The 135,235-nt window shown below is 45.1% G+C and overlaps 1 protein-coding gene and 1 long non-coding RNA gene across 3 annotated transcripts; both read left to right on the top strand.

Moving 5' to 3' along the window:
* Positions 1-5,467: 5,467 nt before the first annotated feature.
* Positions 5,468-18,587, top strand: LOC121232897. The gene is made up of 4 exons (XR_005931753.1): positions 5,468-5,570; positions 10,480-10,482; positions 16,174-16,183; positions 18,577-18,587. It is a non-coding gene; the product is annotated as an uncharacterized LOC121232897 (long non-coding RNA).
* A 33,856-nt stretch (positions 18,588-52,443) lies between these two features.
* LOC121232879 (ubiquitin-conjugating enzyme E2 R2-like) lies at positions 52,444-130,768 on the top strand. 2 transcript variants are annotated; one of them, XM_041121385.1, is made up of 6 exons: positions 52,444-52,709; positions 98,563-98,616; positions 109,242-109,328; positions 113,752-113,849; positions 128,186-128,320; positions 129,820-130,768. In XM_041121385.1, exons 1-6 carry the CDS (start codon positions 52,533-52,535, stop codon positions 130,037-130,039), a joined length of 771 nt encoding a protein of 256 aa, XP_040977319.1. In that variant the 5' UTR covers positions 52,444-52,532; the 3' UTR covers positions 130,040-130,768. The 2 variants fall into 2 exon arrangements, with proteins under 2 accessions (XP_040977319.1, XP_040977320.1); XM_041121386.1 differs by lacking the exon at positions 98,563-98,616 and having other exon boundaries at positions 52,446-52,709.
* The last annotated feature ends 4,467 nt before the right edge of the window (positions 130,769-135,235 follow it).

Raw genomic sequence — 135,235 nt, 5'->3', positions numbered from 1 at the left:
CAACTAGCTTTTGCATAACTGTAGACAGTTTAATTCATTTCTCCGTGCCATGCCATGTGAAGCAGGGATGTTGTGATTCCAGTGGGACTGACCTTCTTCATAAGGACTCTGCTCTGGGATAGCATCCCAGCCTGGAGCGTGTCATCTCCATGTCAGATCCAAATTCTTCTCCCTGAACCCCGGCCACCCTCAGTTCAGTTTTTTCCTGCGCTGTGGGAACACTATAAGCAGGATCTCTTCAAGAGCAAATGTGTAGGCATGTTAAGACAGAGGGTAGAAGATTACGTATCCATCCTGAAAATAAATGTAGGTGTTCAGAGAACTCCCCAGTGAATTGGGCTGAGCTCTATCCCCAACACAGGACCCCTAAGCCAAATCAGCCCACTCTGCTCATGGGCTGTGCTCATGGAAAACACAAGCAGGTTGGGGAAGAATAAGCAGGTTGGGTGTTGGAGGGAAAAAAGACCAAGCTGGGTGTTCAAAAGATGTTTGCAACCAATTTTCTGTCTGCCCTGCAGGTCTTTGCTGCATCTGGCTTGCGACAGAGCGGGGCAGGCTCTCACCCTTGCCTCTGCTAGGGAAAGCAGAGCAACACTGTGTCTGCCAGCGCCCACGGCTGCCCAGCTTTCACCCTGCAGAGCTCATTTCCACACGCTGCTGCTGTGCAGCATCTCTGCCTGGGAAATCCCGGTGCTGAGCTCCTGCTTGGGGACAGGCATCGTTTCTGTTCCCAAAAAAAGCTGGCATCACCCTGTGTGTTGCCTGACCTGCTGCCTAGCTGGGCACGGTCCCCAGCATCATTGCCAAGACCCCCCACAAGCCTCACATCCCCAATATTTAACAACTTCCATGAAAGAAAACCTGCTGAAAGCTGGGTCTGAGCAGGGGACCAGGACTCCTGCAGGGGGGCATTTGGTTCCAGCTTTCCAAGGAAAGTCTCCTGAGAGCTGAGCTGACCCATTGTTGTATTTGGGGACCACCTCCTGCACACAAATGCTTGTGGCGGGGATGCAGGTGATGGCTGTAGGTATGAGATGAGGCTTCTGGTCCCCATTACTGCTCATTGCAGCTCCTGCCTGGCTGCTGCATCACAGCCTCTCTCACTCCCAGCCACCAGCAGCAACATCCCCAACCCTCTCCAGAGCATCCCAGGAGAGGATTTTTGCCCATTGTAACCTCCAAATCATAGAATCATAGAATCATTTAGGTTGGAAAAGACCTTCAAGATCATCGAGTCCAACCATCAACCATGCCCACTAAACCATGTCCTGAAGTGCCTTGTCTACGCGCTTTTTTAATACCTCCAGGGATGGTGACTCAACCACTTCCCTGGGCAGCTTGTTCCAATGCCTGACAACCCTTTCAGTAAAGAAACTTTTTCTAATATCCAATCTAAACCTCCCCTGGCACAACTTGAGGCCATTTCCTCTCATCCTACCACTAGTTACTTGATAGAAGAGACCAGTACCCACCTCACTACAACCTCCTTTCAGATAGTTGTAGAGAGTGATAAGGTCTCCCCTCAGCCTCCTTTTCTCCAGCCTAAACAACCCCAGTTCCCTCAGCTGCTCCTCATAAGACTTGTGCTCCAGGCCCCTCACCAACTTTGTTGCCCTTCTCTGGACACGCCCCAGCACCTCAATGTCTTTCCTGTAGTGAGGGGCCCCAAAACTGAACACAGCACTCGAGGTGCGGCCTCACCAGTGCCGAGTACAGGGGAACAATCACCTCCCTGCTCCTGCTGGCCACACTATTTCTGATACAGGCCAGGATGCTGTTGGCCTTCTTGGCCACCTGGGCACACTGCTGGCTCATATTCAGCTGTCTGTCAACCAGCACCCCCAGGTCTTTCTCTGCCAGGCAGCTTTCCAGCCACTCTTCCCCTGTAGCGCTGCATGGGGTTGTTGTGACTGAAGTGCAGGACCCGGCACTTGGCCTTGTTGAACCTCATACACTTGGCCTCAGCCCATTGATCCAGCCTGTCCAGATCCCTCTGTAGAGCCTTCCTACCCTCAAGCAGGTCAACCCTCCCTCCCAACTTGGTGTCATCCCCAAACTTACTGAGGGTGCACTTGATGCCCTCATCCAGATCATTAATAAAGATATTAAAGAGAACTGGCCCCAATACTGAGCCCTGGGGAACACCACTTGTGACCCGTCGCCAACTGGATTTAACTCCATTCACCACAACCCTTTGGGCTCGTCCAGCCAGCCAGTTTTTTACCCAGCAAAGAGTACACTTGTCTAAGCCATGAGCCGCCAGCTTCTTCCTCCATCTCAGTGGCCTGGGTCGGGTCCCGCAGGTTTACCCCTGCCCCTTGAGCTGGGGAGACGAACCCCCTTCATCCATCTGCGCCTATGCACACGCTCCCCCGTGCTCCCTTGCACCCCGAGGTCACCTCCAAAATTGACTTCCAGTTAGCGTAGATGTTTAACTTCTGTCCGGTTTTGCAAGTAATTCTTGTGCACAGCCCCAGTGACTCTGCTGAGTATGAATTACAGCACCAGCTCCTAACTCGGGAGGAATTTATCCTCTGTGTTCCCAAAAGAAACAGCTCCTTGGCCGGAGGAGCTCCCGTTCCTCCCCCTTCTCTCCCGCCCCTGATGGGACCAGGACCCCCGTGCTCCAGATCCGCTCCTTTCCCCCATTCCCGGTTCATTGTGCCCCATCCCCACTGTGCTGCCCTGCTCCCCAAGATGTGATTCACTGCCCGACACCTCTGGGTGCTGTGGGCATACCTGCAGTGTCAGGCTCCCCCCTGATTTAAGGCGAGGGTAATTACAGCCCTGTGCAGGATTTTTAGGAAGGCTGGGAAAACCAGTTTGGTCATCCCTGGCCCCAAGGTCACGTCCCTGCACTGCTTGAGAGCAACAGGGGAGGAAGGACTCGGTCACTCGGGGAATAAACGACAGGTCCAGGGTGGGTCACTGGGGTGCCCATTGTGCAAACCCCTTGGCATCCCCCCTTAGCCTCTGTCGTCCCCAGGACGGGGTGTAATGCCCAGCTGTGGTGGCAGAAGGGGCTCAGGGTCTGGCCCCGGGGGGGGGCTGGATAACGGGGCAGCGCCTGGAGCCTCCCTGGCCTCCTGCAACCCCCCAGCACCCTGTGTCCCCCCGCTTCCAGGCAAAAGCCCTCACCCCGTAGCCTCCAGGATGGGGCATGTGCACACGCATACACACACAGAGATACATACACATATGCACCATACACATGTGCAAACACTTAACATATATACAAATACAACTGCACAAACCCATGCACACACACACATTTATATACACACACCCCCTACTCACACATATACCTTGACACACATGCACACACATGCATGTGCACACATAAACACACACATACACACATATACATACACATATATAAACACATGCATGAGGAGATTGAAGTAGATGGACACCTGTAAAGTTGAAAGCAGACCCTGTATTGCTAAAACACACACATATTTAGTCACATATTCTGCAAAGTCACTGTACACGTGCACAAGTATAAAATATGATTGGTTATATCAACTCTGTACATGCGCATAAACATAAGATATAATTGGTTATACCAACTCTGTACACACGCATAAGCATAAGATATAATTGGTTATATCAACTTAAACATGCAAAGCTTGTCTCAGTCTAATTGGTCGAGATAAACTGCCGAATTGAGGTTTTTTGTGCCAAGTTCCCTTTATCATGGAATGCACACCTGTGTTCTTCTAATTGACTTTATTATCATCTTTCTTTTTTTGTCTTCTTGTTTATTCTGTTCAAGGTCTTCTAAAGGCATCTGCAATGCTCTTGCGACCGACGTTAGCTAAATATGTGTCCACAATTCCCCCTTTTTGTTTTTCGACAATTAACACCTGTTGTATTGTCCTTTGTAAAGACCTATGAACACAATTAAACACGGTAAAAGCAACATTATACCTAATAAAATACATAAGAATAAAAGCCTGATTTTTAACAAAGATACAAACCAACTCCCAAGTCCCCATCCCGTAGTTAAATGCTCTAAGTTAAAAAACCAATCATCTTCTTGCAACTTCTTTGTCTGATCCATTAACTTTTGAATACTTTTATGTATCAATTCTGAATGATCTGACAAATTCATACAACACATTCCATCGAAATCCTGACATCCATGCCCGTGAGCTAATAGCAAAAAATCAATAGCAGTCCGATTCTGTAAAGTGGCGTGTCTGATCAATTGAATGTCAGATGTCAAATCACTCAGTTTTCTCGTAGTTTGATCTGTCTGTTTGCCTAACCAACATGTCAGCTTTCTTAATTGTGTTAAAGCTCCTGCAGTTGCTACACCGAGGGTTAATAGGCTAGCTGTAATGATCTCTCCCCTATTCCATAAATCCACGTTATCATCACACTTGCTGCTTAAAATATGTCGCTTATATCTATGTAAATGAGTATGATTTAAAATCATGCTAACATTTGGAGTAAGCAAAGTTAATCGTCTCAATGTACAAGGCCCTCCCCTCCCGCTGGAAGGGAGTCCAGGCTAAGCTCTATCTCCACATATCAAAAACACTCTGTCGTGGTTTCTGCCCAGCCGGTAACAAAGGACCACGCAGCCGCTCGCTCACTCCTCCCGCCCCCCTCCGGTGGGATGGGGAGGAGACGGAGGAGAGAAAAGGAAAAAAAACCGGAACCTCGAGGGTTGAGATAAGGGCAGTTTACTGGGACAACACACAAAAAAAGAGAAGTTACAACAACAACAACGGTACTAATGAAAGAGTATACAGAAAAGAGTGATGCACAGTGCAACTGCTCAGCACCCGGAACCCGACGCTCCGCCACTTCCCCCACCGAAAGTCGAGAGAGGTCTCCCCCTAGCCCGCTCCCCATTTATATACTGGGCATGATGTCACATGGTATGGAATAGCTCCTTGGCTAGTTCAGGTCAGCTGCCCCGGCTATGCCCCCCCCCCCCCCCCAGCTCCCAGGTTCCTGTAAAAATTAACTCTATCCCAGCTGAACCCAGGACACACTCCCGGAGGCAGTTTTCGAGGTTCTGCAATTCCTAGGGATTTATTAGTGACTGTTTTGTTACACCAAAGAGATGCATTTTTAAACAAAGGTTTTTTGGGAGTTACGTCTTGTCCTTCTGTTTCATAAGGAGGCTTAAAGTAAATACACATTGGGGTTCCCAGACTTCCTAAAATGTTCAATTCCTGGGGTTCATTGGGCTGCCTTAGGCAGCAAGTCCTTCCATGTGTCCCAATTTTCTATGCATTGTTCTGTAGTGCTACAGAGGTGCCCACATGACTCTGTAGTATTACAGGCCCGATTGCAGGTGGCCAATCTGGACCTATTGACACCCTGGAGCACCACTGCACTGTTCTTTAATGGTACTCCTACCAAACATGTATGAAAAGGCTGTTCAGGTAATGCCAATGACACACAAAAAGAGGTTTGATTAATAGCTTTAGCCACTGTCACCCAAACATTCTTACTGTCCCACGGCGTTAAACGATGTGGATCAAACACCGGTGTCACTGTCATGCTGCTTACTACAGTCAGTGTGTTCCATATCAATCTCAGCATAAGGTTTCGTCCATTTAGTTGGAATCCACTTTGGCCCATTTTCTGTAATGACACAAGCATAACCTCGGCCCCACGTTATTACTTTAAAAGGTCCTTCCCATTGCTGGCGCTCAATATTTTTAACCCAGACTTTCCACCCATTATCAATATTTTGAATCCCACTATTCATTGTTTGAAAATGCCGAACTACAGGGGGAACAACTGACTCTCCACGCAGGGTCAAAAAATTCATCACATATACTGCTTTCATGAGTCTATTTGAAGGAGGTTCCCCTAATTCCCCTGTTTTTTGTTTTTCCAAAAAATCTTTTAATACTTTATGAGTACGTTCAATTATAGCTTGACCTGTGGGAGAATGAGGAATGCCGGTAATATGAGTAACTCCCCATTGCTGAAAAAATTCCTGAGTCCGTTGTGCTATAAAACATGGTCCATTATCTGTTTTTATCTGGGCCGGGACACCCATTACTGCAAATGCTTGTCGTAAGTGTGTTTGTAGATGTCGACTTGTTTCACCCGCAAGTGCTGTGGCCCATATCATCAAGGAATATGTATCAACAGAGACATGAACAAAACGCAATTTTCCAAAAGCTGGTACATGAGTCACATCAGTCTGCCATAATTGCAAGGATTGCAGACCCCTAGGATTTACAGCGCCATCTCCGTGCCCGGATAATTTCTGGCACTCAGCACAGGACTGAATGATGGCTTTAGCATCTGCTATAGAAATTTGAAACTGTTTGGCTAATACTTTTGCTGGTTGGTGGAAAAAACTATGAGCTCCACGTGCCTGTAAAAGTTTATTGGGGGGTGGCCCAGTCCATACAGGATTAGCTAGTAAATCAGCTCGTTTATTCCCTTCTGTGATCCATCCAGGCAAACTGGTGTGACTTTGCACATGCATTATATAATAACACTTTGTCCGTTGGTTTAACAGAAATAGCAACATCTTAAATTTTTCAAACAATGTGACATTATCAATTTCTTTCAAATAAGCCCGTCTCAAGCGTTTCACTACACCTACCACATATAAAGAATCAGCAATAATATTGACCTCAACATCCTGCCACTTTTTAAATACTTCTATTACAGCTTGAAGTTCCACCACTTGGGGGGATCCTTCACATGTGACAATGTGATTTTTCCATACCTGACCTTCTTTCCAAACTACTACTGCCTTTCCTGTTTTTCCACTGTCATCCGTAAATATTGTAGGACCATCAGTAGGTAACTCTGCACACAATTCTTTTTCTTCTAGTTGTATATTTTGTAGCAAGGTAAACATTTTGTGTGCAGGAAGATGAATATCTATCTTTCCTTTGAAATCTGCAAAAGCAATTTGTAAAGTTAGACTATTCTGTAGACACCATTGTAAATATCCTTGAGTCAAAGGAACAACAATCGTGTGTGGTTCTTGTCCACAAATCTCAATAATCCGATGTCTCCCCTTTATAATTAATTCTGAAATCATTTCAATTCGAGAAAATATGGTTTTTCGGGCCTGATGAGCTAAAAAGATCCATTCTATTATTAACAAGTCTTTGTGACTCCCCTCCCATTGATATATGATCCCGAGGGGTTGTTTTTCTCGGTTTAAAATGCTAAGATTAATGTCAAGATTTTCTTTAATCCTAAAAGCCTGACTCTGGGATATTATATCTGCTATCTGTTGTAATGCTTGTTTACCTTGAGGGGTCAATTGTCAAGGTGCCGTTAAGGTAGTGTCGCCCCGTAACATTTCAAATAAAGGGGTCAGAAGCTCATTATCTATTCCCAACAGTGTTCGAACCCAATTGATTGTCCCCAGTAATTTTTGCACATCATTCAATGTTTCAATCTTGTCTGTAATTTCCAGTTTTTGTGGAACTATCGTTTTTTCTAAAATCTTCCAGCCTAAATATTTCCATGGTTGCATTTTTTGTACCTTTTCTGGTGCTATTTTTAAACCAAAATCAGACAATTGTGTAGTCAATTCTTTGAGCTTTTCAGATAACTCTCTTTTCCCTGCAATCAAGATATCATCCATATAGTGATAAATAATCAAGTCTGGATTTTGTTGTCTAAACCCTTTTAGAGCTTGGGATACATAGGATTGGCATATGGTTGGAGAATTTTTCATTCCTTGTGGCAGAACTACCCAATGATAACGTTCCATGGGTTCCTGTTTGTTTATGGTGGGGATAGAAAAGGCAAATTTTTCTGCATCTTTTGGGTCTAGATATATTGTAAAAAAACAGTCCTTTAAATCAATAATCAAAATGTTCCATCCTTGTGGAATCATAGTAGGCGTGGGTAACCCTAATTGAAGGGCTCCCATATTTTCCATTACTTCATTTATTTTTCTTAAATCATGCAACAGTCTCCATTTCCCAGATTTTTTTGGAATGACAAAAACTGGTGTATTCCAAGGGCTCATGGTATTCACCAAGTGCCCCTGTTCCAATTGCTCCTGTACTAACTGTTTCAGGATGGCGACCTTAGATTCAGTCAGCGGCCACTGATCTACCCAAATCGGTTCCTCTGTTTTCCATTTCAGTTTTAGGCATGGTCGCCTGTCAATGGCCGCGCCACAAAATTGTCTCCTGTACTAAGCACACATCCCATTTGACTTAATGCATCCCTACCTATCAGGTTCATAGGTATATTGGTTACATAAGGTTTGATATAAGAAACTGAATTTTGACAAATCAATTGAATCATATATTTGCTTTGTCAAGTTTTTGATAATCCTCCCACACCGAACAGTTTCAAATCCATCTCAGAAAGCTCCCAAGTGACAGGCCAGTCCTCCCATGACAGAACTGTTACATCTGCTCCAGTATCCACTAATGCTTGTAATTTTATTTTTTCTGGCCTGTTTTTTGCATTTTGTAACTCTACTGATATACTAGGTTTTGTTTTATTGATCTCCATTGACTACATAATTTGAGCTTCTAATCCCGTAGATCCAAACCCTGCATTGCCATGCTGCTTATTAACCTTACATGGTACATTTGATTTAAAAGGGACTAGCTGTGCAATTCTACTTCCTTCCTGTATCGATACTGGTGGAGACGGCATCCAAATCATAGCATAAATGCGACCTGTGTAGTCCGCATCAATCACCCCAGGAAGCACAAAAATTCCTTGTAATGTTATACTCGACCGTCCCAACAACAGAGCACTAAGCCCATTACCTAATGGTCCTTGTGCGTTTACTGGCACACGGTGTACCTGAGAGTTCCATAGGGAGATGGTTTCTATTGTTGAGACATCCACTCCGGCGCTTCCAGCTGTTCGGGCTGGCAATTCTGCCAGACATCCTTCTTGGCGCTATTCTAGGATCCTTTCGGAGCTGTTGGGGTCATCGCACCGCTCCTCGCGCTCTTCTTGTAGTTTCCCGGCAATTGAGTACCTCGGGGTGGCAGAGCTACACCTTCGCTTGTAAAACGAGATCTACATTTGTTAGTATAATGTCTCCCTTTATGACAACGAGGGCATATATTAGGCTCAACTTCCAGTTTGTTTCGCCCCTCTTTACACTGAAATTGCAAATGTCCCGGTTGTCCACATTTATAGCATTTCTTAACATTTTTTGTATCCATTCGCATGGCTACAGCAAAAGCATTGGCCATTAATGTAGTTTTATGCTCCAAAGACCCAACTTTGTTACAGGCCTCTATCATATCTACTAGCGTCACTCTTCCTGGCATTTATTGTAGTATTTTTTTACAGTCTGGATTTGCATTTTCCACGGCCAATTTTATTATCAATGCTTCTTTGGCATCAACATTATCTATTTGCTTTTCAATAGCATCTCGCAGACGATCAATAAAGGACATATAAGGTTCCGTATTACCCTGCCTTACACTTGTAAATGATTGTTGTGGCTTTCCGGCTTCAGGCAAGGTTACCATTGCCTTCAGAGCTAAGGAAGCTGATTCTTGTAATACTTCCACCGGTAGCCTTGCTTGCCTATTAACATCTGCAAAGTCACCAGTCCCCATCATTTGTGCAGTAGTGATCTCCTTCTGGGCGGTCCAAATTTTTTAGTGCTGCTAAATCACATAATTCTGCCCATTTCACCTTCCATAATAGACGCTGAGTCGGGGTTAAAATCATTGTAGCCAATTGTGTACAGTCAAAGCCCGTTAAAATTTGACCAGAAAATATATTCTCCAATAATGCCTGACTAAACAGAGCAGACAGTCCATTAGCCATTACTGTTTTCCGTACTTCTTTTATTAAATCCCAATTGAAAGGTTGCCACACGTTTGGGGCATTCTGCCTGACTGTAACTGGAAAAGCCACAGGATTTAGACCTTCGGTTAACATTTTATCATTTATGTCCTTCCATCGCTTTTTTATAGCCTCTCCTGGGGATGTATCTGCCTCATAGGGAGGTGCAGTGGGGATAGGTCTCTGCTCGAGAGACAGGTTACTTAAAAGTTGATTGTTGCCTTCATTAATGACATCTCCCTCGGTGTTTAATTGCTCATCACTGTCCGAATTATTTACCACCTCGCCACACACACTTTTCTCTTTTTCCGGGGTATTTTCAATTGAAATTTTTACAGCAGCAGCCACCTCCTTTTCTGCCTTAAGGGCTTTCAACGTTTCCAGCACCAGTCTCCACGTAGCGGAGATTTTCTGAGCCTTCACGTCCCCACGCGATACAAAGTCCCAAATTACTTTTCCCATTTCTTCCCAATTTTTAATTTCAAAGACTTCTACATTCGAAGTGGGGGCACCATGGTCCTTAAGCCATTTCAGCATCATACGTAAAGTATTTGAATCATATTTAACTCCTCTCATGGAGAGGATATGCGAAAGCATTTGTACAATTGCCCCTTCTTCCACAGACATCTGGGCACCCATTTTAATCTTTCTAGCCGCTCACCTTACTTCCAAACGAGCAGGTGATTGATCTCCCCGGAGAAAGTTGTCCGCTCAGTCCAGCTGGCTAGACGACCGTTCGGCTAGAGTCTCCTCCGGACGCACTTCCAGCAATTCCAGCGTTTTCTCGACCCGCTATCACGTCGGGGTCACCATTTGAGGAGACTGAAGTAGACGGACGTCTGTAGTCTTGAGAGCAGACAACAGACGACACTTTATTGCTAAAACACACTCATACTTATAGTCACATATTCTGCAAAGTCACTGCACACGCGCACAAGCATAAAATATGATTGGTTATATCAACACTGTACATGCGCATAAACATAAGATATAATTGGTTATACTAACTCTGTACACGCGCATAAACATAGGACATAATTGGTTATACCAATTAAAACACGCGAAACTTCTCAGTCTAATTGGTCAAGATAAACTGCCGAATTGAGGTTCTTTGTGCCAAGTTCCCTTTATCGTGGAATGTGCACCTGTGTTCTTCTAATTGGCATCTTTCTTTTTTAGTCTTCTTGTTTATTCTGTTCAAGGTCTTCTAAAGGCCTCTGGAATGCTCTTGCGGCCGATGTTAGCTAAATATGTGTCCACAGAATCCCTTGAAAATTTGGTACAACTTTTGCAGAAAACAACCTCCAACCTGGAAGAGCAGTTAGCAGAGAAAGAAAGAGTAATTTGCTTGTACAAACAGCAAGCAGAGGAAAAGGAGGAAGAAAATCGCTGTCTAAAAGATGCCTTGAAAGAAGGACTTTCAAAGTCTGTTGAATCATTGAATGAGATAGAAATGAAAATGGAAAAGATAGGTATTCGGCAAATAAGTCAGGTATACCCCCAAAAGGAACTAGAGGAAGCAAGGAAACACTTCAGGGAAAACCCCCAAGTGAGGCCTTTGATTAAAGCAGAATATACTTATATAAATGATGAGGATAATGACCCACATATTACAACTAAAGAGATACCATACACTCCCACTGAATTGGCCAAAATGAAAAGAGAATATGGGCGCCTTCCCAAAGAATCCGAAACAGAGTATGTGTGGCGTGTATCTTTAACTGGAGGGGACCAAATTCAGTTAAGTGAAAGGGAAGCTAGTGGTTACTGGGGCCACGGTGTCTTTTTAACAACAGGGGATAGACGTGCCCCATGGTCCCTAACCCAGCGGGCTGCCTATTGGGCCGGAGGGCTGAACCCCTTAGACAGGGGGGATCCCCTAGCAATCACAGGCACAGTTGATCAATTGCTAGAAAGTGTGCACAAAGCAGCCTGCCTGCAAATGATACATGAAAAGAAGTTAGTTCCCGGATGTGAATCCCCAATGATGTTGCCGGTGAATCCTGAAATCATGACTCCTTTGATAAGGGGACTCCCAGAATCACTCAAATCTACCGGGATTGTTCTCCAAAGGACCATAGCGTCTTTAGACCCTGTAGAAAAGTTGGAGAGCTTTATTAAAGGCAAAAGAGATGAAATTTATGTTGGCACAGATTCACCTTTTAATCATAGCTCGACTTCTTCCCACTCAAAACATAAAAGGATGTAGACATGGGGAGATGTAGCACAGGAATTGATAGATTATAGCAGAAAATACGGTCCTGTGAGAACTTTGGAGGAGAAACCTAAAGGAATCCGTCAAGTAGGAGCTAAAGATTTACCCCTATCTGTTAGTAAAACTGTAACCGCTCTCACTGACCCCGCCATTGCTGCTGACTACTCCTACTCTAAAACTGGGGGAGGAGGAAGACAGCCCCTGACTCGACAGCAATGGTGGGCTTTGGGAATTAAAAAGGGAGTTCCCAGAGATGTGATGGACAGTTTACCCCTTAATAAACTGAGTAAACTGATATCAAAGTGGTATGGTCCAAAACAACACCCACAGCACTTAAGGTCAAATAGAGAAATCTCTCCTGTCATGCCCACAGCCCCCCCCCGCGGAGAGCACGGGCGATGGGGAAAGTCAGCAGGGAAACTAGAACCTCCGTTCCTTAGCAGTGGGCGGGGGAACGGAGGATGGATTTACATCCGACAGCTCACTAAAACTAACAGAGGAGATTTATTGATTACAGCTATTGTAGGTCCTAAGCGTGCACCCGTAACCTTTTTAATTGACACCGGTGCACAGATCTCTGCCCTGACTGAGGACGATGCACAGAGGTGTGGGGTGATTCCCTCTAAGCGAAACGTTTGTGTCTTGAATGCTTTAGGGTCAACAGAAGTTATGAACGTTGTTCCGGTAAAGCTGATGCTGCCGGGAGAGGAAGGCACAATCACTATTAACATGGTGGTTGGGAACATTCCGACTAACCTGTTAGGAATAGATGCCCTTAAAGGAAGGGGGTGGGAGGATTCAGAAGGATTGTTGTGGACTTTCGGGACACCGCAGCTGAACATCAGGCTACTTCAAACTGCACCCCCTCTGCCATTTAGCAAAGTAACTAGTGTTAAACAATATCCCCTCCCCCTGGGAGCAAAGGAAGGTATCAAACCAGTCATGCAGGAGATGCGGGAACAAGGAGTGGTGATAAATACCCATTCTCCTTTCAACTCGCCAGTATGGCCGGTGAAAAAACCTAATGGGAAGTGGAGGCTCACAGTAGATTTTCAAAGGCTGAATGCTAACACAGGGCCTCTGACTGCCGCAGTCCCTAATATGGCTGAACTGGTAATAACAATTCAGGAGAAAGCTCATCCGATCATGGCAACCATAGATGTTAAAGATATGTTTTTCATGATACCTTTGCAACCAGAAGACAGAGATCGTTTTGCTTTTACTTGGGAGGGACAACAATTTACCTTTACCCGGCTGCCTCAGGGATACAAACATTCCCCTACACTAGCTCACCACGCTTTGGCCCAAGAACTGGAGAAAATACCAAAAGCCGACGGCATAGCTGTCTATCAGTATATTGATGATATTCTTGTGGGTGGAGATAAAGAAAAGGAGGTGGGGGCAACCCAACAGAACATAATTTCTCATTTGGAGAACTTGGGTTTGCAAATTCCCCCAGAAAAGATCCAAAAACCCTCACAAGAAGTAAAGTTTTTGGGAATTTGGTGGAAAGGGGGAATGACATGTATCCCACCAGACACCCTCACTTCTCTAGATCAGATTAAAATGCCTGAATCAAAAAAGGATTTGCAGCATGCTTTAGGGTTATTGGTATTCTGGAGAAAACATATCCCAGACTTTTCTATCATTGCCAGACCTCTTTATGATTTGCTGAGAAAAGGGGCCAAATGGGAATGGACTGCTTCTCAGGAAGAAGCAATGCAATTGTTAATTTTTGAAGCAACAGCTCATCAGGCTCTTGGCCCTATCCACCCTACAGACCCCTTTCAGGTAGAATGGGGGTTTGCCACAACAGGATTGTCAGTATACATTTGGCAACGTGGTCCTGAGGGTCCAACCTGCCCTGTAGGATTTTACTCCCGCGGCTTTAAGGATGCTGAGAAGAGATATACTGCATGGGAGAAAGGTTTGTTTGTGGTTAGCATGGCTCTCATAGAAGTGGAGAAAATTACGCGCCAGCAACCAATCGTGCTAAGAGGCCCATTCAAAGTTATAAAAGCAGTCACTAACGGGACCCCCCCTCCTGACGGGGTGGCCCAGAGAGCCTCGGTACGAAAGTGGTATGCCCAGATTGAACACTATTGTAACCTTTTTTCAGTGACTGAAGGAGCTTTAAAAAACTTAGCTATCCAAGAAACAGAAAGCCTGGACGGCAGCCAAGACAAACCTATCTCAGTTATTCGGGTAGCCCCTCCTTTCTCCCACGATCAGTCAGTGAATGCTTGGTTTACCGACGCTTCGGCAAAGCGAGAAGGAAAAGTGTGGAAATACCGGGCAGTAGCCCTCCACACTACTACTAAAGAACAGATAATAACAGAGGGAGAAGGGAGTGCCCAGGTAGGAGAATTAATTGCAGTATGGAGCGTTTTCAAACATGAAGCACAAACCACTTCCCCTGTCCATATATATACTGATTCCTATGCAGTGTTTAAAGGATGTACTGAATGGCTCCCTTTCTGGGAGCAAAATGAATGGGAGGTTAACAGAATTTCAGTGTGGCAAAAGGACAAGTGGCAAGAAATCCTGAGCATTGCAAGACAAGGGAACTTTGCTGTGGGATGGGTAGCTTCTTATCAAGTAGATGGGGGGCTCGGCAGGAGAATGGAACAACAAAGCTGATGAATTAGCAAGACTAGCTCCTGTACAAAAGGACCAGATCACAGAAGATTGGGATCGTTTGCTAGAATGGTTACATATAAAACGTAAACATACGGGAGCTAAAGATCTGTATCGTGAAGCCCTTGCCCGAGGTTGGCCTGTCACTAGGGAAATGTGTAAAACCTGCATATCAGCCTGTGAACAGTGCCGTACACGGCTCGAAAGACACCCCTTAGAGGATGACCCTCTGCATTTAAGAGAGGGTAAAGGCTTGTGGGATGCTTGGCAGGTAGATTATATAGGCCCCTTTAAGAAATCAGGAGGAAAACGCTTTGTGCTGGTAGGAGTGGAGATAACATCAGGGCTAGTCCAAGCTGAAGCTTTTAACAAAGCTACAGGAGAAAAAACCGTGAAAGCACTGCGTGAATGGTTTGGAATTTTTCCAAAACCACAAGAAATACAATCTGACAATGGCTCCCACTTCACCGCCAAAATCGTACAGGATTGGGCATGAAGTGAAGGGATTAAATGGGTCTTCCACACTCCATACTATCCACAGGCCAACGGGATTGTAGAAAGAACAAACGGTCTCTTAAAACGACTTTTGAAACCACAAGAGGGAAATTGGGATGCCCGCCTATGGGAAGCTGTCAAAGGTGTAAATGACAGATGGGGGGTAAATGGATGCCCCAAAATTACTGCCTTTTGCCCGAAGGCTCCCTCTCTAGTTCCCTCATTAAAGGGACCAGATGATTCTAAGAATCCAGCACATTTCCCTGGACAACCTGTCCTAGTAGAACTTCCCACTGTAGGAAGTGTGCCACTGGTATTAAAAACCCCACTGAATGTATACTCATGGGTAGCATCCGATGCCCTAGGGAAGGAGCATCGGATAAATACTCGCTGGATAATTCCATCATTTTAATTTTCTGTATAGTATTAATCTCTTTTGCCTCAGAGAGGCAAGTTTTGGTTTTTTTTTTGTTTTACAGAAGAACTCCGAGGGACGCCAAGAACAGCATGAATTATTAATCACTTAATTAGATTGGTAGTACTTTTTTGTATCTCACCACTAATCTGTAGCCAAAAGAATACAGAATGGCCATGGTCCCAAGCTATTGTCCAGTATACTTGGAGTATGGGACAGTATCCCAAAGACCGTCTCCCAAACTTAGCCACTGTAGTAATGTATGATTCTGAAGTATACCACCCACTTGAGTGGGGGGAATGGGACAAAAAAGACTGGGTCCGTGTCCTGACTGGAACAATTGGAGAAAAAATCCAAGTGGGATGCAGAAAGGTGGAAGGATCTCTTTATGAGAAAGCCTCTTCAATTACCATCTCTGGAAATCTATTGGACCCTAGTTCCAACATCACTGCAAAATTCTGTCCTACAATAGAATGGGGATGTAACAAACAGGATTCTCTCATTACGTGTTGCCGTCAAAAGAATGTCGGTAACTACCCCCTAGACCCAAGTACCAATAATGTTGAAATCACCAAATCCTGTCTTAAGGAACAAGGAGATTGTTGGTATAATTTCACTTTGACCAAGCCAGTTTATGTGGTGTGCGATTGGCTATCTAATCCACCGACCAGAGAGCTATCAGGCCTAACATTTAAATTCAAAATGAATGTTGTAACTAGGATGCTTGTTGCAGTAGTCACGCACGATGGCATAGATACCCTCTTTACGCTGACTGACAAAGATGAAGTTATACCCTCTTTTACAGTGGTACAAGGAAATAACATCACAATAAGATGCAGACTGATCACTGAATCTCACATTGAATCCACAAACAGTTATGGAATTGGACCTCATGGCCCCATTTTGTTGTGTAAAAATCAAAACCTAGACTGTTGGTTAAACTTGACTGCTGTACAATACTCTTATAAAGTTATGTGTGGTAAAAATAACACTAAATATTGGGGAGGATTTAAAATAGATGTTGTAATACCTAGTACCCAACCAATTGTTGTGTTCAGTCCAAAAATCTTTGAAATTGGACCGTATGTGATCAGAAATACGGGCCTACAACAAATGTTGTTTAACCCGGCGTGGTCTCAAACGAGTTGAATTGTCAATGCAGAACAATGTTTCAGACATTCAGCCAGCTTGCTCACCTTTCCTAAAGACTTCTTACGAGGGATGGACAACCTGGCTGCAAAAACAAACTCTTCCCATGAGAAGAACACAGAGAGACCTAACCGGTGTTTTGGGAACAGGATTGGGAGTTTTAAATAGCATCAATTCGGAAGTAATAATGAACAAGTTGGCTACCTCAATTAGTGATTTGGCTAAATTACAACAGCCTTTGCGATCTTCTTTATTGGCTTTGGGGACTAACCAGTGGCTGTTGTCAAATATAGTACCAAAATGGGAAAGGTAAATGTAAGGGACCACGAATTGATTACTGATGCACTTGGGGTGATCCAAAATAACGTCTCTTTGGCTCTCAGTTGTATCCAGGCTCAAATATGGATGCAGTCGGTAGCCGCCTCAATTATAAGAGAAGGTGAAGAAGGCACTCTCCCCACTGAAATTCGGAAAATAATTTGGGACAGTGCCACTGATTTTGAGAAGGAACTCCAATCTTGGTGGAACCTGGTAAACTTTACTTATGATCCCGTTACAAACATAGCTATAACTTTTGTGCTTACTATATATAATGCTACCATATACCCAATTTATCCCGTTATTGCATTAGGGTTGAACCACAACGGAACTATACTCTATCCTTTTGAGCATAGAGTATGGGCCCGAGAGGTGAATGAAAAATGGCAAACTGTTAATTTGGAATCTTGCACTGTACGAGAACAACAAGGATTTGTTTGTGAAGGCAATGCAATTGAGGCACAAGATATTTGTTTAGATACTGAACAAAATATTTGCCATTTTGAGATTCATCCTAATGAAACCCTGAAACCGTACTCATATATATCGGCAAAGGCTTGTGTATGTTTGAGGACTGTTTGTGATTTTCTATCTGTAGATAAGGTAGTTGTGGAGACTAAAAATCATTCAAATTTTTGTGTTTGTAATTTTACTAAGATTGTCGGATGTGACTTTTCTTATTCGGCCCCGGTCACATCTCACCAACTTTTGCAATCTAACTATGTGTTGATTCATGAATTGTTGCCTATACCCATTGGAATGAATCTCACTTTGGTAAAACAGTTATTACAACACAAGGATTTGGTTGAGATTTTGGAAAAAATTAGGGAAAATGGACAGAAAACCTTAATAACTGTTCATCACAATGTGAAAGAAATACACCGAGTTTTAGAAAGAGTGCAAAGGATGCAGAACATAGATGGTGGGACACACTTTTCGGCTGGTCGCCTACTGCTACAGGCATCCTGAACAAGTTGTGTCCACCCATCGTGGTTCTCTTGATATTGGTTTTGATCAGTTTGGTTTTGTCAGCAGTATTGTATGTCATAGCCTGGAGAATGATGAATCGGTTAACGCGTTTGATGTCTGTATTGAAAACATATAATATGCTTGATGTTCCATCCAATGTGGATATTCCCAAATCAATTGATGTTTTGAAACCTCATTGATTTTTTTTTATATAAACAATTTTGATTGTAATTGATATAATTGTAGTTGCCTTTTTATCTTCTCTCCTTTTCTCCCTCTCTCTCTCTTTTCTTTTCCTTTTCTTCTTCCTCTTTTTTATCATGCTACCACCAAGTGGTCCTGATGTCCTGACGACCATGTTGAGCCACAGGGTGGTGTAAGAGTCGGTCAGAAAATCAGCATTGTCTCAACATTGTCATCAGGAACATGAACAGTACGTTACCTGACAACGGCCTGTTTGGAGCACAGCGGCCAATCCCAAGGACAGAATGTGTGGTACAAGGCTCCTGGAAGGTACCTGGCTAGAGCCGTTAGAGATAAACCGCATAGCTACTGTCAAAAAGGATGGATTGCAACCGTTGCCATAACATCGATGAAGAAATCATGAACTCTAGACGAACTTTGCTCCATTATAATACCAAACACACCCTCCTGGTCGAAGGCTACCCGCCTCCAAGACTTACCACGCATCGGACAACTGACCCTGCGCCTGCGTGATAGCCTTGCTCGAGAAGGGCGGAGATATGAATAATTGTATTCTGAGAAGGGCGGAGACTCCTGAGGCAGAGGTGGAGCAAGGTGTGTTACTAAACATAAAAGATGACTTCTGAACAATGGGAATTTGAAGCTTCCCCACCAAGGACCACGACGATCGACGACGCAGCATTAGCTGGACCCGGGACCGTTAGGACGTCTTGAGATCAGCGGTGGTAGCTATAACCTCTCTTTCTCCTCTCTCTAAACTTAACTTTACTTTTCTCTTTTCTTTCACCCATCTCTAACTATCGCATGCCTCTTCACAGGCAATACAATAAAGTTATACTGTGTGATTACTGCTATCCCCTTTGGTGTTGGTCACCTTAATTTTGCACTTTCGAGATCGTAGCAAACGAACCATCACGAGTCCACCGAGTGGACCGTGACAGGCCCTGAGCAACAGCAAGCCTTTGCACAAATTAAACGGGAGATTGTTCACGCAGCAGCCCTTGGACCAGTCCGGGCTGGACAAGATGTTAAAAATGTGCTTTATACTGCAGCCGGGGAGAATGGCCCTACCTGGAGCCTCTGGCAGAAAGCACCCAGGGAGACCCGAGGTCGACCCCTGGGGTTTTGGAGTCGAGGATATCGAGGATCCGAGGCTCGCTATACTCCAACTGAAAAAGAGATATTGGCAGCATATGAAGGAGTTCGAGCTGCCTCAGAAGTGGTTGGTACTGAAACACAGCTCCTCTTAGCACCCCGACTGCCAGTGCTGGGCTGGATGTTCAAAGGGAGAGTCTCCTCTACACATCATGCAACTGATGCCACATGGAGTAAGTGGATTGCACTGATCACACAAGAGGCTCGCATTGGAAACCCCAGTCCCCCAGGAATTGTGGAAGTGATCAAGGACTGGCCAGAAGGCAAAGATTTTGGAATGTCGCCAGAGGAGGAGGTGACATGGGCTGAAGAGGCCCCGCTGTATAATAAACTGTCAGAAAATGAGAGGCAATATGCCCTGTTCACTGACGGATCCTGTAGCATTGTGGGAAAGCATCGGAGGTGGAAGGCTGCTGTATGGAGTCCTACACGACAAGTCGCAGAAACTGCTGAGGGAGAAGGTGTATCAAGTCAGTTTGCAGAGGTGAAAGCCGTCCAGCTGGCTTTAGACATTGCTGAAAGAGAAAAGTGGCCAGTGCTCTATCTCTATACTGACTCACGGATGGTGGCAAATGGCCTGTGGGGGTGGTTACAGCAATGGAAGCAGAGCAACTGGCAGTGCAGAGGTAAACCCATCTGGGCTGCCGCACTGTGGCAAGATATTGTGTCCCAGGTAGAGAATCTGGTTGTAAAAGTACGTCTACATAGATTCTCACATACCCAAGAGTTGGGCCACTGAAGAACATCAAAACAACCAGCAGGTGGATCAGGCTGCCAAGATTGAAGTGGCTCAGGTGGACCTGGACTGGCAACGTAGGGGTGAGCTATTGATGGCTCTGTGGGCCCATGATACCTCAGGCCATCAGGGAAGAGATGCAACATATAGATGGGCTCGTGCTTGAGGGGTGGACTTGACCATGGACACTATTGCACAGGTTATCCATGAATGTGAAACATGTGCTGCAATTAAGCAAGCCAAACGGTTAAAGCCCCTGTGGTATGGAGGGCGCGATGGCTGAAATATAAATATGGGGAAGCCTGGCAGATTGACTATATCACACTCCCACAAACTCGCCAAGGCAAGCGCTATGTGCTTACAGTGGTGGAAGCAACCACCGGATGGCTGGAAACATATTCTGTACCCCATGCCACTGCCCGGAACACTCTCCTGGGCCTTGAAAAGCAGGTCTTGTGGCGACATGGCACCCCAGAAAGAATTGAGGCGGTCAACGGAACTCACTTCCGAAACAACCTCATAGACACCTGGGCCAAAGAGCATGGCATTGAGTGGGTGTATTATATCCCCTATCATGCACCAGCCTCTGGGAAAATCGAACGATACAATGGACTGTTAAAGACTACATTGAGAGCAATGGGGGGTGGGACCTTCAATCATTGGGATACACATTTGGCAAAAGCCACCTGGTTAGTCAACACCAGAGGATCTGCCAATCGGGGTGGCCCTGCTTTAAGAGACTGTAAGAGACTGTGTTGGACTATATTTGTCTCGGCTTTGCTGACCATTTGCTAGCCTCAGCATCCTGTTGCTGTGGGGAGTACGTGCTGAAGGCCCTAAGGAAATCACCATATACGCCTGAAGCTAGCAGTCTCTGTGGCAATGGCTGAACTCTTCGGAAAAAATGTGTACTCCTCCCTCGAAAAAGGAACTGCAAGGGATTGATAATCAGCACTTGAAACTGGGACTTGTCATCATCGTCTGTCTGCTGGAACCTGGAACTTGGACCTCCATCACCTGCACCGAGACCGAGCCAACGGGACGTTGCTGGCTTCGTGGTGGTGGTAACTTGTCTTGCTGCATCTCTTCCGTTCTCTTGCTTAGGCCTGCCTCTTTTTCCTTTCTTCTTCCCTCTGTCCTGTCGCTATTATCAGTTGTTATAGGAAATAAAACTTGTAAGGTTGTACGGCATCTGACCTAGTTTGTGTCTTAATCTCGCTCTTGGGATCGTTTAAGAACCCTCCCCGATATTGGATCGGGACATTTTTTAAATTGGCGTCACAGACAGGATCCCCAGAGATGAGAGTGCTGTACTACTTTGTTGTGGAACTTTTGTGTTAATGTGCAGTCTGGCTCCTGGGAGTGAATAGGGGGAATTTGGATACTCATGTGTGGCCCTCTCAGGACCTAACTCCCTCCTTTGAGTTAGTGTGTAACTTTAAAGTGTGCCCTTCTGAGAGCGAATAGGGGGAATTTGTTTTTAAGTTGTGACCCTCTCAGGACGCAGACCCCCCCGCTTTGTGTTAGAGAAAATGGATGCTCAGAAAACTGTTGATGTTTGTGATTTTGTGCCCTCACGGGTTGAAGGAATAGATAAACTATATGGTCTTTTAGAGGTACCGATCTCGCCCCTCACTCCAGGGACAAGATTGGGCAAAAAACCACTGGTTTCAACCACAGAGTGTGGTAGATAGGATAAGAATCTTGCAGAAGGAAGCTAAGATTAAGAAGGGGAAAGGAAAAGCTATAATTTGTGTGGTGTTGGGAGCAAGTCTGGTAGCTGCGGTGGAAGAGAGAAAGCAGAAGTCTTGTCAAACTGATAATGTAATAGACTCCCTGCAGATGGTAAACAAAAATTTGCAGGAACAATTGAAATAAAGTAAGCAATTATTGGAGGAGGAAAGGAACCAAAATGTGATATTAAAAGAGGAATGATGATGTATGATCAGGAGCTCAAGCCCCACCAGGGCTCCCCGATGATGATGCCTGTGGACCCAGAGAGGATGACTCCTCTGATACGGGGACTTCTCAACTCTCTGAAACCCATTGGGATTCAATTGCAAGGGAGGATTCAAAACACCCCCAATGGAGAAAGAATTATGGCCACTCTGGAGGGGAAAGTGTCCCCTGATCATCGGCAGTCAGGGAGAAAAGTATGGACATGGGGAGAGATAGCTCAGGAATTGATTAATTTTGGGAGAAAATATGGCCCCGTTGGGGGATTGTCTCAAAGAACTGAAAACAAGATCGTATGACGACTTAGTGGGCAGCAATTACCCCCTGGAAAAAAGAGGCCCCTAACTCGACAGGGACTGTGGCAGCTAGGGCTTCAGAAAGGCATTCCCCGGGACTTGATGGACGGACTCCCGACCCAAAAATTGGAGCAACTTGTGCAGAATTGGTCAGGGCAAAGGGCTGTTTCCAAACCAACCCCTAGTGCCCCACCCTTGATAGACCTTGAGGAGGAGCCGGCTAGGGAGAAGAAGGTGGCGGGAAACTAGACCCTCTGCCCCCCCGAAGGTGAGGGGGGAGGTGGAGGATGGATGTTTGTTAGACAACTCACCTGCAATACTAAAGGGGATTTACTGATTACTGTTGCTGTAGGACCAAGGAAAAGACCGGTGACCTTTTTAATTGATACTGGGGCACAAATTACTGCGCTAAGGTGGACTGAAGCAGGACAATGTGGAATTTCGATTCCATCTAGAAATCTGATTGTCTTAAATGCCTTGGGAAAAACCCAATCAGTGCCTATGACTCTGGTGACACTATGGTTGCCAGGGGAGGAAAACCCTGTCAATACCATGGTGGCCGTATGATCCTTCCAGATGAATCTTCTAGGTATAGATGTTTTGAAGGGTAGACAGTGGCGTGACACCCAGGGAAACTCATGGTCTTTTGGTGTCCCTCAGATTAGGCAATTGGCCGAAACATCTGGCACAGAGGTGCGTCTATTGCAAGCAGCACCTACCCTCCCCCCTTCCAAACTGACAAATGTTAAACCCTACCCAGTGCCTCTAGGAGCAAGAGAAGGAATTGCGCCAGTTCTGGAGGATTTAAAGAAACAAGGGGTTGTGGTTCCCACTCACTCCCCCTTTAACTCTCCAGCATGGCCAGTCCGAAAACCAAACGGCAAATGGAGATTGACAATAGATTACAGGAGGCTCAATGCCAACACAGGTCCATTAACAGCTGCTGTACCAAACATTGCTGAATTGATAGCTGCCATTCAGGAACAATCCCACCCTGTCATGGCAACGATTGATGTTAAGGACATGTTTTTTATGGTCCCTTTACAACCTGAGGACCAGGATCGCTTTGCCTTCACCTGGGAAGGACAACAGTACACCTTTACACAACTGCCTCAAGGATACAAGCACTCCCCCAAGCTGGCTCACCATGCTCTAGCGCAAGAGCTGGAAACAATTCCCATAAAAGCAGAGGTAAAGATCTATCAATATATAGATGATGTGCTCATAGGAGGGAGTCAGGTAGAAGAAGTTAGAGAAACCCAGAACAACATCATCACCCATTTAGAAAGTATAGGGTTGACAATTCCACCTGAGAAGATACAAACCCCTTCAAGTGAGGTAAAATTTTTAGGAATCTGGTGGAAAGGAGGCATGACATGTATCCCACCGGATACCCTTTCCTCTCTTGATCAGATCAAGATGCCAGAGTCAAAGAAAGACTTACAACATGCACTAGGGTTGCTTGTGTTTTGGAGGAAACATATTCCTGATTTCTCAATTATTGCTAGACCCCTGTATGACTTGTTGCGAAAGAGAGCTCAGTGGGAATGGACTCAGGTCCATGATGAGGCTTTACAGTTGTTGGTATTTGAAGCAAATGCCTATCAGGCCCTTGGTCCCATTCACCCAACAGACCCGGTTCAAATTGAGTGGGGGTTTGCCAAAACTGGACTGTCAATCCATTTGTGGCAAAAGGGTCCAGAGGGGCCTGTTCAGCCCATTGGTTTTTATTCTCGTAGCTTTAAAGATGATGAAAAAAGGTATACAACTTGGGAAAAAGGTCTATTTGTAGTTAGTTTAGCTCTGAGAGAAGCCGAACGGACCATCCGGCAACAACCTATAGTGCTCAGAGGTCCATTTAAAGTGATCAAAGCAGTTTTGGCAGGAACTCCCCCCCCGACGGGGTGGCCCAGAGAGCCTCTGTGAGGAAATGGTATGCACAAATAGAACACTATTGTGAAATTTTTTCTGTATCTGAAGGAGCCACGAAAGTGTTAAATATACAAGATGAGGTAAACCCAGATAGGGAAACACCCGAGCTTTTGTCTGTAATACAAGTAGCTCCTCCGTTTTCTGGACAATTTCAAAATGTCTGGTTTACAGATGCCTCGTCAAAGCGAGAAGGAAAAATTTGGAAATATCGAGCTGTGGCACTTCGAGTAGATACCAAGGAACAGATCATTACCGAAGGGGAAGGTAGTGCACAAGTAGGAGAACTAAATGCTGTGTGGAGCGTTTTCCAACATGAGGCTCAATCTGCTTCTTCTGTCTATATCTATACTGATTCTCATGCTGTGTTTAAAGGTTGCACTGAGTGGCTTCCATTCTGGGAACAAAATGGATGGGAGGTCAATAGAATACCTGTATCGCAAAAGGAAAAATGGCAAGATATTCTTACCATTGCCAGACAAGGGAAATTTGCAGTAGCATGGGTAGCATCTCATCAACAAGATAACGCCCTGGTGAGCCGATGGAATGCCAAAGTGGATGAGCTAACCCGGCTAACTCCCCTACAAAGCACCCAGATAGTAGAAAATTGGGAACGTCTGTTAGAATGGCTACATGTAAAACGGAAACATTCAGGAGTCAAGGACCTCTATTGTGAGGCACAAGCCCAAGGGTGGCCAGTTACCAGGGAAGAATGTAAAACTTGTGTGTCTTCCTGCGAACAATGCCGCGTCTGTTTGGACAGACACCCACTGGAGGGTGACCCCCTGCATCTAAGAGAGGGAAAAGGCCTATGGGAGGCCTGGCAGATTGATTACATCGGTCCCTTTCGAGGGTCAGAGGGAAAGTACTACATACTGGTAGGTGTGGAGATAGTATCTGGACTAGTGCAAGCTAAAGCATGTGCTAAGGCGACAGGAGAAAACACAATAAAGGCTCTGAAAGAATGGTTTGGAATTTTCCCCAAACCACAGTCAATCCAATCAGATAACGGCTCACATTTCACAGCCAAAGTGGTCCAGGAATGGGCAGCCCAGGAGGGAATTTCGTGGGTGTTTCATACTCCGTATTACCCACAAGCAAATGGAATTGTGGAAAGAACCAATGGTCTGTTAAAACGCTTCCTCAAACCGCATAAGCCAGGATGGGCTGAGAGAGTGTGGGATGCAGTGACCAGTGTTAATAGTCGCTGGGGAGTAAATGGATGTCCAAAGATCACAGCATTCTGTCCAAAAGCTCCAACAATCATGCCAGCCCCACATGGCCCTGATCACCCCAGCAACCCATCTCATTTCCCAGGACAACCTGTCTTGTCGAACTTCCCACAGTGGGCACAGTGCCACTGGTATTGGACACACCCTTAACAAATATACCTGGAAGGCAAAAGATGCCTGTGGAAAAGTTCATAAGATTCATACTAGATGGATTGTTCCCTCTTTCTAACCCGAGAAGCAAGTTTGTTTTTTGTTTCATTTTCAGGAAGAAGCAAGTGACCCAGACGTACCCACGGAAGAAGAGGAGCAGACGATGTTATTTTTAATTATGTTATGTTGGGGGTTTACCTATGAGGGTGAAGGGAAGCCAATTCCCCCACCTCCCCTTATCCCATATGATCCCTTTAAGGATAATGAGTTTGTTTTGTTAGCAAAAGCTGTAAGCCAAACCTTTAATCTGAGTCACTGTTGGGTTTGTAGAGGACCTCTAGGGTTGTCAAGCTGGCCGTGGACCTCCACACCCCTCACTCCAGCACAAATCGTAAGCAATTATAGTGAAACTGATAGCACTACCTGGGATGATAGTGAAACATGGCCAATTCAATTTCCTACTGTGGGTAGATATTGTTTAAATCACACCCAGAAGGGAGGGGTCAATGTCGGAGAAAGCAGGTGTCAATGGACACTCACACATAAATTGGTTAATGAAGATAGGGGTGTTTACATATGGATGTGGCTTGATGAAGCTAGACGTAACAAAGGGTTCAAAGGGTTTTGGTCGAACAAAAATGAAACCTTCTTTCTCCGATGGCCTGGAAACCATATTTATCATCAAATTTGTGAGTGGAAAAACCACACTGGCGCCTGGTATTGTACCAGCCAGACAAACAACAACAAGCCAAGCACCTTTTTTAGCCCCTTTGGGAAATGAGAACACAAATTATTTCCAATTCCCAAAGGCTGCAGCTGGACCATTTGCTAATGGTGCCAAAGCCAAAAAAGGCCATTATTGGATTTGTGGACATACTGCCTACAAACAACTACCAGCAAATTGGTCAGGGATTTGTTATATAGGGATTATCCAACCTCTGTTTTCCCTTCTTCCAGGGGCAGGAGGTCCTCGATTGGGAGTGTCGTGGTTTAACCCCAGCCAGCAACTAAGCACCACGCAGCCGCTCACTCACTCCCCCCCACCCAGTGGGATGGGGGAGAAAATCGGGAAAAAGAAGCAAAACCCACGGGTTGAGATAAGAACAGTTTAATAGAACAGAAAAGAAGAAACAAATAATGATAATGATAACACTAATAAAATGACAACAGCAATAATGAAAGGATTGGAATGTACAAATGATGCGCAGTGCAATTGCTCACCACCCACTGACCAGCACCCAGCTAGTCCCCCGAGCGGCGATTCCCCGCCCCCCCTTCCCAGTTCCTATACTGGATGGGACGTCACATGGTATGGAATACCCTGTTGGCCAGTTTGGGTCAGGTGCCCTGGCTGTGTCCTGTGCCAACTTCTTGTGCCCCTCCAGCTTTCTAGCTGGCTGGGCATGAGAAGCTGAAAAATCCTTGACTTTAGTCTAAACACTACTAGCAACAACTGAAAACATCAGTGTTATCAACATTCTTCACATACTGAACTCAAAACATAGCACCGTACCAGCTACTAGGAAGACAGTTAACTCTATCCCAGCTGAAACTAGGACAGTATCCACCCCTTATTCTATACCATTGACGTCATGCTCAGTTCCCATACCTTTAGTTACATCCTGGTCAATCATCATCAGCTTTTCCATCCCTTTGAGACATATGAACAATGATAGATATATATATATAGATATATATGTATACATACACAGAGATATCATTCCTTTAGTTTATGGGTTATGTTCATTAAATGTTCATTGAGTTCATTTAGTTCCTGACTGTGGGCTCCATCTGTCATACCAGTCTTTCTGGGCAGGAGGGATGGTGCAAAGTCCTCTCAGTCGGTAGAGCAGAATTGGGCTTCAGTGCAGTGTGACGAGCAGTTGACATTTGACGCAGCAGGAGGATGGTGTGCACCGTTGGACTGTTGCATGCTGGAGTCAGTTCTGGTTCCATCACTACTGCACTTTGCTCAGTTTTATCACAGTTCTTTCTTGCTTGATCTAAGTGATTCTTACTGTAGTACCATGGATATAGCATGTAACAATTATAGTAATGATAACATACAGTAGCAGGGTTATATAGCAACTAATATCATACAGGTTAATTCTGGCTATTCTCACCTAAAATTAAATCCCCTTGAGGCACACATCGGACTTCCCCATCTTTTCGCATCACCCACCAAGTGCACCCAGGCCCTTGAGCAAAAGCAATCCCACGAATGGGTTTACCTTTGCCTGAGGCAGGAGTAACCCAGACTGTCTTCCCTAACATATTCTTTGTGTGCACTACAGGGACTTTATCCCCTTCTACAGTACGTAAAAATTCTGACTGGGCAGGGCCACCCCGATTGGCAGATCCTCTGGTGTTGACTAACCAGGTGGCTTTTGCTAAATGTGTATCCCAATGATTGAAAGTTCCACCCCCCATTGCTCTCAATGTAGTCTTTAACAGTCCATTGTATCGTTCGATTTTCCCAGAGGCTGGTGCATGATAAGGGATATGATACACCCACTCAATGCCATGCTCTTTGGCCCAGGTGTCTATGAGGTTGTTTCGGAAGTGAGTTCCGTTGACCGCCTCAATTCTTTCTGGGGTGCCATGTCGCCACAAGACCTGCTTTTCAAGGCCCAGGAGAGTGTTCCGGGCAGTGGCATGGGGTACAGAATATGTTTCCAGCCATCCGGTGGTTGCTTCCACCATTGTGAGCACATAGTGCTTGCCTTGGCGGGTTTGTGGGAGTGTGATATAGTCAATCTGCCAGGCCTCCCCCTGTTTATATTTCAGCCATCGCCCTCCATACGACAGGGGCTTTAACCGTTTGGCTTGCTTAATTGCAGCACATGTTTCACATTCATGGATAACCTGTGCAATAGTGTCCATGGTCAAGTCCACCCCTCAAGCACGAGCCCATCTATATGTTGCATCTCTTCCCTGATGGCCTGAGGTATCATGGGCCCACAGAGCCATAAATAGCTCACCCTTATGTTGCCAGTCCAGGTCCACCTGAGCCACTTCAATCTTGGCAGCCTGATCCACCTGTTGGTTATTTTGATGTTCTTCAGTAGCCCAACTCTTGGGTACGTGAGCATCTACATGACGTACTTTTACAACCAAATTCTCTAGCCGGGACGCAATATCTTGCCACAGTGCGGCAGCCCAGATGGGTTTACCTCTGCACTGCCAGTTGCTCTGCTTCCATTGCTGTAACCACCCCCACAGGGCATTTGCCACCATCCGTGAGTCAGTATAGAGATAGAGCACTGGCCACTTTTCTCTTTCAGCAATGTCTAATGCTATCTGGACGGCTTTCACCTCTGCAAACTGACTCGATTCACCTTCTCCTTCAGCAGTTTCTGCAACTTGTCGTGTAGGACTCCATACAGCAGCCTTCCACCTCCGATGCTTTCCCACAATGCGACAGGACCCATCAGTGAACAGGGCATATTGCCTCTCATTTTCTGGCAGTTAATTATACAGCAGGGCTTCTTCAGCACTCGTCACCTCCTCCTCTGGCAACATTCCAAAATCTTTGCCTTCTGGCCAGTCCTTGATCACTTCCACAATTCCTGGGGGACTGGGGTTTCCTATGCGAGCCCGTTGTGTGATCAGTGCAATCCACTTACTCCACGTGGCATCAGTTGCATGATGTGTAGAGGAGACCCTCCCTTTGAACATCCAGCCCAGCACTGGCAGTCGGGGTGCTAAGAGGAGCTGTGTTTCAGTACCAACCACTTCTGAGGCAGCTCGAACTCCTTCATATGCTGCCAATATCTCTTTTCAGTTGGAGTATAGCGAGCCTCGGATCCTCGATATCCTCGACTCCAAAACCCCAGGGGTCGACCTCGGGTCTCCCTGGGTGCTTTCTGCCAGAGGCTCCAGGTAGGGCCATTCTCCCCGGCTGCAGTATAAAGCACATTTTTAACATCTTGTCCAGCCCGGACTGGTCCAAGGGCTACTGCATGAACAATCTCCCGTTTAATTTGTGCAAAGGCTTGCTGTTGCTCAGGGCCCCATTTAAAATCATTCTTCTTCCGGGTCACTTGATAGAGAGGGCTTACAATCAGACTGTAATTTGGAATATGCATTCTCCAAAAACCCACAACACCTAAGAAAGCCTGTGTTTCCTTTTTATTAGTCGGTGGGGACATAGCTGCTATTTTGTTGATCACATCCATTGGGATCTGACGACATCCATCTTGCCATTTTATTCCTAAAAACTGGATCTCCTGTGCAGGTCCCTTGACCTTACTTTCTTTTATGGCAAAACCGGCTTTCAGAAGGATTTGGATTATTTTCTTCCCTTTCTCAAAGACTTCTTCTGCCATGTTGCCCCATACGATGATGTCATCAATGTATTGCAGGTGTTCCGGAGCTTCACCTTTTTCCAGTGCAGCCTGGATCAGTCCATGGCAAATGGTGGGGCTGTGTTTCCACCCCTGGGGCAATCGATTCCAAGTGTACTGGACACCCCTCCAAGTAAAAGCAAACTGTGACTGGCGCTCTGCTGCCAGAGGGATTGAGAAAAACGCATTAGCAATGTCAATCGTGGCATACCACTTGGCTGCCTTTGACCCTAGCTCGTATTGAAGTTCTAGCATATCTGGAACGGCAGCACTCAGCGGTGGTGTAACTTCATTCAGGCCACGATAGTCAACTGTTAGTCTCCACTCCCCATTAGGCTTTCGCACTGGCCATATGGGACTATTAAAGGGTGAGCGAGTTTTGCTGATCACTCCTTGGCTCTCCAGTTGGCGAATCAACTTGTGGATGGGAATCAGAGAGTCTCGGTTGGTGCGATATTGCTGCTGGTGCACCATTGTGGTAGCAATTGGCACTTGTTGTTCTTCAACCCTCAGCAACCCCACAATCGAAGGGTCTGGAGAGAGACAAGGCAGGGTAGACAGCTGTTCAGTGCCCTCCATCTCCAAGGCAGCTATACCAAAAGCCCATCGATACCCCTTTGGGTCCTTAAAATACCCTCTCCTGAGATAGTCTATGCCAAGGATGCACGGGGCCTCTGGGCCAGTCACAATGGGGTGTTTCTGCCATTCATTCCCAGTTAGGCTTTCTTCAGCCTCCAATACAGTTAACTCTTGGGATCCCCCTGTCACACCAGAAATACAGATGGGTTCTGCCCCTTTATAACTTGATGGCATTAGAGTGCACTGTGCACCGGTGTCTACTAGAGCCTTATACTCCTGTGGGTCTAACGTGCCAGGCCATCGAATACACACAGTCCAATAGACCCGGTTATCCCTTTCCTCCACCTGGCTGGAGGCAGGGCCCCTCTAATTCTGGCCAGAGTATCCAGTATTCACTTCTCGTAAAATTGGCTCAGAAGTCCCTTCAAGAGGATGAGAAGTAAGATCAACCCTTCTACTCTGTTTGGAAACTGGAGTGGCATTTTTCCTGGTAGAATCCCCTTTTGTGGTGGTTTTTCCTCACAGCTCACGTACCCGTGCATTTAGGACCGAGGTAGGTTTTCCATCCCATTTCCTCATGTCCTCTCCATGATCACGTAGGTAAAACCATAGGGCACCTCGCGGTGTGTACCTTCTATATTCTCTCTCTTGGGCAGAGGAGCGCTCACTCCTAATAGCTGAGACATTGGTCCTTACAGGTGGGCAATAGGACATATCCTCTTTGAATTGCTGGAAATCCTCGGACAGCTTCTCCACAGCCAAAATGCAGGCTTGTAGGGAGGAGGAGAGATTTTCTTCGTATTGCCAGAGTTGGCGAGCCACTTCATCCCCTGTCGGTGCCTCTTCGTCTTTCCAGGTCATTATTGCCAGTGAGTTGGCCTAGGACGATGGTGCGCTCCGTACAAACTTCCGCCACATGGGTCGTGTGCATTGGACTTCATCTGGATCTTTGGGTAATTGTGGGTTGTCTGGGTCATGATGAATCGTCTCTAGCACAGCTAATTCCCTCAGATATTGGATACGTCTTTCCATGGTTGTCCACTTGCTTGATTGACATAGAACATCTTCCTTAAAGGGGTACCTTTCCTTCACACTTGACAGGAGTCACCTCCAGAGGCTGAGGGCTTGTGTCCCTTTTCCAATTGCCTTGTCAATGCCACCTTCCCTGGCAAGCGATCCCAGCTGCTTGGCTTCCCTACCTTCTAATTCCAAGCTATTATTAGCCCCATTGTCCCAGCATCGGAGGAGCCAGGTGATAATATGCTCACCTATATGGCGGCCAAAATCTTTTCACATATCCCGCAGCTCACTCAAGGACAGGGACCAGGTTATTACCTGTGGTTCTGCCTCTTCCTCCTGTTCCCGTGATGACCCTGGTTCACCTTCATCCTTTGCTAAGCGAGCTGATTTTTTTGTATATTTCTTTTTCTGTACAGGGGCAACTGATAATGGTGCAGGTTGATCCTCTGGTTCAGTTGCACTATTGCTCGCCGGGTTTTGGCTAACCGCAGCGTCTGTTGCCAAGGTTTGGGTAGCAGCAGTGCTCGTTGCTGCGGCTGGAGGGACCTCAGTGCCCGTTGCCAAGGTTTGGGTAGCTGCTGTGCTCATTGCTGCGGCTGGAGGGGCTGCAGTGCCTGTTGCTGAGGTTTGGGTAGCCACAGTTCTCATTGCCAGGGCTGGAGGGGTCGCGGTGCCTGTCACCAAGGTCTGGGTGGCCGCAATGCTCGTCGCTGGGGCTGGAGGAGCCGCAGCACCCATTGCCGGGGTTTGGGTGACCGCAGTGCTCATCGTTTTGTTGTTAGGTCCAGAGACCTTCTCTTCCCCTTGAGGGTGCTGAGTTGTGTTGAACAGGGCTCGATAGGCATGGGCCAGGCCCCAGCACGTTGCAGTGATTTGTATCTCTCTGGAGCTGCCGGGGTGACAGCATACCTTTTCCAAATATTTTATTAGTTCTTCTGGATTCTGCACTTGTCAGGGAGTGAATTTCCAAAACATTGGAGGGTCCCCACTTTTCTAGGTACTTGCCCATACTACCCACACCACACCCCTGCCATCATAATTATCCAGCCTCGGGGCAGACCTCTGGGTGATCTTCTTAAATAGTTGTTTAACCTAAACAAGAGCTGAACCACATTCAGGACACATGCTAATTCCCACCAGTAGGGCTCGGGACCGTGCTGGTCTCAACATCCAAGAGTATTCAAATTTTCAAAATTCCCAACACCATTGTAACTGGACTGACGGAGAAAGGAGAGGGGAAGAAAGGTACCCCACCCATAGACTGGTTTCCAAGGAGGAAAGGTAAATGTTATATTATTAATAGTTTCCCACAGATGGCTCCCGCAGTATAAAGGTGAAAATGCTGAGTGCAAATACCGGATTAATCCCACAACCGATGACTTTATCATACCATAAACCAGTGTTATACAATACATCAAAGCGAAAAAACCTTAATCCACCTCCCACGGATGATAAGCAGCAGAAGAGGGACTACATACAGCAAGCGAGGTGATACATAACAGAACTTTAAAAACCAGAGCAACAACTCTAAGAACACATAAATCAACATAATGACCAGCGACTATTAGACCAATATAATGAATGCTTATAACAAATTTGTTTTAACAAGCTCTGGTCAGGTTTGTCGTTATCTCAACCCTTCGGGCCCCACGTTGGGCACCAAATGGACCTGTCGTGGTTTAACCCCAGCCAGCAACTAAGCACCACGCAGCCGCTCACTCACTCCCCCCCACCCAGTGGGATGGGGGAGAAAATCGGGAAAAGAAGTGAAACTCGTGGGTTGAGATATGAACGGTTTAATAGAACAGAAAAGAAGAAACAAATAATGATAATGATAACACTAATAAAATGACAACAGCAATAATGAAAGGATGGAATGTACAATGATGCGCAGTGCAATTGCTCACCACCCACTGACCAGCACCCAGCTAGTCCCCCGAGCGGCGATTCCCCGCCCCCACTTCCCAGTTCCTATACTGGATGGGACGTCACATGGTATGGAATACCCTGTTGGCCAGTTTGGGTCAGGTGCCCTGGCTGTGTCCTGTGCCAACTTCTTGTGCCCCTCCAGCTTTCTCGCTGGCTGGGCATGAGAAGCTGAAAAATCCTTGACATTAGTCTAAACACTACTAGCAACAACTGAAAACATCAGTGTTATCGACATTCTTCACATACTGAACTCAAAACATAGCACCGTACCAGCTACTAGGAAGACAGTTAACTCTACCCCAGCTGAAACTAGGACAGGAGTAAGACTATATGATAATTTAGGGGACAAAAGGATTGCACGTAGCAAGCGATCTGTTGACGTTAAAATAGGTGGAACACAAAAGTGGGGGGAAAATGAGTGGCCTCCCAAAAGAATAATTGAACATTATGGGCCTGCCACTTGGAATCCCAGTGAACCAATAGCAGGGGCACAAGAACCAATTTACAATTTGAACTGCATAATTCGATTGCAAGCAGTCTTAGAAATTATTACCAATAAAACTGCTAATGCTATAGACCTTTTAACTCAACAATCTCAACAGATGCACACTGCAATCCTTCAACACTGCATGGTTTTGGATTACTTACTAGCTGAAGAGGGAGGAGTATGTGGGAAATTAAAAGTCTCTAATTGTTGTTTGGAAATATATGATGTAGGTGAAGTAGTTCTTCAACTGACCACAGATATTAGGAAACTAGCCCATGTCCCCGTTCAAACATGGGACAGCTGGAACGGTGATTTATGGTCTTGGTTACCCGGAGCACCATGGGTAAAACAGCTTCTGTTTTATCTGTTATGTGCATTTGTCGCTTTGATGTTTTTGCCATGTATTATTCCTTGTTTTATTCAATTAATCCAACGTGTTGTATCTAACATGCAATTTGTATCTACTGCCTCGCCTGATGGTGTAAAACATATTCGTGTCGTTTATCAATCAAAGCGCGCAACTGTATCAATTATTTAGACACGTGTTTACTCAGGTTAGTAATTTTGTGGCAATTGCTTTGTTAGCTCTCGCTATATTTTCTCTTGTGGTATGTATGTGTTTGGCTTGTATGTGTTTATATATTGGTTAAATAGGTTAAAGTATTGTTAATCATCGTTATATAGTGTTGTTGTTCATTCACCTTCGTTTGGATCTGGGATAGAAGTTTCTAGGTCCAGATGATGCATGCACCCTAGGATAAGGGGGCGTGGAAAGTGGTTTTCCTGCCGCACATGTGGATCGCAACACCGGCAGACCAGGGCAGCCGACCGCGTGGACTGTTAGGGCTGTGACCCCTTTGTGGTACATTGCAAAAAATGACAGAGTACGAGTATGTGTTCACGTTGATTCCAATTTACTATATAGCCTTTGCTTTGATAACGGTTATCTTAATAGTTATTCTAATACTTCTTTTTTGTCCTTGTAAATGTTCACCATGTAAACTGCCATTGTGTTTTTCTACTGATTCTTCGCAACCTTAAAATCAATTTATAGTATGTTTTGACATTGTAGAGTTAGTTAAATTTATAATGGTTAGTTGATGTTAAGTAGATGTTGTTAGATATTAGATGTTGTTGTTTAACTTACTTAGAAATGTTATAATTAGGATAATTGGTATGATATTGTTGTTTGTTCATGTTGTTGTTTAATGTAGAAATATTGTATTAACATAAAATAAGCCTTGGAAAGCCAAATCATCTTATTTTACCCTTTGGTTTTTCTTTTGCCACATTATGTTAAGTCATTTTGATAGAAAGTTAACTTGATTATATCGTTGTAGTATGCGCTTTTTTTCCCCTCTTTCTCTTTCTATACCCTTATCTTTCACGCCACCATGAGGACAGCAATGTCGAGCCACGGGGTGGTGTAAGAGACTGTAAGAGACTGTGTTGGACTATATTTGTCTCGACTTTGCTGACCATTTGCTAGCCTCAGCATCCTGTTGCTGTGGGGAGTACGTGCTGAAGGCCCTGAAGAAATCACCATATCCGCCTGAAGCTAGCAGTCTCTGTGGTGACGTGCGGAAACGGACTCCACAATCAGTGAGATTGTAAAGTAGGTATGTTTATTCAGCGCTGGGCAGCACGGGGGGTAGTCCCACCAAAGTCGTGCGCGCCCGACTCGGCAGTTAGTTTCAAGGTTTATACAGTCAAGTGTTACATATTCACAATACGCCTATACATATGCATGACCTGTCCCCGCTTCATATTAAAATTAGCTCCGAGAGGTCATTTCCATAGTCTCCTCTCAACTGCGCTTGCGCAGTGCCTCTTTATGGTGGTCGTCTGGTGGTCGCAGAGATGAAGATAGATGACTCCTCTTCGTCACCGCTAGTAACCTTTCTTCTTGCGCAGGCTCAGTGATTTCTTGGTATTCACCCAAGCCGCAAGACCAGTCTTAGCTGGCTCTTGGGGCCTGCTCCTGCTTCTTATCAGGAACTGTCTTTACCTTATTGGCTGGTTCTTAGGACCAGCTCTTCTTATCAAGGACTGTCTCTATGTCAGCTAATTTCAACAATGTAAGCGCTAAAACATCATCTTTCATCCCCCTTTATTATGTCTACTGAGATTCTTTTGACTCCCCTTGTCTCAGTCCCCCCTTTTCTAGAAAATAGTAAAATTCTTTTACTATATCTAATCCTAGTACTTCTAATATATTATCTCCCTATCTAGCATCTTCTCAAAGTATTTGTTGGTCTCGAGTTTTCGTCGTAACTGATTCTTTTTCCATTCATTGTAAGAGTCTCCTGTACTCCTACAGCACAAAAAGCCACATCGAACCACTATGCCAAGAACCACAGACAAGAGAATAATGATTATTATAGTGACAAACAATTGCTTCAACCATGTCAAATCTGGCAACCAGGAGGTTAATTTTTCTAATATGTCTGTCAAGTCCCAAGAAGTGTCATCTTGGGAAGCTTCATGTAGTATTCTAGTCTTTTCCCATACCTCTCCAAGATCTGTTTCAATTCGTTGGTTTTGATTGATATAGGTACAGCAGGTTTGGTTTAAAACTACACATAAGCCCCCTTCTTTTGCTAAAAGCATGTCCAATCCCATTCTATTTTGGAGTACTACTTTACTTAGGGATTGTATTTCCAGTTGCAGCCCTTGAATTGCATCAATTGTAGCTTTTTCTATAACCTCTAATGTAGCAGATATATTCACGATAGCTTTCTCCAACTCGCTTACCCCTAAAGAGGGGATTAGCCATTGGACAAAACTATGGTACCTAGTACCCTCGAATAATTAGTGGGTTTTCAGTCCATTTACACAGAGCCAAGGTGTTCTCAAAAACCCTCGGGGAGGCGAAGCTCCCTCGAATATACTGATCTGAGGTGCAAGGTACCCCCGAACACAGTGTCCCCTTCCAGTTCTGGGGTAAACTCTTTCTGGCCCTGCCATCCCCACAGAGCCACCAGTATCCGGGCCCTGTGTTGCATCTTGGACCGAGATGTGTCTCCCTTCTATCTTGTTCTTGCCCCTTCTTTTCTGGCCCCCTCTTTGGTTTCCGGATATAATAGAAACTGATAGTTAAGTTCAGTCCAAGACGTTCTAATTTTCCTTTATCAAAAGTTCCCAGATCTTCTGCAAGGCTACAAGTATCCATGTCTCCCCAAATATTATCAGTAATATTTAAGCAACGGCCAGTAATTAAGACCTCTTTAGGGTCAGGTACCTCCAGATCAAAGCTGGGTCCCCGCTGGGTATTTCCCTTTCCATAAAGGCATAATCCATTCCTGTCTGGCCCATCTTTAATAAGAGATGTCCAATTTGTGGTTGGGACTCCTAGAAAGGGGAGTTCCATGTTCCCCTGAGGAAGGGGATTACATACCCAACAATCTGATAAATTTAGTACTTTTGAGATACTCTCTGTCATATTTAAATAAGTATTTCGATCCCAAGCCTGCCCCTTGGGCAAGGTCCAACTGAGGAGCGTGACAATTAATGTCTTACAAATTTGAGCTTCAAAGGTCCCTTTTCTTGTGAAGTCCATTGTCCTTTGGGTGCCTTCTTCACCCTAGTGTGATGGATCCAGGCGCTCTGTTCCTTGATCCTAATCGCGGTGAAGGAGGTAAGTAATACTTGAAATGGTCCTTCCCACTGCGGCTCCAGAGTTTTTTCTGTAAGAGACTTTATATACACATAATCTCCTGGTTGCATATTATGTACAGGCCCATCCAAACCTCTCCCTCGAGTCCCTACCACATGCTTCCTGATTTTATTAAGTTGCTTACCTAATGCTACCATGTAAGAAGTCATAATTTCATCCCCCGCTTGTACAGACACCCCTCTCTGTATCCCATAGGGTTGTCCATACAGAATTTCAAAGGGGCTCAGTCCTTCTTTCGCCCTTGGTCTTGTTCGTATACGCAGAAGGGCTAAAGGGAGAGACTGAGGCCATGTCAAATTTGCTTCTTGTCCTAATTTCACAATTTGCTGTTTGATTAAGTGGTTCATTTTTTCCACTTGACCACTCGACTGGGGGTGATATGGAGTATGAAGCTGCCAATCTATACCTAAATGGCGGCTAATTTGTTGTACTATTTTGAGACAAAATGTGGTCCTCTGTCAGAGGATATGGTTGCTGGAACCCCAAAATGTGGTATTATCTCTTGTACTAGTATTTTAGTTACCTCCCGAGCTTTAGCCGTTCTTGTTGGGAATGCTTCTGGCCAACCTGAAAAGGTATCAGTTAATACCAATAAATATCGATACCCCCCTTTTCTTGGAAGTTCTGTAAAATCAATTTGCCATTGTTGTCCAGGCCCATTGCCTTTTCCAATCTGGCCCATTTCTGGCTTGGGGGTATTCTTAGGATTAGTCTGTAGGCAAAGATCACACTGTTGAGTCACCTGTCTCACCGTGGTGTATAAATTTCTAGCCACAATTTCTCTTATCAAATGATTATACAGAGCCTCTGTTCCCCAATGTCTTTTCTTATGTTCCTCCCGTATCAAATGCCATAATAAGCAAGAGGGAACGATTAGCTTTCCTTGTGGGGTATGAGCCCACCCTTCCTCATTATATGACCCTTCTAAATCTGTAATGAGCTTCTGATCTTCCTTGGTGTATTCTGGCTTACCTTCTAGGGAGATCTGCCTATCCGGAATTAAAGCCCCTTCTGTTTTTACCTTTGTTTTGGCCACTTGTTTTGCCTCTCTGTCCGCCAGCTTGTTCCCTTTTTCCAAATCTCAGCTCACTTTCTGGTGTGCCTTAATATGCATAATCGCTACTTTCTTAGGGAGTTGGACAGCTTCCAGTAACTTCAGAATTTCTTCTGCGTGTTTGATATTTTTCCCCTGGGAGTGCAATAGTCCTCTCTCCTTCCAAATTGCTCCATGTGCATGTACAACTCCAAAGGCATATTTTGAGTCTGTATAAATGTTCACAACTTTGCCCTGGGCCAACTCCAGGGCGCGGGTTAGAGCAATTATTTCTGCCTTCTGTGCGGAAGTGTTCATGGGCAAAGCCCCTGATTCTATTACCTCTTGGCTGGTGGTGATGGCATATCCCGCATGTCGATTACCATTTAGGACGTAACTGCTTCCGTCTGTGAACTACGTTTCCCCGTTTTCCATGGGGCTGTCTTTCAGGTCTGGGCAGCTTGTGTATGTTGCTTCAATGGTTTCCAAACAGTCATGATGTACTGGTTCTCCTGTGTTCCCGCTGAGAAAAGAAGCTGGGTTGACAATGTTAGTGACTACAATCTCCACATCATCCTGCTCTACCAATATAGCTTGATATCTCAGGAATTTTTGTGGAGAGAGCCAATGTCCACCTTTTGCTTCCAGTACTGCTGATACTGTGTGAGACACCAGAACAGTCATTTTCTGGCCCAGAGTAAACTTTTGGGCTTCCTGTATGTTCAGTATCACAGCTGCAACTGCCCACAGGCATCCAGGCCAACCTTTTGCAGTCGTGTCTAACTGCTTAGAGAGGTAGGCAACTGCCCGTCGATATGGACCCAGGTTTTGTGCTAATATTCCCAGGGCAATGCCCTGCTTCTCATGGGAGTAAAGAAGGAATGGCTTACTCACATCTGGGAGTCCTAAGGCTGGGGCCGACATCAAAGCCTTTTTCAATAGCTCAAAGGCTCGTTCGGTCTCCTTGTTCCACTCAAGGTGTTTCTGCTCAGTGGCTGTCAACGCATACAGTGGTTTAACAAGCAATCCATAATTATAGATCCACAATCGGCACCACCCCGTCATTCCCAGAAAAGTCCGCAACTCTTTCACTGTCTGAGGTCTCTGAGTTTGGCATATTGCCTCTTTACGGGCCTGTCCCAAAGTTCTTTGTCCCGCACTAATTTCATAGCCCAAGTAATTCACTTTGCGTTGCATTACCTGTGCCTTTTTCTTGGATACCCGGTACCCCTGGAGTCCCAGAAAATTTAACAGACTCACCGTCCATGTCATACAATCTTTCTCTGTTTTGGTGGCGATCAGGATATCATCCACGTACTGCAACAGCTTCCCCTCCTCAGATGGGGCTTCCCAGGATTCTAAGTCTTTCGCAAGCTGATTGCCAAAAATGGTAGGACTATTCTTAAATCCTTGTGGCAACACCGTCCAAGTGAGCTGGGTCTTTCGACCACTTTTGGGGTTTTCCCATTCAAATGCAAATAATTTTTGGCTGGCTTCATGGAGAGGGAGGCAAAAGAAGGCATCCTTCAAAACTAAAACAGTAAACCAAGTCAATTCAGGTGTTAATACAGTCAACAGTGGGAATGGCTGAACTCCTCGGAAAAACTGCGTACTCCTCCCTCGAAAAAGGAACTGCAAGGGACTGGAAAAAGGAACTGAAAGGAACTGCAAGGGATTGATAATCAGCGCTTGAAACTGGGACTTATCATCATCGTCTGTCTGCTGGAACCTGGAACTTGGACCTCCATCACCTGCACCGAGACCGAGCCAACGGGACGTTGCTGGCTTCGTGGTGGTGGTAACTTGTCTTGCTGCATCTCTTCCGTTCTCTTGCTTAGGCCTGCCTCTTTTTCCTTTCTTCTTCCCTCTGTCCTGTCGCTATTATCAGTTGTTATAGGAAATAAAACTTGTAAGGTTGTACGGCATCTGACCTCGTTTGTGTCTTAATCTCGCTCTTGGGATCGTTTAAGAACCCTCCCCGATATTGGATCAGGACATTTTTTAAATTCTGCCCAGTCAGAACTTTTACGTACTGTAGAAGGGGATAAAGTCCCTGTAGTGCACTTAAAAAATATGTTCGTTGCTGGCTGGGGTTAAACCACAACACTAGTGTAAATAAAAGAAGCAACCTCAGATTCCTCTGTCACCAGTTCCTCCAGGGCTGAGAAACCAGCCTGCAAAGCCCGAAGTGGTGTTTCCTCTCAGCCCATGGGCAGCGTGTACTGCTGCGATGGGAACGATGTGCTGCCAACACCAGTATGGCCTTTGCTGGAGATTTGCATCCAGTCCGGGCAACGGCACTCCAGGAAGGAGATGGAGGATATAATCCTGGCCCCTCACTCTATCTTACATATCCCCATAGTGATCTGGACAAGAAGAAATGGGATGAGATTCAGTAGGAGGGGACCTAACAGCTCTCTAACAGGTAGGTGAGCTGAGCCCAGAGACATGTTGACCTAGGAGCAAGCAAATCTCCACTTTGGGCAGTTTGAAGGACAGATATTAAAGAACTGGTTGGGCAAATATGTCTCGGGCTGCTTAGGACAAGCTGATACTGCCTTGGGGCAGGAGGGTGGTGAGGTGGACCTCCAGATGTCCTGCTCTGCTTCAGTACAGCCCAAGGAATAGCTCTCAGTGGTTTGAGTTACAAGGGGCTCTGAGGGGGTGCTGTAAGCAGGTCATAGGGGAAATGAGAAGAGCTCCTACCCCCTGCTTGATCTTTTCCATCACAGGAGCATCCATCTGACGTGATGGGGGTGAGATGGTGTTAAAGTCTAGCCCAGAGTCACCAGGATCCCTGCTGATGCCTCAACAGAACAGAGGAGCAGTGAGGAGGCAACAGGAGAGGAGATGGTGTCATCTTTTAACCAAGGCAAGTCCGGTTTCCTAGAGGAAGGAGAAGATGTCTCATCCTTTGAGGATCCTTTCAGGAAAGAAATTGGATAAAGCGCCAAAGAATATCACATGAGATGATCCTGCCCCAAGAATGAAGTTGTGTAGGTGGGACCTGCCCCATCTTCCCACCTCTTGTCCCTTCTCTCTGCCAGCTCATGGGGCAGTAACCCTCTAATGTGACACTGAGATGGCGTTTGCATTTTCAAATCTTCTGCTGTTGCTAAGCAGAGGAGTTAACTCTCAGTTTGTCATCCTTCATGAACACAGCTCGCAGGAAGGAGGAAAGAGAAGAGGAAGAGAGATATTAAAAATAGATGATGAGAACAAAGCAGAAAGTAGTTTTCGTCTCAGATTTACATAAGGTGCTGGTGGCATCTTGAGGTCCAGTTTACAGTGACAAGTTCTGCTGCCAGAGGCTGGATTAATGGCACGTGTAGCCTCCTCCTCTCCTGGTCAGACTTCCCCTTCCTGGAGCCATGTGTTCCTACACCAGACCCTATTTCTTGTTCTCTGAGTCCAAAGAACAAACCGATCCCTTCAGGTGAAAAAAAAAAAAAAGATGAAGAGAGAACAACTCTACAGTTTATGGCAGAGCACACCCCATGGAAAGCCCTGCTTGCAGGTGGGCAGTGACCATCTGTGGGAGAGCAGCTAAAGGAGGAGGAGGAGGAGAAGGCTTCATCCTTTAATTGAGATATATTGGAGCTGATTAGGAGGGGTAAATGCCATATGATAAGTCAAAAAGTTGTGTCAGCTGCAGGGCAGCCTGGTCTAGGGGAAGGGGACACCAGGCAGAGCAGCTGAGCCTCCCCGGGAGCGCAGGCAGAAATGCAGGCAGGAGTCTCGGAGGGGGCTGCCCAGGCTTCAAAGTGCTCCGTTGCTTCAACAGTTTCTATTTAGTGTGAACAGTGGATGTTTTTGTAGGAGAGGGGGAAAAAAGTTGGGGGAAAAAGACCAATATTCTTTCTAAAAGCAGGCCTGATGGAAAATTTTCAGCCTGCCCTATTGAATACACCAGGGCTTGCTTTACTTTCTGCCTTGCATGATTACCTCTTTTGTTAACATTCAAGACAGGCAGCAGGCAGAGATAAGTCCTGAATAGCTCCAAACTTTGCTTCTCCCATCTCTCCCAGCGTTAGGCTGGTTCAGACAAAGCCTTCGCTGGAGGCTGGCTGCAAGGAAAGGTGTTTCAATTACCACAGAAATAGGAGCAGTGCAATCCCAAAAGGGCTCAGCTCCCACCCATTGAATCAACCCAACATTTTCCTCTGAGCCTGAGCAAAGACATGTTTGACTGGTGAGCTGGGATGCTGCGTTAATGGAGCAGGTCCTTGCTGGCTGGTGTCAATTGGGGAAGGTCACAGAGTGGCCCTCCAGGTTGGATGCATTATTAGACTTGTTAGCAATGGAAACGGGGCATGTGGAGGGGCAGCTGTAAGTGGGTGCTGGGGTTGGGGCATTTGGGAATGATGGCGGCTGTGACGTTAAACTTGGGAATTTGGGAGGTGGGGATGGAGGTGTGAATGGGGCTGATAGGGTGTATTGGGTTTGTGTGGCAAGGTTTTGGTAGCAGAGGGGGTTACAGGGGTGGCTTCTGTGAGAAGCTGCTGGAAGCTTCCCCTGTGTCTGACAGAGCCAATACCAGCCGGCTCTAAGACGGACCTGCCACTGGCCAAGGCCGAGCCAATCAGTGACAGTGGTAGCGCCTCTGTGATAACATATTTAAGAAGGAAAAAAAGTTGCAGGGCACACAGAAACGGCAGCCAGAGAGAGGAGTGAGAACATGTAACAGAAACAACCCTGCAGACACCCAGGTCAGTGAAGAAGGAGGGGGAGGAGGTGCTCCAGGCGCCGGAGCAGAGATTCCCCTGCAGCCCGTGGTGAAGACCATGGTGAGGCAGGCTGTCCCCCTGCAGTCCATGGAGGTCCACGGTGGAGCAGATATCCACCTGCAGCCCATGGAGGACCCCACGCCGGAGCAGGTGGGTGCCCGAAGGAGGCTATGACCCCGTGGGAAGCCTGTGCTGGAGCAGGCTCATGGCAGGACCTGTGACTCTGTGGAGAGAGGAGCCCACACTGGAGCAGGTTTTCTGGCAGGACTTGTGTCCCCGTGGGAGACCCACACTGGAGCAGTGTGATCCTGAAGGACTGCACACCATGGAAGGGACCCATGCTGGAGCAGTTTATGAAGAACTGCAGCCCGTGGGAAGGACCCACTTTGGAGAAGTTCGTGGAGGACTGTCTCCCGTGGGAGGGACCCCACGCTGGAGCAGGGGAAGAGTGTGAGGAGTGCTGCCCCTGAAGAGGATGAAGCAGCAGAGACAACGTGTGATGAACTGACTGTAACCCCATGTCGTGGTTTCAGCCCAGCCGGTAACAAAGGACCACGCAGCCGCTCGCTCACTCCTCCCGCCCCCCTCCGGTGGGATAGGGGGAAGACGGAGGAGAGAAAAGAAAAAAAACCTGGAACCTCGAGGGTTGAGATAAGGGCAGTTTACTGGGACAACGCAAAAAAAGTTACAACGACGGTACTAATGAAAGAGTATACAAAAACGAGTGATGCACAGTGCAACTGCTCACCACCCGGGACCCGACGCTCCACCACTTCCCCCACCGAAAGTCGAGAGAGAGCAGGAGAGCCCTCCCCCCGGCCCACTCCCCATTTATATACTGAGCATGATGTCACATGGTATGGAATAGCTCCTTGGCTAGTTCAGGTCAGCTGCCCCGGCTATGCCCCCCCACCTCCCAGGTTCCTGTAAAAATTAACTCTATCCCAGCTGAACCCAGGACATTATCCACCCCTTATTCTATACCATCTACATCATGCCCAGATCTTACATTTTCCAATCAACCACTACCACTTTCCTTGTCTTATATATATATATATATATGTATATGGACCCCCCCCCCCCACACACACACACAAATAGTATTCCCTTAGTCGATGGGCTATCCCTCCAATGCGTCCATCAATTTTATTTAGGCCATGACTTTGGGGCTCCATCTGTTGTAACACTTCTTCAGGATAAGAGAGATGGTGTGAGGTGTTGGGTTGTTGTATGCTGCCTCTGGAACTTGCAGCTGGTACATTTGGTGCAACCCACGCCCTTGGTCTGCAGGTCGAAGATGTTGATCTTGAGGAAATCGCTGGGCGCCAGTTCCAGTTCTATCACTGTTGTACTTGGCTCAGTTTCAAAGTCCATCCTTCAGTCATTTGGGTAATTCTTACAGTAATACCCTTGATATGGCATATAGACACTATAGATACAATGACATACATTGGCAGGTTATTTAGCAGTTAAATATCATACAGCCTAGTTCACTGGCTATTCTCTCCCAAAATCAAATCTCCCTGAGGTACACATCGAACTTCCCCATCCTTCTGCATCACCCACCAGGTGTACCCAGGTCCCTGAGCAAAAACAACCCCTTGGATGGGTTTGTCTCTGCTTGAGGGAGGACTAACCCAGACTGTCTTTCCTAACATACTCCTCATGTGCACTACAGGAACTTTATCCCCTTCTACAGTATGTGGAAGTCTTGGTTGGGCAGGGCCCGCCCGATTGGTGGATCCTCTAGTATTAACTAACCAGGTGGCTTTTGTTAAATGTGTATCCCAATGTTTGAAAGTTCCACCCCCCATTGCTTTCAATGTAGTTTTCAGCAGTCCATTGTATCATTCGTTTTTTCCGGAGGCTGGTGCATGATAGGGGATGTGATACACCCACTCAATGCCATGTTCTTTGGCCCAGGTGTCTATGAGGTTGTTTCGGAAGTGAGTCCCGTTGTCCGACTCGATTCTTTCTGGGGTGCCGTGTTGCCATAACACTTTCTCTTCAAGGCCCAGGATAGTGTTCTGGGCAGTGGCATGGGACACAGGATATGTTTCCAGCCATCCAGTGGTTGCTTCCACCATTGTAAGCACATGGCACTTGTCTTGGCGGGTTCGTGGGAGTGTGATATAGTCAATCTGCCAGGCCTCCCCCTGTTTATATTTCAGCCATCGCCCTCCATACCACAGGGGTTTCAGTCGCTTGGCTTGCTTAATTGCAGCACATGTTTCACATTCATGGATAACCTGTGCGATAGTGTCCATGATCAAGTCCACCCCTCGGTCATGAGCCCATCTATATGTTGCATCTCTTCCCTGATGGCCTGAGGTATCATGGGCCCACTGAGCCATAAATAGCTCACCCCTACGTTGCCAGTCCAGATCCACCTGAGACACTTCAATCTTGGCGGCCTGATCTGCCTGCTGGTTGTTTTGATGTTCTTCAGTGGCCCAACTCTTGAGTACATGAGCATCTACATGACGTAATTTTAACCACTAGCTTCTCTATCCGAACAGCAATATCTTGCCACAGTGCGGCAGCCCAGATGAGTTTACCTCTGCGCTGCCAATTGCTCTGCTTCCATTGCTGTAGCCACCCCCACAGGGCATTTGCCACCATCCATGAGTCGGTATAGAGATAGAGCACTGGCCACTTCTCTCTTTCAGCAGTGTCTAATGCTAACTGGACGGCTTTCACCTCTGCAAACTGACTTGATTCACCTTCTCCTTCAGCAGTTTCTGTGACTAGTCGTGTAGGACTCCATACAGCAGCCTTCCACCTCCGATGCTTTCCCACAATGCGACAGGATCCGTCAGTGAACAGGGCATATTGCCTCTCATTTTCTGGCAGTTTATTATACAGCGGGGCCTCTTCAGCACGTGCCACCTCCTCCTCAGGCGACATTCCAAAATCTTTGCCTTCTGGCCAGTCCATGATCTCTTCCAGAATTCCTGGGCGACTGGGGTTTCCTATGCGAGCCCGTTGTGTGATCAGTGCGGCCCACTTACTCCACGTGGCATCAGTTGCATGATGTGTAGAGGAGACCCTCCCTTTGAACATCCAGCCCAGCACTGGCAGTCGGGGTGCTAAGAGGAGCTGTGTTTCAGTACCAACCACTTCTGAGGCAGCTCGAACTCCTTCATATGCTGCCAATATCTCTTTTTCAGTTGGAGTATAGCGAGCCTCGGATCCTCTGTATCCCCGAATCCAAAACCCCAGGGGTCGGCCTCGGGTCTCCCCAGGTGCTTTCTGCCAGAGGCTCCAGGTAGGGCCATTCTCCCCAGCTGCAGTGTAGAGCACATTTTTAACATCTTGTCCTGCCCAGACTGGCCCAAGAGCTACTGCATGAACAATCTCCCGTTTAATTTGTTCAAAAGCTTGTCGTTGCTCAGGCCCCCATTTAAAATCATTCTTCTTCCAGGTAACTTGGTAGAGAGGACTTACAATTTGACTGTAATTTGGAATATGCATTCTCCAAAAGCCCACAACACCTAAGAAAGCTTGTGTTTCCTTTTTATTAGTCGGTGGAGATATAGCTGCTATTTTGTTGATCACATCCATAGGGATCTGACGACGCCCGTCTTGCCATTTTACTCCTAAGAACTGGATCTCCTGTGCAGGTCCCTTGACCTTACTTTCTTTTATGGCAAAACCAGCCTTCAAAAGGATTTGGATTATTTTCTTCCCTTTCTCAAAGACTTCTTCTGCCGTGTTGCCCCATACGATGTTGTCATCAATGTATTGCAGGTGTTCTGGAGCTTCACCTTTTTCCAGTGCAGCCTGGATCAGTCCATGGCAAATGGTGGGGCTGTGTTTCCACCCCTGGGGCAGTCGATTCCAGGTGTACTGGACACCCCTCCAAGTGAAGGCAAACTGTGGCCTGCACTCCGCTGCCAAAGGAATGGAAAAAAATGCATTAGCAATGTCAATTGTGGCATACCACTTAGCTGCCTTTGATTCCAGTTCATATTGAAGCTCTAACATATCTGGCACAGCAGCGCTCAGCGGTGGCGTGACTTCATTCAGCCCATGATAATCTACTGTTAGTCTCCATTCCCCATTAGATTTCCGCACGGGCCATATGGGACTATTAAAGGGTGAGTGAGTCTTGCTGATCACTCCTTGACTCTCCAACTGGCAAATCAGCTTATGGATGGGGATCAGGGAATCTCGGTTGTTGCGATATTGCCGCCGGTGCACCGTCGTGGTAGCAATTGGCACCTGTTGTTCTTCAACCTTCAGCAACCCCACAATCGAAGGGTCTTGAGAGAGACCAGGCAGGGTAGACAGCTGTTCAATCTCCTCCGTCTCCAATGCAGATATACCAAAAGCCCAACGGTACCCTTTTGGGTCCTTGAAATACGCCCTCCTGAGATTATCTATACCAAGGATGCACGGGGCCTCTGGGCCAGTTGCAATGGGGTGTTTATGCCACTCATTCCCGGTTAGACTCATTTCAGCTTCCAATATGGTTAGCTCTTGGGATCCCCCTGTCACACCAGAGATACAGATGGGTTCTGCCCCTTTATAACTTGATGGCATTAGGGTGCATTGTGCACCAGTGTCTACTACAGCCTTATATTCCTGTGGGTCTGATGTGCCAGGCCATCGAATCCACACTGTCCAGTAGACTCGGTTGTCCCTCTCCTCCACCTGGCTGGAGGCAGGGCCCCTCTAATCCTGGTTAGAATATTCGTTACTCACTTTTCGCACACATGAATCAGAAGTCCCTTCAAGAGGATCAGAAATGTGATCAGCCCATCTACTGCATCTGGGGGACTCCTCACAGGAAACTGGAGCAGCAGTTTTCCAAGAGGAATCCTCTTTTCTGGTTGCTTTTTCTCGCAACTCCCGTACCCGTGCATCCAGGACTGAGGTAGGTTTTCCATCCCACTTCCTCATGTCCTCTCCATGGTCACGCAGGTAAAACCACAGGTTAGCCCGTCGTGTGTACTTTCTCTCTCCTCTCTCTTGGGCAGAGGAATGCTTACTCCCAATAGCTGCAATGCGGGCCTGTACAGGTGGGGAGGAAGACATATCCACTTTGAATTGCTGGAACTCTCGGGACAATTCCTCTACAGCCGAGACACAGGCCCGTAGGGAGGAAGAGAGACTTCCTTCGTATTGCCGGAGTTGGACAGCCAATTCATCCACCGTTTGTCCATGGCCTTCTTTCCAGGACATTACTGCCAATGAGTTGGCATAGGTTCGTGGTGCACTTCGTAGAAACTTCGGCCACATGGGTTGTGTGCATTGGACTTCATCTGGGTCTATGGGTGACTGCGCATTTTCTGGATCATTATAAATCACCTCCAGCATGGCTAATTCCCTCAGGTACTGGATACCTCTCTCCATGGTGGTCCACTTGCCTTGGTGACATGTAACTTCATCCTTGAAGGGGTATCTTTCCTTTACACCTAACAGAAGTCGCCTCCAGAGGCTGAGGACTTGTGTTTTTCTCCCAATCGCCTTGTCGATGCCCCCTTCCCTAGACAGAGATCCCAACTGCTTGGCTTCCTTACCCTCTAATTCCACACTACTAGCCCCATTATCCCAGCATCGGAGCAGCCAGGTAACAATGTGCTCACCTGGGTGGCGGCTAAAATCTTTTCGCATGTCACGCAACTCACTCAGGGATAGAGATCGGGTGATTATTTCAGGTTCTGCCTCTTCCTCCTGTTCTCGTGATGACCCTGGTTCATCTTCATCTCTCACTGAGCGAACTGATTTCTTTGTGTGTTTCTTTTTCTGTACAGGGGCGACTGATACTGGCACAGGTTGGTTCTCTGGTTTAGCTGCAGTATCTGTCACCGGGGTTGGGATAGCCGTGCTGCCTGTTGCCGGGGTAGGGGTAGCCACGGTGCCTGCTGTCGGGGTTGGGGTAGCCACGGTGCCTTCTGTCCTGTTTTCCATCTTTTCCCCCTTTTCTCCCTGAGGGTGCTGCCTAATATCAAGCAGTGTTTGGTAGATACTGGCCAGGGCCCAGCACAGTGCAGCGAGTTGTACGTCTTTGGAATAGCCACAGCATTTTTCTTTCAAATATTCTACCACTTCATGAGGGTTCTGTAGTTGTTCGGGAGTGAACTTCCAAGCCACTGGAGGTGAGAAGTTCTCTAGATACCTGCCCATATCCTCCCACATGCCATGCCACCCATGAATATCCAGCTTTGGGGCAGATCTCTGGGTGGTACTCTTAAAGAGCCTTTTTGTAGCCCTAAACAAGACCTGAAACATATTCAGGAGGCATAGCACTAACAGCACACTGGCTTGTGCATCCCAAGGATATTCAAAGTTCTCAAAAGCTGTTGTAATTAGTCGGAAGGAGAGAAGGGAGGAGAACGGACGGGGGAAGTATCCCCCCCGACTTCCCCATGGATTGGCTGTAATTACCAATAAAATCCGAGAGAAGGTGCCCAAAGTATGGAAATGATATCACTGCCTCATACAGATACCAGCTTAACCTCATGACCAGTGATGTAATCATTTCACAAGTCGACATTGCCCAGTACAGCAAAATGATAATCCCAATCACTCTCCCAGAGGTGAGAAACGTAACTACAGGCAATACATAGAGCATATAAGAACTTACAAAATGCCACCATGTAAACAAATTAATCAACATTGTGACTAACATCTATTTATCTAATATAAGGAATGCGTATGACAAATTTGTTTCAACACACTCTGGCCAGATCTGTCGTTATCTCAACCCTTTGTGCCCCACGTTGGGCGCCAAAAAGGACTGTCGTGGTTTCAGCCCAGCCGGTAACAAAGGACCATGCAGGCGCTCCCTCACTCCTCCCGCCCCCCTCCGGTGGGATAGGGGGGAGACGGAGGAGAGAAAGGAAAAAAAACCTGGAACCTCGAGGGTTGAGATAAGGGCAGTTTACTGGGACAACGCAAAAAAAGTTACAACGACGGTACTAATGAAAGAGTATACAAAAACGAGTGATGCACAGTGCAACTGCTCACCACCCGGGACCCGACGCTCCACCACTTCCCCCACCGAAAGCCGAGAGCCCCCCCCCCCAGCCTGCTCCCCATTTATATACTGAGCATGATGTCACATGGTATGGAATAGCTCCTTGGCTAGTTCAGGTCAGCTGCCCCGGCTATGCCCCCCCACCTCCCAGGTTCCTGTAAAAATTAACTCTATCCCAGCTGAACCCAGGACACCCCCATTCCCCATCCCCCTGCGCTGCTGTGGGGGGTAGGTAGAGAACCCGGGAGTGAAGCTGTGCCCGGGAAGAAGGGATGGGTAGAGGGAAGGTGTTTTAAGATTTGGTTTTATTTCTCATTACCCTACTCTGGTTGATTGGCAATAAATTAAGTTACTTTTCCCCAAGTTGAGTCTGTTTTGCCTGTGACAGTAATTGGTGAGTGGTCTCTCCCTGTCCTTATCTCGACCCACGAGCCCTTTGTTATATTTTCTCTCCCCTGTCCAGCTGGGGGGGGGGAAATGATAGAACGGCTTTGGTGGGCACCTGGCATCCAGCCAGGGTCAATCCACCACATAGGGTTTGGGGAGCAGTGAGTGGTAATGAAGCATGGGCAGCTGGGACCAAGCTGTTGGGATTGGGAAGAACAGGGATGAAGCTAAAGACTCATTGCTGACCCCGGTCATGGGGCCGAGTGGGACATGGTGGGCAGAGGTGAAGCACTTTTTCTCTCCTGGAGAGAGCACTGCTGAGAGCATCATGTCTGCAGCCCTCCCAGATGTGGCCCAGATGAGATGGTTGGCCAAACCCAACAGTGATGGAAGTACCTGCTACCCAGGAAGCCTGGCACCAAAGCGAGAGTGCAGCTCCCAGCCCACGTGTCCTGCCAGTCAACCTGATCCCATATTGACAAAACATTATGTCCATCAACCCAAGACAATTTAAGAAGGATTGTTAAGGTACTTGAATGCGTCCAGGGGAGGGCAACAAATCTGGTGACAGGGCTGGAAGGCATGTCCTATGAGGAGCAGCTGAGGACTCTGGGTTTGACTAGTTTGGAGAAAAGGAGGCTGAGGGGAGACCTGATTGCTCTCAACAGTTTCCTGAGGAGGGGAAGCGGAGAGGGACGTGCTGAGCTCTTCTCCCTGGGATCTAGCAATAGAACGTGTGGGAATGGTTCAAAGCTGCACCGGGGGAGGTTTAGACTTGACATTAGGAAGCATTTCTTTGCAGAGATGGTGGTCAAACACTGGAACAGGCTTCCTAGAGAGGTGGCCAATGCCCCAAGCCTGTCAGTATTTAAGAGGCATTTGGACAGTGCCCTTAATAACATGCTTTAACTTTTGGTCAGCCCTGAATTGGTCAGGCAGTTGGACTAGATGATCATTGTAGATCCCTTCCAACTGAAATATTCTATTCTATTCTATTGACATAAATAAGAACAACACGGGTCTGAGCTCCTACCAGAAAACACACCCTCTCTTAACTGCGTTGGGGAATGGGAGGAAGGATCAAAACTTCATTTTCTGCCTGTAGCACCTCACACATCCGTGGAGCCACATGAAAATAACACCCGTGGGAGGGGGCTAACTGCCTGTTCCTCTCCTGCTGCTGCTTGGGGGTTACTGCAGGATTTTTAGGGGACCCTGGGTCATGCAAGGTCACTCCTCAAAAACCATCCTTTGTACAAAACCGGCTGTTTTTTTGACCGTGGGCATCTGTCAGCGCAGCAGTGTGGGCTGGCCATACCCACCCGTGACCCCCACAGAGCATCACCCCCTCCGTCCTGCTCCCACTGCCAGCCCAGCCCGTGGCTTCTCCCCCTGCCCCGCGGCCTCCGCGCCAGGCGCTGTATGGCCAGGCCTCGCCGGAGGGAAAATGCGGGCCTAGCCCATAGGGGCTGATACAGCACCAGGAACCATTCGCCCACACACCCCACAGGCGCTGTGGCGGGGAGCGCTGCCCCTTTAAGTGCGCCGGTAGGGGCGGGGCGTGCGGCGGGGCGGGGCGCGGCGCGGCGCGCTGAGGTCAGCGGCGAGCGGGCGCCGTCACAAAAGGAAGTGGCGGCGGCGGTAGCCGTCAGCGCGAGGAGGGGTGGGGGCCCGTGGAGTAGTGCGGCGGGAGCGCGTGGGCGGCGGGGGCCGCGCCGCGCCGCGCCATGGCCCAGCAGCAGATGAGCAGTTCGCAGAAGGCGCTGATGCTGGAGCTGAAATCGCTGCAGGAGGAGCCGGTGGAGGGCTTCCGCATCACCCTGGTCGACGAGTCCGACCTATACAACTGGGAGGTGGCGATCTTCGGGCCCCCCAACACCCTCTACGAGGGTGGCTACTTCAAGGTACGGCCTTCCCCCCGCCCTGCCGGCGGACCGGGCTTCCCGCTGCCGCGGTGGTCCCGGGGAGCTGCCGCTGGGGCCTGCACGCCTCCCTCGCCGCCTGCCGGGCCTCTTTGTCGGGCTCGGAGGGGTCCCGGTGGGGTGGCGGGCCCACGGCTGCTGTTGGCCCCTCCGCTCCCCGCGGGAGGGTGTTGGGGCCTGCGGAAGGAGGGGGGGTAGGGAGGCGCGGCGTCCCTCGGTAGTGCCCTGCCAGCTGCTCGTCCCCTCCCGCTGCCGGCGGTGGGGGGACGAGGATGGTCTGCAGGGGCAGGCTGGCTGGGGCCTGCGGGACCTCCCCTCTCCCTCGGGATGAGCTCTGGGGAGAGGGGACCGCGCCACAGCTGCCTCTGTTCTGTTATTTCCCTGCTTTCACCCCAAAGAAAGGTAGGCACCTCGTGGCAGGGTGCAAATTCTTCCCTTCTGCCCCACATTGTCTGCTTGGCTCTGGTCTGTGTATATTTATTTCAAAGTAAGGGGCTTCCTAATCATCCCTCGATAGCTTCACTGGTTGCACAGGAGCATCCTGTGTAGGATGACTAATTCAGGATAAAGGCTGTGTTTTCCTCAGAACTTTGTGGGCTTCAGGATTGTTTTTCATTATTATTTCCTCCCCCGTTTTCCTTTTCTTTCTCTCCAAACTTTTAGAGGGCAGCCTTCAAAGGCCTACGGCACCACATAATTGGTGAAGGTAGATAAATGCTTTCAATTCCTCTCTCAAGCTTCCTGTTAATCCAAAAAAACTTTTGTGGTTGTTATTTCCCCTCTTGTAAATGCAATAAGCAAGAAATCTGGTATTGCCATCCCAGAAAGGAACTGAAGGGAGCAGACTTAAATTCTCAAAACAACTGGAGGAGGAATTGCATGTTTTTCTTAAAAGAAGGAATTAAAAAAACCTTGGTGCTTGCAGAAGATATGTTGCATTGGGCATACCTCTTGACACTTGATGTCCGCTTGGTCTCTGGCAAAATATTGTACCCTTCAGCTTGTTTCTCCCAGGAGTTATCATTTTAGTAGTGGCTCCTGTGTCTCCTGTTTCATGCCCTTTGACTTCTGTCAAACTGAAAACATTTTTGGATGATCTCTTTGCTTGGCTAATGTGCCTCTTGGCTTCTCTGGGTCAAGGTTTAAGAGCTTTGTTCCACAAAACCAAAATAACCTGTAGCTTGGGGAATAATGTATTTGAGTTGCATTCAGTTTGGCCTCATTGTTTTGAAGGAAGAGAAGGCTTTGGCACAAGGCTTGCCTTTTGTAATGAGTTTGCTGGCTTACTCATGTAGTTGTGATGGGTATATTCTTAGACTTGCCTCCATTATTACTTATTCAGGAAGCTGCTCTAGTCTTGGGTTGGTAACTGGGTCATTTTTACATCCAAATGGTTTGGCAACCTTTTCCTGCACTTACATTGCTCATCCATTTTTTTCCAAGAAATCATAATGGCCCAAAATATTTTTGTTTGGTTGGGGAGCTCTCTGGACTGTATGTTTGTAATTGTTCCTGGAAAGAAGCTGAAGCAGCCTGTGAAATAATCTGGGGATGTGCATTAACAAGTGTAGATTTAGGCAAGGTTGCCAGGTGCCTTACCTCAGTATTATAAATGTGATATATTTTTTTTGGTATTTTATGTCCTTGAACTGTTGTGCCTTTCTTCTAAATTCTTCTGACTGATCCTGTGATACTTATTTTGAGTGGGAGACTAAGGTCTCATGATGCCTTCACCCTCCCACAGCAGAGGGTTTCCCTTCAAGTGGCATGGCTGGAGTCTGTCATGGTGTTTCTGTCTCGTCTTTCCTTGGTGAGGAGCTGTGCATGGTGTTTTTTGTTTTGGTAGTGTTTCATCTTTAGTTATGCATCCTAAGTTCTGAGCCACTGAAAAAGTGGTCTTAGACCGTCATTCTGTCCCTAGGGAGGAGTCCTGTTGTCCTGAGAAGTGATGTTCTTGGCTTGCTTTGTATTAGGCCTTCAGGCAAACCTTTAGATGTGTTTAGACTTGGCTTACTGAATCGTTTAGAGGTAAGATTAATACCCTAAACTTTATTTGGCGGTGTGACTTCTAGGATATATTCATAGTGTATGCAAGGTGAGCACTAGTTCAGATCAGCATCTGATTTATTTTTCAGGTTTAATGGCTTGATGAAACATCTAGCTTCATCTTGTTTTGTCTTTTTAGTTTCCTAAGATTAGGTAAGCAGGATAAGGAATATGTAATTACAGGATGTAACTTTTCTTAAACTTTGTGGTGATGAGAGTTTGTGAATTTTCTTCTGCTTGAGGTGTGGTTTGAGGGTAAGAACTGGAGGGAAAGTACAAGGGCTTCTAGTTAAGCTCAAGTATAAATATTTTGAGGAAAACCTGTGTTTAATGTGACTTTATTAAAGAAAGTGTTAGTGATAGTTGATTGGTAATACAAATGCTTGATTTGTGCTCTTGGAGCTGGTAACATCAGCTTTTGGCACCTTGTTTATTCTTGGAGAAATATGACCTTTCTCTCTGGGTTGTTGAACTAGCTGAATAAACTGAAATGAGGAAATTGCTCTTTGCGCCTCCTTGACAGGAGCTACTGCTGTTAAAAGCTGGTTCAACATTTCAACAGATTCTGGTTTCAGTTGCTAATCCTGTAACTCTAGCATTTGATAAATTGAAGCAGAAAACATGTCCTCCTGAATGTTTGTTTAAATGGTAGGTTACTAATACCTTAGTACTGGCTATAAGTCAGGGACTTCTTAAAAATTCAAGCACAGTATCTAAGCATATTCTATCAACTAATATAGCATGCTCAGATCTGCTGCAGTGCTTCATAGTTTAGGACCTCCCAGCTAGATGGAAAGGGCAGCAGCCTTCAGAAGCAACCACTGTGTGAAGAGCAGCTTGTATCTGTGAGGGATAGGAGCAGTCCTGAACTGCAAGCCCCCCTTATGCAATCAGCTAAAGGTGCACATCTGCAGTGGAGGTTGTCACAAGTCCAGGTGTTTCTGTATGGCTGTCCTTATCCCTGTCAATCTTTGCATTATCTAGTGACTTTATGTAGCTATTCAGTATGACAGGGAATAATGTTTTGGGCAACCCTTTGCTTAAGTTCCTGATTACCACCCTCAAGGAAGGAGTTGAGCTATTTCATGCACTGGTTACCTCTCATTCCTTGCTGGCAAGGCAAAAGTAGCTCAGGGTTAGTGATGTTAAGTCCTCCAAAGAGGTCCAGTGATAAGAGCAAATGTCTGTCCCTCAGCTGCTGTCATCAAGAAATTGCCAGTTTGACTAAAGTTTCTGGCAGAATCAGTTGCGTTGGGCTACAGGTATTTGCTTGCATTAGGTGAACTTGGTTTTTGGTCACTGACTCATTCAGAGTTTGTTTAAGGGTGAAAGGTGGGTAGACCTTGTGTGTCTAAGATGTTGATTTGCTCACAGCTGATTTGGTTATTGAGGTGTTTTTTGAGTGACAAAGGGAAGATTTTTCTCAGAATTAAATGCTTCATGTCCAGATCATAGATAGTGCCAGTTGCTTCTTAGGTCAGCTGGGAAGGACATAATGTGATAAGACAGGTCTTTAGATCAGACTCCACTGGGCTATGTGGTAGTTCTGAATTGCTCTAGAAATGATGTGAATGTGTTTTTCTGGATTTGCAAGCAGTGCCTGAGCAGTAGAGAACCAGACTGCTATAGCTCTGCAGATTGTGTGAGCAGTTCATTGATGCTACCTTTATACCATAGGTATCTTCCATTCAGCTGAGAGGGCTCTCTGCTACATGGCAGAAGAACTTCTTCACCTTTAATTTTGGCAGCTGATACTTAAATGGGGACCACAACAACAAAGGTTATTAAGCTGTAATCTGGTGATGATAGGTGCTAGTTGGGATAGATTTCAATGGCTGAGGGTTGTGCATGGTGAAACTCTCACCATCTCAATTGACTGTTGATTGGTCTCTCTGTCTGCCTTGAAATCCAGTGTCTGTCTTTGATGCTTGGGCCTTCAGAGCCTGGAGGCTGATAAACCTCTGCCCAATGCTTTGATCAAGTGATGTTTTCAGGATACTTGCAGAACTATTAGAAGGTGCTTCCTGATGGCTTACTCAAAGCTCTGTGTGTTTTGTCCAATTGCACCTTAGCATCGCAGCTTTTGATTCCTTTTAAAAAAGGAAAATCTTCTCATTTTTATAGTTGAATGGTATTCTTGTGCTGGGAGCAAATATTTCAGGGAAGGTGCAAGTGAGAAATTATACAAGTAGAAACTTCATTATTAAATGCATAGCATTGTCTAGAAGCATGGTTTGACCAAGTATGCTGTGTCAAGAAGCATGTTTAATGTAGAGCAAGAGTCAATATTAAAAGCTCCTTTGATTTTAGGCTGGGTGGATGAAAATTAATACACCTAACATGAAAGGAAGCAAGAAAAATTAACTGCATTGTTAGAGTTGCTATTTGATATTTTTTCAAGGCAATTTATTTCATAAGGTACTTTTGCTACTTGAAGGAGCAAGTCTTGACACAAGTTTGGGGGGGGGGAACCCAAGCATTAGGATTAGTTTTCTCAAGTAATTTGGGGGCTAAATACTTGTCAAGGCATTGTTTTCCTTGCTTTTAACTCATTAAGTGTGCTGTTTAGAGTTCTGTATTGTTGGATCTCAGCTTCTTCCAAGTGATTTGTTTTGATTTCAAAGCAATTTGCAATATGTGGGAGTAATTTTTTTCAGAGCAGTGAATTGATATGGAACTTCTTACAGATAACTGATGGCAAGTATTAGCACCATGTTTAAAAGTTTGATATTGTAGGCTACTTCCCAGAAAGCTTAAAATTAAGCAAATAAAAGCTGTAACTGGTAGAACATTTAACTCCACAAAAATATTCCTTGGTGCCAAGGAAAAAATGTGTGGTACTCAGCACAAAAAGCTGCCTTCCGCAGGCCTCTGTGTTGCAAGGTGCTACAGAGCTTCTCTCAGTGTACTTAATCTTCTATTTTTGTTGCCTTTTAGGTATCATTGATGCTAATAAGCAGAGGTTTGATGCAGCAAAGGGATATGGAACTGCAGGTGAATAGAGCCTGGAGTTGCTTGCTCCAGGTCTGAAGAGCTCCTGTTCAGAGCAGGCTATCTCCAAAGTGAAAGAGCTGCTAAGCTGTCTGCAGGGAGGCAAGAAACTTCAGATGTTGGTTCACTGATCATAAGCACAGTTATGATATCTAACTCTCAGGCCTGGGGAATACCTGATTGACCCTCACTCTGCTGTTGCATGTAGTTTTTTTGGATGGTTATGTCTGTGGGCCCCACAGAACCCCCCAGACAACTCATCTAGCCTGTAGCCTGTTTTGGACAGCTGCCTAGCCTCAGGAGGCAAGGTAAAGATGGTAGCCAGCTCCTAGTCCTTTCCCTAGGGCTCCTCTGATCCAAGTAGGGTTATTGTGTATGCTTAGAAGCACAGATGGTGATTTCCAGTTCTAATACTGCCTGAAAATACAAGATCATGTGCAATTAGGTCCTGTTGTATGGCAAGAGGAGAGCTGTAGCACAGCCCACCTCTGCCATTAGAGTAAAAATGGAAAGTTTTCCATTTGGAAAGATTGAGCACTGTTGGTTTGCATAATTTTTCCATTGTTTGGCTCTATTTCCACGAGTTTGCACAGAATGATCCTTGGATAAGGTAAAATACAACACAAAATTTTTCTTGGATAACAATGCAAAAAAGAACTGTGCTTCTTAAAATTTCTTGCCAGTCTGTTCAAGAGACAGTAACTAAAAGCACGTAGATGGCTTTAGATCTGGTTCATATTATGGGAATTAGTGGAAGTTTTTGACTCTATAGTGTTAGAAGGGTGGTGTTCTTAATTTTTTCGTTCACCTAGTAAATCCTTAAGATCTCCAGTATTGCAGTGATGTTATGCCAGTGAGTGTGGGACCACATCTGTAATTTCTCAAAAGCTCAAACATGGTTTTACCTTGCTGTTTCTGAAGTCGCACTTACACTGCCTGCTATTTTACATACTGATATATTCACACTGAGTATCTTCTTTTTAATAGCACTTTAGGTCTACTGCATGATGCTCACTTTGCATCTAGAGGGTAGGAAATGTCAGAAACAAAACACTTGCGGAACCTTAACTCTGATCTTTGGTATGCAGTTTGGCTGTGTAGTTTATGGCCATCATCAGGTATTCATAGTAATGAATAGTATAGACTAAACGGTGGAGATTTTATGTTCAACTTAAGTGTAACTGAGTTAAAGTTGGAAATGTAGCAGAGTTACAAATGGACTGCAGTGTGGATGGACTAGAGGTTATATGACTCGTAATATAACAGGTCCTCTTATAATTTGGGCTGTGTATGATCAGATGTGTGCATACACATATGCATGTGCACAAAATTAGCTTGCTATTTCCAGAGTACGACTTCATTTTTAAAACTTTAGTGTTTTATCCAGCATTTTGAGTTAGAATTGCGGTTAATTTTACTAAGCTTTTGTGGTAGCGACTTACTGAGAACATTTCATCTCACCAGGCCAGTTTAACAGTAATAACTTTGGCATTGTGTACCCTCCCCTGAAGCACTAGTAGCCAAGATGAGCCAAATTGATTGCCTATCTCCACATTTTCTGAAATATTTAAAATGCATAAATATTTGGGCAAAGTGGCCTACAAATAGAAAAATGATAAAGCTACTGAATTGGGGTGCATGTAGGATATTTTTGAATCTTGATTGACTTGAAGAAATATGACCTTAAGACTTCCTGGATGTTTGTTTTTTTTAATTGAGGCTATTGCATGGAGAACAAGGGGCTGTCTTAAGTGGGTGACACTTTCAGATATCATGGTATTTGTGATTAACAAAGAGAAGGCTGCCTGGCAGGCAGGCTGTACCTAATTCCTTAAGGTTTTAGTACTAAAAGCATGACATGATGTGTTCCCATTGGTCTGTTTTGTTCTCTTAAAATTATACAAGTTAACTTAGAAATTCAGGTAAAGGGCTCTTGCTTGGGAGATGAAACTTAAGTTCATAGCAGTAGGGACATGTTTGCAATAGCTATGTGACTCTTTCCCAAGTTAAGATATGTATCCTAGTTAAAGTATTTAAAACATATGTTTTAATGTTCATTGTAGCAAAATATTTGGAGGGGTTAAGATGCAGAACCCTTTGCCAGAGTACTGAGACAGTGTAAGGACCAATGTTTAGCCAGTTGTGCCACTTGGGTCGATTCTTGTGCGATATACTTGTCCATTGTGCAAAAATTCTTGTTTTTAAATTAATCCTTAGACTTCTTTGCAGCTAGAAACCTTTTGCTGTCAGACCTAGGCAAAGGCTGAAATAATATTCTCTTTTCCAGCACCCTTTTTGGCCTTGTCAAAACAAAAGCCATGCAATGGAGTAGCTTTGACTTTTGTGAAGACGCATTTGTTCTTGCGTAAAGTCTGCTTGTATAAGCCTCCAATTCATGGATGTAAACTACACTGGTGTGCAAATGTTTGCTTATCTTGGCTAGAATAACTATCTCTAAAAGCACTCACCTTTATTAAAAGAATGGGCTGCTTGAAATTCAGTTTTCTTCAAAAAATTATATCTCGGTGCTTGCGGTTACTTCTCTTGCAGAATAGTAGCTGTACCCACACGTAGTAGCTGAATGCCTTTCAGTGGTGCATTAAGCAGTATAACTTGAGAGGTTAAGGTCTCTTTTGTACCTTCTAAGTGTCTTGTAGCTATTATCTAAATCCCTTTTAACTTGTCATTCATGTGGTAACAAAATGCTCATACCCAAAAGCTTCAGATAAAGGTGTGTGGTACTTTTTAGTTAAGGTGGAAAGAGGTCTTGTCTGTTCTTAATATTGCCACTTCAATGAGATCTCTGCCTAACCTCATTGGGTTTTTTTTTGTTGTGACCATAAGTTATTCAAAATGCTAAGCAAAAAAGGCATTGAAGTTCAACTCTTGTTGAAAACTTAGTGTTCAAATTCAGTGGATGATGGTAATGTTTCTTCTCTTGTATAATTCTGTAAGTGTCAAGTGGCTGTTTCTTGAGGCAACCACAGTCATGTTTAAACAATTCTCTATAGAGGACCTGTTGTCACTTCTTTTTTTGAAAGACCAGTGAACTTCTAAATGAAACTAGGCATTTTTTATTGCTGTATGATCTCCATTGGAACATATAAAAAAAGTTTTGAGACCAACATATGGAATGATTTCCATTTCTCAGTGTCTGCCAGAAACCTGAAGGCTTATGTGCTTCAAAATTTGACTAATATACTTTCCATGAAATTTAACTTTTTCTTTTCCCCTGTCAGTAGCAGTCTTTTGTGTGGAAGAAGCTTGGCTGCCTTTGGTCTGAAATACAGCAATAGCGGCACTACTGGGGGAAGCTGGATAGGTGGGGTAGACTTCACTGAGGCTGTGAACATTTTGGCTTTTACATTTTGGAATCAGCTGGATTATTTTTGAAAACTTGTTAATACTGAAGCTTGTTTTGACCCTCAGAGGATTATGGGCAGACTCATCAGGAGCTAAAGACCAGCTTTGGCAGGGTCATTGTGGAATGTCACTCTGGAGCTCTTTTAAATGGCAATAATAGCACGGTTCATGGTCTTGAACCCATATCATCTATGGCTATTCTCCAGTTGGAAAGAGATCATAGTTGTATTGGCTGCTACTAAGGAGGGATGGGGTAAGAAGGCTGCTGGTCTTGGCCATTTTCTTCTGGATGTTATGGAATAAGTCTGGCTTCTAGTGCTATTAGAGGTGATACTTGGATTTCACTGATTTGAAGTAGCCCCCTTAATGTTCAACTTGGACAAATCATTGTTAACTTTTGTCCAAGTTGTAGGCTTATCCCATACTTGCTATGTATTTAGTTGTTCACTTTGGCTCATGTCTCTGGTGTGAGTGATATGCTTATGTTTGGGCTCTTCAACCAGGGACCATATCTTGCCTGCAAGGGGCAATTAAGTAACATGCTGGCAATCAACAAAGGCTGTGAAAAGCCATGCTGCTTAATGGTAATAACCTTGGAGACCACAGCCAGGCTGGCTGCTGTAGGTATGTGCTGCCTAGCTTAACCAGGAAGCTTCCTGCTGGGAGCTGTAGGCATGTTGCTAAGTGGTAGATGAGGTCAGGTTGGGGTAAGGGTAGTGAGTAACCATACCAAAGCATGGCATTCCCTGTTCCCAGGCCTCAAGGGGGTGCAATGAAATGTCACATGGGCATATCTTCAGCATGTGCACCATACTTGATATCTTGCCTGCTGTCCAAGTAGGTAATGCCACATGCTGTGGGGTCAGCTCTGTGCAATGGCAAAGGCATGGAGGAAGGCTCTAGTATGCTTGGCCACAAAAGACCTGTCATTGTGATGCTACCAGGCCTCTTCATCTGTCTTGGTCTCTGGGAATCCAAGCCTATCTCGGGTGTCTCTGTTTTCCTTCATTTCTTTTCCTATACTGAACTGACTGTACTTTGGGGCATGACTTGAGGGCTGACATAAGGTCACCATGTGTGACTTGATTAGAGCTCCTGGTATCTCAGCTGTGTTCTGTTTCATCTTCCCCTCTGCAGTTATTGGCTTTGAGCATGTGGATGACTTTCACCTATTTCCAAGAGAACACTGAAGTATTTTTGACCTGCCTACTCCTAACCAACACTTCTAAAATGGCTAGTTTCTGCTACTAAAACAAAATTAAGCTTGCTGGTGATGCTAGGAAGAGCCTGTGAGTTTTACTTAAGTAAATCTAGCAAAGCTCTGGATGGAGGTTAGTGAATAGAAAGAAACTCGAGGTGTTGGAAGGCTGCATCAATTCTGTATATAACTCTTGTATGCACCAATTTATTTGTGGTCTCCTAGCTGTTTTGTTCAGCATGCATTACTTCATAGCTTGGGGGGATGAGTAAGTTTTGGGGTTTTTCTTCCTTTCTCTTGTTAAGTATAGAGCAGTGACTTCTATACTCTAAAAGAATAGATGCAGTATGTTTCCTGGAACAAACTCTGTATGAACAGTGGTTTTCTTGCATTGTTGTAATCTAAACTCTATTATAAATCATTTTATTAAAAAATATTATGAAGGAGGTGTGTTATGGCAGAAGAACATGATGATGACATTGGGTAGGAGAGTCCCTATGTTCAGAAGGGACTTCTGTTTTGTTAGACTACTTTTATGTGATTGTCCTGGTTTCAGCTGGGATAGAGTTAACTGTCTTCCTAGTAGCTGGTACGGTGCTATGTTTTGAGTTCAGTATGCAAGAATGTTGATAACACTGATGTTTTCAGTTGTTGCTAAGTAGTGTTTAGACTAATGTCAAGGATTCTTCAGCTTCTCATGCCCAGCCAGAGAGAAAGCTGGAGGGGCACAAGAAGTTGGCACAGGACACAGCCAAGGCAGCTGACCTAAACTGCCCAATGGGGTATTCCATACCATGTGATGTCCCATCTAGTACAGGAACTGGGAAGTGGGGAATGGCCGCTTGGGGGACTAACTGGGTGTCGGTTGGTGGGTAGTGAGCAATTGCACTGTGCATCATTTGTACATTCCAATCCTTTTATTATTGCTGTTGTCATTTTATTAGTGTTATCATTATTAGTTTCTTTTCTGTTCTATTAAACCGTTCTTATCTCAACCCATGGGTTTTGCTTCTTTTCCTGATTTTTCTCCCCCATCCCGCTGGGTGGGAGGGAGTGAGTGAGCAGCTGCATGGTGCTTGGTTGCTGGCTGGGGTAAAACCACGACAGTCCATTTAGGCACCCAACATGGGGCCCGCAGGGTTGAGATAACAACAAACCTGACCAGAGCTCGTTAAAACAAATTTGTTATAAGCATTCATTATATTGGTCTAATAGTCGCTGGTCATTATGTTGATTTATGTGTTCTTAGAGTTGTTGCTCTGGTTTTTAAAGTTCTGTTATGTATCACCTTGCTTGCTGTATGTAGTCCCTCTTCTGCTGCTTATCATCCGTGGGAGGTGGATTAAGGTTTTCGCTTTGATGTACTCTATAACACTGGTTTATGGTATGATAAAGTTATTGGTTGTGGGATTAATCTGGCATTTGCACTCAGCATTATCACCTTTATACTGCGGGAGCCATCTGTGGGAAACTATTAATAATTATACCATTTACCTTTCCTCCTTGGAAAACCAGTCTATGGGTGGGGTACCTTTCTTCCCCTCTCCTTTCTCCTTCAGTCCAGTTACAATGGTGTTTGGGAATTTTGAAAAATTTGAATACTCTTGGGATGTTGAGACCAGCACGGTCCTAGCCCTACTGGTGGGAATTAGCATGTTCCTGAATGTGGTTCAGCTCTTGTTTAAGGTTAAACAACTATTTAAGAAGATCACCCAGAGGTCTGCCATGAGGCTGGATAATTATGAGTGGCAGGGTGTGTGGGGTAGTATGGGCAAGTACCTAGAAAAGTGGGCACCTCCAATGTTTTGGAAATTCACCCCTGAACAAGTGCAGAATCCAGAAGAACTAGTAAAATATTTGGAAAAGGTATGCTGTCACCCCGGCAGCTCCAGAGAGATACAAATCACTGCAACGTGCTGGGGCCTGGCCCATGCCTATCGAGCCCTGTTCAACACAACTCAGTACCCTCAAGGGGAAGAGAAGGTCTCTGGACCTAACAACAAAATGATGAGCACTGCGGTCACCCAAACCCCGGCAACAGGCACTGAGGTCCCTCCAGCCCCAGCGACGAGCACTGCTGCTACCCAAACCTTGGCAACAGACGCTGCGGTTAGCCAAAACCCGGCGAGCAATAGTGCAACTGAACCAGCGGACCAACCTGTACCAGTATCAGTTGCCCCCGTACAGAAAAAGAAATATACCAAAAAATCAGTTGGCTTAGCAAAGGATGAAGGTGAACCAGGGTCATCGTGGGAACAAGAGGAAGAGGTAGAACCAGAGGTAATAACCTGGTCCCTGTCCTTGAGTGAGCTGCGGGATATGTGAAAAGATTTTGGCCGCTGTATAGGTGAGCATATTATCACCTGGCTCCTCCGATGCTGGGACAATGGGGCTAATAGCTTGGAATTAGAAGGTAGGGAAGCCAAGCAGCTGGGATCGCTTGCCAGGGAAGGTGGCATTGACAAGGCAATTGGAAAAGGGACACAAGCCCTCAGCCTCTGGAGGTGACTCTTGTCAAGTGTGAAGGAAAGGTACCCCTTTAAGGAAGATGTTCTATGTCAATCAAGCAAGTGGACAACCATGGAAAGAGGTATCCAATATCTGAGGGATTAGCTGTGCTAGAGACGATTCATTATGATCCGGACAACCCACAATTACCCAAAGATCCAGATGAAGTCCAATGCACACGACCCATGTGGCAGAAATTTGTACGGAGCGCACCATCGTCCTAGGCCAACTCACTGGCAATAATGACCTGGAAAGACGAAGAGGCACTGACAGTGGATGAAGTGGCTCGCCAACTCTGGCAATACGAAGAAAATCTCTCCTCCTCCCTACAAGCCTGCATTTTGGCTGTGGAGAAGCTGTCCGAGGATTTCCAGCAGTTCAAAGAGGATATGTCCCATTCCCCACCTGTAAGGACCAATGTCTCGGCTATTAGGAGTGAGCGCTCCTCTGCCCAAGAGAGAATATAGAAGGTACACAGCGTGAGGTGCCCTGTGGTTTTACCTATGTGATCATGGAGAGGACATGAGGAAATGGGATGGAAAACCTACCTCGGTCCTAAATGCACGGGTACGTGAGCTGTGAGGAAAAACTACCACAAAAGGGGATTCTACCAGGAAAAATGCCACTCCAGTTTCCAAACAGAGTAGAAGGGCTGATCTTATTTCTGATCCTCTTGAAGGGACTCCTGAGCCAATTTTATGAGAAGTGAATACTGGATACTCTGACCAGGATTAGAGGGGCCCTGCCTCCAGCCAGGTGGAGGAAAGGGATAACCGGGTCTATTGGACTGTGTGGATTCGATGGCCTGGTACGGTAGACCCGCAGGAGTACAAGGCTCTAGTAGACACTGGCGCACAGTATACTCTAATGCCATCAAGTTATAAAGGGGCAGAACCCATTTGTATTTCTGGTGTGACAGGGGGATCCCAAGAGTTAACTGTATTGGAGGCTGAAGTAAGCCTAACTGGGAATGAAGGGCAGAAACACACCATTGTGACTGGCCCAGAGGCTCTGTGCATCCTTGGCATAGACTACCTCAGGAGAGGGTATTTTAAGGACCCAAAGGGGTATCGATGGGCTTTTGGTATATCTGCATTGGAGATGGAGGGCACTGAACAGCTGTCTACCCTGCCTTGTCTCTCTCCAGACCCTTTGATTGTGGGGTTGCTGGAGGTTGAAGAACAACAAGTGCCAATTGCTACCACAACGGTGCACTGGCGGCAATATCGTACCAACCGAGACTCCCTGATTCCCATCCATAAGCTGATTTGCCAACTGGAGAGCCAAGGAGTGATCAGCAAAACTCGCTCACCCTTTAATAGTCCTATATGGCTAGTGCGAAAGTCTAATGGGGAGTGGAGACTAACAGTTGACTATCGTGGCCTGAATGAAGTCATGCCACTGCTGAGTGCTGCTGTGCCAGATATGCTAGAACTTCAATACGAACTAGAGTCAAAGGCAGCCAAGTGGTATGCTACAATTGACATTGCTAATGTGTTGTTCTCAACCCCTCTGGCAGCAGAGTGTCGTCCACAATTTGCCTTTACTTGGAGGGGTGTCCAGTACACTTGGAATCAATTACCCCAGGGGTGGAAACACAGCCCCACCATTTGCCATGGACTAATCCAGACTGCACTGGAAAAGGGTGAAGCTCCAGAACACCTGCAGTACATTGATGACAACATTGTATGGGGCAACATGGCAAAAGAAGTCTTTGAGGAAGGGAAGAAAATAATCCAAATCCTTCTGAAAGCCGGTTTTGCCATAAAAGAAAGTAAGGTCAAGGGACCTGCACAGGAGATCCAGTTTTTAGGAATAAAATGGCAAGATGGATGTCGTCAGATCCCAATGGATGTGATCAACAAAATAGCAGCTATGTCTCCACCGACTAATGAAAAGGAAACACAAGCTTTCTTAGGTGTTGTGGGCTTTTGGAGAATGCATATTCCAAATTACAGTCAAATTGTAAGTCCTCTCTACCAAGTTACCTGGAAGAAGAATGATTTTAAATGGGGTCCTGAGCAACAACAAGCCTTTGCACAAATGAAGCGGGAGATTGTTCATGCAGTAGCCCTTGGGCCAGTCCGGGCAGGACAAGATGTTAAAAATGTGCTCTATGCTGCAGCTGGGGAGAATGGCCCTACCTGGAGCCTCTGGCAGAAAGCACCCGGGGAGACCTGAGGCCGACCCCTAGGCTTTTGGAGTCGGGGATACAGACGATCCAAGGCCCGCTATACTCCAACTGAAAAAGAGATATTGGCAGCATATGAAGGAGTTTGAGCTGCCTCAGAAGTGGTTGGTACTGAAACACAGCTCCTCTTAGCACCCCGACTGCCAGTGCTGGGCTGGATGTTCAAAGGGAGGGTCTCCTCTACACATCACGTGACTGATGCCACGTGGAGTAAGTGGATTGCACTGATCACACAAGGGGCTCGCATAGGAAACCCCAGTCCCCCAGGAATTGTGGAAGTGATCACAGACTGGCCAGAAGGCAAAGATTTTGGAATGTTGCCAGAGGAGGAGGTGACAAGTGCTGAAGAGGCCCTGCTGTATAATAAACTGCCAGAAAATGAGAGGCAATATGCCCTGTTCACTGACGGATCCTGTTGCATTGTGGGAAAGCATAGGAGGTGGACGGCTGCTGTATGGAGTCCTACACGACTAGTCACAGAAACTGCTGAAGGAGAAGGTGAATCGAGTCAGTTTGCAGAGGTGAAAGCTGTCCAGTTAGCATTAGACATTGCTGAAAGAGAGAAGTGGCCAGTGCTCTATCTCTATACTGACTCATGGATGGTGGCAAATGCCCTGTGGGGGTGGTTACAGCAATGGAAGCAGAGCAACTGGCAGCGCAGAGGTAAACCCACCTGGGCTGCCGCACTTTGGCAAGATCTGGTTGTAAAAGTATGTCACAGATTCTCACATACCCAAGAGTCGGGCCACTGAAGAACATCAAAACAACCAGCAGGCAGATCAGGCCGCCAAGATTGAAGTGTCTCAGGTGGATCTGGACTGGCAACGTAGGGGCGAGATATTGATGGCTCTGTGGGCCCATGATGCTTCAGGCCATCAGGGAAGAGATGCAACATATAGATGGGCTCATGACCGAGGGGTGGACTTGATCATGGACACTATCGCACAGGTTATCCATGAATGTGAAACATGTGCTGCAATTAAGCAAGCCAAGCGACTGAAACCCCTGTGGTATGGAGGGCGATGGCTGAAATATAAACAGGGGGAGGCCTGGCAGATTGACTATATCACACTCCCACAAACTTGCCAAGGCAAGCGCCATGTGCTTACAATGGTGGAAGCAACCACCGGATGGCTGGAAACATATTCTGTACCCCATGCCACTGCCCGGAACACTCTCCTGGGCCTTGAAAAGCAGGTCTTGTGGCGACATGGCACCCCAGAGAGAATTGAGTCAGACAGGGGGACTCATTTCCGAAACAACCTTATAGACACCTGTGCCAAAGAGCATGGCATTGAGTGGGTATATCACATCCCCTATCATGCACCAGCCTCTGGGAAAATTGAACGATACAATGGACTGTTAAAGACTACATTGAGAGCAATGGGGGGGTGGAACTTTCAAACATTGGGATACACATTTAGCAAAAGCCACCTGGTTAGTCAACACCAGAGGATCTGCCAGTTGGGGTGGCCCTGCCCAGTCAGAATTTTTACATACTGTAGAAGGGGATAAAGTCCCTGTAGTGCACATAAAAAATATGTTAGGGAAGACAGTCTGGGTTACTCCTGCCTCAGGCAAAGGTAAACCCATTCGTGGGATTGCCTTTGCTCAAGGGCCTGGGTGCACTTGGTGGGTGATGCGAAAAGATGGGCAAGTCTGATGTGTGCCTCAAGGGGATTTGATTTTAGGTGAGAATAGCCGGAATTAAACTGTATGATATTAGTTGCTATATAACCCTGCTACTGTATGTTATCATTACTATAATTGTTATATGCTATATCCATGGTACTACAGTAAGAACCATTTAGATCAAGTAAGAAAGAACTGTGATAAAACTGAGTAAAGCACAGTAGTGATGGAACCAGAACTGACTCCAGCATGTAACAATCCAATGGTGCACACCATCCTCCTGCTGTGTCAAATGTCACCTGCTCATGTAAACCATGACCGTGATACATAACTTGTACAACTGTAGTAATGCAGAAAAACTGAGGATGACAAAATTTAGGCTGAGCCTAAAGCCTACTATTAATGCTTGGTTGGCATGTTGAATTTGGATCTTAATTTGCAGATTAATAACTAGATGATGTCAGCTTGAAATAAGAGGATTATGGGAAATCAGCTTCTTCCTTCTATGAAAGGTTTGTGTCTGTTGCTAGATGCTCATATGGTCAACCAAATATTTTCTGCTAGGTAACAGCCAACAAGCTTTCTTTGGTACATGTTTAGTTGAGCTTTGGTAAAGCTATTAAATATTGTTGTCACACTTATTCTGAATGTGAATTGCTATGATCTGATGTTAGAGTGGTTGAAAGGGATGCACAATCCAGAATTCATCATCTGTTAGGCCCTTTGTGTGGGTGAAGAGTGGCACTTGTCGAGAATAGTTTGTGGATGCAATGCAAACAGGTTGAAAGAGCCAATGCAATGCATTGTTCTAGGTCTGTTGGTGACTTAAGAGGTGCTCATCTGAGGGACGTGGGGCTAGGCTTGGATGAGTCATGTAGAAGTATGGGGGGTTTGTACAGCTTTGAATGTAAGGTAGGGCCAAAATGTTCTTTGACAACAGTAAGAGGCAGTATAATACAGTGAACCGGCTAGGGACTAAGTATTCTATCTGTAATGGATTTGTATGCATGACCCTGGGTAAATTAACTTTTTTATGTAAAATGGGAGTATCTTATAGCATAGTTGACTAAATCTGTAGGTAGAAAGTGGTTTGTTCTTTATAAATAGTGCAAGGGAAAGCTTTCTTCCAAAACAAATCCAACTTGTATGTTTACAAGTACAGTATCTAAATTTGGAATAGCTGAAGAAATTGTCAAGTCAATAGCTTTCAGGCTGCTTAAGCACAAAATCAAAGAGGTTTTTTTGGATAAGAACTTCTGCTTATTCCTGGTTTTCAAAAATAAAAAACTGAGCAGTTTCCTCAAGTGCCCCAGCACAGATCCTGTTGTACTGACAAGTCATATTCCTCTGCACAGACTTTGTCCATGAAGCAGCTGCAGTAATTCTTTAAGAGCAAAAAATAAAGCTGGGGTTGTATAATTTAACCTGGGGGAGGAGGGGGACGTTCCTGGTGTTGAAGAGAAAGTCAACAAGTCAAGGCCTGGGTATGTAGGCTTGCTGGGGGAGATGTATGCTATGCAGGCTTCACAAATAATTCTCAGAGTATTGGGGAGAATCTAGGTAAACTTCTTGGAGGAGGCAAAGCTATGCCTTGGCTGCCTGTTTGAAATGTCAGAGGGATCTGCACTGACTTCAGAGCTGCCCAGCTTTTTTTACTTCCCACCTCTGGGACTTTTGTACCATCTTAATTGTTCCAGCTCCTGTGCTCTTCTACTACAGCCACCCCAGGTGGCACCCTGTGCTTTGAAGATTAGGTTCAAAATGAAGTCTCTCAGTGTAGCAAAACTGGCATGTGGGATTTGATGTCAAGTATGGAAGAGTGAAATGGCTTGCAGCTCTGTAGCATGGCCAGGGAAACAGCCTGGTGTGGTGCTTTGTGGAGCCAGTGCCTTTGCAGAGCAAGATTTGGTTCTAGTAAGTTAAGATAAGGTTTGAAGTATATTATTGACATGCTTCTGAGTTCTGTTGTGCTTGTCACCTGAAGTGTGATTGCTCAGGCTATGCCACAACACTGAGCTTAAAACATGGGGGCAGAAAGCCAAATTCTACACTTAGCAAGCACTTTAAATAGAAAACTACAGCATAACTGACCTGCAGGTACCTTTTCTCTTTATAAGGAAAGCTGGTGTTTCTAACTGCCAGAGGCTTCTTTGCTTTAATTATGAATGCATTGATAAATGCTGTTGTATAATACATATTTGCCAAAATAACATTTGGTCACAGCTTAATGTGATTGCCATGTAGAGTTTGTTTCAGGCAGAATATAAAGTCTTTTCCTGCTCTAGTTTTGTTAACCTTGTATTAATAGTTACGGTGAAAAGACTACTCAAGGCTTTCTCCAATGATGCTGTGTCAACCATGGCAAACCACCAAGGTTCACAGTACTAAACAGTTGAGATCATTTTATAGTGTTTAAGTATGTCTGCAGCAATGGCATGTTTGATCTGTCTCAAGCACAGTAGTGGTCTGGTAGTGACAGCATGATATTTAATACCAGTTGTGAATTGACCCAGTTTGAGTTGGTTTTGCAGCCCATGCTTAATCCCACACTGCCATGGTTAGACTGCTACCAGTATCTGTGCTAACAGACGCAAAGCTAGTACAGTTGCAGCTGTAAGTCACAGCAGCAAGGGCCATATAGACATAAACTTGGGAAGCTGCTCTCAAATGGCTTCAAATGCTGATGGTACAAAGATGCTGGTAGCTTTGGTGGTAGAATTTAACCAAACCTGGCTTAACTGTTTCTGTTGGCTTATCCCATATTTTATAAGATGTAAATTCTGATCAAAGCTCTTGTTGTGGTTGAAGTTGCGATGCCTTCTTTTTTTGGGTTTAACAGATGGATTGGAGGGAGTGCTATGCAGGGTCTTATTTCCCTACTTTTACTGTTGTGAAACTCCTAGAAACTGTACTGTATCTTCTGAGGACTTAGCTGCTTGCAGAACTCAGCTGAATTGGCCACCTGGTTTCATAGAATCATAGAATTGTTTAGGTTGGAAAAGACCTTTAAGATCGAGTCCAACTGTCAACCCAACACCACACCCACTAAACCATGTCCTGAAGTGCCTTGTCTACATGTTTTTTTTTTTTTTGAACACCTCCAGGGATGGTGACACCACCACTTCCCTGGGCAGCCTGTTCCAATGTCTGACAACCCTCTCAGTAAAAAAATTTTTCCTAATATCCAATCTAAACCTCCCCTGGCACAACTTGAGGCCATTTCCTCTCATCCTACCACTAGTTACTTGATAGAAGAGACCAGCACCCACCTCACTACAACCTCCTTTCAGGTAGTTGTAGAGAGTGATAAGGTCTCCCCTCAGCCTCCTTTTCTCCAGGCTAAACAGCCTCAGCTGCTCCTCATAAGACTTGTGCTCCAGGCCCCTCACCAACTTGGTTGCCCTTCTCTGGACACACTCCAGCACCTCAATGTCTTTCCTGTAGTGAGGGGCCCAAAACTGAACACAGCACTCGAGGTGCGGCCTCACCAGTGCCGAGTACAGGGGAACAATCGCCTCCCTGCTCCTGCTGGCCACACTATTTCTGATACAGGCCAGGATGCTGTTGGCCTTCTTGGCCACCTGGGCACACTGCTGGCTCATTCAGCCAGCTGTCAACTAGCACCCCCAGGTCTTTCTGCTGGGCAGTTTCATGGCTGCCAAGGCAAGAAGGTCTGACAGCTTAAGCCTCACTTAATTAAACTATGCATATAGCTATGGGGATTATCCACTTATCACAGAACTTCCACAAAGAAATTAATTTTTTTTTTTAAAAAAAGACACCTATATGGGCATGCATTTCAAGGCCTAGTTGAGTTTGATAAGTATTATAACAAATATTGAGTCACTCTGCTTCTCTTGGTAATAGAAAACAAAATAGAAGGAGACTTCAGTGAGTTATTGAAAGCAACAGCATAGGTGTGCATAAACCTGGTTTGGATGTATACTTCTGATTGCATCTTCCCCTTCATTGCCTCAGTGCCCTAGGATTTAAGCTATCAGACTTTTTCCAGCTTTACAGGAAACCTTATTTCTGAGGGTATAACTAAAACAAATCTGTTCCTATGAAAGGAACTTGAGATTCTTAGGACAGAAGATCTCAAAGGCTACTAAAAGTTGAAATTTGGCTTTTTTTTTTTTTTTAAATGACTGTTTCTAGCAGCTGATTTCCTAGAAGTCATGGTGAACTGAAGGGAAGCCCAAGATAGATGAGCTGAGGTGCTGGTGTTAATAAAGTGGTTGTCTTGGCAACTGCAGTCACTTAAATATCTCTAGGAAAATAAATAGCAAATATTAAGATTGAGAAATGGTGATGGGTTGACAGAAGAACCTGGAGCAATGAGCAGCTTGAGGTTTATACAAGGAATTGATTTGACTACAATAGGAAGTTGCTGTTTTCAGTGGTGGGTTCCTTGAGTGATGCAACCTTGATGGTTCTCCTCTTGTAATGATAGTGTGTCTGGCGGCCCTCTTCCTGCGTGAAGCAAGATCCTTGGGGAGAAACGCTGACCTCCCAGGGTATATTCATTCCCAAAAAAGTGGCAGATGAATGTGGCATGAATTCTGGTACTACTGGAGTGCTTCATTTTGCAGCCCTGCTGTTCAATGTAGTAATACAAATATTGCAGCAAAACCTAGTGCAAAATAAACCCTGCATGCAAGCAGATATATGCATGAGAACTATATTCCATGTCAGAGCTAAATTGCAGAAGCTGCAACTGTGTCAGGGATTGTTTTAGGTCCTTGTAGTGCTTACTGTGGTAAGAAATTGAGACCATGTGTGTTTTGCTAATCATGATTGCACATGTTGTTTTGTGGTTCTGTAGGTAAAACTGGTAAGTCTTAATCTTTTCCTTATGGAGCACTTAATTCTTTCACATTGGCACAAAAAGCAAACCCTAGAGAAAGCCTGACTGAATAAAACAAGCAGAGTTTGAGCCAATTGTTTCTTGCTACCACAAGCATATTTGTAACTGCCAACTAAGATGGATATTTCTACAGGCACTGAATCTTAAGCAGAACACCAGGTACTCAGAAGTTACAGAAGACTTAAGTGTATGCTTTCTGCCTCTCATCTAATAGCTGGTTTCTGAGCTGCTCTTTATGTAGTGACTTCTGAAAAGTTGTGGTCAAAAGCTTTGTTCAAATGTAAGTGGGAAAACTCATAAGCTACTACTTGCTGCAAAGGGCAGAAGTAGACAAAACTGGTGGTAGGATCAATTTCCTATCACCTTTTTTCTAGGAAAAATCTAGAAATAGGAACAGTACCTATTTTTTTTTTTTTTTTTTTTTTTTTACCTGCATGTTTAAAAGCTACCTGGCTTTACTGGTCACAGTCAAGATACTAGGCAGGTTTGATGTTCCTGTGATGCAGATCCAGTTGGTGCTGTGGTTAATTCATTCAAAGCTTCTATCATTTGACTAGCTATTTCTACTTTGCCTGTGCTAAAAAATGTGGCTAAATTTCTTCTAACTTTCTCTACTAGCAATGTAAGTCAGTGTTAAATTAATAGTTGATCGGACTTCTGAAGCCTTGCAAAATTAGAGGGAAGTTTTCCTTGGTGAGTGACATCAGCTTCTGCAGTACTGAAATGTTGAAGTAAAAAAATTGCAGTCCCTGGTGTAATGCCAATGGGTTTTTTTTTTATTTGTGAGTATCTTTTGCTGAAGGAGCAATGGCAAAAATACCTATTTAAGTTTTCCCCCTCTTTCTGGTTTATAAACTTTTAACCTGTCTTGCATCTCCCTCTGACCCTTCAAAGTGTTCTTACACTGAAAAGTGCTAATCTCAGTGTTGTGGTTTAACCCCAGCCAGCAACTGAGCACCATGCAGCTGCTTGCTCACTCCTCCCCCCCAGTGGGATGGGGGAGAAAATCGGGGGGGGGGGGGGGGGGGAGTAAAACTTGTGGGTTGAGAAAAGAATGATTTAATAAATAAGTAAAATAAAATATAATACGAACAATAATAAAATATAATAATAATTGTAATGAAAAGGAATATAACAAAAAAAAAAACCCAAGAAAAGACAAGTGGTGCACAATGCAATTGCTCACCACCTGATGACTGATGCCTGAGGAGTGATCCATGCCTCCTGACCAACTCCCCCCAGTTTATATACTGAGCATGATGTTCTATGGTATGGAATATCCCTTTGGCTAGTTCAGGTCAGCTGTTCTGGCTATGTTCCCTCCCAGCTTCTTGTATACCTGCTTGCTGGCAGAATGTGGGAAACTGAAAAATCCTTAACTTAGGATAAGTGCTACTTAGCAACAACTAAAACATCAGTGTGTTATCAACACTATTCTCACACTGAATCCAAAACACACTGTACCAGTTACTAGGAAGAAAATTAACTCTATCCCAGCTGAAACCGGGGCACTCAGATACAGAACTGCAAACTTCTTAAGGCTTCTGAAACTTCATCTGACACTATGATCAGCAGATTAAGGTTTACAAATTGCCTCTGAAAATAGTGGTATGTTTTCCAAATATTTCCTATCACGGGCAAAGACTATTTGATAAAGTGAGGGTGTATGGGATGAAACCTGGATCACCTGATGTGAACTCGTTTAATTCTGCACTAATAGTGGGCTGCTCTGTTGTTTGGATCTGCTATTTTTTCTTTTACTGTCCTGTTTTACTATTTTAACAGCTGAAAGTTCCAAAAAGGCCTGGTACAATCAAATCCACCCTCTTGTCAAAATTAAGCTCGATATAGGGAGCTTTATAAACTAGGCACATGAGTAGTCTGGGTTTTCTGAAGAGAGCATATGGTAGCTGACACTTCAGCTGAAGATGCCTTGGTAATTATAGCTCCTTTGTCTGAATCCCTCTGCCATTTCATGGGGCTAATGGCAAATTAAGCTGCTCTTTGTAGATGCAAGGAAGGCAGGCTGCTAAAAATACTTGGTTTTCTGCACATCTTCAATTATTCTATCAGACTTGCACTGGGCTGAAAGCTTGGAGTCCAAGGTATGAGGTCAAAGTGGTTAAACTCTTCTAAAAAGAGTGAGTAGTCCTACCACTGGTGACAAACCTTCTGAATGGAGAAGGATCTCTAATCCCTGGTTGATCTGTTTTAAGACAGGACAAGGCAAACCTGTTGTTAGAGACCATTGGTTTTTTTTTTTTTTCTCTAGGTCCAGGTAGTATCTGGTTGCTGAAATGAGTGGAGAATTGCTTACTTGGGTGTTTTGTTGTGATGATCTGGTTTTGAGGGTGAGTTGCATCAACTTCTGTGACTTAAATGTCTCCATTCTAGTTTAACGTGTTGCAAGTGTTAGTGAACATAAATCAGCTAAAGTTTGGCCCGAGTTGCTTTTATTCCAAGATAAATGTAATATACAGTTGAACAAGCTCATTAGAGAAGCTTGAACCTGAGCAAGTGGAATCTAGTCTGATTTTGTTTTTTTTGTAGGCTTATCCTTGGTGCAATTTAGCTAACAGTTGCTAGAACAATGGGCATGGTTTCTACTGCTCTATGCTAAGCAAAACAATCAGAACAATTTATCTGTGATATAGTGGCTGACTCATGCCACAAGGCTTGGTATTCCTTTCATCCTTTTATAAACTGTTTTATCCCAGCTAATGTAATTGTGGGTGTTCTTCTTAACCATATAATGCCTAATCCCTTTTGAATTCTTCTAAACTGTTGACCTTAATGTTGCTTAGCAATAACTAGCAAAATACAGGTGGTTTGTGTATTAACTCCTGATCAAACCTTTGAAATTTTGTTTGTGCTGACCTGTTATATTTTTATGTTGGTAATACTTCCACTGGTGAATGGGAACCTGTTCAGACTGATGCTTGTATCAGCCTGATTGCCAGCCCTGAGCTCAGATCCTTTCTTAAGCTTGTCTTCAAAGCTCTTGTGTTGTGTTCCCACTTGACATGGCAGGCTTTTTAGAGTACTTGATAGCCACCTTCCCAAAGTATGGAGTATTTTGTAGGAAGCTTTGCATTCACAAAGAAAACAAAGCATCTGTGTCCCTTTTTATGCAAATTTGTGAGCTGCATTGCTGGATCCAATTCTGCTACTTTCAGTTTAACCATGCTCTTCTTGCACATGGCTATTGTATTGGGTCTGGCTGAGATGGAGTTAATAGTCCCCATAGCAGCCCTCATAGAACTGTGCTCTGCATTAGTAGCTAGAAAGGTCTGGCACATCAGACCCACAGAGGTATAAGGCTTTGGTAGACACTGGTGCACAGTGTACACTGGTGCCATCAGGGTACAGGGGCACAGAACCCATCTGGATCTCTGGAGTGACAGGGGGATGCCAAGAATTGACTGTATTGGAGGCTGAGGTGAGCTTGACAGGGGACAAGTGGGAAAAGCACCCCATTGTGACCGGCCCAGAGGCCCCTTGTATCCTTGGCATAGACTACCTCAAGAGAGGGTACTTCAAGGACCCAAAGGGGTACCGATGGGCTTTTGGTGTAGCCACTGTAAACGCAGAGAAGATCAAACAGCTATCTACCCTGCCTGGCCTCTCGGAAGATCCCTTCATTGTGGGATTGCTGCGAGTTGAAGAATAGCATGTGCCAATCGCTACCAGGACGGTGCACCGCCGGCAATACTGCACAAACCGAGACTCCCTGGCTCCCATCCATGAGCTGATTCATCAACTGGAGAGCCAAGGAGTCATCAGCAAGACTCATTCACCTTTTAATAGTCCCATATGGCCAGTGCAAAAGTCTGATGGAGGGTGGAGGTTAACAGTAGATTATCGCGGCCTGAATGAAGTGACACCGCCACTGAGTGCTGCTGTACCAGACATGTTAGAGCTCCAATATGAACTGGCATCAAAGGCAGCCACGTGGTATGCTACAATTGATATTGCCAATGCATTTTTCTCCATTCCTTTGGCAGCAGAGTGCAGGCCACAGTTTGCTTTCAGGTGGAGAGGTGTCCAATACACCTGGAATCGACTGCCCCAGGGGTGGAAGCACAGCCCTACCATTTGTCACGGACTAATCCAAACGGCACTGGAACAAGGCGATGCCCCTGAACATTTACAATACATAGATGACATCATCGTGTGGGGCAATGAGGCAGAAGAAGTGTTTGAGAAGGGAAAAAGAATCATTCAGATTCTTCTGAAAGCTGGTTTCGCCATAAAGAAAAGCAAGGTCAAGGGACCTGCACAGGAGATTCAGTTCTTGGGAATAAAATGGCAGGATGGACGCCGTCATGTCCCTATGGATGTGGTCAACAAGATAGCAACTATGTCTCCACCAGCTAACAAGAAGGAAACACAAGCTTTCCTAGGCCTCGTGGGGTTCTGGAGAATGCATATTCCAGGTTGTAGTCAGCTTGTGAGCCCTCTCTATCGAGTAATGCGGAAAAAGAACTATTTTGAATGGGGCCCTGAACAACAACAAGCCTTTGAGCATATCAGACAGGAAATAGCTCGTGCAGTAGCTCTTGGGCCTGTCCGGACAGGACCAGATGTACAAAATGTACTCTACACTGCAGCTGGGGAGCATGGTCTCAACTGGAGCCTCTGGCAGAAAACACCAGGAGAAACCCGAGGTCAACCATTAGGGTTTTGGAGCCAGGGGTACCGAGGATCAGAAGCCCACTACACCCCGACTGAAAAAGAGATACTAGCAGCATACGAGGGGGTTCGAGCTGCTTCCGAAGTTGTTGGTACAGAAGCGTATCTCCTCTTGGCACCACGATTGCCTGTGCTACACTGGATGTTCAAAGGAAACATCCCCTCTGCACATCATGCAACCAGCGCTACATGGAGTAAGTGGATAGCATTGATTACGCAACGGGCTCGACTGGGCAAATCTAACCGCCCAGGAATTCTGGAAGAGATCATGGACTGGCCAGAAGGCAGAGATTTTGGAGCATTGCCTGAGGAGGTGCCTCGTGCCCAAGAGGCACCACCATATAATGAGTTATCAGAAGACGAAAGGCGTTATGCTTTGTTTACTGATGGATCCTGTCGTGTGGTAGGGAACCATCGGAAGTGGAAAGCTGCTGTGTGGAGTCCCACACGACAAGTCGTTGAGGCCACTGAAGGAGAAGGCGAGTCAAGTCAGTTTGCAGAAGTGAAAGCCATCCAACTAGCCCTAGACATTGCTGAATGAGAAAAGTGGCCGGTACTCTACCTCTATACCGACTCCTGGATGGTGGCTAATGCCCTATGGGGGTGGCTACAGCAGTGGAAGAAGACCAATTGGCAGCGCAGGGGTAAACCCATCTGGGCAGCAGCATTGTGGCAGGACATTGCTGCCCGTGTAGAACACATGACTTTAAAGGTACGTCATGTAGATGCTCACATGCCCAAAAGCCGTGCCACTGAAGAACATCGAAATAATGAACAGGTAGACAAGGCTGCCAAGATAGAAGTAGCTCAGGTGGACCTGGACTGGGAGCGTAAGGGTAAGCTATTTGTAGCTCGATGGGCCCATGAGCCATCGGGACATCTAGGGAGAGATGCAACATATAGATGGGCTCGTGATCGAGGGGTGGACCTGACCATGGAGGCCATCACACAGGTCACTCATGAATGTGAAACATGTGCTGCAATCAAACGAGCCACCAGAGTAAAGTCTTCCTGGAACAGAGGGCGCTGGCTGGGTTTTCGATATGGCGAGGCCTGGCAAATTGACTACATTGGACCACTGCCATGAACACGCCAAGGCAAGCGCTACATACTCACGATGGTGGAAGCAACTACTGGTTGGCTAGAAACATATCCTGTAAACCATGCCACTGCCCGAAACACCATCTTAGGCCTCAAAAGGCAAATTTTATGGCGACATGGTACCCCAGAAAGAATTGAATCAGACGATGGGACTCATTTCCGAAATAACCTCATAAGCTCCTGGGCAAAGAAACACGGCATTGAGTGGGTGTACCGCATCCCCTATCACCCGCAAGCATCTGGAAAAATTGAGAGATATAATGGACTGTTGAAGACTATGTTGAGAGCGCTAGGCAATGGGACATGGAAGCATTGGGATACAAATTTAGCAGAAGCCACTTGGCTAGTTAACACCAGAGGATCTGCTAACCGTCCTGGTCCTGCCCAAACAAAACCCCTACATACTGTGGGAGGAGATAAGGTCCCCGTAGTGCACATGGGGAAGTGGCTGGGGAAGGCAGTGTGGATTTCTCCTCCCATGGGAAAAGGCAAACCCATTCGTGGGATCGTCTTTGCTCAGGGACCTGGGTGTACTTGGTGGGTAATGTGGAAGGATGGGGAGACCCAGTGTGTGCCTCAAGGACATTTAACCTTGAGGGAAAAGTAATCTGTGATGTGAGTTGTATGTTGTAGGAAGTAATGTAGCAGGAATGACCTGAACTGCAGAGGAGTGAACTTCGCAAGGAACCAGACAAGTGCATCGGTGACCCAAACCAAGCCGGTGTTGGTGCCCAGCAATCGAACATACTGCTTCTCCTGCCCTGACCACTCATCTGGATGGATGGGGCCCAAGTCATAACCTGTGTGTGAACATCTGGAGGAGTGGAAGAAGCCCATGGAATATCTATCTCTTAAAGGACAGGGGATAGTAATTAATAAGAATGTATAAATCTGTATGTTGGGTATAAAAGTGGTTTAAGTATGTAGTTTCAGTTGTAAGTGTTGGTAAGAAGGGATTTCAGTTAATGAGAATTAAATACAATGGCATGGTTAGAAGACAGCTATAATAAAGGAGAAATGGTCGTTGGTGTTTAGACATTTTGGATGTCTGATCTGGAGGTTGTTTAGCTCTGCTAGGATAATGGAGAGGCTTTCACTTTGTGATTTTGATTCCTTGTTCTTTCTCAGGTGTGTTTGTTATAGGCAAGTGTGGTTGTTCAAGATCAAAGTTCTAATTAAAGTTAAGTAATAACACAGGTTGCTTAAATAATCCCTGCTGTCATGTCCCAATTTCTCAGGATGATGACTCAGGTTTGCTGATTCCCAGGTCAGGATTAAGATGAAACAACACCAGGGATCCTTTAACTCACAAAACTCAACTTTTATTTGCTCGCAACAAGAATTGGCATGAAACTATGTCAGTAAACTGTGTAACATCTGCTAACCCTGCATCACCAAACATATACTACAGGCCTTGCTTATCTGGGAATCAGTTCAGGGAAGACAATAAGGAGAGCCCTCCCGTTGAGTCACGAGGTTCAGAGCAGACCCCCTTGCTTTCTAGACTCCTTCTCGGAGAGGAGCCTAGGGGCAGCTGGATCCGCTCTTAGTCCCAGACTTGGTCAACGGTTTATGTCTAAAGGGATGAGGTGTAGGGACTGTGGAAAAGGAAAGAGAACAAGACAGAGAAAAAGGAAGAGAGAAAGATCTTACTGGTTCTGGGTCCAGCGTTGGTTCAGTCAGCTGAGGGGTCCAGTTCCAGTGGGCTTGTGTGCCCGGGGCTTCAGTTTGTGTCCTTTTATCATCCTTGCCTGTCCTTCGGGTGGGCATTAGGCTAATTAGGTGTCAAGAGCGGTTTGTGAGCCTTTGGGCTTGGGGATCGTTTGGGGAATAACTTCCCCTTCCCTGCATGGTGAGCTGCCCTGCTCAGCATATCAGAACAGCACATCAGAACACGGAGCTGTGCACCCTTGAGCACACCCTCCCCCTCCTGTTGCTGATGGGCTTCTTTTCACCTGTGGTTCCTTGCTAGGCAGAGTTCCTTGTTATGCAGAGTTAGTCATTAAGCAGAACTTGCCCCACCACAATGTTTAAGACATTAACTCTTTCAGTCTCTCACACCTGCTATGCTTTTTGTTGCAATATTTTTATCCCATATGATCTTGTCTTCTAACTATCACAGTTTTAGAGCAATCTGTGGTAAGTAGGGTAAAGAACTAAAATTGTGTAAAGGTGCCTGAAGTGTCAACAGCTTCAGTACCGAAGAGTGATGTTAAGGGCCACCCCACTTATTTTAAGTGTCCAGCATTGTAGTGGGATTTGGAGGGGTTCTGCCATCTTTTGTCTGGGAACAACTGTGCCCTCCTTAGGACTTTGGCTTGTGCAAGAAATTTAATATGTGGTGCTCAGCCAAAAGTACTGGCCAGCCTTGGCTTATTGCTTGGAGATGGGTTCAGTTCCCTCTTCATCTTGAAGGGACTAAGCCCATATCTTCTGTGTTTTTTGGGGGGTAACATAGTTATCAGGCTGTGAGTTTATATTGAGGAATCCTTCCTTCCCCTTGTCGAAACTTTTGCCTCCTGGGTTCTTGGTTGCATAGTGGAGTAGGGCCAAAACCCAGCCAGCAGTGAGGGAATGTGCCTCGTAGCCTAAGGTCCTCAGCTGGAAAGAGGGATTGCTCCTGTCTATTGACTCACTTTCTAGTGTGAAATATTTATAATCCTGACAGCTTTTTTCAAGCTCTGAGCAGTCAGGCTCCTTCTGGCTTGGGCTTTTGCATTCCTGTCTGAGCAGTGGCCTGATGCCAAGGGGAAAGCTGAAGAGAGCTGTGCTTAATGCCCTTTAGGGGGTAGGGCATCTACCCAGAAGGTAGAGGATGCAAGTTAAAGTGCCTTTGGGCCAAATGCCCCAGTACCAGCTGACTGAATGAGGTGTCCTAATTTAGTGCTTTTTTTTTTTTTTGAGGAAAATAGGACAATCATCTGAACCAAATGTGTGGTAAAGGTGGTCATGTATAGGATTTTGGGCTCTGAGTCAGCCTTGTACAGATGCCTGCTTGTAACCTTGAGTTCAGTATTAAATTCAGTGTTCAGGACATGTTAATGCATTTCCTTTCTTGTCACTTCTTTTGGACAGCTCACCAAGCATTACTGAGAAGGGATATATGGAGAATGCTGAGTTTAGACCTGGTGTTTCCTAGGGTAGGTCCCTAGGTCAGCACTGGCACTTCACAAGCACCAGACTTGTAATGTTCACCCATGCAATGCTTACTGTGTTGCTCCTGTTCTAGCAGTGTCCAGAAAATCAAAGGATGAGCTATTTGTAGATAGCTATTAATTAAGTTTCTCCTGGAGAGTGCAGGATCCTTTTTACCTGTTTAAACTTCTGTGCTTATCTTTTTGGAGGACACTTCTGTTGCATATAGGATAAGGAGGTAGCCTCAACCAGTTCCTGTTCTGTGCTATGTATGTGTATGTACTTATGTTGTGGTTTAACACCAGCCAGCAACTAAGCACCATGCAGCTGCTCACTCACTTTCCCCCCCACCCAGTGGGATGGGGGAGAGAACTGGGGGGGGGGGGGGGGGGGGGGGGAGTAAAACTCATGGGTTGAGATAAGAACAGTTTAATAGAACAGAAAAGAAGAAACTAATAATGATAACACTAATAAAATGACAACAGTAATAATAAAAGGATTGGAATATGCAAGTGATGCACAGCGTGATTGCTCACCACCTGCTGACATGCCCAGTTAGTCCTTGAGTGGTGATCCCCCTCACCCCCACTCCCCCCAGTTTATATACTAGATGTGATGTCACATGGTATGGAATACCCCGTTGGCCACTTTGGGTCAGCTGCCCTGGCTGTGTCCCCTCCCAAATTCTTGTGCCCCTCCAGCCTTCTTGCTGGCTGGGCATGAGAAGCTGAAAAATCCTTGACTTGAGACTAAACACTACTTATCAACAACTGAAAACATCAGTGTTATCAACATTCTTCTCATACTGAACTCAAAACATAGCACCGTACCAGCTACTAGGAAGACAATTAACTCTATCCCAGTTGAAACCAGGTCAGGAAATATGGGAGGAAATCTTTCTGTTTAAAAGGATGATGAGTTTAAAATCAGTCCTTAAACAGTTTGTTATTGGCTGGTTTGGTTTTTTTTTGCATATTCTTAGGTTTTTCTGGTGAAATTTTCTCATTAGTTTGCTGTAGTCATTTGTGTTTTGGTTGAAGCTGTGATTCTTTACTGACATCATTTCACATTGGAAGCAACTTTAATGTCTTATGATAACATGTACAAGAATGTCAGATCAGTCTGTTTAATTTGCAAATTAAAAGCCACAAGAGCAAGATTTTTTTGTGTTGAACTACTGAACTGTAAGGATAATTGAACTAGTGATTCAGACTTCCATGATCATTAATCTGATATTGCACTAGCTGTGTTTTACAGTTAACTGTTCACAGTAAAAAAGTAAATGAGTTATGTGTTACCTTAGGTATAATTAGATATGTTGCCTTGTGTGTTTATTTTGGAGAGTAGAGCAGAAACATTAGGGAAAAAAAAAAAACCCCTATGGTACAGGCTGCAAAGCCCCATGTGGAAGTGATTGTACAATGGATGTGAGCTCTGCAGCACATATAGCTTAGTGCATAGTATGGGTGTCGTGGTTTAACCCCAGCCAGCAACTAAGCACCACGCAGCCGCTCACTCACTCCCCCCCCACCCAGTGGGATGGGGGAGAAAATTGGGAAAAGAAGCAAATCCACGGGTTGAGATAAGAACAGTTTAATAGAACAGAAAAGAAGAAACGAATAATGATAATACTAATAAAATGACAACAGCAATAATGAAAGGATTGGAATGTACAAATGATGCACAGTGTAATTGCTCACCACCCGACGACTGGCACCCAGCTAGTCCCCGAGCGGCGATTCCCCGCCCCCACTTCCCAGTTCCTATACTGGATGGGACGTCACATGGTATGGAATACCCTGTTGGCCAGTTTGGGTCAGGTGCTCTGGCTGTGTCCTGTGCCAACTTCTTGTGCCCCTCCAGCTTTCTCGCTGGCTGGGCATGAGAAGCTGAAAAATCCTTGACATTAGTCTAAACACTACTAGCAGCAACTGAAAACATCGGTGTTATCAACATTCTTCTCATACTGAACTCAAAACATAGCACCGTACCAGCTACTAGGAAGACAGTTAACTCTATTCCAGCTGAAACTAGGACAATGGGTTACCCTGCTTTGGATTTGCTGAGGAAAATTTATTTTTATTTATTTTTTTTCCCTGCTGATAGGAGAATGACAGCATTTTAATCCTGATGGCTGCAGCCAGTAAAATGGCCCGATGTAAAATATGAAATCTGGTGTCCACATACTACCTTGAAAGGTTGGACAGCATTGCAGCAAACATGAAGGAGCTTGTGCTGCATATGTCATTGCTTGGATATTCCTGAGGATGCTTCCCCAGCATCTGACTCCTTGTTTTTTTCATCTGAGGAAGATTGGTACTGCTGAGCCTGAAATGCTGTCTCACTTGCTGTTATCGTGGGCTGTAAACAGCCACTGTGTTCAACCTTTGTATCTCTGTAGGCTTTTTATCTTGAAAAGATGATGTGACTTTGAGCAACGCTAAACAGTAGTTATTTATGTAGCTGTCTTCCAGTTATTTTTTTTGAGATAAATACTTTGAAGCCATAAAATATACTGGATCTGCAGCAAAGCTGCCAGTATATTTGCTTTTAGCACAAGAGCCATCTTGCCAGCAGGAGAAAGTACTTTTTCCTACAAACCCCAAATTGACTCAAAGGTGGTTGGTTGGTTGGGGGGGGGGGGGGGGGTTTGGGTGTTTTTTTTGTTTGTCTGTCTTTTTTTAAAGCACCTGGAACTGATTTTAACTAGTGCTCCTGTGTTAGTTTCAGCATCTGAATCTTCTTTTTCTATGATCACACATTGATACTTACTTTGAATGATACCCTATTGGGACGAGGCCAACTGAAAATACTGCAGAGTAACTTAAGTAGCAAACAATCTACTCAAATGAGGCTAATCTCTGCATAATGAGAGTGAAGGAGCATATTTTGAAACTTGTATCCTTTTGCAGGAGGCAGTCAGTGCTGTTGGCATATTTTAAGGGCAAGATATGTGTTACTCCTTGTGTAATGTATAGTATGATGAGGCTGTGACTTGCTAGGTGCTTGCAAACATGCAAAGTTGACCCAGCCCACAAATGCAATAAGGGGTTTGTAGCTACTAATGAGCTGCAAAAATGATGGTTACTGTACAGCTTGTGGTATGCAAATATAAGTAAATTGGAGCTCTCCTGAAAGCCCAGCATACTCTGAAGGGTGGTGATGAGTGATTTTTCTGCTGTAACTAGGCTGTGTAAGAGCTGGCTTCTGGTGAGTGCTTGCTTCTTCCACTTTCCCAAAAAGTTAAACACAGGATGTTAATGACATGCTCTGTAGAAGTACATGTGCTGCTGAAGCTGTAATTTTAAAATCTACATTGTAAGTCAGGTGATCACCAAGTCTGGTCAAAAATTGCTGGCTTGTTTAGTGATAAAGATAGCCAAGCAAGTAGGTCACTAATTTAACTTAGATTATTTTTCCCTGTTGCCATACCCCTGCACTACAGCTGCTAAGATATTGCTTGGGTATTAGGATGGATAAGGAAGGAAAACCCTGGGTATGTTTGGCTGTGTGTGGTTTTTTTTTTTTTTCTTCCCAGAGTAGAAAAGTACTGATAAAGTATATGTATGAAGTTTTCAGATTATCAACAGATTATTAACACTTAAAACCACAATTGATTAGTATAAAAAATTGTCCTGTCATGAGTTTTCTACTAGGAGAGGTAACAGGCATTTGTGCAGGATTTCAGTAGTAGCCAAAGGCTTCTGGTTGGGATTTTTTTCTTGTGTATGCAATCCCACACTTCTTGAAAGAGCCAAGTGGCTGCTTGGTCTAAATGTGTCCTGCCTAAACTGTTGACACTTAACTCCAGAAATAAAGGTGTAAGTGGTCACTTCTTCTGAAATAAACCATTTAAGGTAAAAATGAGGGACTTTCTAGCTAGTTTTGTTACCTGGCTGCACAAACAGTGGTGCCAGCTGTCGTGCCAGCTATGGTGCCAGGAGAGGTGGGAGGAGGAACCTCTGCTGTGACTTGTGCTGGTTTGTTCTTTACTTCTTGCTTGGGGCTTATAGTGTTTGGATGCTAAGATATTTCTTAAGCTATAATACTGAGGATTTATCAAACCCATAGTTGAGTGCAAGAAGTAGGAAACAGTTTATGTACTTTTAGTTTTGGGGGGTTCAAATGCCAGTGACAATTAATGCTGCCTACACTGTCATTCATCTGGTTCTTAATAATCTGTTTGATGTAGTAATTCTGATTGTTGCTTGTATCCTAATGTGACAACACATTCACTGTGGTGCTACTTCAAACATTTGTAGTGGTGGAGAGAAGGCATGTTGGTAGTGAGCAAGCTTGATACTGAGAAGATGTGATGTTCAAAGATAGCTGGGTAAGGAGGGAATCTTCATTAATGGGAAAAATATAGGTGCAAGCTCAGGTTTCTAGAGATATTTTGAACTTAGTTCAGTAGAAACTTATCAGGTGGTAATGTGGAGACTTTCTACCATCATTTCTCCTGGACAACTATAACAAAGTTTACAAGGGTGCTGCTTTCTCTTTGCAATACCTTCTTGGAATTGAAATCTCTCTCTTCAACTGAGAAGTCCAAGCCACATCTTTAATCTCCTTTTTAAAACTAGTTTCCATCTGTGTTCACCATCCAGTATCCCTTGAGCTTCCTCAGTGCTTTGGGTTTGCTGTAACATTTTCTGTTACTTTAAAATGCCTCCTTGCTGTTGACAGGTTCTTCATGCTACAGCACAGTGAAGTTGACTGCATGGAAAATCAGTTTGAAAGAATCTCCAAATCTGGTTTTGGTACTAATATGCAGTTACTTCCAAACAGTTGATATTTGAATCAAACTGTCATATTTTAATTTGTTGTCCTTCCCAATACTGATTTATGTGCTAAATCACAATTGCTTATGCCTGCTCAGTCTACTGTTTTGTCCCTGATACTGCCTGGTATGTTTTAATAAAAAACTTGCACAGTGAAAGTTCAGCTGCCTTATTTTGGTGGGGAGGAACAGAGCAACAAAATAAAGGCTTTAAATATGGTTTGGTCACCCCTTGTAAATGATTATAGGCATTTGTGTGAACAACTACTTTCAGCATCTCATCTGCATGTGCTGCTAATGTGGCAGCCTGTCCCCCAGAGATGGACACTGGAGGCTCACCTGGGGTCTCTGCAGAGTGTTTTAATTGAGAATGGCACGGTGTAACTTAGTACTCCTGGTCTTTCATGGTAGCAGGAAGATAATTCACTGAATTTCTCAGTTAAAATTGTAAATCTTAATTTCCCCCACAGCCTTTTTTATTTTGCATTATAATAGTTTGGTAAGTACCACTTGAACTGTGTAGGACACTGAAAAATAATATTGGACTAAATACAGCTTTCTGAAAGCATCCTCTGAGAAGAATCCAGGAGTCTAAATGCTGACTTCTGGAGTGTGGGTAGTGGGTTTGGTGTCGTCTTTGCATCTTTCCTGTACAGACAGATAAACGCTTCAAGGCTACGAAGTGGCAGACTAAAATGGTGCACACAGTACCTGAAATAAATTTGGATTTTCAGACTATTCTAGGCTATTTAGCCTAGCCTAGAAGCTAATGACCTAACAATTCAGTTGGAGGAGACCAGGGCTGTTAGTGAAACAAAAATCCACAGATGCTTCTCCTTCAAGTTTGAATCTCCCTGTAGGGGAAACAGAGTTTTCAGAGAGTTCCCTGAAATAAAACCCAATAGCAATGAGGTTACTATTAAGCAGGCATCCTTTATTACAGTGCTGGGCAGCACTGGGGATGAGTCTACCACGAGTGCTCCAATGACTTGGAAAACTTTAGGAAGTTGTATACATTAAGGTAATACATAATCATAGAATTTCTGGGAATTTATTTACATAAACATGAGATTTCTGAGAACTCATTAATATATGTAAATGTCTATTCCTGCATGCACAGTTGTCTTTTTTGGTGGTCTTTGGGGGTCCTCTGGTGGTCTTTGATAGTCTTCCTCACTTGTCTGCTAGTTGACCTCTTCCTCTGATTCCACACAGTGGTACATTTTATATGTTTGGATAGCTTATCCTAAAGAATGTTTGTTAGCAACTCTACTATCTACTCTTCCTTAATCAACATCCCTTTGATGCAAACCATACTGACAAACCAGGCTGATTTATCTGAAAAAAAGGCTTAAAGTTATCTTCTCAGGGAACAGAAAGGAACATATGTTTGGGTTGAGTGGCTAAGGTATTTACACCACCTCCCTTGTCCTGCGAGTTTGATCCTTTCATTAGGACACTGAAATTTCAAAACTAAATACTACCATGTAAAAAACCTTCCAGCTAATGCTTTTTGCTTACATTTTAGGGAAGGGCTAAATGTGTTTAATGAAGTTAAGGAAGTTTTCTTGAGTTAGATGACCAAGGGGTCACTGGGGTCAGTTCCAAGGAAGGGAACAGAGTGACCATCTAGTTTGGGATACCCTGGCATCATACATTTCCTTGCTTCATTATACTACTCTGTGCAAGTGTGCTAGGTTTTATACTGATGTCTCTGCAAATCTCATGTGGTAAGCCTCTGACCTAGCCAAAACATTTGAGATGGGAGTGCCCTGACTCAGACATAACATGCTTTTGCATGTGCAGTTCATGCTTCAGATTCTATAGAGGAGCTGCTGCTCTGCTTTATTAACACTACTTAGCAGTTGTAGAAATGCTGGTTATTAGAGCTGGATTGCAGACATTTTTGCCATAGTATGCAACTTAAACCAAGCAGCTGCAGCTGGTTTCCTGGGGTACCAGAGCAGAAGCCACCAACGGATTAGATGATGTTCCCCTTTTGGTCTTGGACTCAGTTGCCTAGGTTGTCAAGTGTCTAATCAACTTACATTGCAGGTTTGTTTGAAATGTACAATATTTGGAAAGGATTAGCAAAATCAATATGATGTAATTTATTTTGTAGCACATGAAGCTGAAAACTGGTGATGCAGTCAAAGGCAGGCATCTTTATTATTTGCTCTGCTTTCTATGGTAGATGTAGGACATCTACTTGTGTAACTCCCAAGTATCCTATTAGGAAGGTTAAGGATTTCTCACAACGCTGTATATTAGTGTAAATGTCTGTCTTAAAATGAGATATAGAGGATAACTTGTCAAGCACTCTGATTTTTGTTTGATACCCAGATGAGTTGTATGCTGTTCTTACTTTAATACTGATGCTGAAATTTAATAAGCTTTGACCTGAGCACTTCAAATGTTGGGAATATCAAAAGGTCCCTTGAAGAAAAGTAATTTTTTTTTTTTTTTTAAGCTTCTCTTTTCAGATAGCAAACACTGAAAAGTAACCTTCAGAACAAAACTTGCATACTTTCTGTAACAGGAATTTGTAGTAACTCTCTTGCCATTTGTGGTGGTAATTGGGGGGTGGAGGGAACAAGTTTTCCAAACTTCAAAGCATAGCATGCTAATTTGGAGCTGTATTGAGTGTCTTGAATTACAGACTGAGAGATCCTTACTCTACTGCTAAAACCTAGTTTGGTTTGAATGTATACATCTAATATTCGTGATGATGATAATGAACTAAAAGTTAATACACTTTAAAGTCCTTCAGCAGTGGTGTAGTCAAGAGATGAGGAGACTGAGCATCAAGAAATCTATAGGGTACCCTGTTTGGGAGGGGGAAATCCTTGTTGAACAATGTTTTTTTGCTTCCTCTGATTCTAAATCTGACTTGAAACAAAAGCATATATAATTAATGTCGTAGATGCATATCTCCAACATACATATAGTAAGAAACAAAACAAAGGATGCTACTTAACCCCTGGAAGGAGTTAACGAGGCATGACCCTGAGAGAAGGGAGTACCCAGATAAGCACAAGGGAAACTCTACTACTGATAAAGTCAAACTTTGAGTGAACTATCCTAATTAACATAGTAAAAACCCCGCCCTCGGGTAGGGAAAGCCCCCTACCAACAGCAGCCCCTTCCTCAAGGCGCATGCGCAATAAAAGAGGAGGACGCTGTGACTTTAAGCGGAGACGAGGCTTGCGAGAACCAATAGGAGCAAGGGTGAGCGAAACTGTAAAAGTACTGATCGTTGTTGCGCGGGGTGTATAAATGTTCTCCGTGTGTTCACCGAGGGGTGCTAGCTGTGTGGAGTTACCACCTGGTACCCATCTCTGTGCAAACATGAAATAAACGAATATCTCGGCTCTGTGTGTTATCGGCTCTTCGCACACCGGGTGAAGAACCCCGTTTTGGGACAACATGGGGATTCTGCTATTTTCTGGGATAGGAAGGGAAAAATCAAAGCCATTATTAAGTTCATGTGACAGTGGTAAGTGAGCTGTCTTTCTCTCCAGCAGGTTTCAGAAAGCGCTAACTTCTGCTGACCTAATTGATGCTAAAGGTGATAACTAAGCTTTCTAAAAAGCTCTCAAGGCTACTATTAGAGTAGGTATTCATGACTGTACTAATAGGTGGGTGCAAAGTGGGAGTTGAAAGGGATTCTCTTATCTCTGTATGATTGCTTAGCTATTGCCATGCAGGGGAGGAGAGCTCCTCTGTTACTGCAAAGCATCTTTGCAGTAAGGAGATGTTAATATTAAAATATAAACGTTGTGTCTGGGTGTGTTTAAGTGCACTAAAGTGTTTAAAAAAAGTGGGGGATTGCATTTTTATTTTTGTACTTCAAGAAATTTGTCCATTTATAAAAGCAGTGTGAAGATTTTCTTTAACAAGTTCAAGATGGTAGTGCTTATGTGAACATTAAAATGAATGCTAGCAATGTTCCTTGTCCATGGGTTTGGTGCATAGGAAATGATGCTGCCATTTTGTTGAGCCACTTTGTCCTTTAAAGTCTGAGAGTTATTGAGTTTGAGGTGTTTGGCATTAAAAAAACCAAGCTTGTTGGCCTTAAGCTTGAGTAGCATAGTGTAAACTTCTGCTTCCAGTGGGATAGTTAAAGGTCAAGTAGTTCTGGACATCTGCAGGATAATTCTGTATTGCACCAGAACTAACAATGTTGGATATAAATCAGTATAATGTTGGGCAGGCATGAGTAATTTTAAGGTTCAGATATGCAGAGGTCTTTAGAAGCAGTTGTGCTGCTTGGTTGAACTGTTCATGTGCCTAATACAGAAAATGAGCATGGTGGCATGGCCAAGGTCACTAGCTGTTGATCCTTCTTTGCAATGGGAAACGTATTTTTGCACTGATCACCCCAAATCCTGCTTTGGTGTACTTTATAGGTGTTGGTGGGGCTGTTCCTAAGAGGAGCATAATCTTTGTTTCACATAGTCAGTTTAGGGTTGGAGGGATGCGGAGGCAAATTGTACTGATCTGTGAAATGCATAACCCTTTTGGTACAGTAAGGGAGGCTCTTGGATCTGATACTCGACTTCCCAGACTGCCTTCAGTGCTAGCGAAGGTTACTGCTGTTGCAGTCTCTGATGGAGACCATTTTGTTCAGCTGAAAATGCTTTTCCTTAGGGGCTATGAAAACTGGGACAAGGTGAGGCAGGAGGGACTGAGCAGTGGTTCTAGTGAATAATGCTGAATGTCCAAGAATGGGAACAAAGAGAATTTTGTGAGGTTTGTGTGTTGGTTGTGGTGGGGTTTTTTTGTTTGTTTGTTGTGTTTTTTTTTTTTTTTTTTTTTTTTCCTGGGAAAGTGCTTGGAATCAGTTCCTGCAGTTGTCCCCCATGCCACTACCCTTGTAGTGCAGGTACTTCCTCCACATGTTACTTGAAACTCTTTGCAATATGACAGGGTGCATAACCTGAGATATTTTTTGTGAGCTCTTATGTTCCATTATTGCCCCTTGTATGGCTAGATACTCTTAAAACTGAAAATATACGTATAGTATAAGGCTTTTCTTAGACTAAAATTTGCAGCATGTAGTTGTTCCTGTACAGAAACACAACTGAGAGAAGCACAGAATAAAGTAGCTAGAAAACAGTTGACTCCTGTTGGTCACCTTGCAGCATTCTCCCATCCTGGTCAATAGCATGCTGATCTCCCCCAAAATCTGCCAAGACATACAGAGCTCTTAAATGCATGTCTTTGCACGTCTGCTCCACAATAGCATCTAGATAACTGTTTGGTTTTTTAGGAAATGAATTTCATGTAGGAACATAATTTTAACCAAGTAAAACTATAGCTTTGTAGGCTACATAGGGAGGGAAGAAATTGTATTTGACTTCCAGTCAATTTGCAGTGTAATTTTCATCCAGGGATCTAACACAGCAGTATGGCTTATTATATTTATAATTTAAATAATATATGATGATGCTTAGCTTTTTATATATAATTTATTAGGCAGAGGATGCCTTGAGGACTATACTTTATATTTTTTTTTATGTCCAGGTGTTCTAAAGCAAACCCTGGCAAGTACTAAAATGTACTGAACATGTGTAGATGGCTGTTAAGTTAGTCTGCAAACAGCTGTATAATTTTTGGTAGTATTTGGAAAAAAATTCAACATCAATTGTTAATTATTTGATCTGGGGGAAATTTTACTCTGCATATCAGATGGAGTCATAAGGAAGAGAGAGACCTATAGTTGTCAGACAAATCTTTCGGCTGCTAAAAAACCAAACCTCTGAAGTACTTAGTGTCTAGTCTGCAATTGTAGTTGCAAAGTACTGAAACAGCATTAACTTTTTCAGTGTCTGAACCTTTTAACTACCAACAGAAGTTGGCTGTTTTGTTCAGTACCTGATGCCAGATGAGCCTTTAAGTTCTCAAGTTCTTTAAGGGTTCTTACTGGAACCTAAATGGTATGCGAGTGGATGCAAGCAAATCACCAAATGTGGGTTGTTTTGCTTTTTTTTGTGCTAGGCTAAAGAAAGTGTTACATCAGTATTAATGCTTATCAAAAAGTGTAATGTTTCAGGGCTTTCTGAAAGAGTGAAACTAGCTTTCCAGTTTTTATGTGCCATATCAGTGTGGCTACTTCGTACACAGGTTGCAAGATTGGAGAAACTGCATAGTTAATGATACCTGCTCTCAGGCTTGCCAAATGGAGTGCAAACAGAACTGCTTCCAGTTGATACTGCTAAACACAGTTCATGCTCTGGAAAAGCCCTTTTCCAGCAGTAAAACGTTCTCCAGTCTTGGTACCTATGGAAGACACTGCTCTAATGTCTGTGTAAAATTTCTCAAAGGATGTATTTCTGCAGTGCTAATCTTAAACATCCTTATCTTCTGTGCGCATAGACACAATTTATTTAAAAATAGTGGTCTACCTGTGTCAGTATGTAACTTGGTGCATAAATCAGGTATAAACACTGCTCCCTGTTCTAGGAAACTTTCAGAACTCTTTATTTGGTTTATGTACTAAATGTTATCTACAAGCAGAAGAGGACAAGTAGCAAGCTGGTGTGTTCCCTTATTTGAATCAAGGCAAGGTAAAACTTGTAGGTAGAGCACTATTTAAATCATCCTACTTGGTACCAAGTATGTGCATGGCTTTCAGATGCTGATCGCTGGTAACCTGACTAGGAGTAATGCATCTGTAGGCTAGTGTGAATACCAGCAAGGCTGTTAGCTTATACTTGAGTATCTGTTAAATCATAATCACATTACTTTATCACCACTAGAGGCTCCTCCAAGACATGCTTTGGATATGTTTGTGTCAGGAAGCAGCTTGTGCTTTAAGTAGCATGCGGATGTCTGAATCTGTCAGTGTAACATAACACCTCTTTACAAGCAATGAATTAATTTTTTTAATCAAAATAATCAGTCATTATCTTGATGGTATGGTTGAACCTGAATCATCAATTTGAAATAGTTACTGATCATTAACTACTGATGAACTTTAAAGCAGTGTTGAATAGAAGCTTGTAGTGTTGCTTGCTAGTAACTGGAAAAAACAAGCATGAAAATATTTGTAATGATGAGTCATCCTGGTTTCAGCTGGGATAGAGTTAATTGTCTTCCTAGTAGCTGGTACAGTGCTATGTTTTGAGTTAGGTATGAGAAGAATGTTGATAACACACTGATGTTTTCAGTTGTTGCTAAGTAGTGTTTAGTCTCAAGTCAAGGATTTTTCAGCTTCTCATGCCCAGCCAGCAAGAAGGCTGGAGGGGCACAAGAAGTTGGGAGGGGACACAGCCAGGGCAGCTGACCCAAAGTGGCCAACGGGGTATTCCACACCATGTGATGTCCCATTTAGTATATAAACTGGGGGGAGTGGGGGTGGGGGGATCACCACTCGGGGACTAACTGGGTATTGGTCAGCAGGTGGTGAGCAATTGCACTGTGCATCATTTGTATATTCCAATCCTTTTATCATTACTGTTGTCATTTTATTAGTGTTATCATTATTAGTTTCTTCTTTTCTGTTCTATTAAACTGTTCTTATCTCAACCCACGAGTTTTACTACTTTTCCTGATTCTCTCCCCCATCCCACTGGGTGGGGGGAGAAGTGAGTGAGTGGCTGCGTGGTGCTTAGTTGCTGGCTGGGGTTAAAGCACGACATGAATTTGGGTAAATAATTTTCTTTTAACATCAACATATTTTATCCCAGCATAGATAAGGCTGTAATTGCCAACACAGACTATTTTAGGGTTCAGACACTTCCATGTATGTCTGGGGTAGGTTTCCCATAACAGGGCTGTACTTATGCTTGTATTCTCAAAACACTGTCAACTTTTGCTGCAAACTGATTATTACTGCATTGTAATTTGATAGGGTGTAGGTAGGCATATTGCATCAGGTGCAGTGTGTCTGAGATACAGGCTCTGATCAAACAGCATAACAACATTAAGACTAAGTTTTCAAGAATTAATCTTATAAGACAGGAAAGAATATCATCATGGGATCATGGCTAGCATACAAATAAGGATGAATTTCCTGTTCTCTGCCATTCCTGGGTTTTGGTAGCCTCAGCTTATTCCATATACAAGCAAGTCCTGTGCTCAGGTCTTATGTTTTTGCAGTTGTGTGGGTATCATTTTTCTCTGAATGGAGTAAGAGATAATCCAGTCCCCAAACTGATTGTGTGGATGCTACAATTTTTGAGTGTGATGGCATGCTGGAGCACCGTACTAGAGCTACTGGAGACACAGCATGCATTTTTGTAGATTAAGCATCAGTGATCTCCGTAGTCACAGATGCTTATGTGTGATGATCCTATTATTTAGAAAGTGGAGGAGCTTTTGGAGTCTTTGCAGGAAAGCAACATGGCTTGTTTCTGCGGAGGCATTGAAATAAGAAGGTGCTGTGTGGCTACTATATACATGAAGACCTATTGGAAGGTTATTTTTTTATTATCTGTTTCTCTAGCATTTGGTTAGTGTTCTCAAACTTCAAGACTTTAGAAAGGAAGGGCGAAGCTGAAAAATAAGTTATCCAAAATTCACCAGAAGGGTCTAAGTAGAAAGTGATGTCTCACAGTAGAAAAATTGCTCTGTCTTGAAGTTCTCTACCTTTTTTTTTTTTTTTTTTTCTTTTCTTGAGGTATCTTCATCCATGCTCCAGTTCTCACTAAAAGCAGACTGTCGATCTACCATAGATCTTGTCTTTTCTTTCCTGGTATGCCACTTATGGTGGTTGCTTATCTGTCATGCTTTTCTTCTAAAGTTGTCAGATCTGCCACTTCAAATCAAGAATAATATCTATGACATGCTTAAATACTGGAAGAAAAATTAAATGAGTTTTAATTTTCCCTCAGTTCCTTTCTTGGTACTGGTAGGCAATACTGCATAGTGTTAGAGCTATTTAAGGGTTGCTTTTAGTTGCACAATTGTACAAGTTTCCTCTGACTTTCCTACAAGATCCAGCTTTCTCTGTCCAAATAATCAGATCCCTTGCTTGCATTCTCATCTTACATGTGTCTCATTAAATTTGTGTCTCATTAAATTTGTGTCTCATTAAATTTGTGTCTCATTAAATTTGTGTCTCATTAAATTTGTGTCTCATTAAATTTGTGTCTCGACCTTGAAATCTTCTTGACCTGTGGTAGTCTGAAGTGGTTCTTCCTGACTGCTACTCTTACCCTGTATGCCTTCAAACTTAATGTAAATGGTTACAATTAGATACAAGCTTGAATTTCAAGGATGTTTGTTCATGTACCAAGCTTAGCTTGATTGCACTGGTTCTGCTTTTATCAGAAGTATAAAGGGTACCTTAAATATCTGTGCTGTACTGCAGATGAATCAACCTGCTTTGCACCCTTTTGTTGTCCCTTTCAGGAGATATTTCAGCAAACTGAGGATTCTGGTTTTATCTAGATATCATATTAGTCATTGACATGGCAACTAGTTGGAACATAGGTAGAAATATCAATGCTAGCTTTCACTTCAGTGTTGTACTTTCTCTTGTATATCCATCTGGCCTGAATGATGTCTTTTTAAGCATCTGTGTGTTAACAGTGATCAAGAACAACCATTTTGTAGATGGTTCTTGTCTAGCCATGTGTAATCAGCTTTTTAAATGGAGCATGGTTGTTACAGCAGGGAGGTGACTTCCTGGTGATCTGCAGGAGATGAGGACTGTATGTGAAGGGACATGTTCTTCAGTAGCTGTTTCCTGAGGTCCACATTGGGAGCATAAGGTCTATATGGTACCAGACACAAGGCAACCTGAGATGTGGTTCAAACAGTAGTACTTTGGAGCCACTGAAGACTAAAGCAGTGGAATATCTTGTCCTTGTGACTACAGCAGCAGTGCCTGGTGTAATGCAGCTGTTAAAACATATATTTGCAGGAGCTGGTACTGTGGCAGATTCAGGCTGGCAGCTGCTGCTTTTGCCCCCCAGCCCAGGCAAGAGCACTTTGTAGTGTGAGAAGTAGCAGCTTAATACTCTGCAGGCCTCAGTGATCTGCCTCTGTGTTTTGATTTTTGACTTAATGACTTCAAAACAGACACCCACCTTAAGTGAATTAAATGTATCATTTGAACTGGACTCCCTTTCCTTAGCAGGCCAAAGCTCTAACTGAGACTCTAACGGCTCAATAACACTGTGCAATTTGGGTTTTTGTCTTGTTTTGAAAAAATAAATCTGAGATCTGAGCTAGGATTCATCTTTCTTTAGTTCTCATCCCTTGTGGTGCAGTTTGCTGGCAACCGAGTCGTTGCTGCTCATGAATAAAGCTACACTGATTGTAATGCTGTGAGCTCCAAATCATCTAAAGCACAAGGCAGGGGTGAAAAGAGGTAGAGAATGACAGAATGCTGAATGCCTATTGAATTTAGCTCCTCACTAGCAAAAAAACCCCACCCAAAACCTGTTACCATAGAAACAATAGCCTGAGGAGCAAGGATGGGTATGTATCAGCCAACGCACTTATTTTAGCTTAAACTTTAAACTTGATCTGTTTGGAGCAGCCTATGATAATGGAGCTGAGAGGTGCATCATTATGCAATAATCTGAAAATATGCTTTTGTGTCTCAAATGTAGGCTTCTCGCTAGTGAATAACTTCTGACATAGTGCTGGTTCCTGCAGTGAACTAGAGGATGTTGGGCAGGGAGGCAGCTTGCATAGGTGTATCAGTCCTCACTAGGTCATACAGAATTATAGACACTTTGCAGACAGGTTGCACACTGGGGCTATGCATAATACAGTTGTATCACTAAGTGTTACCTGTGTCTCCCTAGATTTACTGCCTGTGACCAGCTCCAAACAGGAGGGTTCGTGATTGGTAATGCAATGGCTGAAAAATAAGTAGCATGGCTGTGTAAGTGCTTAGCTGGCTTGTGTGGCAGACAGCATAGATAAGTTTTTGACTGCAATTCCTAGGTGTTGCTGTTCAGTTTCTAGAAACCTATATCCCTTGTTTAAATAAACATTGGTATGCCAGCTTGTGAAGTCTCATAAGAACTGCTGCCTGCTGTCCTGAGAAAGGTGAAGTTGTGTAATGCTGCAGCACAGTGCTATGGTTTACACTTACAATGTTATAAATATTCCTTTCCCCTTGCTGCTTATGAAAGAGGTGACTGCATCAAGACCTGCCCTGTGTTTTTAGCAGAACATGTGACTGGCTGTCCCTTGAGAGCTTTCCTCTTGCATCCAGCCTGGCTTGCATATGAAGAGAATCAAGGCAATTAGTCATTCACTGACTCATGAATGGTGCTTGTTTAAAGAATTGTCTAAAAATAGTTAAAACTGGCTGAAGGAAAGGGTGTTTGTATATGGAGCTAGCTTGGATGTCTCTTCACTCAGCAGATGCAAATGGTATGGCTTGCTTCACTGAACAGTAAAGTGATCTGCTGTGTTTTGGTGAGTATGCAAATGGAGGAATGAATAGGTGAGTTCACTCTGTCAAGCCTGATGCAAAATGCTGAGAAACTGGGATATGCTTTGGTTGTGATTACTTGAATTTGAGCAAACTAAACTAGAGATATGACTAGGATAAGTCCGAAATATATCATACTGTCTCATACTCAACCATTCCATAGATATGCCTGTATATAAATCTGCTTCAAGAAAGTAAATTACTTACCCAGGTCATGAAAGTTTAAAATATAAGATTGAACAGGATGATGAAGATGTCATAGGCTAATGCAGCTCTTAATAAAAGAGACAATCTTCTGGACCCTGAAGCCTGGCAAGCAGAGGCAGGTGCCCAGGATATCAACCCCCCATACACATGTAACTGGAAGACTTCCACACATGCTGCCAGAGATGCCAGTAATGTAGCATGATACTTTGAATAAGCAGCCTCAAATATTCCTGCCACTCCTCCAGCAAAACTTTATTATTTTTTCAAATAGAAAGAGTTGGAAAATTGCCTTTTCTGAAGTAGGCACAAACAGTTTCTAGAACAGCTGCCACTAGTGTTAGAGCTTTACCGGTTCAGGTACTAGCATCCTCAGCTATACCTGCAGTAGGACTATTTCAAGTGCCAGCTTCTCTTCTAAAGCAGAGACCTAAGAGATGTATGATTTGGAGTAAACTTTAGGTGCAGTATTGCCAAGTATCTTTTGGCTCCTTCAGCAAGTATTGGACACTATAGGGAGACTTAAGTTCCACACATTTGAAGTTATTCTTCCTATTTTGTCCAAATGGGGAAGTTGGTGTGTTTGTACAGATATAAATAAGAACAGTCATCTGTTTCTGCCCAGAAAATAGTCACACAGACTAGCCTCTGCATAACACACACCCAGCGAGCCTGATTTTAAGCCATATGACTTGTGTACAGTCTGCAGGCAACCAGAAGGCATCAGACCCAAGAGCACAATCTCAACATGAGGCCTTCAGTGATGGCAGAAGTCTCCTCACGTATGGCCTGCCACAATCTCTAATATATTCAATCTTAATTTTTTTTTCTCTTAATCAGGCCTGATCTTGGAGCGAAGGTTGAATTGGGGGCAGAATCTAGTAATATTTCAGCATGAGAATTCCAAGGAAAGTACAGAAACCTCGGTATGATGTCAGTTTTCTCATGTGGGATTCTGAAATTGCTTTAGTGCTTGGCTCCTGTGGTCAAAGCTCAGCAAAGCTGTTGGGCTGGCAGCTTGCTGTATGGAAGAGGACCAAGTAGTTCTGTTTGGTATTAGGTCTTATAATATAGCTTCTGGTAGTTGCCTTTTCTGTGATGAGGTGGCAGACAAATGCAGAAACTGAGTGAAAATGGACAGGTTATAGAAGAAATACTTGGATGGCTCAGGATGCCACCATTTCCAACTCAATATCTCTTGCTGGATGCTACATCTCCTGCAGCTGCTGCAATGATGGTGTTTTCTGTAGCATTGTGTGAAGTCAAACATAATAAAAGTAATGGAAGTGAACCTGGCAGTTGTTAGCCTAATGTAGGTGAGTGTTCCTGTAATCTGCTCCTTCAACCTGAGCTCTGAAGGCACTGACCTGCAGTTTTGGGAAAAAATTGTCAAAGTTACACGGCTGTGTCTTAGGGGTTTATACTAAGGAGTTCAGAAGTCTGGCTGTCTGGAAATGCTCTTGCTTTGCCATTATCAGCCTGGTACATAAAGTTGAGGCAGGAAAAAACTCTGTCAAACCATGGGCACTGCAGGACTGACCTGTGCACAGCTGGAGATGGGCATCTGGCCCTGTGCTGGTGGGGCCATGCTTGGCTGTGTGACTGGGGAGGGGAACAGCTTCAGGAGTGTGCAGGTGGCCTCTGGCCAAGGGAAACTTCTTGTTTGGCTTCCAGCCTGTCCCAAGCAAGTTCTCCACGTGAGAGCGTTAACAGCTGCCTTGTCTGAATCTGGATGCTCTCTGGCTCAAGAGCACTGACAATGAGTGTTTCTAGCCAGAGCCAAAGTGGTTGTTGCATGGTTCAGACTGAACCGCACAATTAACTGGGCAATACCATGGTCTGTCCCTGCAGTAAAACCCACTGCAAGAAAGAAATATCTTCTCTAACTGCTGAACTGCTTGAGATCCTAAACACAGCTGACTTGTGCAGGCTAACTCAGTCTCTAGATGAGTAGCAGCTGCCATGAGCAGTTATTGTCATGAAGACTAGAACCTCCAGACTGAACTTCTAGGTTATCAAGGGGAGACAATATTAAAAAAAAAAAAAAAAATCCTTTTGTTCCTTTTGAGTAATATTAGAAGAAAATGGTTTGGTTTCCAGGCACTGCTTGTTCTAATGTCATTGTTCAGAGCAGTTTTATTTACTTGGATCCCTTGAGAAATTGTCCAGGCAGCAGGAGTATGAATGTATGAGATCGCAGGAGCCTGGATGCAAACCAGCTTAACAGGGCTGTAGTGAATCCCCCCCATCATTCAGCTCAACCCTGGTTTCATGTCTATTGTTAGTCCTGATTTCAGATCTAAGGAGCAAAAGACTAATATGTGGGTGAAAGCCCTTTCTTTAAAGGTGTAATTGTAACTTTGACTTTTGTATCGCAGGCTTGCTGCTTTGGTCCAGGTTGGGTGACTTAACAGTCCCAGCTTTATGAACATAGCTACATGGACAGAGAAATATTTAATAACAATTTACTATTCAAAGAAGTTTTGGTAAAAGGAAACCTAGTTTATATCAGAGGAGTCTTCCATTGGAAATAACAGCTTTTAGTAATGCCTCAGATAACTAAATTAGGAAGCATATACAAGATATGATTTAGTGTGGAACAAGAATGGGCTCCTGCCTGTCAAACCAGTCTCTAATTGTGCAAGTTAACCTCACTTCTTGACTCATCTTTGCCCTACTGACTTGTGGCTCTATTTTCTTTCTTGTTTAGAAGCTTCATGTCCTTTTTATGAGATCTAGTTCACTCTTTGCTTTCAGGTATTTGATTTAAATTCCTTATGAAACAGCACAGGTAATATAGAATACAAAGGGTTTGCTGCTGTTAGTGTTCATATGGCCACTGCAGCAGCAAGGGAGTCTTCAGGACTCACAAGATTTAATTCACCTGGTCACTCATCTTCTAACTTAGATTAGAAATGTGGTCCTAATTCTCTAAAAGCACAACAAATGTCAATAAATATTGTTATGGTGCTGCTGGGAAATAAAGCCAGAACTGGGACTAAATTACCAGGCTAGTGCCCAGCTCTGACACAAGAAATGACTTTGGTCTGAAGTCATAATATCTGGAACTGAAATAGCAATGTTGGTCCTATGTTCATTTTTACCTTGTCAAATAATTGATAACGCAGTGTGGCTAGCTTTAATGCTGCTTTATAGGTTCTGAAGCTGGACAATATCAAGGTGCTTTAAACCTCATTGATGTGAGAGACTGCTAGTACTTACTGCTGACCTCTACTGAACGTGTTTTCTGGCACATAGTATTTAATACTGCATGCACTAACCCAGGCTTAATGTGGAAGAGGAGAATCCATTAGATGAATTGTATAAATGCTTGATGTGCTAGAAGCAGTAAAGGGCATTTTGTGGGATTAGATATTAACGCTTAACCCAGTAATGGTCTGTAGTTCCTGTTCTTGTTGGCTTTCTTGTATGTTAAATGTATGGTGTAGTTAGTAGCATGCTGGCAGGAACCATTCATGCGGTGTGCAGCTATGGGAAGTGATGATGTGCACAGTGAGGAGCCTGGTTATGGCTGTTACAAAGAAAAATACGGAGGCCTTGTGCTGTCTGCAAGTGCTGTAACTCTTACTGGGGCAGGGTGGGTGATCTATAGGAGACCTTGGTGGTACCTGCACACAGAATCAGTAGGAGCTTGTCTGTGAGCTGGCTGTAGCAGATAATTACAAAAAAAAGCACAAAATACTTTAAAACCTCAAATGCTTCCTTTTGTATCTGAACTTAAATACAGTTTTCAAAGGATGCTCAGTTTTACTGGTGCTGTGTTTTCATAGGGCTTGTATTAAGCTTGTGATGTTTTAAAATAAAAATTATTTTTAACTGGCACTTCCAGAAATGCTGAGCAGCTGCAGTTTCCATTGGCCACTGTAAAAGCTGCTGGTGCTCCTTATTTCCCCAGATCAGGTCAGTTGTGATGCTGGTGGCTTTCTAGGAAATGTGTGTTCTTCCCCCCCCCCCTGTTGCCTCTCTGCAGTGGGCAGATAGGATGGATTCACCATTCCTACCCTTGCTGCCTAAAAATCATGGATCTAGGTTTTGTCAGTTTGAGAAGAGTAGAAAAAAAATCAGTGTCAGACTATAGAAGTGTCATATACAGCTAGGCTGAAATAAATACTGAGTTTCTAGACAGCTGAAGCTAGGAGGGAGTCCTGCCTGTGTTAGTGCTCCCCACTGAGAGGGAGATGATATTAATATGCAAGTGTCAAGTCAAGTGCATGGCAAGATCTCCAGAAACAAAATCACTGTAGTAGTTATTCATAGTGACTGAATTGGGACTTAATTCAGCAGTTGGTAGAAACATTAGGTTTGTATTTTCAGTCAAATAACATGGTATCTAGTAAGACTTTATTTTTCTGGCATACATAGATTTCAGTATGGCTTTGCCCTATCCAAATAGAAGAAAAATAACAAACCTGAAGTGCAGGCACTAATGAGGATACCAGGGAGCAAGGCAGTAAAATAGGAAACAAAGTGACCATGCTGGTAATAATATTCTTAAAATATGCGTTGTGGTGTAACTTAGAGGTTGAAGTTCTTGTGCAGTAGCTGTAAATGCCTGTAAAGGGCTGAATCTTCTGCCAGGCTGGTCTATTCAATGTAACATCAGGGGAGTTTAGCCTTTTTCTAGGGACTATAAGCATGTGTCCTGGTTTCAGCTGGGACAGAGTTAATTTTCTTCCTAGTAGCTGGTACAGTGCTGTATTTTGGATTTAGTATGAGAATAATGTTGATAGCAACAACTAAAACATCAGTGTGATAAGTAATGCTTATCCTAAGTCAAGGATTTTCCAGTTTCCCATGCTCTGCAAGCGAGGAGGTATACAAGAAGCTGGGAGGGAGCATAGCCAGGACAGCTGACCCAAACTAGCCAAAGGGATATTCCATACCATAGAACGTCATGTTCAGTATATAAACTGGGGGGAGTTGGCCGGGAGGGGCAGATTGCTGCTTGGGTATTGGTCACTGGGTGGTGAGCAATTGTATTGTGCATCACTTATCTTTCTTGGGTTTTATCTCTCTTTTTGTTATCTTCCTTTGCATTACTATTATTACCCATGAATTTTACTTCCTTTTTTTCCCCCCAATTCTCTCCCTGATCCCACTGGGAGGGGGGAGGAGTGAGCAAACAGCTGTGTGGTGCTTGGGGCACGATGGGCTGAGATAATGACAAATCTGACTGGAATGTGTTAGAACAAATTTGTTATAAGCATTCATTATATTAGTTCAATAGTCACTGGTCACAATGTTGATTTATTTGCTCTCAAAGTTGGTATGGTTGTTCTTAAAGTTGTGTTATGTAATACCTTACTTGCAGTATATGCTCCCTGTTGTGCTGTTTATTGCCTGTAGGAACTGGGCTAGAGTTATCATGTTGTACTTTGTAACACTGGCTTATATGATAGAATTGCTGGTCGTGAAACTAGTCTGGTATTTGTACTCAGCATTGCTTTCATCTTTGTACTTCGGGAGCCATCTATTGGAAATTTAATAATTACACCTTTCCCTTGGAGAGGGGGAGACATCTCCGTAGTTTGGGTGCCATCTTCTGGCGACTATAATAATTACACTTTTTACCTTTTCTCTTCGGGGAATCAACCTATGGAGGAGACATCTTCCCACACCTTCCCTTTCTCAGCTAGGCTAATTACAATAGCATTTGAGAATTCTGAAAATTTTGAATATTCTTGGGATGTTCAAACCAGCATGTCCCTATTGCTATGTCTCCTGAATGTGGTTCAGGTCTTGTGGGTTAAACAACTACTTAAGAATACCACCCAGAGATCAACCCCTGCTGGCAGGCACTGTGGCTACTCTGACCCCTGTGATGGGTGATGCAGCTGAACCAGAGTATCAACCAGTGCCAGTATCAGTTGCACTTATACGCAAGAAAAAATGGACATGAAAGTCAGCTCATTTAGTAAAGAAGAATGAAGCAGGGCCATCACAAGAACAGGAGGAAGAGGCAGAACAAGAGGTAACCACTAGATCCCGATCCCTATCCCTGAGTGAGCTGTGGGATATGCGAAAATATTTCAGATGCCATTCAGGTGAGCACATTATCACCTGGCTGCTCTGATGCTGGGACAATGGGGCTAGTAGCCTGGAATTAGAAGGTAGGGAAGCCAAGCAGCTGGGATCACTTGTCAGGGAAGGTGGCATTGACAAGGCAGTTGGAAAAGGGACACAAGCCCTCAGCCTCTGGAGGTGACTCCTGTCAAGCATGAAGGAAAGGTATCCCTTTAAGGAAGATGTTCTATGTCAACCAGGCAAGTGGACCACCATGGAGAGAGGTATCCAGTACCTGAGGGAATTAGCTGTGCTAGAGATAACTTATTATGACCCAGATAACACGCAGTTACCCGCAGATCCAGACAAAGTCAAACACACATGACCCATGTGGTGGAAGTTTGTACAGAGCGCACTGTTGTCATATGCCAACCCATTGGCAGTACTGACCTGGAAAGACAAAGAGGCACTGATGGTGGATGAAATGGCTTGCCAACTCTGGCAATATGAAGAAAATCTCTCTTCCTTCCTATGGGCCTACATCTCAACTGTGGAGAGACTGCCAGACATACTAGCTGAGAAACTGTCCTGAGAGTTCCAGTGACTCAAGGATAAGTTCTGCCCCCCACCTATATGGACCAGTATCTTGGCTATTAGGAGTAAGTGTTCCTCTGATCAAGAGAGAGGAGATAGAAGGCACACACCACAGGGTACCCTGTGGTTTTACCTGCATGACCACAGAGAGGACATGAGGAAGTGGGATGGAGAACCTACCTTGACGCTAGAGGCATGGGTATGTGAATTGCAAGGAAAAACAATCAAAAATTGGGATTCTTACAGGAAAATTGCTGTTCCAGTCTCCAGTGGGCAGTTCCCCAGACAGAGTAGAAGGGCTGATCTTACTTCTGATCCTATGGAAAGGAATTCTAATCCATTTTTATGAGAAGTGAGTGGAGAATCTTATGGCCATGGCTAGAGGGGCCCTGCCTCCAGCCAGGTGGAGGAAAGGGATAACCAGGTCTATTGGACTGTGTGGATTCGATGGCCTGGCACGTTAGACCCACAGGAGTGTAAGGCTCTAGTAGACACCAGTGCACAGTGCACTCTAATGCCATCAAGTTATAAAGGGGCAGAACCCATCTGTATTTCTGGTGTGACAGGGGGATCCCAAGAGTTAACTGTATTGGAGGCTGAAGCAAGCCTAACTGGGAATGAATGGCAGAAACACCCCATTGTGACTGGCCCAGAGGCTCCGTGCATCCTTGGCATAGACTACCTCAGGAGAGGGTATTTTAAGGACCCAAAGGGGTATCGATGGGCTTTTGGTACAGCTGCCTTGGAGACGGAGGGAATTGAACAGCTGTCTACCCTGCCTGGTCTCTCTCAAGACCCTTGAATTGTGGGGTTGCTGGAGGTTGAAGAACAACAAGTGCCAATTGCTACCATGATGGTGCACCGGCAGCAATATCACACCAACCGAGACTCCCTGATTCCCATCCACAAGTTGATTCGCCAACTGGAGAGCCAAGGGAGTGATCAGCAAAACTCGCTCACCCTTTAGTAGTCCCATATGGCCAGTGTGAAAGCCTAATGGGGAGTGGAGACTGACAGTAGACTATCGTGGCCTGAATGAAGTCATGCTGCTGCTGAGTGCTGCTGTTCCGGATATGCTAGAACTTCAATACGAACTAGAGTCAAAGGCAGCCAAGTGGTATGCTACAATTGACATTGCTAATGCATTTTTCTCAATCCCTCTGGCAGCAGAGTGTTGTCCACAATTTGCCTTTACTTGGAGGGGTGTCCAGTACACCTGGAATCGATTGCCCCAGGGGTGGAAACACAGCCCCACCATTTGCCATGGACTAATCCAGACTGCACTGGAAAAGGGTGAAGCTCCGGAACACCTGCAATATATTGATGACATCATTGTATGGGGGCAACACGGCAGAAGAAGTCTTTGAGAAAGGGAAGAAAATAATCCAAATCCTTCTGGAAGCTGGTTTTGCCATAAAATAAATTAAGGTCAAGGGTTGATGACTGTCATCTCCACCTTCCTGGCTGTTGAGTATGTTCAGTGGTGTCGAAGAGCCATGGCAAGCAGGTGGCTAAAATTGGGATGCTGAAATACAATTGTTTCTGTTCAGGTTAAGCTCAGCTAGAGTCAAATGCATGGTGAATGCAGCAATGGTTGGGTACTTGTAGGTAGGGGACTGAGTTGCATCTTTAGTCCTCCTAAATTAATTTGTCCGGCTGTAACTGAGCTAACAACAACAAGCTGCCCTAAAACTCTGCCACTCTAGTACCTAGCAGTGCCTGGCTGAACTTACCAGAAATAAGCTCAAATAGCTGATTTGCCTTACATTAGTGAAATTGTAAGGGGAAACCTTTCTGTGAGCTACTGCTTTATTTAAAAAAATAAGTTTATTGCCTAATTTGGTCTTTTTGTCCCAACATGTTTAGAATTGGGCTTTTAGTGAAAAAACAGACCTGTAATTGTGGCTGTTGCTGCATCTTTTTTGGTTGCCTAGAAACTATACCTGTGTAGAAGACACATAGGTTCTGCCAAGAAATCTTGTAGCTAGCTCAACCCTGAGTTTTGTTGTCTCTTGCATTTTTAATCTCAGTCCTTGGGCTGTTTTATGTCTTAGATCTCACAAAACTGCACATAAGCACAGGAATGGGCTTTCTTGGGAAAACCCTAGTGGTCTGGAGGAGTCTGCAGATACATGATGCAAGCCCTTGAGCTGAAGTAAACCTTCTCTGTCCTGGGTAAATTCCTGCTCTGCTCCCAGTGCAGGGTGGCATGTTGTAGAGCCAGGCATTTCCTTGCTGCAGCAGTCACTCTTCTGCAGCAGTGTGGTGACAAGAGGCATTTGCTTGCTGTTCTTGGAGCAATGCCATTTGTGTAACTGACCTTAAACCGTGGGCTAGGATTGTTTTAAGTGGATCATAAATCTTTTGGTTGTGAGTGTGCTGTGGCAGATGACTGTGAGGTGAGGACTCAGTGCTGCTGTAACATCCTGCATACAGTCAATATTACGAGAGGGCACATGCAGAATGTAAAGCCATGTGAGCTGTTGAATTTGTTTCATAAAGGTTAACAGAAAACCTTCTTTTCCTGGCTACCTGGCACTCTGGCCTCATAAAATTTGGGTTACAAGGCAAAAGCATATGCCAATCTAAGTAAAACTGTAGCTAGGTACTCAACAGCTCAATAATTCAATTTGTTTGCCTGCTTACGTTTCTGGGAATAGAACTTCCCATAGCTTGTCCTGTTGAACAAGGTCAGCACCCTGCATCCAAGTTGCATGGTTAGATGCTTAAGTGGAAGAGGGTGACCCAGGATTCTGCTCTTGCCATATGTGACCTGCTTTTGGGGTCTCTTCTTGCATTCTTAGTTGCATGTGAACCTGACTGTCGTGCGGGTGCTTGGAGATGCCACACTAGACTGGTGGGACTTAATGGTGGGTTGAGCAGTGCCAAGGGAAGGGTCTGTGCTCCACAGTGCAGAAAGCAGTGTGTGAGTCCCCCTTTGAGGGGAGTGTTTTTGGCACTTAATCAGTCCAGATTTAGCCCTCTTTCCTACTGGCTGGCTTTTCTGACTACTGTGAATGGCAGGACAGCACAGAGAAGTTAATATCCAGTGCTGGGATCTCCGCAGTCTTCCCACAACTGACTTGGCTCTGAGAGTCTTGCCCCACAGCTGGCTGCTGACCTTGGAGGCACTGGAAGGTAATGTTTGCTGTCATTGGTTCATCAAGTTGCACTGATTTATTAAACAGACACAGATGGTATTCAGACTTGGGAAATGCTTGTGGTGGCAAGAAATGTAGTATTGGGACCACAGGTAGATGGATCAGTTTAACTCTTGCACAAGAAAGGCAAAAAAACCTTTGGATCTCAATTGAGCAAGTATTTATCAATTTTTTTTTCTGCACAGAAAGAGTAATTAAAAATCTTTGCACTGGCAAATGTAAAACAGGTCTTTTTACCTTTAGAAAATATTTTTAGCCTGCATCTGAACCTAGCAAGACAGCAATGATATCTCGAGTTCTAGCTTTACAAATATATTTTACTCTGTTGAACAACAGTTGTTGGATAGTGCTTCTTGAATTAGGACATGGTAGATGCCTTCTGGCTTGTTTTCTGAGCATTACTAGCTCAGGCAAGGCCTGGTGTTTAGATTTTTCTTGTTCAGTTAGTGTTTTGTTCACAAGAAATTGTGTAGAGTTATAATGTGGGTCCACACAGGCACTGATCTATAAATTGAACTATTTAATGTACTTAATGGAAATTGTTTTTTCCAGGTTTTCATTGCAATGGTTGCTTATTGATCTCTCTTTGTTCTGTTTCATAACTAAAATATTTTGCTTTTTTCCAGGCTCACATTAAATTTCCTATTGACTATCCATATTCACCACCTACCTTCAGATTCCTGACCAAAATGTGGCACCCTAACATTTATGAGGTAAGGTGGGTTTTTTGTGTTTTGTGTTGTTTTTTTTTTTTGTTTTTTTTTTTTTTTTTAACTAATTAATTTTTTTTTTCTCAGGCATGTGAGAAGGTTTTCTATGTCCTTAAACTTCTGGAAGTATTGAAGGTACTAAATGTCTCTAGCCATAACTAGCTGTTATGTTTTTAAATGTCAGCTTCATGGTTGCAGAGTTAAATCTAAATGTTGTAGGAAATGCTGTTCCTGTAGGCAGGGATGGAGCCTTTCTCGTACCTGCAAGTACAGCAGGCAGCCCCAGCCGAAGCACTGTGCCATGAGCATTGGCAATTTTAAGGGATTCTTGGATCAAGGCTGGTGTGTGGGGTCTTACCCTACTGTGATATTTAAGCAACTAGCTGTTGTACACCTTTCAAGTAAATTTTTAATTTGAGTATATCCTACAAAATTGTGTGATGAGACAAGAAATAGTGGGAAACAGTCATCTTCAGCAGTCAGCCTATGATGAAGGGGTTTGGACTTGGGGTGCTCCGACTGCAGAAAGAACCAGAGCTGTAGTCCAGCTTCAGGAGGAGTCATGCACAGTCTGGTCACCCTGGGACCAGAGTGAACAGATACCTTTGGGCTTAATGTCTGCTAGCCAATTTGAAGTGGCCCTTAGTTCAGTGCATATATGGGTCGTGTTCAGAGCCATAACACTGAGCTATCAAGTCCATGATTGGATTATGGTACAACTACATAGCAGGTCCAGAAGGGGAATGATTTTATATAAATGCTTTTTAGAAAGCAGCACTCCCTAGCTTGAAAGCATTGTCTTCATGATGCTGAGCACAGGCTGCTTGGAGAGATTTAAGGTAAAGTCATCATGGACCGAAGTGTTGCAATGAGTATATGTCTGGTGCATCTCAGCATGGTGTGGTGCTCTGCTGATGGACTAGCTCAGGGGCTGATGGTGGCCCAGCTGTGTTAATATGGCAGCGCTCAGGCTAACCTCTGCTGTTGCTGGGGCATAGCATATGTTGCCCTGCATCTGGTGTGAATGGACTAGTTGTGTTTCTTGCTGGGCTTTCATCTATCAAGTGACCTTTAAAGTTTATCCTGGAGCCTGGCTGAGTTGAGCTGTTGCGTTAGAGCTCATGTGAGCAGCAGCTTGAGACAGAGTTTAATAGTGCTGCTGCAAAGACTGAGAAGAAGCATTTCATTTCATACGATTGGTTCAAAATTACTGAATTTCATAGAGCTGTATTTGAAAGTTGAAGGCCTGTTTTGGCTCAAAACTTGACTTAAGCTTTTAGTGGAGGCCAGTCAAATCCTTGCTAAACTTTTGGATATCCTAGCCAAGTGTCAGCTGGCTAGGACTACTGCTTGAATAGTTTGAGGAGCTAAAGGCCTTTTAAAAATGTTCCTGTTGGTGCAGCTCTGTCACCTTATCACAGGTCTTCCTATGAGAGGTTCTGCAGGCTTCCTTTAGGTCTACTTCTAAACAGGAATGTCACTTCTCTTCCTTGCTGCAAACAAATGATGGCTTCAGTCTTGGGCTTGGAAGGCCCTTTTCTGACAAGTTGCTGCTGCTAAATGCCCAGCCTGGAATGAGCGTGCTTCAAATGTCATGGTGAAAACAGCACTGATGGCTTAGTAATAAATGGCCAAAAGCCTCTCCAAACTTCAGTGCAAAACAAGATAGTAATCAGCTTTAATTACTGGATGCTCAGGAGGATTGCCCTAAGCCCAGGGACATCCTGAAATCAGTCATCTGACGGTCTTCTGACTTGAGTTTTGGACTTGGCACTGAATCTTGCATGTAGCCAAGGATTATGTTTCCCTTTAAGGCTCCATTTCAGTTGCATGGGAGTTAGATCTATAAAGACAGACAACTTTGAGACCAGCAGATCACTGCAGCAGATCACTGCAGCAGATCACTATTCTGAATCCAGAAATTCTCATGCAGGAGGTGAGTGGGAAATGGTTACCAAAATGGTATGTACAAAATGAGTCTTGGAAAGGACCTCTCCCAGTCCTGGTGGGAAAGATGAAAAATTGGCTCTAGAAACAACTGAAGGTAGGAGGAGAAACTAACCCAAAACTTGATGGGTGTATTTTGGGGTTACTCTTCAAATACTCTACCTCTCAGCTTTGTACTTTGTGTTCATAGCAGTATTTCTTGGAGCTGAGGGAATCTGAAGCAGCTTGCAGGCTGTTTTGGAAACAACATTTAAGCAATGAAGATGAGGTACTGGGATAAGTCCAAATGAAACTGAGAATAAATCAGCAAAGGGCTTGAGGGTTTGTAAGGTGGGGGGGGGGGGGGTCTTTCAGTGTAAGGAAGATGAAAGAAAGTAGCAGTTTACAGAATCTGCTGGTGGAACCAGATGGAGAGGTTGGGGCTGATGTTCCAGTTCTGAGCAATGAGACTTGAGTAACTTGTGTGTTTCCCCATATCCACTTTACTTGGGTCATCTAGTTGAATTTTGGTAAAACTGTATTCAAGACTTGGTTTTTATTTTTGACATAAGTTCTCAGTCCTAATAGAAGTATAGGCTATTTCCTATTGACAGACAAATACCCTATCCTCCTTACTTATATCTTTCAAAAATGTACGTGGGGAAAGGCTTTCCCATTGACTAGTGATCCCTAAAACCTTGTGCTGATCTCACAGGCCCCATGACACCTTTACCCTTTCTGAGTGCAGTGATGGCTTCTCCTGGCCACCAGCACTGCATTCTCCCAAGAGATGGTTAAAGGAGAAACTGGGTAAACTCATGGAAATTATGAATAAAACCAGAATAGGCTGTGAACATAATCTAACATTTTAAGGTGAAGTTAACCTTACTAATGATATTAAAAAAAATATTTTCTAGATCGCACAAGCCTGTTGTAGTCCTAAAAAGGAAACTGCCTTGTTATGGCAAACTGTTCCAGCAACATAAGTGGGTGCTTGGGTATTCAGCAGCTCCAGGTGCTATGTTGCTGTTTTTGGTTGAGTTCTTGACAAAAAACCTGCTTCAAAATGATGAGGGCTTGCTAAATTAGCCTACCTGGCAGGGTTAGTGAGCTGCTGAAATCTGGATACTGATCACAAGCCTCCAATGTTGAAGCAGGATCTTGTTTGGCTATAACACAAATACCCTTCAGGTGAGCTGTTGCTATCTGTAGCTGTGATCACTGGCTTGGACTCAAAGGCATGGATGCTATTGTTGTGAGCAGTGATACTTTGTGTTTTGGCTCCTGTGTGTTGAGCGGTATTGGAGGGTCCTCAGGACATAGCTGAGACTAGGTGTGTGGGGAACTGGCAGCCTGTGGTCTTGAACAGAACTGATCTGCAGCTTCTCTCTTGTTCCTATCGTCAACCTGTACCTTGGATCAGGGTGACAAGGGACAGTGTGAGTGCTGCCCATCAGCTGAGGCTGTGCCACCTGAAGGTGTGGGGCTGCCTCTGGGAACTTGTAAGTCATCCCAGCAGCCAGTTGCAAGAGGCAGCAAGCCAGCAGGACCTGGAGAGTCCAACATCTGCTGGCTGGCCTTGGGGCCCCATCTGCACCTTCACCCCATCCTGCAGTAAGGCATTGGGACCCCATGAGTCCCTGGAGTCAACTTCAGTGGAGAATATCAGCTGTGGTGAATACTGCTACAACACTCCTACAAAGTAATCATGTCAGAGTGCTGTTGCTGATGGAGAATTGGTTTTACAGGCTTCTTAAAGTGTTTATAAATGGTAGGCATTATGGAGCTTTAAATCTATATTCAGGCTATAACACTGGTGAGTAAAACACAGATTGAGGATTACGTGGCTGTATGGCTTCCATATGCTGCCAAAATATTTTTCCTCTTGTGTGCTGGAAGGGATTTTCAGTGAAACCTTCAGAAAGCATCTCCTGCTTTTTTACCTGATATTTCAAACAGCTGTGTCCTAGGAGAGCAGTGTAAGCCTGCCCTGCACCATCTGTTCAACATCATTGTGTCCTGGGAGAAGCATTGTTTTGATACCTGAGCTAGTAGAGAGTGCTAAACCCTTCAATTAAAAAATTCCTGTAGCCAACTTGGCTACCACTGGGAAGAAAATTATTTTTTTTTTAACCCTACTTTGGGTCTCTTGTGACTAAAGCTCACTTCTATCACTGTGACAGTACTTGTTATCTGGAGACTAATTTTAGTTTTATATGACTATTTCTATTTTTGCTTGCTCTGCTACATTCTTTAAACCTCTTGACTTGAGATTGTTTTGTACCAATTTGCAGACTAATCCTGTTTAGCAAGGGAGACTTTTGAACATAATACAGGAAGAATTGAGAAATGTTTCCAGTTCTTGCATGTATTTTTACTGGTACTTGGGGTGTCCATATCAACAAGGTTAAACTGCTCAGAACAGTCAGAGTGTTGGAGTTGAGTCATCAGACCTCTGCCTCAAGCCAGGCTATTCTTAACTTTTGTTTCTGTCTTGCAGAATGGAGATGTATGTATTTCAATTCTTCACCCACCTGTAGATGACCCACAAAGTGGAGAGCTGCCATCCGAGAGGTGGAACCCTACCCAAAATGTCAGGTAACAGTGTGAATCTGATGTACAGTGGTGACCTCAAAGGCCTGTTGTGTCTCTCCAAGACTAAGGCCTGTGTTGAGAAAGGTTTGGAAGGGAATTTAAGACTTTGGGGGCTTTAGGTCTTGAATTGGGTGGGAACCAGACTTATCAAGCTGTCTGAAATGCTGTGTGTCCTGATACTGGGCTAACAATGTGGAGCCTTCTGTCCTGTTCACAGGGTTTCATGCTCTTAAAGCAAATTATCTCAAATGTTCTAGCCTTTCCCAGTCCATGTTATCCTACACTTAGGTTTTTCAAACTCCTCCAAGATACCACTAGTGAAAAAGAACATTTTTGAGTATTTAGGCCCAGTAGGAGTAACTTTGTGTACATAATCCTACCTACTGTTTGCCTTCCAGTATTTGTCTCTGTCCTGTCCTGCAGTGTGGTATCTTGAGCAGTTAGCTAGGTAGTTTTCTTCCTGCCAAAAAAACTGAAGGATCACTAAGGTACCAGAGGCATTCAAGGCTAACCTCTCAATTTTTCTGAAACACCAGCTGAATTTCATTCTCATTACAAGACACTGCCAATAAAGAATTGATAAAATTCACATCAAGTAGCAGCTCGCTGACCTGTGCAGCTGGAGTAGTAAGTGATGTAGTGGAAAAACCTTGAAGTAAGGTACTGCCTGTTCTAACTTTTTAATCTGATTTATTATCCAAATAAGGTTAAAATAATTGCCTCTAATTTTTAGCACATCATATGAGAATTAAGCTTGCTTTCAGAGTGATTTATTAGATGCTGGTTCCCCAACTTGAAATCTGTTACTTATTGGTAAATCTAGCTAGGGATCTCAGCATACCTGAGGGAGTGCAGTGATTTGAAAAGGGTTGTCTGATAGTTTGACTCAGCTTTCATCTAACTTGGCTTCATGAAATTCATTTGAAAAGAGCCTTTGTCGAAGCAAAGATCTAGCAAGGGGGATTTATTGGATTCTTGATCCTTGGAATATGATTGTGTAACACACTCTGCAGAGTGCTGAACTAGAGCTAATGTGGCAGGAGACTAGGAATTGTAGCTGTCAGCAAATTATAACAACTGATGTTCCTCCTGGAGCATGCTATTTCAAGATTAAAAAGGCTCAGGAGAAATGGTGTGTCTTAGCTGTGTGAAGTCATGAAGGGTTGGGAATCTGACCTTCAGAGCTTGAGGTAAATGTTATCTAATCCATCTGTACCAAGTACAAGTGAGTATGAAGCAACCTCTCAAAGTTCTAGTTCAGATTTAAAAAAAAAAAGGGGGGAAAAAAGCTTATACTATTTTAAGCTATATATTGCTAAGTTATGTTCACCTGTCCCTCTTCTCGCATGGCTATTAAACTTTTTTCATACATCTGATATGGTTAGGACTAGGTGACAAGACTCAACTCATAGTTAGGAAATAGCTTTGGGCATTAATTACTTGTATTGCACACATATTTTGAGTATTTCATTATATACAACCCTAAAGAAGATTGACATGAAACTTCTCATGGTGCTAGTTCTCTGATTTCTGCTCTCCCTTACCACAGTGCAGTTTTTGGTGCTTACTCTCTTGGAATGTGTTGGGCTTAAGGGTGACATTTGGGGAGAAAACATTCCTCAGCTGTATTGGCAAGTGGAAATAAAACTTGTCCTTAACAGCCTGCTACCAGTGTCACCCATTGGGCTAAGTGCTGATAGAGATGCATCCTGCTGGGGTCCCATCTGGCTTTGCAAGGCTCCAGTGTGTCAGACAGGAGGCAGCAGGGCTGAAGGTGTGGGAGGGGAGCATGCTTGTAATGAGCTGCCTGTGTAACCTTGGGCTTCCCTTCAGCTGCTGAATGTTGTAAATCCTGCTGAGTATTGACTGTTTACTATAGATGACTGTGGTTGAAGTGTCTGGAGGGGGAAATGTCATTCTTCAACTTTGAGAGCACCTGTGCTTCTGTCATGGTTTAACCCCAGCCAGCAACTAAGCACCACGCAGCTGCTCACTCACTTCCTCCCCACCCAGTGGGATGGGGGGGAGAATCTGGGGAAAAAAAAACAAACAAAAAAAACCTCATGGGTTGAGATAAGAACAGTTTATCATTATTAGTTTCTTCTTTTCCGTTCTATTAATGATAACACTAATAAAATGACAACAGTAACAATAAAAGGATTGGAATATGCAAGTGATGCAAAATGCAATTGCTCACCACCTGCTGACCGATGCCCAGTTAGTCCCTGAGCAGTGATCCCCCCCACCCCCACTCCCCCCAGTTTATATACTAGATGTGATGTCACATGGTATGGAATACCCCATTGGCCACTTTGGGTCAGCTGCCCTGGCTGTTTCCTGTGCCAACTTCTTGTGCCCCTCCAGCTTTCTCGCTGGCTGGGCATGAGAAGCTGAAAAATCCTTGACTTAGTCTAAACACTACTTAGCAACAACTGAAAACATCAGTGTTATCAACATTCTTCACATACTGAACTCAAAACATAGCACCGTACCAGCTACTAGGAAGACAGTTAACTCTATCCCAGCTGAAACCAGGACAGTATCCACCCCTTAATCTATACCATTGATGTCATATGCTCAGTTCCCATACCTTCAGTTACATCCTGGTCAATCATCATCACCTTTTCTGTCCTTTTGAGATATATAGACAATTATATATATACACACACATACAGAGAGACAGAGATCATTCCTTTAGTTTGAGTTGTGTTTATAAAATGTTCATTGAGTTCATTTAGTTCCTGACTCTGGGCTCTGTCATACCAGTCTTTCTGGGCAGGAGGGATGGTGCAAAGTCCTCTCAGTTGGTAGAGCAGGATTGGGCTTCAGTGCGGTGTGACGAGCAGGTGACATTAGGCGCAGCAGGAGGATGGTGTGCACCGTTGGATTGTTGCATGCACGTCAGGGCGTGGCGCAGCAGTTTGCGCGGCTAGTTCACGCAGGCAGGGAGTGCAGGTAGGGCGCAGCCCCCGTCTTCCTCTTCCAAGCTGGAGAAGGCTACTCAAGCGGTGGGTGTCGGCCAGGAGGGAGACCCAGGTATGGTTGCCGCTCGGGTGAAAGCCATTGTTAGGAAAAATGTGGCAACCCAGACAGAGGTCCCATGTAAACATGCAGCTGTCCAGGTCTCTGGCTGCAGGGATTGCCTGAGCCTATCACTGATGACGGAGGGCAGCGGGGACACCTCTTGTGTGAGGTGTGACCAGGTGAATGATCTGCTCAGCCTGGTGGTAGAGCTGAAGGAGGAAGTGGAAAGGTTGAGGAGTATCAGGGAGTGTGAGAGGGAGATAGATTGGTGGGCCCACAACCTGCCATCCCTGAGGCAGAGGCAGCAGATGGAGACTCCGCAAGAAGCGGAGGTTCCCCTGCCCTCCTGCCACCAGGCAGGAGGGGACCTAAGAGATAGAGGAGAATGGATACAGGTCCCTGCTCGGGGAGGCAGGCAAATCCCCTCCCGGTCTCCCTCACCTTCCCAGTTGCCCCTACGCAACAGGTATGGGGCTCTGGAACTTGAGGACCAGGTCAGTGAAGATCAGGGTGTAGATGAAGCCCTATCTAGGGAGGTGCTTAGGCTCAGTCGGGCAGCCCCACGCATTCTCACATCCTCTGAAAAAAGAAAAAGGAGGGTAATTGTCGTAGGCGACTCCCTTCTGAGGGGGACAGAGGGCCCAATATGCAGACCTGACCCATCCCACAGGGAAGTCTGCTGCCTCCCTGGGGCCTGGGTAAAAGACATTACCAGGGAACTCCCTGGTCTGGTTCGGACCTCTGATTATTACCTATTGCTGGTTGTGCAGGTTGGCAGTGATGAGATTGCAGAGAGAAATCCAAAGGCAATCAAAAGGGAGTTCAGGGCACTGGGGCGATTAGTGGAAGGATCAGGAGCATAGGTAGTGTTTTCCTCAATCCCTTCAGTGGCAGGGAAATATACTGAAAGGAACAGGAAAACACACCTGGTTAATACGTGGCTCAGAGGCTGGTGTTATTGGTGGAATTATGGGTTTTTTGATCATGGGGAGGTTTACACGGCACCGGGCTTGCTAGCGACAGATGGTTTCCAGCTATCTCAAAGGGGTAAAAGAATCCTCGCTCGTGAGATGGCGGGGCTCATAGAGAGGGCTTTAAACTAGGTTTGAAGGGGGAAGGGGATAAAACTAGGTGCACCAGAGCTGAGCCTGGGGGCAGCGTGCCAATGTTAGGGGTGGATTCGATAGGCCAGCTCAAATGTATCTATGCCAATGCACGCAGCATGGGCAATAAACAGGAGGAGCTGGAAGCCATCGTGCAGCAGGATAGATATGATTTAGTCGCCATCACGGAAACATGGTGGGATGACTCCCGTGACTGGAGTGCTGCGATGGATGGCTATAAGCTCTTCAGAAGGGATAGGCAAGGTAGAAGAGGTGGTGGGGTGGCTCTCTATGTTGGGGAATGTTTTGACTGTACAGAGCTACATGATTCTGATGACAAGGTGGAGTGCTTATGGGTGAGGATGAGAGGGAAGGCCAACAAGGCAGATATTGTGCTGGGAGTCTGTTATAGACCGCCCGACCAGGTTGAAGAGATGGATGAATTGTTCTACAAGTGGCAGGCAGTAGTCTCAGAATCGCGTGCCCTTGTCCTCGTGGGGGACTTCAACTTTCCGGACGTCTGCTGGAAATACAACATGGCAGAGAGTAAACAATCTAGGAGGTTCCTGGAGTGTGTGGAAGATAACTTCCTGACGCAGCTGGTAGGTGAGCCAACCAGGGGAGGAGCCTTGCTAGATCTATTGTTTACGAACAGGGAAGGACTGGTGGGAGGTGTGATGGTTGGAGGCTGTCTTGGGCTTAGTGACCATGAAATGATAGAATTCTCAATTCTTGGTGAGGCAAGGAAGGTGGTCAGCAAAACCACCACTGTGGACTTCCGGAGGGCAAACTTTGGCCTGTTCAGGATACTGGTTGAGAGGGTCCCTTGGGAGACGGTCCTGAAGGGCAAAAGGGGTCCAGGAGGGATGGACATTTCTTCAAGAAGGAAATCTTAATGGCTCAGGACCAGGCTATTCCCATGTGCCGCAAGTCGAACCGCTGAGGAAAACGACCGGCCTGGCTGAACGGGGAGCTTTTGCTAGGAGTCAAGAAAAAAAGGAGAGTTTATCATCTCTGGAAGAAAGGGCGGGCAACTTGGGAGGAGTACAGGGATCTTGTTAGATCATACAGAGAGGAAATTAGAAAGGCAAAAGCTCAGCTAGAACTCAATCTGGCCACTATTGTAAGGGACAACAAAAAATGTTTTTACAAATATGTTAACAGTAAAAAGAATCCCAAGGAGAATATCTATCCTTTAATGGATACAGAAGGGAACATAGCCACCAGAGATGAGGAGAAGACCGAGGTACTTAATGCTGCCTTTGCCTCAGTCTTTAATAGCGAGACCAGTTATCCTCAGGGTACTCAGCCCCCTGAGCTGGAAGGTGAGGATGAAGAGCAGAACATATCCCCCTTAATCCAGGAGGAAATAGTGACCTACTACGCCATCTGGACACTCACAAATCTATGGGACCTGATGGGATCCATCCAAGAGTACTGAGGGAACTGGCGGAGGTCCTTGCCAAGCCACTCTCTATCATTTATCAGTGATCCTGGTCAACAGGGGAGGTCCCAGAGGACTGGAGGCTTGCCAATGTGACTCCGATTTACAAGAAGGGTCGGAGGGAGGATCCAGGGAACTACAGGCCTGTCAGCCTGACCTCGGTACCGGGGAAGCTTATGGAACAGTTTGTCTTGAGATCACTCACATGGCAAGTCCAGGACAAGCAGGGGATCAGGCCCAGTCAGCATGGGTTTACGAAAGGCAGGTGCTGCTTGACCAACCTGATCTCCTTCTATGACCAGGTGACCCGCCTAGTGGATGAGGGAAAGGCTGTGGATGTTGTCTACCTTGACTTCAGTAAGGCCTTTGACACTGTCTCTCATGGCATACTCCTTGAGAAGCTGGTGTTTCATGGCTTGGACAAGCGTACTCTTTGCTGGGTGAAAAACTGGCTGGATGGACGAGCCCAGAGGGTTGTGGTGAATGGGGTTAAATCCAGTTGGCGGCGGGTCACAAGTGGTGTTCCTCAGGGCTCGGTGTTGGGCCCTGTTCTGTTTAATATCTTTATCAATGATTTGGATGAGGGGATTGAGTGCACCCTCAGCAAGTTTGCAGACAACACCAAGTTGGGAGGCAGGGTTGATCTGCTTGAGGGTAGGGAGGCTCTACAGAGGGATCTGGACAGGCTGGATCGATGGGCCAAGGCCAATCGTATGAAGTTTGACAAGGCCAAGTGCTGGGTCCTGCACTTCGGTCACAGCAACCCCATGCAGCGCTACAGGCTTGGGGAAGAGTGGCTGGAAAGCTGCCTGGCAGAGAAAGACCTGGGTGTGCTAGTTGACAGCCGGCTGGATGTGACCCAGCAGTGTGCCCAGGTGGCCAAGAAGGCCAACAGCATCCTGGCCTGTATCAGAAATAGTGTGGCCAGCAGGAGCAGGGAGGTGATTGTTCCCCTGTACTCGGCACTGGTGAGGCCGCACCTTGAGTACTGTGTTCAGTTTTGGGCCCCTCACTACAGGAAAGACATTGAGGTGCTGGAGTGTGTCCAGAGAAGGGCAACAAAGTTGGTGAGGGGCCTGGAGCACAAGTCTTATGAGGAGCGGCTGAGGGAGCTGGGGCTGTTTAGGCTGGAGAAAAGGAGGCTGAGGGGAGACCTTATCACTCTCTACAACTACCTGAAAGGAGGTTGTAGTGAGGTGGGTACTGGTCTCTTCTATCAAGTAACTAGTGGTAGGATGAGAGGAAATGGCCTCAAGTTGAGGCAAGGGAGATTTAGGTTAGATATTAGGAAAAATTTCTTTACTGAGAGGGTTGTCAGACATTGGAATAGGCTGGCTAGGGAAGTGGTTGAGTCACCATCCCTGGAGGTATTCAAAAAGCGCGTAGACGGGGTACTCCAGAACATGGTTTAGTGGGCATGGTTGATGGTTGGACTCGATGATCTTGAAGGTCTTTTCCAACCTAAATGATTCTATGATTCTAAATATCTCGCCCTTATGTTGCCAGTCCAGATCCACCTGAGCTACTTCAGTCTTGGCAGCCTGATCCACCTGCTGGTTGTTTTGATGTTCTTCAGTGGCCCAACTCTTGGGTACGTGAGCATCTACACTGATGTACTTTTACAACCAGAATCTCTAGCCAGGATGCAATATCTTGCCATGGTACGGCAGCCCAAATGGGTGTACTTCTGTGCTGCCAGTTGCTCTGATTCCATTGCTGTAACCACCCCCACAGGGCATTTGCCACCATCCATGAGTCAGTATAGAGATAGAGCACTGGCCGCTTCTCTCTTTCAGCAATGTCTAATGCTAACTGGACGGCTTTCACCTTTGCAAACTGACTTGATTCACCTTCTCCTTCAGTAGTTTCTGCGACTTGTCATATAGGACTCCATACAGCAGCCTTCCACCTCCGATGCTTTCCCACAATGCGACAGGATCCGTCAGTGAACAAGGCATATTGCCTCTCATTTTCTGGCACTTTATTATACAGTGGGGCCTCTTCAGCATGCATCATCTCCTCCTCTGGCGACACTCCAAAATCTTTGCCTTCTGGCCAGTCTGTGATCACTTCTAAAATTCCTGGGGGACTGGGGTTTCCTATGCGAGCCCGTTGTGTGATCAGTGCAATCCACTTACTCCACGTGGCATCAGTCACGTGATGTGTAGAGGAGACCCTCCCTTTGAACATCCAGCCCAGCACTGGCAGTCGGGGTGCTAAGAGGAGCTGTGTTTCAGTACCAACCACTTCTGAGGCAGCTCGAACTCCTTCATATGCTGCCAATATCTCTTTTTCAGTTGGAGTATAGCGGGCCTTGGATCGTCTGTATCCCCGAGTCCAAAAGCCTAGGGGTCGGCCTCAGGTCTCCCCGGGTGCTTTCTGCCAGAGGCTCCAGGTAGGGCCATTCTCCCTGGCTGCAGTGTAGAGCACATTTATAACATCTTGTCCTGCCCGGACTGGCCCAAGGGCTACTGCATGAACAATCTCCCGCTTCATTTGTTCAAAGGCTTGCTGTTGCTCAGGGCCCCATTTAAAATCTTTCTTCTTCCAGGTCACTTGATAGAGTGGGCTTACAATCAGACTGTAATTTGGAATATGCATTCTCCAAAAACCCATGACACCTAAAAGGAAACACAGGCCTTCTTTATTAGTCGGTGGAGATATAGCTGCTATTTTGTTGATCACATCTATAGGGATCTGACGACGTCCATCTTGCCATTTTATTCCTAAAAACTGGATCTCCTGTGCAGGTCCCTTGACCTTTCTTTTATGGCAAAACCGGCTTTCAGAAGGATTTGGATTATTTTCTTCCCTTCCTCAAAGACTTCTTTTGCTGTGTTGCCCCATACGATGTTGTCATCAATGTATTGCAGGTGTTCTGGAGCTTCACCTTTTTCCAGTGCAGTCTGGATTAGTCCATGGCAAATGGTGGGGCTGTGTTTCCACCCCTGGGGCAATCGATTCCAGGTGTACTGGACACCTCTCCAAATAAAAGCAAACTGTGACTGGCGCTCTGCTGCCAGAGGGATTGAGAAAAACGCATTAGCAATGTCCATTGTGGCATACCACTTGGCTGCCTTTGACTCTAGTTCGTATTGAAGTTCTAGCATATCCGGAACAGCAGCACTCAGCGGTGGTGTAACTTCATTCAGGCCACGATAGTCAACTGTTAGTCTCCACTCCCCATTAGGCTTTCACACTGGCCATATGGGACTACTAAAGGGTGAGCGAGTTTTGCTGATCACTCCTTGGCTCTCCAGTTGGCGAATCAACTTGTGGATGGGAATCAGGGAGTCTCGGTTGGTGCGATATTGCTGCTGGTGCACCGTTGTGGTAGCAATTGGCACTTGTTGTTCTTCAACCTCCAGCAACCCCACAATTCAAGGGTCTTGGGAGAGTCCAGGCAGGGTAGACAGCTCTTCAATTCCCTCCATCTCCAAGGCAGCTATACCAAAAGCCCATTGATACCCCTTTGGGTCCTTAAAATACCCTCTCCTGAGGTAGTCTATGCCAAGGATGCACGGAGCCTCTGGGCCAGTCACAATGGGGTGTTTCTGCCCTTCATTCCCAGTTAGGCTTACTTTAGCCTCCAATACAGTTAACTCTTGGGATCCCCCTGTCACACCAGAAATACAAATGGGTTCTGCCCCTTTATAACTTGATGGCATTAGAGTGCACTGTGCACTGGTGTCTACTAGAGCCTTACACTCCTGTGGGTCTAACGTGCCAGGCCATCGAATCCACACAGTCCAATAGACCTGGTTATCCCTTTCCTCCACCTGGCTGGAGGCAGGGCCCCTCTAGTTCTGGTCAGAATATCCAATATTCACTTCTCGTAAAATTGGCTCAGAAGTCCCTTCAAGAGGATCAGAAATAAGATCAGCCCTTCTACTCTGTTTGGAAACTGGAGTGGCATTTTTCCTGGTAGAATCCCCTTTTGTGGTGGTTTTTCCTCGCAACTCACGTACCCGTGCATCTAGGACCGAGGTAGTTTTTCCATTCCATTTCCTCATGTCCTCTCCATGATCACATAGGTAAAACCACAGGGCACCTTGCGGTGTGTACCTTCTATATTCTCTCTCTTGGGCAGAGGAACGCTCTACTCCTAATAGCTGAGACATTGGTCCTTACAGGTGGGGAGTAGGACATATCCTCTTTGAGTTGCTGGACATCTCTTCACATATCCTACATCTCGCTCAAGGATAGGGATCAGGTGATTACCTCTGGTTCTGTCTCTTCCTCCTGTTCCCATGATGGCCCTGGTTCATCTTCATCCCTCACTAAGCGAACTGATTTTTTTGTATATATCTTCTTGTGTATGGGGGCAACTGATACTGGTGTGGGTTGGTCTGGTGGTTCAGTTGCAGTACCGCTTGCTGGGGCTGGAGGGGCTGCAGTGTCCATTGCTGGGGTTTCGGTAGCTGCAGTTCTTGTTGCCGGGGTTGGAGGGGCTGCATTGCCTGTCACCGGGGTTTGGGTAGCCACAGTGCCTGTTGTTTTGTTGTTAGGTCCAGAGACCTTCTCTTCCCCTTGAGGGTACTGAGTAGTGTTGAAGAGGGTCCGATAGGCATGGGCCAGGCCCCAGCACATTGTAGCGATTTGTGTCTCCCTGGAGCTGCTGGGGTGACAGCATACCTTTTCCAAATATTTTACTAGTTCTTCCAGATTCTGCGCTTGTTCAGGGGTGAAGTTCCAAAACACTGGAGGTGCCCACTTTTCTAGGTACTTGCCCATACTACCCCACACGCCCTGCCACTCATTATTGTCCAGCCTTAGGGCAGATCTCTGGGTGATCTTCTTAAATAGTTGTTTAACCCTAAGCAAGACCTGACCCACATTCAGGAACATGCTAGTTCCTAGCAGTAGGACCATGCTGGTTTCAACATCCCAAGGGTATTAAAATTTTTCAGAATTCTCAAATGCCATTGTAACTAGACTGGAGGAGAAGGGAAAGGGGAGGAAAGATGTCTCGCCCATAGATTGGCTCTCCGAGGAGGAAAGGTAAATGGTGTAATTATTAATAGTTTCCCACAGAAGGCTCCCGAAGTATAGAGGTGATGACAATGCTGAGTGCAAACACCGGATTAGTCCCACAACCGATAACTTTATCATACCATAAGCCAGTATTACACAGTACATCAAAGCGAAAACCTTAATCCACCTCCCACGGATGATAAGCAGCAGAACAGGGACTCTATACAGCAAGCGAGGTGATACATAACAGAACTTTAAAAACGAGCACCACAACTCTAAGAGCTCATAAATCAACTTAGTGACCAGCGACTCTTAGACCAATATAATGAATGCTTGTAACAAATTTGTTTTAACAAGCTCTGGTCAGGCTTGTTGTTATCTCAACCCTTCGAGCCCCACGTTGGGCGCCAAAATGGACTGTCTTGGATTTAACCCCAGCTAGCAACTAAGCACCACGCAGCTGCTCACTCAATTCCCCCCCACCCAGTAGGATGGGGGAGAGAATTGGGGAAAAAAGAAGTAAAACTTGTGGGTTGAGATAAGAACGGTTTAATAGAACAGAAAAGAAGAAACTAATAATGATAATGATAACACTAATAAAATGACAACAGTAATAATAAAAGGATTGGAATATGCAAGTGATGCACAGTGCAATTGCTCACCACCTGCCGACAGATGCCCAGTTAGTCCCTGAGTGGTGATCCCCCCACCCCCACTCCCCCCAGTTTATATACTAAATGGGACGTCACATGGTATGGAATACCCCGTTGGCCACTTTGGGTCAGCTGCCCTGGCTGTGTCCCCTCCCAAATTCTTGTGCCCCTCCAGCCTTCTTGCTGGCTGGGCATGAGAAGCTGAAAAATCCTTGACTTGAGACTAAACACTACTTAGCAGCAACTGAAAACATCAGTGTTATCAACATTCTTCTCATACCTAACTCAAAAACATAGCACTGTACCAGCTACTAGGAAGGCAATTAACTCTATCCCAGCTGAAACGGGACACCTCTAATGGTGTCAAGCCTGCTCATTAATTTTTTTAAACAGTCAGTATGGAGTTTCCCTATCAGTCAGAGCTAGATGAGGCAGGCATAAATAAATATGGCAAACATCCAGCAAGATGTGTAGGAATGCAGCTGTGATCTGTGTGGCAGAGAATACTGCTGCTTTTCTCGTCTCCCATAAAGCTGAGGAAGTGGTAGCAGGGCTTAGGGGTTGAGGCTCTTTGATCATTTTAGTTGTTCTTCTCCATATCTCTCTAGCCTCACTTTGTCCTTTGAGGTGTTCAGGCCAGAACTGTGAATATAGTTGATGCCCATTTTTGTTGTTGGCTTTTTTGGCTGCTTTAGTGCATTGAGCTGGTTGCAGAAACTGTCAAGATCTAACATTACTGTCAGTACAGTCTAAGCCAAAACTTCTTACTTTATACTGGAGAGTAAAAATGTGCTAAGACAAATCTATGAGTACTTCTAAAGGTGGCTCTGAGAAGCTACAGTGTAGATAGTAGCTGGAACAAAAACAAAAAAATCCTTTTCAACAAGGTATATAACAGGATGTGCTGGTTGGGAGCACCAGCTACTATATGTAATGTTTGTTTTCGTTCAGATTAAATTCATCCATGTCTGAGCCTTCTGTTGATACATGGAGAGAAAAAAGCACTTAACAGGTCTGATTCTTTGAGCCTCTACTGGCTTATTTCTGCTGATAAAGGGATGTTAGAGGGACTTTGAAGACAACAGCGCTGTAAACACTTAAAACCAAGTGGCATGGCAGCTGGTGAGCACACTGTTCCACAGAATGGGGTGGGAGGGATGTAAGAAATCAGAAGGTAGGCTTGAAATCCCCACTCTTCATGCAAACAACTTGCATGAAACAACATGATAGAACAACCTTGCCTGAGGGAGAAGCAGATCCATGACAATATTGCAGAGGGTCAGTCTGTATCCAGTCCAGTGCAGTTCGTATTTGATGCTGAGGATGTTTTCAGTCATGTGGTTGAACTTTTTTGTGGTTTTGGTCCTGTCCTGTTACTGTACCTTGTTCACCTTGCTTACCCACAGCAGCAGGGTTTGAGTTGGAGGAGACTGTCCAGCTCTTAAGGTATCAGGAGGGATGGAGCTGATCTAATGTGCTGGTCAGGAACGAAGAGTGCAGAGAGCCTCACCTCTAATAGACAGTTGCCTTGGTATATTTAAGTAGCTTTGCACTGACTTTCGAGTCTGGGGGCACCACAGTGGAAACTGGCTTCTCCTCACTTTGTTGATGGAAGTGTAGTAGAGCAGATGCTAAATCCAGACATGAATTCCTGTCTTCAGCCTCCCCTAGACTTTGCTTGCTCTACAGTAAAGCTGCTGCAATGATGCTGGAGCTGACATGCTGGCTTTACAGCATGTTTGCTGAGAATCAAAGGCTTTTAAATGAATTCTTGAGATGAAGTAGAAGACGGTCTCTCTTCTGCCCATCATTCCAGTCTGACCAGACAGTTTTTTCCAGAGCTGCTGTTCTTTTTCCTACTGAATTATATAACTTGGAAAGTAAATTGTATATGACTCTCCTGATAGCTGTGCTGAACAGTCTGGCCAGACAGAAGCGTTTAGTTTCAAAACCTTTCAAGAAACTCTGCATCCAAATGACCAAGCATTTTCTGGAATTGTATCCCAGATATATGATCTGGTAGATGTGCTCAGCATGTGCTGCTCTGAATGTGCCCCTAAATCAATGCAAGTACAGCTGGGGCTGTAGTCTCCTTTAATCAAGTTCTGCAAAGCAGTTGCTATGTACTGCTGTATTTCAAGACAAGTCTCTTGTTCTTCCCTTCCATTTAAATCGAAAGCTGTTGCCAGCAGGACCATCTCAGACACATGAAGCTATTGCAGTGGTAGCTACAGCCAGGTGGCTGGGTGTGTAGAACTGCCTGATGGGACTTGCTGTTGAGTTTTGTGCTGGTTGTGGCAGTGTGTAGAGCAGCGAAGGGCTGAATCTCTGAAGTGCAAAGGGTTGTAGGAAATGCAGGAGAAGGGACTGGGTGAAGGAGGTGGTGTTTGCCCCTGGTAAATGCCAGCAGAGTAGGGCAGCTAGCAGCTCTGTGCTGTTGCTATAGAAATCCAGGAAGGCTGTCTGTCTGCTGGGGGTTATGTGACTGGCTCATGCTGGCTTTGCTGAGTACTAGCAGCTGAATCCTGCTGGGCCCTTGGCAGCTTGCCTGGGTATTGAAAAACATCTGCACTGTTTTGCTGTGCTTGAGTGCTGCTACAGCAGCCTTAGTGGTGCATGGGCTGAGGAGAGACCTGGTCACAGCTCCAACCTCTTAACACCCAGTGGGGCAGGGAAGGCAGTGCAGCCTTATCTGATGGCCTTGGGTGGTAGTGGCCTTCCCTACATGGGGTAGGCAAAGAGCCTGGCTTTCTGCTGGGAGGCTAAATGTCATGAGGAACAGGCTCACCAAGCAGCTTTCCAACCCTGCACCATCCATGAGTGGTGTGGACAAGCTGAATTCTGGTCTAATGCAAGCTTTGCCTGCTGCCCCATCACAAGCGTGTGCACAGATGTGATAGTCTGTCATCAGATTAGGTCTTTGAGGTTTGTATTGTGTCATCTTCCCTATGCTGATGGTCAGGGTCTGAAGTTCATAAATATCTGTTCTCACTTCAAATATTATCCTTAGCTATCCTTAATTATCCTTAACTAAGTTTTGACTTTAAACAAGTTTCTGATGCATCACCTAATGAAGTTGTCAGCATCCAGAATCTATGTATGTGTTAACTCTGATTCTGCTGTTGTGGTTACCTTTTTCAGGACTATCTTATTGAGTGTAATTTCTTTGCTTAATGAGCCCAACACATTCTCTCCTGCCAATGTGGATGCGTCAGTCATGTTCAGGAAATGGAGGGATAGTAAAGGGAAAGACAAGGAGTATGCTGAAATCATAAGGTAAGCTTTGCCATGTGTGATGCTGTGCTACTGGCCTCCTGCTTTGAATCCTATGAAACAGGCTGCTTGCAGAATTTGCTGAAACCAGCTTCTTGCTGTGGTTGCTCCTTTGGAAATGAATTTTACTGTCTTATTCTAAGTCCACGCTTCTGGTTCCTCTAGGATTTTCAGCACACAGAAGTGGTGCAAACTTCTGGAGCAGGAGGACTGGGCTGATCTGTCTTTAAATTGTTCTTTTTTAGACTAATCTGGCACGATGCTCTGAAAAACCTATTGGTTGCTAGTAAATACTAGTCAAAGTCCCTGCTTGCCTTTGAGCACTGCCTGTGTTGCTTGGGATGTGATTCAAACTGACTGCATCCTACTAATTCTGTGCTTAATGCACTCATGAATCATAATTTTGCCCCTCCGATTCAAAGGAATATCAGTGGGGTTTGGCAAGTGCTTGCAAAGCTGGGTTTGATTAGCTGGAAGCACTGTTCAGTCTCGACTGTCCTTTGCTGAGAAGTTCATGGTTCATCAGGTGCTGTAGGGAGATGATGTAAACTTGAGCTGGGGTTGCTGTAGAGTGGCAGATGGGCAGCCCATACTGCAGTGGGACCACTGTCATGCTTGCCTGGGGCAAGACCACATCTGCATTGATTCTGCTAGCTGGGTGTGAAGGATATACCCCTGGTTGGAGCTATGCAGGGCAGTCACTCACTGGCCTGAGTTGTGCAAAGAGCCTTGCTGGGAGGTTATCTTAATCCCTTCCAGCTCCATTGGCTTCAGTGGAGCTGGATGTACTCCATAAATAAGAGTATGGCAGACTGACAAGCAGGTGGGCGTGGGTGAAGGGACAGGCTGCCATCTGTTCCTCTCCCTGCTGGGAGGCAACACAGGCCAGCAACAGTTCGCAGCCTGAGTGCTGCCAGGAGGCAGCAGCTAGAGCCTGTCCTGGGGTGATGGGAAACACTTGTCTTCTGCCATCCCCAGGCAGTGCCAGAGTTATGGCTGCATCTTGGGGTGCAGCCACATGCTCAGACTGTTCTTACCCTCCCGTGGGAGCTGAGAGCTGCCAAATGCTTGTGGGAATTGCAGTTTTGAGCATGCTGGGGTAGAGTCATCAGTGGTGGAGGGTGACCGTGGATGGCATCTCTGAACCTACCTCAATAAGTCATAATAAGTCATCTTAGGAAATCCCTGAACATCCCTTATGTAACAAATGTAATTAAATTTGATCTGAGCTCTGGCAGGTCTCTAATGTGGAGTCCTGTAGAATAACTGATTTCATATGTCGCTGAGAGAGTGTGTTCTGCAAACGCCCTTGGAGTGCTCCCAAGCCTGGGGCTGCAGGAACTAAATCTGTTTCTAGTGCTGCTTGTGGTGCTTCGGCCAAACATCAGCTCTCCTGACTCTGAGCTGCCAGGAGGGGTGGAGCTGGCTGGGAGGTGGGGAGTTGAGCTATGCTGCTGCCAACACATGGCCCTGCTCACATTGCTGTGTCGTCCTCCCTGCAGGAAACAGGTTTTGGCTACCAAAACTGAGGCAGAGAAGGATGGCGTGAAGGTCCCCACTACGCTGGCAGAGTACTGCATCAAAACTAAAGTGCCTTCCAATGACAACAGTTCAGATTTGCTTTATGACGACTTGTATGATGACGACATTGATGATGAAGACGAAGAGGAGGAGGATGCCGACTGTTATGATGATGATGATTCTGGTAATGAGGAGTCGTGACCTGCTCCCGCTATGCCACTGTACTGCCCTGCCGACTCAGGCCAGAAGGGAGCAGCGGTAACCTAGCAGCAGTTTGGCAAAAAAGTGTGTGTGTGTGTGTGTGGGGGGGGGATATCAAAAAAACTTTGTCTCCTGCTGTCTCCTGTTGTATGGATCTGTTTGCTCCTTTTTTATGGACCTCTTAGAGACCCTCCACAGAATGTCTGAATTCTTGCATTCTTAACCCTTTCATCACTGTATTATTTCTTTTTAAAAAAGAAACTCCCTTTTTCACTTCTCTACAAAATGCTCACAGCGAAACAGGTTTGCTCGTGTTTAGATTCTTGAATTAAATAGTCTTTCATTGAGATGTTTAATGTATTTAAAGCTGGAACAAACCCATTGGAAGCTGGGTTTTCGGGAGCTCAAGTGCTGCATTTACTGGGAAGAAAAAAAAAAATCCACACAAAGCAAATTGCTAAGGTTTAGCTGCTCCATTTACAATAATAGCGTGTGTACGTTCGTTTAGCCTTGTGGTGGCTTTTCCTTTATAAGGTGTGGGGCGGAGAGTGTAAAGCTACTGTGTGTTGAGCTTGATGGGATGTTACTGAAAGGTACAGTATTCCTTTTCAGCCTGCTCAAGTTAGGAAATAGCTGGCCCCTGGAGCCCCGGAGGGCACAATTAGCTTTGTCTCTGAAAAAGGCTTGTGATATGAACCCTAAAATAAACACTTAACACTTCACATCTGTGCAACTGAGCCCTGGGTTGCTTTTTTTTTTTTTTTTTTTTTCAGACTAGGTTGGGGTTGAAAAAGTTCAGTTTAGCCATGCTGCTGAGATCTGCTGCCAGCTGCCCCTCTCTAGAGGGAGGAGAACAGACATGCATCCCACTGCCCAGCGAGCAAGTGTTCATCCTGAACTTTTTTTTGGCAGTGGGAGAGACAGATAGATAGCCTCCTGCCCCAGTGCTTGCTAGCAGCTCTTGCTTCCTGCAGCCCAAATACAGTGCTGGCCTGAGCCTTCTTTCTGTTGCTTATGTAGGTCATTTGTTGGTAAATGCAGCTCTGCTGCAGTCCTGGGGGCTGTGTGGGGTCAGCAGCAGTCAAAGCTCCCTTTGGTGCCTGCCTGGGGTGTCCAGGCTGTACCTGTGCCTGCAGTGGCTGCTGGGGCACGGGGCAGAGGGAATGGATGTGTGCTGGGCTTTCCCCTGCCTGGCTGGCTGGGACATAGGTGAGCATGTGCAGCCCCACAGCAGAGGGATACACAGTGCTTTCAGGCTGGAAGAGGTGGCCAGCAGCAGGGTTTGACAGACTACTTAGCAGCATGCTTCAGCTAGTGCACTGAGCTAGGCCTCCTGCATGTTTTTGGGAGCTCTTGGCAGAGCTTAGGGCCCTCCCTCGTGGGGCAGGGGGGGATCCTGCATGCTTGTGTCTGCAGAACCCTCTTCCTCAGTCCCTCAGCACCCTCACCCTGTTGCAGTGTGCTCTCCCTTGTTTGGCTGTGGTGCAGTGGCCTGAATTCACCTTTTGCATAATCCCTTGATCAGCAGCCAGCCCTGTCCTCTTGCTCTTAGCCCTGGCACCTCCTGCTTGGGTGAGACCCTCCATTCCCACAGGTACAGAGGCAGTTACCCTGATAAGAGCTGCAGGCTTGGGCATTTGTTTATGCCTCCCTTTTGTATATCTCAGGGTTTTCAATGGTATATCACCAGCTGTGGTCCCTTGATGGGTGCTTTGTTGGGAGTAAACTTTGTTCTGTGATCAGCTTGGGGGCTATGTCCCAGGGTGAGGAGCAGGATGAGAGTGAGCAAGCTCAAAGTGTGCTGCCTGGAGGAAGAGGAGAGGAAGGCAGCCTGTGGGGAGGGGAGGAAGGCTGGTGGGGCTCTGAAATGATCAAGGCAGATGTGTTTTCAAAATATTACTTGGCTGGGATTTGCTGCAGCAGGGACAGTCCCTGCTCCTCTGCCCCAGGGTGTGCTGGTGGTGCATCCCTCTGCCCCCTGCAGAGTAAAGGCAGCCCAAGTGGTGATACTGTGTCCCTCAGTGCTCCCTGTGACAGTCTGCCCTCCTGCTTGCATGTTACCTGGGGAGGCATCTGGCCCCTTCCTGAAGTGTCCCACATGGGCTGCTTCAGCTTGTCCTTCCAGCAAGGACTGACTCAGCCCCTGGTGCTTTTTGGAGCTGGCAGCGGGGCTCCCCTGCATCTCGTGATGGTGTGGGGCACTCCCCAGCTTTGCTCCAGCCCTGTGAGGGCAGTGCCAATGTTGGCAAATTTGGCCCCTGGCACTCCTGGCTGCAAGACTGATCTCAGGGCCACACTGGGACAGAGACACCAACCTCCAGCTTTTGGGGGGCTGTTGGGGAGTGAAGGAGCAGAGTATGGCAATGCTGGCTGTGCTGATGACTTGGTTTGAAATGATACTGCATCTTTCAGGATTTCCCTTGTACTTTTGACTGTCTTTGCTGCATATTCTCCAGTGACTTGTATTTTCAAGCTTGGTGTTGCAAGATGCATTATCATGACTCTTGTGTTACTCTTTTTTTTTTTTTTTTAAAGACAAAAAACAACCTATTTTGAGAGTTCCTACATTAGCCAGACTAATTTTTCTTCCCCACTGTCCTGTGCAGTGTCACTGCTTGTTGACTTACTGGTTTCCTTTTTTGAGATACAAACTGAAATATGAGGAGGTTTTAGTTTTTGGGGTTGTTTTGGGGTTTTTTTTGGTGTTTTTTTTTTTTTTTTTTTTGAAACTATTTAAGAAATTGTGGAAAAAAGTTTACCTGATCTGTGTATTCTGGTTTTTTTTCTTAACCTTTTTCTCCTGTCTTGGCCAATATAGTAGCATTTACATTTGCAATGACATGCCCCTTCAAATGCAGTTTTCAACCATTCTGAAGCCAGCAGGGTACACTAGATTTCTTAGTAGTTTTCTTAGCTGAAATCCCAGATGTCTTCCTTTTTTTTTCTTCAGTATAATTTACCAGAAAGAATTAACTAACTAACAACTGATGCATTTTTGTGTTGTCTTCCCCTTCAGTAGTTATATTTTGTCTTTTCTGCACATCTGTCTACTAATAAAAATGTGAAATGAAAATATCCCTGTACTGTTACTTCCCTGTTAATTGAGCTGGTTTATTTGCATGGGTTACTTAAAGGTTTGAATAACAGCTATTCACAAGTTCAGTGCTGCTCCAGTATCAATGCCTATACATAAATATCTGTAAGGTTACTGGACAATAAAGCTGCTGGTTGACAGCTGTCTGCCTGAACTGATTTAGAGAAGTACTTTGGCACAAGGTCATGGCCTTTGCTGTTATATTTAGTCTTTCTAAGTCAGCAAAGGGGTGACAAGTGGGAAGATGGTTCATGGTGTCATATGACTACAGCAGGGATGCAGGACTTGGGGTAAAGCTGCTGCTGCCATGGGGCTGGGGTGCTGCTGGTGGTTGGCTCCCTGGCAGGGCAGGAGCACAGCACTCCTGAAATGGTCAGGCAGTGGGGGAAGCTTGCTTGCTGGAGCAGGGGCCTTTGATGTCATGCAGAAGACTGGCAGAGGAATTGAGGTAATCACTGCCAATCACCTGTTTAGGGTGTTTGCCCTGCCTAGCCCATTCCCTGCAATAGTGGAGAAATTTGTTTTTGCAACATCTTGCTGCTGCAGTCAAGCTAAAATTAGCAGGACAAGTGTACAGGAGTTGCATTTGCTGTGCTGTGAACAATGCCAAGTGCAGCACCTGCTGAGTCAAATGTGGCTGTGGCCTGAGTGCTTTGGCTTCACAGCTGTGCTGGAGGAATGGTGATGGCATTTCAGAGCTGCATTCCCAGATGACTCTCCATATTGGGGAATGGGACTGAGAGATGGTGTCATCTGGGCCTTCTGAGATCAGGCTTGCTTGTATCTCCTGCCTGGCTCCTACAGCACTGGGCTGCCCAGAGCTGCCACTACCTTCTTCATCCAGCAGAAGGTGTGGTACCAAAGGCAGGACAGCCTCTCCAGCCTGACCTGCGCACTGGGTAAACCTGGCTGCCACTTGTGCAGGGTTTTTTTTTTTTTTTTTTTTTTTTTCCCTCCATGGCTTTTTTTTTTTTTGATGGCTGAGTGCAGCTGAGCAGCCTTGGCTCTAACATCAGACTGTGGAACAGGGGATTAGAGAGGAAATTGCTGCAAAAGAGCCCTGCTGGAACCAACAGTGTAAGGACATGGGAAAACATCCTGTTTCATCTTACCTGGGGAGGACGGAAGACTGCATGTGGCAGACTGCACAGTGCTGCCTGCAGGCAGGACCACAGAGCAGTTGGGAAGGTGCTAGAGTTGCCTTTGCTGCTTCATGCTGGGGAAGAAGAGGGTGCCAGATGGCAATACAGCCCATCACCTCCAGGCCTGGAAGCACTGCCCTTCCATGCCCACAGCCAGGGCTGAGGATAGAAGGTGTGTAGTTGGGGACAGTGAAGAAGCACTGGCTGAAGTCCTTGCAAGGGAGTCTCCTTTGCAGCTGCCCTGCAACAAACCTAAGGCTCAGGGGGCTGCTGTGCACTGGCACCAACTCTCATCTATTGCCTTTTGCCACTTCCAACTGCTTCTGTACCCTGACACACAAGCAAGGACTGACCTACACCTGGGGGGCAGCAGTGGATTGCTATAACCAAGAAACTGTGTAAGTATGGCTTTGGAGGAGTTTGTTTTTTCAAAGAATAGCTCTTGTGAGGCAGCAGCTCTGACTGACTGTGGGTAAATGAGGTGCTATTGCTGTAAGCCCTGTGGGCTCAGGTGCTGGTGCAGCCTTTGTACAAGCTGGCAGTAAGTCCCCAGCCTGCAGAAACATTTTTGCCCTCCTTGACATTCAGGGCAGTGGGACAGCAGCTGTCAAAGGGCTTACAGCAGCTGCTGAACTTTGACCATTATCAAAGCTTGAGCTGTGGCAGAGGAATGCCAGTGCAGTTCATGTTGTGCTGCTCACAGGTAGGGGGAGGGCTGGGTGACACACTGACTTCCAAGCCAACTGGGTCCCACAGGCTCTAAGAACAAAAAAATGGTTCTCATGGTAGAAACAAACAGATTTATTTTTTTCTTGTGGGTCTTGAAACAGAAGGGGGAAGTGCAAAAAAGCCCCTCACCTGCTGTGTGGACACATACAGTTTCATATTTACCTACCTCCTTTGCTGTGAGGGACCAGGATGTTCAGGAGGATGAGCCTGGGGCAGGAGCCATCCCTCAGG

The sequence above is a fragment of the Aquila chrysaetos genome (genome assembly GCF_900496995.4).
Source record: "Aquila chrysaetos chrysaetos chromosome W unlocalized genomic scaffold, bAquChr1.4 W_unloc_1, whole genome shotgun sequence".
Classification (NCBI taxonomy): domain Eukaryota; kingdom Metazoa; phylum Chordata; class Aves; order Accipitriformes; family Accipitridae; genus Aquila; species Aquila chrysaetos.
The sequence above is the reverse complement of the archived record's forward strand: the minus strand, read 5'-3'. Positions and strand labels throughout refer to the sequence as shown.

What these genes read in the sequence shown, in the direction of transcription:
- LOC121232879 (XM_041121385.1), top strand. Translation starts at nt 52,533, where the DNA reads ATGGCCCAGCAGCAGATGAGCAGTTCGCAGAAGGCGCTGATGCTGGAG. An exon ending in ACGAGGGTGGCTACTTCAAG is followed by an intron (nt 52,710 to 98,562) that starts GTACGGCCTTCC and finishes TTCACTCAGCAG; the next exon opens with ATGCAAATGGTATGGCTTGC. An exon ending in GAGTATGCTGAAATCATAAG is followed by an intron (nt 128,321 to 129,819) that starts GTAAGCTTTGCC and finishes TCCTCCCTGCAG; the next exon opens with GAAACAGGTTTTGGCTACCA.